We start from the raw sequence: 144,179 nt of genomic DNA, 5'->3' as shown, positions 1-144,179 counted from the left end.
TCTCCTGCATTGCAGGCATATTTTTTACTGTCTGAGCCACCAGGGAAGCCTCCAGTATGTCAGCAAGTTTAGAAAACTCAGCATTGGCCACAGGACTGGGAATGGTCAGTTTTCATTCCAATCCCAAATAAGGGCATTGCCAAAGAATGTTCAGACTACTGCACAATTGTGTGTGTTTCACATGCTAGCAAGGTCACTCTGCTCAAAATCCTTCAAGCTAGGCTTCAGCAGTACATGAACCAAGAACTTCCAGATGTACAACCAGGATTTAGAAAAGGAAGAGGAACCAGATATCAAACTGCCAACATTTGTTGGATCATAGAGAAAGGAAGGGAATTCCAGAAAAGCATCTACTTCTGGTTCATTGACTATGCTAAAGCCTTTGATAGTTTGGATCACAACAAACTGAAAAATTCTTAAAGAGATGGAAGTACCAGACTGCCTTACCTGTCTCTTGAGAAACTTGTATGTGGGTCAAGAAGCAACAGTTAGAACTGGACATGGAGCAACTGACTGGTTCTAAACTGGGAAAGGAGGAGGACAAGGCTGTGTATTGTCACTCTGCTTATTTAACTATATGCAGAGTACATGATGCAAAATGCTAGGCTAGATGAATCACAGGCTGGAATCAAGACTGCCAGGAGAAATAACCTCAGATATGCAGATGATACTCCTCTAATGGCAGAAAGTGAACAGGGACTAAAGAATCTCTTGATGAGGATGAAAGAAGAGAGTGAAAAAGCTGGCTTGAAATTCAGCATTTAAAAAATAAAGATCATGCCATCCAGTCCCATCACTTCATGGCAAATAGTAGGTGAAAAAGTAGAAGCAGGGACGATTTTTCTCTTCCTGGGCTCCCAAATCACTGTGGATGGTGACTACAGGCATGAAGTTAAAAGACGCTTGCTTCTTAGAAGAAAAGCTATGACAACATAGACAGCATATTAAAAAGCAAAGATATCACTTTGATGACAAAGGTCCATATAGTCAAAACTATGGTTTTTCCAGTAGTCATCTATGGATGTGAGAGTTGGACCATAAAGAAGGCAGAGTGCAGAATTGCTGGTTTTGAACTGTGGTGCTGGAGAAGATTCTTGAGAATCCCTTGGACTGCAAGAAGATCAAACCAGTCAACCCTAAGGGACATCAACCCTGAATATTCATTGGAAGGATTGATGCTGAGGCTGATGCTCTAATACTTTGACCACTGAAGGGCTGACTCACTGGAAAAGACCCTGATGCTGGGAACGTTTGAAGGCAAAAGGAGAAGGGGCTGGCAGAGGATGAGATGGCTAGAAAGCATCACCGACTCAACAGACATAAATCTGAGCAAACTCTGGGAGACAGTGAAGGACAGGGAAGCCTGGTGTGCTGCAATCCATGGGGTTGCAAAGAGTCGGACATAACTTAGCAACTGAACAACAAATACTTCCAAATGATGAAACATGTCCTTCACATATACATGTGTATGTGCATGGATGTGTATATGAACTTTACAAAGTAGAAAGTGGGCACAAGAAAACAGGTGTGTGCAAATATTTACATAGGTAAGTGCCAGAGATATGTTGAATAAGTTTATGATAGTGAATTATTATGACTGGGTCTGCAGTTAAATATGGGTCAGCAGGAACAATGGCATATGAACAATGGCAAAAAATTAAAATAAGAGAAGAGGAGGCTATAGGAAAACTGACCAAAAAGAAAAAAAAAAGGAAAGCAAAGATGGAGAGAGAGAAAAATGAATGGAATGAGGAGTGTAAATCAGAGAAAGGAAGACTATTTTAAAGCACTATATTCAAGGAAGGTGGGGGCAGACAGAGAAGGAAGAACAGGAGACATGTATTTTTCAAAAGGAGGGTGCAAGAGAGAAGCATCAGAGTATGAAGATTCTCCTGGGACAGTACTTCTCGAACTTGACTTTGCAGACAATCACCCGGGGATATTGTTACAATGCAGACTGTCATTCAGTGGGTCTGCCTTTCTAACAAGCTTGGAACAGCAAGGTCTGTGGTACCCACAGCTATGGGGCATGGAAGGTGCTGTGAAAATGTGAAAGGATTTTCTTTTCAATGAGTGCAGTTTCAAATTCACAGCCTCCCTCTTCAGGCTATAACAGTGAGCCTGATGGATCCTGAGGCTTCCCCTGTCTTGTACTGCCATTGTGGTTCTGAACCCAAGGACACAGCTGTGAAGCACCCATTTGCCTGCTCCCTTCTGACCACCAGGGTGACACATGATAACCACTAAGTGCAATTGAACAGTAACCTCATCACACCCCCCTAGGAACAATACAGGCTGGAATTAGTAGCTGTAACTGTTAACCTTTCAAAGACATAGGCAGGGTAGAATCTACATCCTCTAAGGGGCAAGTCCTGTAGTAAAGACCATGCAACCCTAAGGATAATGTCAAATTAAGACAATTAAATATGAAAATCAAGATATTCTTAAATGGCACCTTTTAAACATTAACCTAATACTTTTGGGCAAGTTCAAGTTTGCAGCTGATAGTGACATTTAGCTCTCGCTCTGACTACAGACTCCCTGGCTTTTGTCAGTTTATGTTACAACATCCCCGTTCTTTAAACAGAGCCTTTTTGGCCTCACCAACAACAAAAAATTAATTTCCTTGTTTTGTCTTAAAAAAAAAAATTGCTCATGAGGACAACCCAGTTACAAAACAGTCTGATTTTCTCCAGAGACCAGGACAACTTGAGCTATGACAATCCAGTCTCCTGAGCAAATACAGTGTGAATTTGGGAAGCTTTCAAAGTTTCTGTTCTTCACTCAATTCCAGGCCAGGATCTAAACTAAAATTCAGTCTCTGCGCATTTCCAAGAGGAGCACATAAGACAGCCGTATCTTCCCCATCACTCCTAAAAGGGGCCTCGAGAAAAACTGAAGCCTCCAGAGCAAGACTGCAGAGCCAGCATCACAGAGGCCAATCTGAGACTTGACCAGGAATGTATGATGACTTCACAGGACAGGTTCGAGTCATGGGGTCATGGGGCCAGCCCTACCTACAAACATCTATCCAAAAAATGCAGTTTTCTTTCTCTTCACCGTGTAGGACCTTCTTTATATTCATCTTTTCTTATCTGGCATTTTTCCATCTGACATTAAACAAAACCAAGTTTGAGAGTTCTAAGGGCTTATTCATTACCTCCTCTTTCATTCCTGGCAGAGTAGGCTCTCTTTCATTCAATGATGATTGTCATGGACCACATTGACCAGCAAAACTTCTGTTCTTTGCTTTTAAAATGCATTCCCACAAGCTGATGAGCAGAGCCAATTTTTGATTTCTGTCTCCTTCTAGCCTTGGGAGCTTAATACTTCTCTTCCTTTTTCTAGGAAAACTCCAAATACTCACTACTTTTTACCAGGTCCCTGGAGAACACCGTGGGGTTTATTTTCCCATTGAAGCCATTGGATTCACTTGGGCAGAAACCAAGAGTAAAGCAGTAAATTCAAAATTAGTCAACTGTGGTTTTCTGTTTTAATTTGGACCAACTTCCTGTTCCTATGGGAGTGTGCAAACCCCATAAGAAAAAGGGGTCTAGAGTGACAGATTCTTTTTAAGAAAAGTAAATTTTTTCTCAAAATAAGATTATGTGTGAAAAAATATTATGAAATGGATACATAGAAATTTAAAGCTTACTCTTAAATATCTTCAGCTTTTGAGTTCTTAAATCTTATAACTAGTTATTTGAAGAAAAGGAAAAAAAACACTTTATGAATCTCAGTCAACAGAGACCTCAACTTCTTAGAGCAATGCTCTGAGAACTCTGCATGTCCCACATGAGTAAGACGGGGGGTGGGGCGCCGGGGGGATGAAAACTATACTTAGTGGTAGTACCAGGGCTCTGTCAAGTCATCGTGGTCAATCATTCAACCTCCCCCCACACCAAATGATCTTGATCACGCTTTGAAGGAAATAGGACTGATGTGTTCTTGAAATTCCAACTGTATTGTCACTAAATGATTTGCAATCTGTAAATATCTAGACATGAGGGAAACCAAGAAAATGTAAATTTCTTGCAGATAAATTCTTCACCTTGACATCTAGCAGAGTGCCCCGTTATAAAAAATAGCAGCAAAGGCCAACCCAGATTTAGGTCTTATGCATTATCACCCATATTCAACTATGAGCTGAAAACATTTCTGGTAACTTGCATTCTGAAATGATCCACTCACATTATTAAATTAAAGCTGCAACTCATGGACCCAGAGTGCATTAGACACCTACAAAGATCTCCCTTATTTCTCCTTTGCAGATAATATTCTTCTTTCCAAAGGCTGCCCCTCAATGCATTTCTGCTTCACCAAATCATGTGATTGTATTTTCATGGTTTTTCTCTGCAACTGTTTCCCACCAGCAAGACCCACCCACCCCTACATTTTTTTCCCCTTTACCACTGTCCTCCCCTGACATAGATACTCTCAAAGTATGTCTTCTCTCCCTGACGCTTTCCTTCAGGTTACCCTGAGTGATCAAAAGCAAACAGCTGCCCAAAGATAACCCATATCAGCCACCATTGTCCTGTGCAGGTCATGGTGATTTATTCTAACCTTCACCAGGCCGTAACAATACAATCCTCTAATTCTTGGGACTGAGGAATAAACGTGCTATGTGTAACCTGTTTCTAATATCCTCAGTGTCTTTGGGAAAGTTTAGGCCAGCTCCTTTCAGCACTCGTCTCGCTGTATTTCTCATTTTAGCTAACCAACCTGCTTGTGATCAGTTAAATGGAGTGCCGAGTGGGATTAACAGTGAGGAGACAACGATCAGCAAGCCAGATGTCTGTGGCTGAATGTCTGATCAATGTTTTAGAAAGCTATTCAACAGGCGTGACAGCAAATTATTCACCAGCATTAAAAAAAAAAAAAAGAAAAAGATGGAAATGACAGCAAAGGCTCTAAGTGCAGGCCCAATTATAGAAGACCCTATTTCTTTTTCTTAGGATTAAATCTTTAAGGACAAACATTTTTAATTGGATCTTTAATTTTTAGAAAGATGGTCAAATTTTAGAAATTGAGCAGTGATGTTCTAAAGAATCTACTGGGTTGATTTTCTGTTTTCAGACAATTTGTGCCAAAATGGTTGGCAAACTAGTAGAGGATCAATCTCACCTGTGTGTACTGCAAGCACACTAACTGCATCTTTTCTATGTTGAGGACCACTCAGGCTAAGTCAGGCTGGGGCCCAACATCATAGAGGGCGTAGAGAAGCAACTCACGGGCTCTCCAGGCTCTTGGAAGATTTTTTTTGGTGAAGTTAACAATAGTATACGATTTTTTGTGGTCAACAGGAAAGAAGTTGGAAAGTAATGAATGTTAAATGTTTACTAAGTGGCACAATCGAGAGACAGCCAAATCAGAGATTCTGTGTTGTAGTAAAAGGTGTGTGTTGATCTCTGTGTGAGCAGGACTTGGGATTTAATTTCAAAACCATCTTACGGTACACCTTGAAGTCCTAAAACGTTACTGCCTCTCCAAATGCCACCACTCATAATAAGAGCTACCTATATTTTTAAACCCTATGTGAGGCAAAATACGCAATTTTGACAGAACTTTACAACTGATTTTTCACAACAAAACAGGAGGTAGATAATACCGTCTTCCTTTTACTGACCAGGGAATCTAGACTCATGGGGAAGTCGGGGTTTGAGTCCCATTCTTCTGAGCCCCCAAGCACATGTCCTTAAGAACTATTCTACAGACACACAGCACAGTATTTAATAAGGGGCACATGGACTTGTTTCTATTGCAATCAAATTTGACGAATATTGTAACTCAAATAATTCTCTGTTTTGCTCATATGCGAAGAAAAAAACCTTTCTGATCCCAGGAAATACTGTTGCACTTCACATTTCTAAGAGCGTATGTTAAAACTAAAGACAATTCCTTGCAGATGCAAGACATAGGCTGATAACACTGGCCTGGTCTGTCCGTTTCAGTTGGATGCTAAGTCACCTCCCCTACCTGTCCCATGCCTTTTACATAGAAGGTTTAGGTTTTCCATCTGTCCTTCACTTTGTTCTGCACTGCTTTGCTGCTAACAAGCATTTTTTGGGAGAGGGGTTTGTGGCATAAAATTTCTTGGCATTATATCATTTTTAATACTTCAACCTTAAGGGCTTCAGTATAAAGACAAGGCAGGCAGCTTCCATTCAGAGATGTGGGGATGTAATAGGTTTCTACTCTCCCCTGTGTAACCATTAGGTTAGCCAACTTGAATTTCCCATAGATTGTGCATGGGTTAGCAAAACATTTCACTCAAAATGAACTTTTAAGAAAATAGGAAACCTGTGAAATTACAAAGTTTACAAAACGCTTTAATTCCTACAATGACCTGGGGGTTAAACACACACACAAACACACACACACACTACAACACGACACCCAGCATCCAAGTTCTAGAGAGCCCTTAAATAATTAATTAATACTAACAATTTGGAGTGTGCAATTTATTCAGTGATGGTTACTGGATCACCTACTGTTGTAAGCTGGAGTGTACCAGAGGGAAGAAGAGAATCTGTGGTTTTCTGAAAATACTTCTTTCCCTCGTTGCTTTGAAAAGTCCACCCTTTCAAGTCCCCCTCTTTCGAAAAAAAAAAGAAAAGAAAAAGACGTGGGGGCTGAAAAGCCCTGGGGTGAAAGAAGACTCCTTGCCCTGGGATGGGGGTTATCTTAAACTCTTCTCCGCTATTTATTTATCTTGTGTGTACAGTCAGAGAAAGCCACTACTCTGGGGTCCCTGGGGCAGTTTAAATCCCTGGGGACCCACTTAACACCATAGATTATTTCAATCAACTCGTGTCCTGGCACCATCTCGAAGAGGAACGTAAACAGACGCGCTCATCGCTTGGGTCTGCTCTTTGCAGCCGGAGATCCAATTTCCTACCGATGGTCGCCTCTCTGCCCTTGTACCATTTAAGAAGAGACTTTTAACCCCTAATTTCGAGGTTGTATTTCTGTCTAAAAGAGTCGGGATTCAGAGATGGAAGGGGAGGAGAAGGCAGCAGCCACCAGATTCTAGCCGGGAGCCCCTTCGGGCCAGCTCTGGGCGCGCTGGCAGGGCTTCACCGGAGAGACTCCTGTCTGCCCCCCTGCCTCGCCCGGGGTACCTTATCAGCGCCCCGCTCTGGGAAAAGCCTGTCTGGGGCGCCCCCAAGGCGGTGCTGGGCTCCGAAGACAAAGCCAAGTCAGAACGGTGGCGCGTCTGTTTTTCCCAAGCCAGAAATCTACAAATTACTCCAACTGGCAAGGTGACGGCCCCAGATACCCTACCAGCCCCTGACCCTGCTCGTGAGCTGCATAGCCGTCAGCCAAGTGGCGGGTGAAGACGGAGGATGACCTGGGCTTCCAAGCCGGGGACCAGCCTCCCGCTGCCAGTCCCGCGTCGTCCGCGCAGCGATACGCTGCAGGGTCCACTCGGACACAAATCAGGGCGGACTCGCGGAATGAGGACCCGATGGATTGTCACTGCCCGGCGTCTGACGTCCGCGGCTCAGTCGAGTCGCGCATGGGGCAGGAAGAATCCTAGAAGAGGAAACGCAGCACTCAAGAGTGCGCAGCCCGCAAGTACTGGTGTGTGCTGTTTGCGGTGTGCGCACCATGGGCTCGCGGGTCTCGGCATCCCGGACGGCTCACCGGTCCGGTTACCTGCCCCTCGGGTTTCCGCCGCGGCTGAACTCCGCAGCTCCGCCGTTGCACAAGTCTCCATCTCACCTTGAGGATAGGCAAATGGATACATCGCTCATTCTCAGGATCTTCCACCCCACGGCAGGATCAGTCACAGCTCTCCGACGGGCGCGCCCTGAAGTCCCCAGACCCAGAGTTCCTCCTCAAACACAGGGGACCCTCTCGTTGCAACTTTTCCCGTCGTCTGCGGTCCAGCCGAAGGGTCCTGCTGCTCCCCACTACTTCCCGGCGCTCATTCTCCCTCTGCTCCTGCGCTCTGTACGCACGGTCTCCGCGCCCTCACCCGGCGGGCACGCCTGGCAAGCGTGGCTGCCACGCACACTAGCAGAGTATTAGCGGAGCGCCGGGAGGTGGCAGTGGGATGCGGGTTCTTGCTCTTAACCTCCTCTTTCCCAGGCATGCCCTGCACACTGCCCAAGGTGAGGTTAAAGCAGCCAAGACCTTGGGCACGAAGGGCCCCGCGATGGTTCTTGAGGGTTCACCCAGGGAACGCGGGGCCTCGGCCTGCGCGCACGAAGGGCTGTCGCGCACCCAGCGGGACGCGGGAGTCGTTTCCCGACCCCTACACACACATACACACACACCCACACACACATACACACGCCTGCGTCTCCGCGCTCACCTGTCAACGCGGCGGGCCTTCAGGGCCTGCGCTCTCGACGCGTGGCGCGGTGTGCGGCCGCGGCCAGAGCCGCCCGGGCTCCGCGTGGGGTCCGCGGGACAGAGAGCACCGCTCTTGCGGCACACTGGGTCGCCCGGTCCGCGGAGGGCGCACCGAGTGAGGGGCATCGCGCCGTCTCCCGTTTAAATGCCGGCGGCGGAGCGCGGCGCCCGGGGCCGCGCCTCTCCATTGGCCAGGCGCCGCCGCCGCCGCGGGACCCGCTATCCGCCCCCTTTCCCGGTACTGCCCCCGCCCCCCGCACCCCTCCTGCCTCCCCGCGGGGTCCCCTCTCTCTGCCGGCCTCGCCTCTTTGTCTGCTCCCCCCGCCCGGGCCGGCTGGGAGAGGTCACCCCAGGGAACTGCGCCTGGAATGCACGGCAAATCACATTTTCCGCTCCCGTTGGAGGGGGAAGCGCGGGAGGAAATCCCCCCGGCTCTCGGCCCCTCATTCCTCCTCCGCCCCAGGCCTGGGCTTTTCCTCTCGTCGGCCCCGCGACGCGCTCCTTCGCGGAGACTGCACAGGGAAGAGCAAGATCTCCGTGGGATCGCGACAGATTAGGCGATTCTTTTCCGGTGGAGGCAGCGAGACTGCCGGGAGCTCCGGTTGAGCGGTCGCCACGGCTCTGGTGCGGCTCCGCCCGAGGCCCCCAACTTCGAGGGCGCTGACCCCGGCGCCCCCGTTAACCTCGGCGGGCTCGCTGGCCGCCAGCAGGAGCCTGTCGCCAACATGACACCCTTCTCTCCTAGCCCGCCACGGGCGCTTTCAGCTCAGATGCCGGCGGCCTCGGCTGTGAGTGTACAGAGGGAGTAACGGGGGGCAGAATAACCGAAAAGGACCCTAAAAATCTAAAATGCAAACTCAAGGTTTCCATGCGGATTACTTTTAAAAGGGAGAGAACAGTCGCTAGGAGAGGTTTTCCGTAGCAAGTTGAAGATGAATAAATCAAGAAAATAAAAAGTCAGACAAGGAAATAACTCTCTAGAAATGGAAGACAAAAACCTACGTGTGTGAAAAACCGATGTCACATTCTGTATTCATTACTGAGAACCCGATGAAGAGTGGCGAACATATCAAGCGCAGAAATATTTTTTGAAAGATGAGCGAACACTTTCATTTGTTCTCTTAGCTTGGAAATCGGTTCCTCAAAGGAGCCGTAAACTTTTGTGTGTCGATGTTAGAAGCCCGTGCAAAAATCGACCCGGCTGCAAGGTCTGCAGACCGGCTCCATCAGCGAGGTCAGATGATGACGTTGAAAAACATTTGTTACAGAAGGAAATTTGAAGGTGTTTGTACTGACTACAGCGAAATAAACAAAACAATGAAACCCATCAAAAGGTACTTGTGAAACATTCGTGGTTTAAGTACTTAGCTTAAGAAAACAAAACAAACCCCCAAACAGCCTGGATGTTTTTTCTCCCTAGGCAGGCATTAGGGGAGAGGGCAAGAAGTATTGAACTCCTTCTAGATGATGTTAGGAACTTGAAATCGATTTTTCAAAATAAATGAAACAAAAAGGAAGTCTGCGTTAAATCACTATCTAGAGAATCTTCATCAATCTGCATGTTTTGTTTGTGCAGACGGCAGTTTCTACCCATGAACTCAGTGCTGCACTTTAAATGTTCTCAGTAATTTTTTGTTTAAAAAAAAAAAAGCCATAGTTTGACCCATAGTTTCTAGTTGCCTGCAAGATTCAAACATTCAACAGGGCTCAAAGACTTATCTTGGTCAAGTGGACTGCAGGAGAGATACACAGAAATATACAAAATATTTAGGCAATTAACAGCCCAGCCAAAGCCCACCAAGCTGTAGGAGCCAGCTGCTCTCCGTGTGTAAACTATTCCACCAAAGAAAAGGAAGCATATTTTACAGATTCATAAACTCCTTCTAATCTAAAATCAGCGCTTTAGTCATGGGTTGTTTTTTTTTTTTCAAGATTCATATAAATTGATCCAAATGAAACTTACAGGGACAGAGTTTACCTCCTACATTGGAAGTAATTGTTTTAGAGCCCCATCACTCTGGTTTTGTATATCTCAATCTATCTCCATCACTATCTCTAGCTAGTAAATGTTAATCTGTAGGATTCCTCCTCAGGAGGCTTCTCAGACCACACTCCCTACAGTAGAAACACCCCACCCCACCCTGCTACCCCACAGCTCTCTGCCTCATTTCACTGCATCATTTTTCTTTGCCATTTTCTCTCCCTGCCACTAGAATGTAAGCTTCATGAGAGTGGGCACTTTGTCTGTCTCAGTCACTTTGATTCCCACGAAGTATGTAGAATACAGAGGGTCTAACAGACTTGGGGTTCAATAAGTAGCTGTGGATTGGGAATATTCAGCATATGCCCACTAGGTATGATTATCAGCTGAACCAATGCTGAGGATATACCCATCATGCATTGGTAAAGATAGGCCCTCCCCTTGCAGAGTTTATAGTCTACTCTGTTGGTAAATATTTATGTAGAGAGTTAAGCTTTCTGCCTCACATTTGTGTTTCCACAGCTCTCAACCAGTCATTGCAAACCATTATCCAATCTAGATGAAGGCATAAGAGTAAAAATTCTTCAGACCTCTTTAACCATAATTACATAATTGAAACCTGCTCTTACTAAGAGAGGGAAGAAGAATGACTCCATGTAGGCAAACTTAAAATCTGAAATCTGAGATGCCTAAACAATAATCACTAAATGATAAATTTCACTTACAGAAATCACTCTCAAATTAATTTGAGGCTGTTATGAGAGAAGTGTCAATGCTGCTCAGCTACTGGTTTATAAAAGGAAAGTCCATTTCTCTTGTTTTGCTCACCTATCTGTAAAACGTGTTTCTCTCCATCTAACTCACAAGATGCTAAGAGGAGGCTACTCTCCCAATCTGGAGAAGAAATTTGAAGGCCTTTGCATGGAAGTTTTTGCTTGGGTCTGCTAAAGCTATTTATGTCTGTTTCCTTAATTTCAGGGACCGTGTGTGCCATCTTGTATTGGCTTAAAAAAGAATAAAGCCCTTTGTCTATTTGGAACTGACCTTATGTGGTGATTCTTTAGTCACTAAGTTGTGTCTGACTCTTATATCCCATGGACTGTAGCCCGCTAGGCTCCTCTGTCCATGGGGATTTTCGAGGCAAGAATACTGGAGTGGGTCGCCATTTCCTTCTCCAGGGATCTTTCTAACCCAGGGATTGGGTCTCCTGCACTGCAGGCAGATTCTTTACCAACTGAGCTAGAGTCATGTTGACCTTATGTGGTCCTCCTTAAAAAAATGTGATAGTAATCTTGACAATGATTACAGAGAAAAATATTTGCCATGGTCAAATAACAGTTAAATGATTTACATTCAGAATAGATTCTTTTTATAAAGTAACAAGAAAAAAATTCCACAAATATCTCAATAGGAGTCAGCAAAGCACATGACCAGGCATTTCACAAAAGAAGGAACAGCCAATAAACATGAAAAGATGCAGATTATACTAGTAAATTGTGAAATGCAAACAAATAAGAACGTACCCTTGCTTTTCAAGCAGGTTAGCAAAGATTTAAGTCTGTCAGTATCCAGCATTGAAGAGTATGGAGAAGCAGGTAATTAAATGTATTGCCAATGAGACTGTAAATTGGTACAGCCATCTCAGAGAATAATTTGTCAAAATGTGATAAAATTAAACATGCATCCAGTATTCTGTGCTGTGCTTAGTTGCTTAGGCATGTCCAACTCTTTGCAACCTTATGGACTGTAGCCCACCAGGGTCCTCTGTCCATGGGGATTATCCAGGCAAGAATACTGGAATGGGTAGCTGTTCCCTCCTCCAGGGGATCTTCCTAACCCAGGGATCAAACCCAGATCTCCCGCATGCAAGTGGATTCTTTACCATCTGAACTACCAGGAAGGCACAGACCTAGTGTACCACCCAGCCATTCCACTTCTAGGCAGACACCTTAGAAGAACTTGAGCGCATGTATGAGGAATAGAAACTTATATGAGTACTTCTATTGTAGTTTGTTTATAACAATCTTAGTGCCTATTAACAAGAGTAGGAGAAGGCATAATAAATTATTTTATCCATGTAACAAAATGCTTTACAGTTACGAAAAAGAATGTTCTAGATTTTTCTATTTCAACACAACAGCTCAAAAACCTAGAGATGTTTGAAAAAAAGCAAGTTGTAAAATGATACAAGCAGTATGACACCATTATGTATATTTTATAATAAACATATAAAACAATAGTATAAATTGTTTATGGAAACATATGTGTTCATGTAAATATATAAATAGTGACTTGGAAACCAGACCCTTGATGGTGCCCACCAGAATAGAGTGGGGGAGGGAGTTGAACTGGGGGTTCAAAGACAAAAGAGATTTCAAATTTATAATGCTGTTGAAAGTCTTCTTTTAAAAAAATATTAAAATTAATGTGACAAAAATGTTGACAGTTTTCATCTCTGGATGTGGGCACATGGATATCTGTTAGACTATTCTCTTCATATTTTGGTTATTTTTTCAAATTTCTCAAAATTAAAAAAAAAAAAGGATTTGATCTTTCTATCATGATTTCAAGAGTGATTATGATCCTTACGTGGGCCCTGAAGACTTTTCCTTTCTAAGTGTCCTCTGTAACCAGCTCTAATCAAGATAGGCAGGCTTTCAGAATACATCCAAGCCCTTACTGGTGTCTGTCTGCAGATCTGTCTGAGAGTCAACTTCTGCCTAGTTACCTTGTTCTTCACACATAAGCAGTAAATTGTTTACTGGTTTTCTGTATATTCAAAAATGCATGTACATGTGAAAATTCTGAACAATGCTGCCAAATGAAAGGCTTAATCATGCAAATTTTAATACAGTTTGGATTTAATTCTATACAAGTGTTTATTGTTCACCTTACATGTACAGTGCAGTATATAAAAGGCAAAAGCAAAAAGTATGGACCAAAACATGAAAGTCCTTCCCAGTAGATATGTGGACATGGTGGAAAACACTGAACTGGGAGTCAGAAATTCATTTTTCTGATGCAGCATAGGAACCGAGTGCCCCTGGGTTAGATATTTAAACCTTCTAAGCCTGAATTCAATCATCAAGATTATAGGAATGGTAATAATACCAACCTCTAGGCAGATGATGGAACTAAGTAACATAAGCTCCGTGAAAGTGCCAGGCTCATAACAGACACATAATAAACAATGGTATCTGCGTGCATACTAGAGTTCAATTGGTAGCTAAAACAAGACAACGAAACTATAATATCAGCATAAGTCATGTTTTTGATTCTTAATTTCGCAGTGCGTAATGCAATGGATGCCACATAGTAGGTGGTTGATAAAGCTCGATGAGTACTTGCAGGGGGAAAAGAAGAAAGAGAGGAAGGAAGAGAGGGAAGGGGAAAAGAGGGAGGAGGGAAAGGAGAAGAAAGGGAAAGGAGAAAAAGAGATGAAAATAAGCAGTCCTGTTTCAGTCAATGGCACAGCAACTTCTATTTTTGGTAAAACCAGTGAAGAGTATAAATACCCCCACAGAGGGGCAGAGCAAAAAAGCAAACCCTTCTGGCTCTCTTCTGTCTGCGTTGTAAGAATCACTTTAACCCAAACTTATAATCCTCAGGATGCTTTCACTGCAGTGACAAAACTTGAGAAAAAGAGACCAGAAGATACCTGAGCACATAACAAGACAGGCTGAGGCTCTGCCAGCTGAGGTCTACTGGCAGAGACATGAGGCTGAGACAAGGCAGGCAGAGACAGAAATGCATCACTCGGCAAAAATTCACATCCCCAGTGCCAGAAAAGAACAGAGCCTGATGGACAGGAAGATCCCATCCTTGTGTGCAGACTCAGGGACTCTTGCTCAGTCTGAAAAGTTTCCATTTGTTTTGACCTCTTTGATGTGACCTCACTCTTGGAAAAAATTGGAGGGGATTTTCATCAATCATTGATTTCCTGCTTTCCCTTAGTATTTGAACTGCTGTGGTTCTTCATTTTCTAAATATTTTTTTGGGGGGGACACTTCCCCCCAGAAAGCTCATCCTACTGCGAATTTTAAATGTCGGCACCTTGGAGAAGATCTGCTGAAGGTGCTTATTAAACTGAAGTTCTCTTGGCTTTACCCCCGTTGTCTTTCACTGCCCCGTTCCTTTTTCTTTTACTTTTGGCTCAATTTGACTCACTTACAGCCTTTGCTCCTTTGAGACATTTGCTGTTTACTAGGAGCTATATTTTTGGAGAAGGCAATGGCACCCCACTCTAGTACTCTTGCCTGGAAAATCCCATGGACGGAGGAGCCTGGTAGGCTGCAGTCCATGGGGTCGCTAAGAATTGGACACGACTGAGCAACTTCACTTTCACTTTTCACTTTCATGCATTGGAGAAGGAAATGGCAACCCACTCCAGTGTTCTTGCCTGGAGAATCCCAGGGACGGGGGAGCCTGGTGGGAGGCCGTCTATGGAGCCGCACAGAGTCGGACACGACTGAAGTGACTTAGCAGCAGCAGCAGCAGCAGGAGCTATATTCTACGGCTTTATCTTTTTTTAAGACATGGACATCTATTCTGATTTTGCTGTTGCTATAACTGTCCTAATAAGTAACTTGTTCTGCCTCATTACATTTTTTAAAAAGAGCTTGCTGCTGCTGCTGCTAAGACGCTTCAGTCGTGTCCAACTCTGTGCGACCCCATAGACAGCAGCCCACCAGGCTCCCCCGTCCCTGGCATTCTCCAGGCAAGAACACTGAAGTGGGTTGCCATTTCCTTCTCCAAAAAAAGAGCTTATAACATTACAAAAATATTAATTCATCCAAGAAAACTTGGGAAATAGAGAAAATACAATGAAAATTTCCATAATCTCATCCCACCAAACCACTGTTTACACATACCCAACACACACACACACACATACAATATTCATATATACATATATGGATTTACTTTCAGTGATATAAAGTGTGTATGTATATCTTAAAGTTGATTTTATTAACTAAACCCTAGGCTTTACATCTAATTTAAACTTTATAACAGTTCTGTGAAGTTGCTGCTATTATTTGCTCTCTTTGAAGCTGAGGAAATGGATATCCAGAGAGGTTGTGTAACTGTCTCAAGATCACTTAGCTATATGAGACAGAGGAAATATTCACAGTCGGTTGATATCTACACCCCTTCCACACCATACACTGTGTAGTTGAGTCTATACTGCACATTGTGTTAGAGCTGGTATTCAAACACCATGATTGCACCACAAAAAAGTACCTTAAATGCCGAGTAATTTAAATAATTCAGTAGCTGGTATTGTCAAGACATTGATTGTATAAGATGTGAACACATGTATGAGAAATACAAATTTATATTCTACATGACTTTACTTGTAAAAAATTCTGAATACGTGAACACTGAAAACTCAGTTATGCTCTTTTGTTGGGGCTTCATGTAAAAACTGCTTTATTGCGATTACAATTGTTGTTAGTGAGAGACAGTACCAGTCTGTTTTTAAAATTAGGTGCTCATTAATAACCTCAGTGTTGGGGATCTACTCAGGGTAGAGAAATGGAGAGCTGAAGGTGGGAAAGTAAATTCAAGACCTACTTTCCCATCTAAAGAACAACAGGCACTCATATGTCAATTTGCACTGGGCTCACAAGGGGTTCAAATTTAAATCTCTTTTAAGTCTTGGTTCCTTCTTCACTCGTTCCCTCCTTAGCTTAAAAGGTTGGATCATCTGGAATATGATTTCTCATTCCTTTTTAAAAGAAAGACAAAAAATGTAAACTGTGGGCTCCTCGCTGCTTATGTCAGAGCAATACATGTGTGCTTTATATAAACTAACCATTTGTCTATTAATGTTTGTAAAGAGCTTCGTAGACAGACGGCACTTGGGACACACTCTCTAGAGAAATGTGGTGCCTTTGGAAAGAGGATCAGACAAGGATGAAACCAATATAAAGAGAAATCCCTTTATGCTCACACCCAGAATGTGAAAGGAAATCTCTAAGATGAGCAGCAAATTGCATCTCCCGCTGTGTTGAAGGCCATGGCACGAAGTAGAACCTTCCAAGGAGATTAGGTAGCTTGGCCTTTAATGTTGGTTTTTAGATCCTATGTTAGTTGTCCGTGTGACAAGAGAGAGAAAAATACAGAGGACATACTTCAGACTGGACAGCGTAATAGTGTATTCCACATACTAGCTTTCAGATGATCTCCCAGGGGGGTTCCTGATGACTGGTTACCCCATCAGCCTGAGTGGTGAGGGGGTCTTGGGATCTCCCAGGGGCATGTGTCTACCTGCCTACATACCCACCATGGTGTAGGGAAATGCAGGTCTGGGCACAGGCTCTTAAAGATTGTAATGTGTGGGCAACAAACTGGTGAATATAACAAAAAAAGAAGCAGACTCCAGATATAGAGAATAAACCAGTGGTTACCAGCGGGGAGCCTGGTGGGCTACAGTCCATGGGGTTGCAAAGAGTCAGACATGACTGAGCAGCTAACAACTAACATCAGTGGGAAAAAGAAGGGGGGAGGGGCAATATAGGGGCAGGAGAGTAAGAGGTGCAAACTATTAAGTATAAAATAAGCTACAGCAATAATTGTACAATGCAAGGAATACAGTCAATATTTTATAATAACTATAAATTTACTTCAATAAAAATAAATAAATACTGTCAAGCATGGCTCTTAGTCACTGTTACATAGAGCCATAGAAGAAAAACTTTCTGAAATAAATCACAATGATTCCTGCAGCAGCTACTCTGCTAGCCAGAGAGATCCGTGAACATCCATGGGCAGATTAGGGTATACTTTCCTTGGACAAATCTCTGTGGCTACCTCTCAACACCATGCTTAGTCACTCAGTCTTGTTCAGCTTTTTGCAACCCTACGGACTGTAGCCCACCAGGATCCTCTGTCCATGGAGTTTTCCAGGCAAGAATACTGAAGTGGGTTGCCATTTCCTACTCCAGGGGATCTTCCCAACCCAAGGATTGAACCCACATCTTTTGTACCTCCTGCACTGGCAGGCAGATTCTTTAACAGCTGCACTACCTGGGCAGCCTCAAAAAGCCTGTCTAGCCAAAACCTCAGGACACTAGCCTGAGCCCCTTGATATGTTTCCAATATTCCTTGAAAGGATGGAAGGGTGGGAGGGAGAGGGAGAAGGAGGAAAGGGATCAAACAACAGTTTCCCTTAATTGGTACCTAAACTTTGGCTTTGTCTCTCCAAGTGTCTATTTTAATAGTCATGATTGCTATGTGAGCTCTGTGCTGTCAATCTAGGGAAAAGAATCTTGCCACTAGGAAGAGGAATTCGAGTTTGCTTTTGATAAAAACATTTGATATAAAGTTGCACAAATACAGCTGGAGGAAGATGGGAAAGGAGCTACAAGTGGTTGCTCCTACCCCTGGGGACACTCTCAGTCTCACTTTCTGCAAATCCAATGCTCCAGCCAACTGGACCATGGCTGGTCCCTAAGCATATTCCCAGAGCCCCATTTTCAGGCTTTTGCTCCTGCTGCTCCTTCCACTTGGAATTTCCCACCCTCACCCTTTTAAATTGAGGCTTCCTTTCAGACCCTTGAGCATTTTCTATGATTCTAGGAGTATATTTTACTTTGTTTTAGTTGCATGTCTACTTGATGTATTTTTGTCCATGGAATGTAGACGTTGAGATCTGGCATTATTTCATTCTTCATCTTTGAGTTCACTGTGCGTCTAGGGTTGTGTCCTGAGCAAAGAAGATGCTCACTCAGTAAATGTTTGTTGAACTGGATTTCAATGAAAATAAAGGAGGCTGAATTGAATGGTAACAAAACTGCCCCAAATCGTATTGCTTTAGTCTGCTGTTTTATCCTATCACCTGTGGAAACTGTATCAGAAGTACTAAGCACTAGGGTTGATCCTTCAGCTAGATGATGGTGTTGGCCATTCAGGTGCTGAGTTCGAATCCACCCCAGCTCTTTGCTGCCAGCACCCCAGTCCAGGTCATGGTCATTTCTCATCTGGATGGATGTGGGATCTCTCTACTGACTGTTCTCCTCCATTCTATTGACATGGACATGCAGCTGCTGGAGTCATCTTAAATCACATATAGATGATGTCCTTCCCTTACCTAAGACCCATTCTTCCTAGCTCTTACCAGTCATATTATTCAGTTTAATTTACCTCATTTTTGTCTGTCTCCTCCACAAGCTCTGGGGGGCAAGGATCCTCTCTGCCTGGTTCCCTGTCTCCCCAGGCTCTAGCAGAGTACCTAGAGTACGGTAGCTGCTCACAGACATTTGTTAAAGGAATAGATAAAAGTGCAGCGTTGTTATCATTCTCCTTTGCTTTAGAAGCCTTGCTCTACCTCCAGTTTTCCTGGCTTTTGCGCTTTGCTTAGAACTTGCTGGACCAATGAGCATGGAATGGCCCTGGATCTGAGCCTTCCAGTAGAACCTCAATTCTTAGTTATTTCTTAGTGGAATCAGAGAGCACATCTCTATGCTCTGTGTGCCCCACCCATTGAAGACCAGCCAGTAATGATGGCACAGACTCACTCTGGGAACTTCAACCACATCCTGTCCCCTTGTAAAACCAATCAGGAAACAACATTCCAAAGACCCCAGAGAAGTGAGGAAGTTTCACTGCCTGCCAGATAGGATAGCATCCACTCCATTAAAAATATCACAGTAAAGTCTCGTGAGAAATTAATAATGCACTGTTTCTCTTGTCTTTGGGGGAGACCTTAAAGATGTGCCAAAAGCAGATATTTTCATTTTCTTAGCCTGGTGAAATAGGGCACAGAAGAAGAAAGCGATATTAAATGAGAGAAGGAAAATATGTGTATGTGCCCAGGAATGATGTGCATATTGTCAACTGATTTTGCTTTTTACCTTTTTCCTTTGAAGCAGGGTCAAACTACACTTTCAGGGCATCCATATTTCCCGATGCCTTTTCCTTTACTATTTATTGATGGGTGCTTGCGTATCTCATCCTAATTCATCTTGAGGAGACAGGGTATAGTGACAGCATTTTATCATGGTTGTTGTGGCTTCTGAAAGCTCAGTTCCAAACCACAGGAGTATCTGATCGTCATTTGGCAGGAAGTAGGCTGGTTAGAAAGGTCTGGGGTCTTAGAAAACAATTCAGGTGATGCCAAGTCATGTTTTTCAGATCTGATAGAATTTTGCGAGACTGACTGTGGTCAGGTGTCGTTCTGTCCACCGTTCAGGGAAGCCTGGCATGCTGCAGTCCGTGGGGTCGCAAAGAGTTGGACACAACTGAGCGACTGAAGAAAAACAACAGAGAGCAGTGGAGTGCCTGCATCCCACCCACTCTCTCCTGATCGCTTATCTCCACTGGTGCTCACACTATCTCTGGTTGTAACTATAACCACAACACCCACAATTGTTTTTCCAAATGAACTAGGCATCAGAGTCACTGGAGGGACTTAAACTTTTTTTGATTCTCAGAGCTTGCTCTAGAATACTAAATCAAAATTTCCTGGGCTAGAGCCCAAGAATCTGTATTTTTACAGCACTCTTCAGATGATTCTCTTAAGTAACCAGGTTTGGAAATCACTGGTGTAGAGGAAGGAATTCTATTTGCACCTAAGCTCAACCAGCAATTGCCTAAACAACTTTAGACAAGTCACCTCTTGGACTATCAGGAAAACAGAAGAAATGATACCTATATAACAAGAATGTGGCACATTTAAAGGGCATTACATATGTGATCAATCCCTGTGAGTATTTAACAGGCCAAGTTAGTTAATATCCTGCTGGTGACCTAGAGGCTTCCCAGAATCTTTCTTCTGAAACAGTGTTTAGCTTCTTCTTCTATGTTTAATTCCTTATGAAAGTTCATTTCTCCCTTTCTCAGTCACTAAGAACAAGGCCATATGTATATGAATCATAAGACCATCATGCCATGTGTTCTAAGAGCCTTCCAAGTTCATTTCTGTAAGAAATGTTCAACGTTTAATGCATATTGTTTCTCACTATCTCTTTCCAAATTGCCAGTACAGTTTCCATTTCTGGGAAATTACATAGACATGTCTGGATCCAGCTCTTTCATCTTTACATTTCCAACTGCTCTGTTTTCCTTCTTTCTTCCCATCAAATTTTCATATTTTGACAGTTTTAAGACCAGCTCTTCCTTGATCTTTTCCTTCCTATAATATATTGAATTGAAATGAGCCCATTCTCCTTGGTGTGCCTTCTCTCCAAACACAAAATATTCTAAAGTTCAGATTCCCTGTCTGTGAGTGGGTCAACATCACAAAAAGTTTGTGGTTTCCTCCATCATAAACAAGAGTGTTTTAAATGAACTCTGTTTCTTTTCTTCCAAGCATCACAGAAAGGTTGGGACAAAAGGAAATGCATTTTTAGTAAGAAAAGTTACTTATTAAAACTAGTGATGAGAAAAGTATGTAAATTGGTTCAGGAGAAAGAATGTGTAAAATGCTTTAACTTAAAAGGAAATACTCGTGTAGACATCCACAATGAATCAGGAGGAAAACACTCTAGCATCTTGAGAAAAGCTGTTACTCTGTTTAGCACTGACAAATACTGTCCCCCAAAAGCCCTTTCCTCTTATGATGTGGAGGAAGAAGACAAACTGCATGTAAGAGCATCTGGTTATACATACTTCATTTGGGAATGTGTACCCACTTGATCTGAGTATATTAACAAGCATGGTATTAGCTGCTGACAGTGTTTTGTATTGAACACATCCATTTGTAAAAATAAAAGAAATACTCCATTCACTTTTTCAATTCTCTGCTTTATTTAAAAAACTACTGCAATGTGGTTTGAGTTGTGAATCTATTGAAGACAGCTTTGATGAATCAAGAGTCAGGGCATATGTAAAAAGTGATTTGGAAAATTTTCTCTGGGTTATGAGGGGGTGCGTAGGGGCATCTCTCCATACTCTTTCTTGCTTTTCCATTGGCCCCTTTCACTCTCTAAGTTCATCTACTGTCACAACAAAAATAACTCCCTCTCTCTGATGCCAGACTCTTTCAGTTTTCTGGGGGGATGGTTGCCTAATTCAAAAGTTGTTGCTGTGTCAGTTGCTTGATCATGCCCGACTCTTTGCAACCCCATGGACTGCAGCACGCCAGGCCTCCCTGTCCTTCACCGTCTCCCAGAGCTTGCTCAGACGTATGTCCACTGAGTCGGTGAAGCCATCCAACCATCTTGTCCTCTGTTGTCCCCTTCTCCTGCCTTCAGTCTTTCCCAGCATCAGGGTCTTTTTCCAATGAGTTGGCTCTTCGCATCGGGTGGCCAGAGTATTGGAGCTTCAGCTTCAGCATCAGTCCTTCCAATGAATATTCAGGGTTGAAAAGTAACCTGACCATTTTGGATAATGGGTGCCGCCTGGATATGATGATGATTCCCCACCAGACACTCCAAAATAGCATCATCCAATCTGAAAGCTTCCAAAAGCCACGGAGGATAAATTAGGTAACAGCCCAATCCAAACCTCAATCAAAAAAAGAGCAAACTATAGTGAAAAACGAAAAAGAAAAAACCTCCGTTTTCACCTTCTTCATTCATGCCACTGTCAAACGGGGCAGGGGGAGATGGTTCCTATGCCAATGCCAATGATAAAGCTTGAGTGTGGTTCCACCTTTGCTGCAATTACTCAACATGAATATTTTCATTTAAAAAGGAGTTTGAAATTTCAGTCTACAATTTGGCCATACTTTCTCCTGTGGAGCTACTATAAAATGGTGAATAATGGCTAAACTGAGATCAGGTCAACAGGCCCTACTTTGACCTTCGACAGAGCCTTCAACTGATCTGTGCTTCAACCACTCCTAGATGGAAAAGAGAGATTTCCTGATGATTTACTTGATAGAGTTGAGCAGGAAGATATGATACAGACTACGGTCATGTCTAAGAATAATAGCTTATGAATGTTGGCTTAAATTTGTAAATCTGTTAGTAATGATTAACATTTAGGATCTTCTATGTTGACACTGTACTAAGTAGCTGAAACATTGGATATGGTCAACTGGTACACAATACTTATTCCTATCACCTTCTATGTGCTTTCCTGCACAGAAGGACTGGAAAACTAAAAACTGCATTTGCTAACCTGAGGCCAGCAAGGATTCTGGAAGAAAATAAAATATCAGATAGACGCACTCCCATACGCTTTGAAAGAGGAGAGTATTTTTCTGCTGCTGTTTCTGCTATGAGAGACAGTAGCTGCACACTTGTGTCAAGACAATGGCTTTGGGGGTATCATCATCTGTCAGAGCAGGGTGGTGGTGGTAGTGACATCAGTCACCACTTCCTGATGTCTGGATTCCAGTTATGCTGGTGACCTTGAACTGGTTAAGCCCAGCTGTGGCTTCCTGCCTGCTCCTCCACATCTTCAAATAACTTTCTAAGCACCTAATTCTTTGCATTAAATCACTTTCATCTGGAAATATCCAGAGTAAAGAATTTGTTTTGTGCACTGTAATCTGACTAATTCTGAATTTGGCACCTACATCAAGGTTGAATACAGGTGTGGTAGTGCAGGGAATTTGTCCTTACATCAATTTAATGAACTAAGTATTACCTTTCCCACTTGACAGATGAAAGAATTAAAATACATAGAGACAGAATAACATTCAAGGTCACTCAATTTGTTAATAGCAGAATCCAAGGTCAAATGCAAATCTAATCACACAGGTTTTTTTGCCTAACTACTCTGATGGTATGGGATCAATACAGAATAATTATGTACAAAGAGCCAAAGATTTTTTGATTTGCTTTTCTGTACAGCACGTGAAGGAAGAGTCTACATTTTGCGTAGCTTTTACGAGGTTCTCAAATCCTAGAGCATTGCTCAGTATTTGATGCCTAGGTTAGGTCCTTGAAAAATGACTGCTGAAAGAATAAATGAGTAAATGGACAGCACTGTGATGAGTTCTGACCAAGGAAGTGAAGTGAAGTGAGCTTGCTCAGTCGTGTCCGACTCTTTGCGACCCCATGGACTGTAGCCCACCAGGCTCTTCCATCCATGGGATTCTCCAGGCAAGGAGTGGGTTGCCATTTCCTTCTCCAGGGGAACTTCCCGACCCAGGGATTGAACTCGGGTCTCCCGCATAGCATGCAGGCGCTTTACCCTCTGAGCCACCGGGGAAGCCCCCTGACCAAGGAAAGTGACGTCCGAAGACAACCATTTATATGATGGCCTGCTGGTGGTTTTATTAAAGTTGTCCAACTGGTTTTATTAGCATATTTCTCACTCCTCATGTGTTCAGTTGCTTCTGCTAAGGTTGAGGTGGTTCAGTCACTAATTCATGTCCAACCCTTGTGACCCCATGGACTGTAGCCTGCCAGGCTCCTCTATGCATGGGATTTCCCAAGCAAGAATACTGGAGTGGGTTGCCATTTCCTTCTCCAGGGGATCTTCCTGATCCAGGGATTGAACCCTGGTTTCCTGCACTGCAGCTGAATTCTTTATGGGCTGAGCCACCAGGGAAGCCCATGCCTCCACCAAGAGCAATTACAAGTATTTTTCTGTTTCATGTATATATATACACACACACACTTGGTTTCTGTTGGGAGGAATAGCTTATCAACAGGTTATACTGCCACATCAAAGTCATCAAATAACAGAACATGCAGTCTCTTAGGGTGGACTTTTAGATCTACATATTTCATCCCATCTTGTAGCATCTCTTTCCTAAAACTTTCTTTCTTTACAATTCACAAGTAAGGTTTCTGAACCTGAATTCAAGGACATGTTCCTAGTAGAATCTTTACAAACACCTTGCCTTTGCTTACAAACCTCAGAAGCCAAGGTAAGACAGCCACAAAGCTCTTGCTAGATTTTTTAGGGGTTTCCTCTGTACCAATAGCAACCCATTTCCCTCTCTGAATAGTTATGAGAATTTTCAGTGGCCTCTGCTTTCTCAAAAGGCCAGGAGCTACCAGATTTGCTATCCTTGCTTACTTGCTAAGCCACTTCCGCGGTGTCTGACATTTTGTGACCCTTTGGACTGGACTGCAGCTTGCCAGGCTTCTCTGTCCATGGGATTCTCCAAGCAAGAATACTAGAGTGGGTTGCCATGCCCTCCTCCAGGGGATCTTCCTGACCTACAGATGGAACCCGAGTCTCTTGTGTCTCCAGCATTGGCAGGCGGGTTCTTTACCACTAGCACCACCTGGGAAGCCCACCAGATCTGCTATATTCTACATATTTTCTTTCAATTGCCAAACCCATGAGTATTTTAGGAGGGAATTTGATTCGTCTGTTTCTGATTTATCTACAATGAAGTCACCAAACTGAGGAGAGCAGCCTGACAGCCACAGAGTCCTGATGGAGACTCTTTTATCCTTGAGAAACAGGAAGTCATGAATGTGAAGAACAAGCATTCTGAATCCTGCTGTACTCAGGCTGTTCACAAAACTGAGGCTTCAAGTGGCTTCAGGAAATGTTACTTTCTCAAAATATACACTTCTTTAAGTAGGTCTGGCTTTCAATAGTTCTCCTGATGAATGTCCTGGGAGTAGCTTTTGGGGGGTGATGGAACTCACCCACCCTTCTGACTTCTCCTTGGGACTCCTCTGTGCACTAAGCAAGTTCCCATGGATTAGCCAATGTTTCCCAAGGTCTCACCGTTCTAATTCCCAAAGCAGTTGCCATAGCACAATATAGTTAAAGACTCACATATGTCCTGTTTGCTTCCCACATGGCTACTGGATATTCCCCTGGTCAGAGGAACACTCAAAGATGAAAGGCCATAGTGTAACCCAATGCGGAGGCTGCCCAGAGATCTGCCTTCCTGGTAAGCAAGGACCACTCCCCTAGTCTAGTCTATTTCCTTGATGATTAAGTCACGCACAGCCATCGTTTGAAGACAGCAAATGGAGATATGTAGCTGGAATGTCTTAGCTGCCCATATCTAGATGATGATTCAGGAAAGTAAGGTGAGGTTCTATTTCTGATATTTAAAAGAACTTGACAATCATATACACAACTTATTGTCAGTCTGTCAACTCAACATAAAGAAGTAATAACGGTAATCTTCTTTTTTCCCGCCCTGGCTGCACCATGGAGCTTGCAGGATCTTAGTTTCCAGACCAAAGATTGAACCTGGGCCCCAACAATGGAAGCTCCAAGTCCTAAGCATTGGACTGCCAGGGAATTCTCTCATTCTTCCTTCTTTACACATACTATAAGATATTCAAACTCACATGACTTCTTTAAAACATTTCATAATGGTCATTCATTCAGCAGTTACTGTGTTTATCAGGCCCTATGTAAGTTCCAGGATAGAATGCAAAATGAGACACAGTCCATGACCTCAAAGAGTTTATAACTTAGTTGAGTGAGGCAGACACATCATAAACCAACAAGTATTGGCTAGCAGTGTGGTACAAAGATGGGTATTAATTGTAGCGATCAAGAGACCAGAATTCAAGTTCCAGCTCTGCCACAGTTACAGAGTCTTGGCTAAGTTATGTAATGTCTCTGCCTTAATTATTTCATCTAGAAAATGTAAGAAGGGAGAATTAAATGATCCACACATACATAACCTGCTCTGCATATGTAGTTCAGTTCAGTCGCTCAGCTGTGTCCGACTCCTTGTGACTCCTTGGACTGCAGCATGCCGGGCTTCCTTGTCCATCACCAATTCCCGGAGCTTGCCCATACTTATGTCCATCTAGTCAGTGATGCCATCCAGCCATCTAACCCTCTGTTGTCCCCTTCTCCTCCTGCCTTCAGTCTTTCCCAGTATCAGGATCTTTTTCCAATGAGTCGGTTCTTTGCATCAGGTGGTCAAAGTATTGGAGCTTCTGCTTCAGCATCAGTCCTTCCAATGAATATTCAGGACTGCTTTCCTTTAGGATTGACTGGTTTGATCTCCTTGCAGTCCAAGGGACTCTCAAGAGTCTTCTCCAGCACTACAGTTCAAATGCATCAATTCTTCGGTGCTCAGATTTCTTTATGGTCCAACTCTCACATCCATACACGACTACTGGAAAAACCATAGCTTTGACTAGATGGACCTTTGTCGGCTCTGCGTAGATAGTAACTCATTATTACTCTGCCCAGTTACAGGGACTGAATGGAAATACGTGGAGGTCTCCTAGAGACACACTCCTAAGAAGAGTGATAAAAGAGTCAACACTACTTGATGTTGGGGCAAAGAGTGACCTCCTACCTGGCTGTATTTCCAGGTGAAAGTTGCTAGGAAGATCTACCCCATATGTGGGAATTCATATTCTCTACGAGTGAGTCTTGACTATTCTGATATAATGAGGTGGAGATAATACACTCGCCCAGTCCTGAGTCCACCTAGCTTTACAAATCTCTCCCAGGGCTCAAAAGACCTGGAATTTCTATTTGCCTTGACATTTCAGTATTTTTAGCTCCCTTACCACCATCTCCTATTTTTTTTTCTTGTGTAGATTAGAAACTTGAACAGCCTTTGGCCTGGTCTATACACTACTGCCAGTGATCTTTCTAAAACAAAAAATTATAATGTTCCCACCTCTGATGAAATCCTCTTGAGATTTTTCACCCTTCAGGATAAAATCCATGCTTTCTAGTGTGACCCCTCTAGCTCTTTATGACAGTCTCTGCCTCCCTCACTGGTCTCCTCTCTCAGCTCTTCTCTCCATGTCACCCCTAACACTATCACCAGACGGGGCTCTCCCAAGCACTGTCTCCTCACTTTCCTCTGTAATTTTGAACATACACTCCTTTGCCTGAAACATTCTCCCTTCCATTCTCCTTCTTGATTTTGAAGAACTCTTTTTTTTTTAAATTTATTAAAAACATATTCCTTTAAAAAAAATTCTACTTATTTATTCATGGCTGTTCTGGGTCTTCATTTTTGGTGCCGCCTTCCTCTAGCTGCGGACGGTGGGGCTCCTCTCCAGTCACAGTGGACTTTTTTGTGGCAGCTTCTCTTGTTGCGGAGCATGGGCTCTAGGTGTGCAGGCTTCAGTAGCCGAGGCCTGCGAGCTTAGTTGCCCTGTGGCATGTGGAATCTTCCTACACCAGGGATCAAACCTGAGTCCCCTGCATTGGCAGGTGGATCCCTAACCACTGGCCACCAGGGAAGCCCTGAAAAACTCTTTTGAGACTCAGCTTGGGTGTAACCTTCTGATTTCCTTTCCTGACCCTTTCCCTCTGGGTCAGCTGCCCCTCTTCTGGGTCCTCATTATACCTACACAGACTCTGCCATGACTCTGGTCCTCCTACCAGCCCCTCCACATGGTGAGTTCCTTGGGCTCAGAAATCCTTTCTGTCTCTCCACCTGGCTCAGCCCCAGCTCATGAAATGTTTGGATGGAATCACAGAACCTTGGAGAGAATCTCAGCCATCCTCACACATGGAGGTACAGGAATGCCCTCCCCAGAGACTATAAACTAAGTGCCCAATGAAAGTGCAGGGGAGAGAGAGGCAACAGTGCATGGGGGAGCCCCGTCTGGTGATAGTTTTAGGGGTAACATGGAGAAGCGAGCTGAGAGAGGGGTCCAGTGGGGGAGGCGGAGACTGTCATAAAGAGCCAGAGGAGTCACACACACGCTTCAGATGCCAGCCTCTTGTGCGTTTAGGGGCAGAGTGTGAATACCATCTGCAGCAGAGACAAAAGTGAGAGGGAGAAGGGCCACTGGCTCTTCTTGGGTATCTATGTATCCTGGGAAAGGGTGTGGCTGGGCCTACTCTGTGTTAGTGTGGTCCTTTGGAGAGAGAGCAGGGGAGAGCGTGACGGAGTGGCACGTGTTGGAACAACTCCACATGCTCTCAGAGCTAGACTGTGCTCTAGAAAGCAGCCATGTCTGTGAATGGAAAGAATTTTAACTTCATATCCCAATCATGGAGCCCTGCATCAGCCACCCAGCTAGGCAAGTGTCTACACATCAGGCAAGACCAAGCTTTAGGCTGTGTGGCAGCAAGATGGCACAGGAGCCTACAAGGATGTAATAATCTCTTCCCACCTGACTTCAGCAGATGGAGTGTCCTGGGGTTCTTAAACTGTTGCTTGGAGGGGCCCTAAGAAAAGAGATTCTCTGGACCACCTGCCTGGTATGTGCTTGAATGATTATTGAACATAGAACACTGCAGTTGATGGAGAGTGGTGTTGATTGCAAAGTGGTGAGGAACCCAGTAGCCCACCAGGTGCCCCTTGCAGTTCTGATGCTCGGATGGAGCATCTTTCCCTCTTAAATTAGGTGCTTGATGACTCCCAAAGGGCTGAGTTTGGCTAAATAGGATACAGTTCTTAAGTGTCAGAGGAAGTACAGGATTATTTTGTATTGGCCTACTTTAATTTTATGGCAATTGTGAGATTACTAGGGCCTAGAGGCCCATAATATCTGTCTCTTGTTTGATCTGATTGACCAGTAGATTCAGGAGCTGCTGGCCTGATGGATCTACTAGCAATTAACTCTTTGGTCTTTCACCTGGTGGTTAGAGGGCATTGATGATTATTGGCCATGACATTTCCTTTTGAGATCCCCCTAAATTTTACTCCACCCTCTTGCCTTTTTCAAGGGCTCCTCAACAGACTTTTCTGCTCCTCAGTGACAACCAACGTGGCTCACAGTACTAATTTTAGCATTGATTTCTAAGGTTTTGGGGGTCACAGATCCCTTTGAGAATCTGGAACTCCTTCATAAGAGGAAAAGCACCCCTCCAGATATGCATAGGCACACAGAACCCCACTGAGTGTCAGAGGTTCTTCGACCTCAGATTCAGCCTGCAATCTACAAGCCTGTGTACAACTTTGACCTTGTACAGAACCTTGCTCCCTTGACCTTCCCTATAAGACTTTACCTCTTGCATTACTGATTCTGTCTTTGGTTCCCCTGACCTTCTACTTCAAGCCTATTCATCGTCAGCTCCACTCAACTCTACTTGCTGTAGACATCACAACAGAGACATCATTCACGGTTACTTGAAATTTTTCCTTTGCGGAGAATCCTAACTCAGCTTCTCCCAGGCTGCTAACTCTTTTCTGTTTCCCTCTCATTCCCCCTTGTACCTATTGAAGCTTATTTCGGGTCACATCATTTCCATAATTCTTTTGACATTTCTCCAATCAGTTGAGCCAACCTGACCCTTCACAGAGCCTCGTGTCTACAATGGGGCATCTCAGGATCGCTTTTCCTCGTGTCTTAGAATCTTGACTCCTTAATGTTGTACATGTATCAGTTGAGGAGGGCTCACTCTCATGTCTACCCTATCAGCTCTTCACCTGAAGGTGCTGAGAGTGACTGGATAAGGTTATAAACCATGTTGACAGGCTCCTTACAAGTGCAGAGTAAGTTACTAAACTGGGCTCTCAGAGCAGTTCACGCCTTTCACCTTTTTCTAATTCCCTACTTCTGGGCCACTCAAGATGTTGTTCGAGGGCCAGCAGCAACAGCACTGTCTATGAATTTAAACAAATGCAAAATAGAAGGCTCTTCTGGAATTACTGTATCAGAATGTGCGGTTTAAACAATATCCCTAAGTGAATCATGAACGATTAAGAAACACTCTCCTGTCTGTTCCCCACAGGAGTTGTTCTAAATTTTTGTCCATACTACTTCATTTTTGATTGCCCTGTGGATGAGTGTATCAGTCAGGGACCAGTTGGGAAAATAGAAAATATCCTAAGGAATTCACACAGAAATAATTCAATATAGAAAATGGTTTATACAGGTGATAGAAGGGCCAGGAAGCCAAACAGGAGTTGGTGAAATAAACCAGAGATTAACGAAGAAGCCGTGACCTCCTTAGCTGCAGGGACCAGGAGAAGAGGTGACATGACTGGTGCCCTGGGGGACCAGGCTTACCTGGCAGGAGATGGAGCCTCAGAGAAGACGCAACTACTGGGCCCCAAAATGAATTATCTTGTTTTCTTTCATTTTCTCAGTTTCTACTCTGCCCTCAGCCACCTCATGTTAGACCCAGCCAGATGTCAGCTGACAAGGGAGCCTAGGAAAGAGGGAAAGGCCAAAAAAAAAGGAGGGGGGGGGCGGGCCTTGAAAGGCAAATGAGTCAAACAGCCACCTCCTCCTCCTGCTTCGCTTATGCTTCCTTCCTCCTGACCTCGGAATATGTCTTTGGCCATCTTTCCTTCCTTCTGATCAATCTTGGAAAAAAGGTGTCTTTTCTTTTTTCTAAGAGAGCTGAAACTGCTATAAACTGTAATTAAAATGCTTATGAAACACAGAATCCCTAGGTTAGACCCTCCCAGCTCTAAACATCTCTAGAATGTGAGTGAATTATCTTTTAAAATCAGGTGTTAATGATGCTTTTGAAATGATGCTATGGATTGTGGAGAATTTGCCTGCTGAAACCCTCTAGGAAAAATGCTTCCTACTCTGAAACAGGGGCCAATACCTCTCCTAATTTGTATAAGTGATAATAACAGACTCAGGTGCTAACTAAATATGGACAAGCTATTTCTGTTACACAAGTCATTGACATTTAGATTTAATAATAACTTATTAGAGCTTAGGACTTCCCTGGTGGCTCAGATGGTAAAACATCTGCTTACAATGTGGGAGACCGGGTTTGATCCCTGAGTCAGGAAGACCCTCTGGAGAAGGAAATGGCAACCCACTCCAGTACTCTTGCCTGGAAAATCCCATGGATGGAAGAGCCTGGTAAGCCACATACAGTCCACAGGGTCACAAAGAGTCAGACACGACTGAGCAATCAAAATATTAGAGCTTCCCAGGTGGCGCTAATGGTAAAGAACCTGCCTGCCAATGCAGGAGACGTGAGTTTGACCCCTGGGTTGGGAAGGTCCCCTGGAGGAGGGCATGGCAACCTACTCCAGTATTCTTACCTGGAGAATTCCATGGACAGAAGAGCCTGGTAGGCTAAAGCCCACAGGGTCACAAAGGGTCACACACGACTGAAGCGACTTAGCACGTAGCACATTTTCACTTATTAAAATGAAAAATGATCATTCTAGGACGTCCCTGGCAGTCTAGTGGTTAAGACTCTGTGCTTCTGATGCAGGAGACCCAGGATCGATCCCTAATCAGGGAGCTAAGATCTCACACGCTGTGTTGTGCAGTCAAAAATTTTTTAAAAAGAAAAAAGAATGATTTTTGTCCCTGAGTGCTTTCTCACTGTTATCTCCCTTCTATAGAAAAGGAAATTGAGGCCAATGATATCAAAGCCTGAAACCATCATCTCCTTTACAGCTGTACAGTGAGGAGGTATAAAGAGCACAAAAACAATCTCACCAATGAACTAATTCCCACCAGCCTTTCTCTGAGTTGATTTTCTCACTTGGGAGGGCTCCAGCTGAAAGAAGAGGGCACGACTCTTCAGAAACATGCAGGAAAGCACGTCTGCATCTGCATTCCAAGATTTAAAAGTAGTGTGGAGCTGACTGACCTACCTGGAGCTCATGGATTGGATGCTTTGCTGCCTGAGGACTTTGCTGGTGTCAGTCTGAGTCCCCAGTGCACCACCCGCCCCCACCCCCCACCAGAGCCCAGCTCTGTGCCTGACACATGGTAGAAACCCAAAGTCTGCTGAGTAAATAAAACAACTCACAGTCAGTTGACCATAGTCCCTGTTTGTTGACTGTGCCACTTTCAGCTTTTCATGGAAGCTGAGTCTCAGTCCCACCATCTGTAAAATGGGACTGATAATACCGACTCCATATTTACTTCACAGTATTGTTAAAATAAGATCATATTTAAGATTTTGTCCTAGTAAGCAATCATTCATATAATGCTCTAAATTTAATTTTTAAAATTAATTTTTTTAATTTTAAGAATTTAGAGCCTCAAATTTTAAAAAAATCCACATACCTGTGCTTGCACACTTATTAAGATGTACCCAAGTGAAATGTGTCAGCTCCTCCTCTTGGGTACTGTTTCCTTTACTGGTGCATAACAGTGCATAAGGGCTGACTGAACTGGATAATAAAAATCAAATGCCAGCTTTTTATAGTCTTGGCCAAAACAGTGCCACCCAAAACACCATTTTAAATTGCAAGAAATCAGAGGACGTTTCATTCATTTGCTTTTTATTGTTGTTGACACATACAATTCAATTTTAATGCTCATTGCAGATCCACACTTAAAGGGGAAAAAAGGCTCTCACCCTAATTTAGCAGAAAGCAGAGCTATCGGCACGAAGGGCAACACAATACCAAAATACGTTTGCTTTTCAACCATACTTATCTGAATTAGAAACATGCTGCCCGTCACAGGGGCTCTAACAACACACGGGCAGAAGCAGTGCCAAGGAGGTATAGCAGGCCACATGGATTTCCACACTGCGTCTTCACTTTACTCTGGGTCCTTATCTTCATCTGAGAAATGGGGGACTGACTTCTTTGCAACAACATTATCCAGTCTCTGTCCTTGTAGATACGGATTGACACTCTGAAAAATATATATGGTTTAGAATCATACGTGAATAACAGATACAGACATCTCACAGAAAAGGTGAACGAGAACTCTTTCCCACCTATTGGGTTAACTAGGTAACACTGGAGCCTGCTGCTGCTGCTGCTAAGTCGCTTCAGTCATGTCCGACTCTTTGCGACCCCATAGACGGCAGCCCACCAGGCTCCCCCGTCCCTGGGATTCTCCAGGCAAGAATACTGGAGTAGGTTGCCATTTCCTTCTCCAACGCATGAAAGTGAAAAGTGAAAGTGAAGTCGCTCAGTCGTGTCCGACTCTTAGCGACCTGATGGACTGCAGCCCACCAGGCTCCTCCATTCATGGGATTTTCCAGGCAAGAGTACTGGAGTGGGGTGTCATTGCCTTCTCCAAAACACTGACTGACAGATGTGTCTAATTATGTCTTTAACACAACTGTTTCACACAACTCATTATCAGATGCAGTTTGGTCCCACTCCCTGTTTTGGAATAAAGATTTGAAGTGAACCTGCTAATAAACCCTCACTATTAACTTAAATACAAAGCCTCACATGAAACAGAATTATTATCCCATGGGTTTAGAGAAGAGAGAATACAAACTGAATTAAACCATTTTACAAGAAGAATGTTCTAAAGAAGAGGACAGAATGGAGCCAAATGGGAAGAGTGGTCACAGATTACCTGCTGCTGTGACTGACTCTTCCAAAGCAGCATTCCACTTAAAAAGGACTCATCAAGGGCTCTAGCTATCACTGTCACCTTCTCTCAGTCAAATTCAAAAGCCAAAGGAAAGGAAATTATACAGAAAGCATCTTTATTTATTATTATTTTTTAGGATGTATAAAGTTGTGATATTTTATTTTTAAAATTTTTTATTATAATATAGCTGATTAACAACTTAGCTTCAGGTGTACAGCAAATACATATATCCACTCTTTTTTTTATTTTTTAAGATTCTCTTCCCATATAGGCCATTACAGAGTACTGAGTGGAATTTCCTGTGCTACATAGCAGGTTCTTACTAGTTACTTATTTTATATATAGTAATGTGTATAGTGAAAATTGCTCAGTTGTGTCCAATTCTTTGTGACCCCGTGGAATATACAATCCATGCAGTTCTCCAGGCCAGAATACTGGAGTGGGTAGCCATTCCCTTCTCCAGGGGGTCTTCTCAACCCAGGTATTGAACCCAGGTCTCCCACACTGCAGGCGGATTCTTTACCAGCTGGGCCACCAGGGGCACACATTGTGTATATGTCAGTCCCAATTTATTCTGTCTCCCCTTTTTCCCTGGTAACCGTAAGTCTGTTTCCTACATCTGTGACTCCAAACTACAGAAGTATTACCTCATCAGTCAGAATGGTCCTCAAAAATCTACAAACACTAAATGCTGGAGAGGGTATGGAAAAAAGGGAACCCTCCTACACTGCTGATAGGAACGTAAATTGGTACATCCACTATGGAGAACAGTATGGAGGTTCTTTGAAAAAACTAAAAATAGAACTATCATATGATCCAGCAATCTACTGTTGGGCATATACCCAGAGAAAACCATATTTAGAAAAGAGACATGCACTCCAAAGTTCACTGCAGCACTATTTACAGTAGCAGGACATGGAAGCAACCTAAACACCCATCAACAGAGGAATGGATAAAGCAGGTGTGGTACATATATACAATGGAATATTATTCAGCTATAAAAAGAACAAAAGAATGCCATTTGCAGCAACATGGATGAACCTAGAGATTGTCATACTGAGTCAAGCAAGTCAGACACATAAAGACAAATGACACACGACATCACTTATATGTGGAATCAAAAAAAAAAGTGCAGATAAACTTATTTACATAACTCCTTTATTTTTGACTCAAGACTCCACTGTCTGAAATTCTTTTCATCTGTTGGTATTCTGAATGAGTCAATGTTTTTCCATTCCTTCTTTATTTTATATCTATTTTTTAAGGTTTGGATTTAAACTAGGAATTGGAGTTTTATAACAGTATGTAGCAAGCAGACAAAAATTCAGGTTTTGAAAGGTATATGTTTATTGAAGTTGTCTTCCAATAATTAAACATAAGAAAGAAACTGTCATTACAATATATCTGCAATCCCATGGCACCTCTAGGCCCCACGGATGAATGGAGGCATTTCACAGGGGGTCTCTCGTGCCCATGGGACGTTGTCTGCTATGAGTTTTGAGCAGATGTTCTCCTAAATAGAAGGCCTGGAAACTGAGTTTAGTATTTAAAAATGTACTTCCACATTCTGATAGGTAAAAGTATGAATGAGGAAAGGCCCAACTTATCCTGCAAAAATGCATCACAAACAAGCTGAGAATTACAAAGTATGCAATGTTCTCATTGATCTGAAAAGTGGTATGTCACCAAATAACAGTACTTTGCTGGGAAGCATATTTAAAATATTTAAATAATTACTTTTTTATATTAGGAATTGTCAACTAGAATGGCCTGGCTTAACCCAGAGAATCATTTCAGAATCTCTAGCTAGGTGGAGCACATTCAGTACTATAAATATTTTTTATTTTTTCTTAGTAAAAATATATTCTGAAATTTCTAATGATTTAAAAGGATATGAAATATTAATTTAAAAATATTTTTTCTAAGCTATGTTCTTTAATATGATTTTTGAGCATTTAAAAAATTTGATATCGACATATAGCTGATTAACAATACTGTGATAGTTTCAGGTGGTGAGCAAAGGGACTCAGTCATACATATACATGTATCCCTTCATGACAGTCATGTTTATCAAATATAGAAATAAAAGGTTGACAAACTCTTTAAATAAGATAAATAGCAGATCTCAAATATTAACAAGATACCTCCCAAGAATTAAAAATTTGTTGCCATTTAAAAGGTCATTTATTGACCTTTTCTTCTTGAAGCAACTAGGAATTCAACTAGATTTGAGCAAATTTAGAAAGATACATAAAACCACCCAAGGCTCTGTTGTAATTCTGGGGAGAAGCTGTCCTGATAAGGGACTGTCATGAGAGCAAGTCCTTCTGCCCAGACCTAGGCCACAACAGATGAAGCAGGGAATGAAGGAAGTGAATTAATGGGAAAGTAAAAGGAGCAATCACTTGAGCTTCTTTGGTAAATGTCTGAGTACTGAATCCTACATACAAGGTTAATAATGATGATGTGTGTGCATGCTCAGTTTCTCAGTTGTGTCTGACTTTTTGGTGACCCCATGGACTGTAGCCTGCTAGGCTCCTCTGTTCATGGAATTTCCCAGGCAAGAATACTGGAGTGGGTTGCCATTTCCTCCTTCAGGGGATCTTCCTGACCCAGGGATCGAATCCTCGTCTCCTGCATCAGCAGGCATATTCTTTACCACTAAGCCACCAGGGAAGTCCAATAGTGATGATACTTGGTTTTAAATACCTTCTGAAGAACTCAAGGCACTTAGATATTTACCTTTTCCCTTGGGTGAGAGACTGGCTAGGTTACAGAGTTGCTATTTCACAACTGATAGAACCACTGGGATTGGACCCTTGCCTCTGATGACCTCTGGAAACCCAAAGCAGATGCTGAGCGTCACTGGAGGAAGCCCTGATTTTTCACAATAGCAAGCCCATAATTTCTTCATATTGATTTGTATACTGGAGGGAGCGGTCAAAGTCATCAATCAAGATGGGAACATAACCTGAGGTCTGTTGACAGGGGAGGTAAGTTCTGGTTCTCCTCCAGACCTGAGAGGCCCCTGGTTTATGGCATGAGCACGGATCTTTGTAGATGTCTGAGAATAGGAAGAACTTGATACCTCTGGGTCAAAGCGACCCTATTTTCATAAATTCTCAGGCTTTCCTATGTGGAGTAAGATGAAGCCAAAATAAAATCCTTTATAACATGTGTGCTAGCCAAACTGAGTTTTGGTCATCACTGGTCTCATACAAAAATGACCTAAATCATGACCTGCAGTCATTAACCAAGGCAGCCCAGGAGGAATAGTGAGTCAGGCAGCAGAGACAATTAAAGCTTCATGCTAAGACACCCATTTCAGTATGGTCACTGTTCTTATTTGGAAATGTCCTTATTGCACCATGGGGAGACATTCAAGCCATCTTACTGGTAAATTATGTGTATTCTGAACTCCTGGAATAGAATTTCTTGATGTTCTCTCAAGATCACATTACACCCTTCAGACCTTCCCTGCCACCATCTACCACTGGAAGCTGTAATCATCCAAGAAAAATCTCTGAATAACCCCATTAACTCTCTGAACATCTGTTTCCAAAGCAAAACTTTGCTTCTTGAATAGAGAACTGGCCATGGGTCTTCTGTATTTTGTCAGGCAGCACAGGGGCTTGGAACTTTTCATTTTGGGGGCCTGAGGAATTAATGCTGAGTCCACAAAACCTACACCTCTTCAAGCATTCTGACTAGATCTGGCAAAACTATTCAGAAAGGCCTCAATGACCACTGTCCAAACTCCCCAATTTTGCCAGGATCCAGGTACTTCCTAGTCTAAATAAATAGTCAGTGGCCTTGCATGTACAATTTGGTTTGTATATTTTAACTAAGATGGTTACTATCTGGCAGCATTTTATTATGGAACAAGCAGACTTTAACTTTTAAAATCTGATTAAAAAAAAAAAAAAAGCAGGTGGGACTTCCCTGGTGATCCAGTGATTGAGACTCCATGCTGCCAATGTTGTAGGCAGAAGCGGGTTGTGGGAGGGGCACAGGTTCAATGCCTGGTGGGGGAACTAAGATCCCACATGCTGTTCAGTGCTGCCAAAATTTTGCTTTTAAATGGCAGGTGGCCTGGCACTTTTGTCTAAAAACGCACCAACCACCGGCCACTTGTTCAGTCTCAACACCATCAAATACACTGGAAGCCCAAAGTCAAGTGACATCAGCTTTACAAGAGGAATCACTGTAGTGGCTAAATGAACAGTACCTCGGGCAGCCCTGGGATGGTGAAGAACTAACCCTGCAAATTCCAGTCAGTAAACAAATAAAATGGACCTAGTGGATTTTTACATCAGTCTGGCTGGACCAAGAAAAAAAAGTATGCAGAAGGAATGAGATTTGTTCATGTCATCTTTTTCCCGGACATTTCTTCAAAATTATTGCCTGGAGCAGGCAGTTCAACACTTCCTGGTTCTTGGTTTGAGTTTTTATGTAATTGATGCGGATGGATTTGTGGGCCGTTTCCTCCAGTGGCCTATAGCTCCTTTGAGGAAGGACATATCACTCCTGTACTCCCCACATCCCTATCTACACCCACGGGTGGGATGCAATTGACTTTTTGTGAGTGCAATGATGGTGGTGGATTTGCCACAAAACTTACTGTGCCAGATGAATAACCAAAGGACTCACTGTATAGCACAGGGAACTCTGCTCAGTGTTATGTGGCAGCCTAGATGGGAGGGGAGTTTGGGGCAGAATGGATACATGTATATGTATGGCTGAGTCCCTCTGGTGTCTACCTGACACTATCACAACATGGTACAGTAATAGCTATACTCCGATACAGACTAACAAGATTAAAAAAGAACTTGGTGTGCCACTAGAAATTACCTGCTAGAGCCTGGAGAAGACATCACAGAAACCAAGGGCAGACTTTCTAGGCACAGTTGTCACTAGGGACCACTGTTCACCCTTGCCCCCATGCAGGACTGTACGTGAAAGGACTCTGCTACTTTCTGTTACCGCCCGAGGGGAACAGCCTGTCAACGGCCCCACTCAGAAAGCCCTAGACATCCCCCAGCCTCACAGCCAGTCAGACGTTACCCTCCGCTTGCGTCTCTGTCCTCCCTTCATCTTCTCATAAAGGAGCTTCTTGTTCTGGAGTCGAGAGAAAAGAAAACAAATGCAGAAGTGTGGGTCACGTTTGGTCAATGGCTATTATATCCTTGGTGTGGCCCCCTGGATATTTGCATACACATATTTTAGAAACAAAACCAGATGAAAGGAGCGTCGTGTCAGAAAGATAGACCACAAGAGAAAAGCCGGTGTTGTGCAGCTTTTAGTAAAGTTCTCTGTGATGCCCCAAGGCACACCCATGTCATCAACAATCATATAAATCAGAACATACGACATTCTAACACACAAGGGGCACTGGAGACCCATCTCCTCACTTTGAACAGCCTTTGCTTAAAACAAACAATTTTATCTTATTTTACTTTAGTGTCTAACTCCCATTTTATGAGCTGTACACATAAACTGTTCTCTAGAGGAGTGTCTGACTATTAGCAACAATCCTCTATGTAAATAAATGAGACATCCGACTTCTGCAACCCTTCCTCGTGTGGCTTGAGTCAGTGCCCCCAGTCAAGACAATCAGAAAACCATTTGGTCTATAACATTTTTAATAGAGTGAACCTTTTAAAAACTGCCAAAAATCTTCTTGGCAGAAGAAAAGCTATGTTGTTGAGAGGGGTGCAGGACAGGCTCTGTTACCACAGTTTGTATAAGTGTTTCCACATATTTCTGGATTCCAAACACATAGTGGATTTAAATGAGCTCTAGAATGTCATGTGCATGTTGAATATATTTCCCTTCTATTGGGATTATAAGAGACAGGACACTTAACCTGAAGAGAGAATGGGAAATGAGGAATTGGGAGCTTTCTCAAGTTGTTTACTTAAAAAAAATGTTTTTTTTTTCATCAGAAGGGAGATAATATATAAAAGAGGTGATTCATCTTACTCTAAAATACCCTGACATTGATTTTTTAAAAGAAGAAGATGATAGATTTCTGGTAAGGGACAAGTTTATACAACCCTTGTATCTTCTGGGGTGTTTGGATATCAAGTTCTTTTTTTTTTTTTCATGGTAGATTTGGAAATGAAAATGACAAATACCAAGAACGAGGTCATAGTTTTCATGTTCATTAAAATCTACTCCACCCACAATTTACAATGTGTATCTCTTGCCCAACCTCAACTATGCACGGAGGCCGTGCCAGAGCGTCAAGGAGCCTCCACAGCTCCAAAGATCGGTCCTGGCCGCAGCCTGAATCTCACGCTTACTTGGAAAACTGATGAGTTTCATCTCAGAAGGGAGAAAAGTACAGATCATTCACTCGAGGAATGAGGGTATTGCTGTGAGGTTCATTCCTGCTGTCTGTGCTTACCTTTCTGTAGATGGAACAATTCCTGGTGAAAGAGAAAGTCCTAGGAATTCGTGCCAAAGCTGGGGACAGGGGTTGGGAGATAGGGGGCCAGGAGAGAGGCTTCTGCGCATCACTGGGATCAGTTGCCTGAGCGGGAGGGAGGGCACAGGGACCCTCGAGCTAGTGTCATGGGGTGGGACAGCCAGTCAGCCATGGTCGAGGTCCACTGTGCAACCAGCAGGGTAAAAACAGTAGCATCTTAGTTACTCCCCTTTAGAAGGCCAGAGTTATACTCATAAGAGCCTTCATTCAAACAGAAAAGGAAAGGTACTGCAAGCCTTCCTCTCAAAGATGGTCCCTGTATTTCCCTAAGAGTGCAGGTGAGGATGAGCCAGATGCTTTCCCACCCCTGCCTGCCAGTGACCTTGGCATTCCTGATTAACCCTGCTATTGTATGGATTTGAAGGCAGGGATTGACAGGTCTCCTGTGGGTGAAAGAAGTACACAAAGCCAATGAGAAGAGACCAGCCCCCCTCCTGACACCCATTCCCTGTAGATAGGGTGGGGAGGGGGAGCAGTGAGCCTGTTTTCCATGTGAGCAGCAGGTCTGAGTTCACAAAGAGGGCTTTCCATTGTGCCATCAAGATTTTGGAAGACTGCCTAGATCTTGGTTTCAAATTCCATTCCTAAATGGAACCAGGGAGGCTTCTTGGAGAAATGTCTGATTCCAGAGCTAGGGTAGGGAAAGTACAAGGATGAATGAAGTTGGGATATCTAATTGGGCCAGAAAGTAAGGAAGTACTCAAAAAGTGATGAGACATGGGGAAAGGAAAGAAAAGCCAGCCTGCAGAGACTCCCACTGGCTAAATCTAGGACAGTTTGAACAGCAAAACAAATAATAATAGGGAACAATGAATCTATACTGACAAAAATTTTTTTTAAAAAATGGGGAACAGGGGAAACTCTTGCTTAGAATAGAATGCCAACCAAGAAATGCCGAAAGAATAGTAACATTTTTAAATAAAGCACCATTTTAAAACTACCATAGTTATCATTATTCTGGTGAGTGCCATCAGTGGATACTAAAATTGTTAGTTGAAAGTTTAATGGGGACAGAATATTTATACAGTCTTGAAGTAAATCTCCACAGATTAATTATTAATTTCAAAGGGAAAAATAGTAACTTTACACTGGAGAAATCTGGCAGACACCACTTTGCCCAAGTCACCACCAATTCTGGGATAAACTGGCTCCAGGCATTTCCCAAGGGGAATACTAAGAAGAACATATCAGAAAGGCATAGCTCATGACTAATGACATGGAAACATGAGAGAAACCCAAAGTGAAGAGCATCTGACTCTTCAGACACAACAAGGGCGTGAAAGACAAAGAAAGGCAGAGGGTCCTGTGTCTCATTTCTCCCACGGCTCAGGTTCAAGGCCCAGCACAGCTGCATCCGGTTAAGCAGGAGCCTCTAGTCACCCAAGCTGCTGGTGAAAAGATGTGAAAAGCACTAGGAACGGAGAAACATTTGCTTTTCAAGACAACGTCTTCCTAAGTGAGTAACACTCAGTAACGGATGTGTGAAGGAGGGCTTGGCTGACATCTATGGTAGCCAGCCTTTGTCTACGGCAGCTCCAGGTGACATATCGTCTGAAAGACAACCAGTTGTAGACAAGACTCGACAGAACCACTGTACAGGACGCACTGTGAGTGCTGAGCCATGGAAAGAAAAGAGATTTATCCAGTTTTTAGGGAACTCTTAGAGTCCAATGTTCTGGTTCAAATCCCAGTTCTGTCAATGATCAGCTCCGTGGGGTTGGGCAGACCTTTTAAACTCCCTCTTCATGCATCCTTGCTTAGTCGCTTCAGTCGTGCCCGACCCTTTGCAACCCCATAGACTGTAGCCTACCGGGCTCCTCTGTCCATGGGATTTTCCAGGCAAGAATACTGGAGTGGGTTGCCCATTTCCTTCTCCAGGAGATCTTCCCAACCCAGGGATTGCACCTGGGTCTCCCGCATTGTAGGCAGACACTTTACCATCTGAGCCACCAGGGAAGTCTCTAAGCCTGTATTTCCTCATCTGTAAAATGAGCATGATAGGGAAGGGCAGATTGAATGAAATAATTCACATAAAGTATTTGGCACTGTCTGGCACACAGTATGTGCTCAACAAATATGACTATTTACTGTCTTATAAAATACAATGGCTATTATCATCTTTGTGTCGGACATGACTGAGCGACTGAACTGAACACCTAATTCAGGGCCTGGAAGGTATATGATGTGCATTTAATAAATGTATCTTGATGCATTAACAAAGAGAGAGAAATGCAGGAAATTAGACAGATGCTGATATTTATGTGAATCACTACTCAAGACTCAGCTGAGCTCCAGCTCACCTCAAACACAGGGAAACATTACCAGCAAAAAAAAAAAAGGAATCAGGATCTTGTGTGTAAGCTCTCTTGTGAAAGATGATCCCTTTGCTAATTTAAAGGACAGTGGAACTTGAGACCATCATTCTTTATGAACGCTAAGGAAAGCTTGGGGACCCCAGCTTAGAAAAGCAAGACATACTCAATTCACACTTCCACATGAAGTGGAACTCATGCTTGACTGCTAGGTGGTAATGAGAAAATAAATGAAGGAAACAAGTTTAAACAGACACATAATTACAGATGAGGAAGGTGTGTAAACATCGTTCCTGGTCATTGATCTGTAATAGTCCTAAACTTCTAGTCTTTAGCTCTAATGTAGACAGTGAATGGCAGTGACTCAAAGGAAAGAAATCAGTATTGAAAAGAGGCAAAAACAATGAGAGGGTAGCTGACTTCATAGTGGAGTGCTGGGAGTGGCACACGATGAGAGAGATCTGCAAAGATTTTCAAGAAGAGGGGAGGAAAGTTGACAAGAGGGAAGTTTCCATCTCTCTCACATCCTCACTCAGACTGGTCTCCCTCTTCCCCTCGCACTTTCCCCTCGCACCTTCCCCTCATTTCCAGATTAGCACCTTTGGCATCCTCAGTGGTTACTGTACAATTGGCCATGTGAGTCCTCAGCCCTGGGTCTTCCTTGCCTATTCTCTTCCATCTCCCCCAGTAACTGCACCTGGTAGAGCTTGATCAGGAAGCTGAGCCATGCTGAGGTGGGTTCATTTTATTTTCATGCAATTTATCCCAAGCTGGTTAGCTCCTTGAGACCAATAGCATGTCAATGACTATTGTATAGCGAGCACCCAGCAAGCGCCTGGAACACAGCAGGCTCTGTCCAGGCCCTTGCTTCTGTTAGGTGGCACTTCCGCCCATCTCTTGTAGATTCCTTCCTAATGCTCCTCTATGCCCTGCTCTTTCCTACTCTTCCTCTGCTCCTTTCTTTCACTCCTACTTCCCTCTCTTCTTCCTTTATTTAAAAAAAAAACTTCCTCAGAGGAAACGTTCATACCACCCATTTCTTACAAACCTGACACAGCTCTTTTTACCTTCTCATGCTATGTTTATGCCATATACCAAATCTAGTCAGTCCCCTAGTTCCCTTTGAAATGTCTTGGATTCTTATTGCTTTACTGAGATTCACTTAAATTCTCTGTGTTCACAGCCTTCATAACTAGAATTATCTCCATATTTTTTTCCCCACCTTTAGTTTCTTCTCTCTATATCTCTTCCTTCCATATGCCACCAGAATAACTTTTATAGAACACTTTCATGATTTTAGCCTCCTATTCAAGAACCTATAGATGGTTACCTATGTAATCCAACATGTTTAAACCCTGCTAGTAGGCTTCCAGATGGCTCTGCAAATTCTCCCTAACATCACTGCTTATAAGAAAGAGGAGAAATAGAATAATGCATATTGGAGGGAGCAAAATTAACTTAGAGGGCATTGGTGCTTTGTCATTTTAAGACAGGAAGCATGTGCACGTTGACTGGAGAGGGAATCAAACTCATTGCTTGGATGATGGAAAAAATGGAAGTGGTCATTAATGAGGAGGGACCTCTCTCTCTCTAAAACAATGTAAAAAGGAAGAGAGAGAGTTTAGTTCTGAGACCACAGTATTCCCAGTAAAGTAGGTAGCAAGTTGGCTGCCAGTGATGGAGACCTATAGCTTTAGATAGGCCTGGGCAGTTAGGAGTATCTGCTCATTCCTCATTCACTCACTCCTCCTACAGGCGCACTGGCCGCCTACGTATACGTGAACTAACCCTCCTTAGTAGTTTTCCACTTTGCTCACGTGGCTTCTGCAATTGATTACATCATCCAACCCACAGGAAAATAGGTCTATCTCCATTCCACTGTGATCTTGTTCAATTCATTATTCCAGCCATTTGGGATCTTCTTGAATCCCAACTCTGTCATTCAATGCTCTCCCTTCCAACTCTGTGTCTTTCTTTGAGAATCTGATAAGCATATGCTCTATAGCTTTTATTACAAACATTTATAAAAATGTGGAGTGGGATATCGCTAAGACACATAGGATACATGTGAAACTGCTCTCCCTCTCGACATGGACTCTTTAATAAGCTCCCTTTCGGTGATGTTTTCCTGCCTAGGTTGTCTCTCTCCACCTCTTCCAACAGGATATCATGAAAGAGCTCATCAAATACTTTGCTAAAGTCCAAACGCACTATGCTCACTTCATTTCCCTCATCAAGCTGGCAAGTAAATGAATAATGCTGGCAAGTGGAAGGATACGATTAGATCGACAAAACTTGTTTTTAGCAAACCTGTGCCAAATGGTCATGCTTTCTCTTTCCAAGTGCGTATAAACAATTTCCTTAACTGGCAGTTATAGGTTCTTGCCATTGATGGCAAGTTCACTGCCACATATTTTGGAATTTTTCTTCTTTTTCCATAAAGCAGAATTGCGTGTCTGTTTCTCAGATTCTGGCATGGTTTTCCCTTAGTTCTGCAGAGATCACCTCCCTCAGTCTAGGGGAAAAACCTGCAAATTTTCTTAGTATCCTTTTTTTTCAAAACAGAAATTTCATATACTTCCTGTAAGAGGTGCATGAAACACTGATGAGATTTTCGGACGTGTTATGACACAGCCTATGGAGCAGACCACAGTAGAACCCTCTTGAGATTAGAGCTGATGAGATTGGTTCAGGTCACTGACTCTTCAAATGGGTTGGTATATTGTGCTCTAGGCAGTGAGTGTGGTTTGGAATTAAAAGTCCCTCTCAACTAGAGATTTTTGGGAAAAAAAAATCAGAGTCTAAACAATTTTCCTTCTCTCTCCCCACCCATATTGTTTCTCTCTGCCATCAGTACCTTCAGAGTACCAGAGTATACGGCTTACTAGCAATTAAGATTGGACTTACCCACTTGCCCAAGCCTGGATAGTCATGTTCTGGATCAAAAAGGTGCTGGTGTAACTGGAATTCTCGACTGAACTCTGCTGTGTCAGGGGTGTTTTCTAGACATCCATCATCTACTGCAAACAACAAAAGGTTTTTGAGGAACAGCCAAGTATCTATTGTTATTCTAAGAGTTAATTTATTAAAAACAACTAGACATCCAAAGGTCAGAATGTATTCACATCAGTCATTCTAAATCAATATCCTTCTGGGATTTGCTCATCCCAGATTCCCATTCCTCTCCTACCCATGTCAGAGAATGGTTGGCTGCTCACCAAACCCACTTCCCATTCCCCGTCGGCACATGGCTAATTTCCCAGCCTTGCTATGCAATCAGGTGGAGTCATATGCCTGGATTTGTGCTGATGGAATGTGGGCAGAAGTGATGTATTCCACCTCCAAGCCTGGCCCATAAAAACCCTCTGGAGGACCCCCTCTCTTGCTCTCCCAGGCCCACCCTCACCCCCAGCATCTGTTGGTCTGCTTGCTACATGTTGCCGACCAGGGCAACTGTGGCTGTCAAGTGCAAAGATGAAAGATGGCAGTCTGGGTTGCTGAACCATCCACCTCCACAACACCCTCACCCACCTCTGGCAAGACTTCACACAAATAAGAAATAAACTTCTATTGTGTTAAGCCAGTGTTATTTTTTGTCTGCCATAACAGCAATTATTTCCTTTACTGATATACTTCCATTTCACATGACTTACTCTGTTTTCTCTTGGGTGGCTCTTTTGAAATGATTTTGGCTTCTTGGAGAAAGTCCATTATATAAGAAAAATAATTATTAGACAGAACTTGATGGTGTGTGTTGTAGTGGTAACTGGGTAAGCCTGGAGTCAGAAAGATAGACCCGAGCTCAGGGTTGAAATCTTGGCTCATGAGTGATAGATGGGTTTAGTTCCTTGGGAGAGTTAACTTAGCCTAAGTCCATTTATTCACCTATGAGATGAGAATAATCAAATCCTTACCTTTCAGAGTAGCTATGGGGAACAGAGATGATCATATACAGCATCTGGCCCATAATAGGTTTCCTCTATGTCTTAGTTCCCTTCTCACCATCTCTCTTTAAATGACAGTTCATATTATCAATGCTCTTTGAAATAAAGCATGTCTTCCATTCAAACACAGGAAAAGGTTATCCCTCCTGGCTGCTGCTTTTACCTAAGCCCCGTCATTACAAGTCACAGTGCTCTGAGTCTTGTTTCCTGTCTCTAATGTGCTTTATAGACAATAGCGTTAAAAGTGGTGGGGGGCGGGGAGGTTGGGAAGGTGGTTTGGGCAGGACTAGGGAAAAGAAAATGGCACCCCACTCCAGTGTTCTTGCCTGGAGAATCCCATGGACAGAGGAGCCTAGCAGGCTACAGTCCACGGGGTTACAAGAGTCGGACACGATTTAGCAACTACACTACTACTAACTAGGGAAATGGAAGAGACTTCCTTTCAAAGGGAGAGTGAAGCGTCAAGGTCACTGCTAAAAGAGGTCCAACACAATCAGGCAGGTAGTCTGGTCTCTTGAGACCGCTCCGACGCCTACCAGTAGCTTTCAGCATCCAGTCTCTCAGCCCTTCTTAGCAGCAGGAAGCTTGTGAGGAAAGCACTAGCATTTGGAAAAAACCCTAATGTGACTCTAACATGGCTCCCCACTTCTCACTGAGCTGGTTATCTGCTTTCTTCATCTAGAGCAATTAACATGGAGGAAAGGGAGAGCAAAGCAAAAGAGGTCAGGCAGTCTGCTCATGGCAGCTTCACAACCTCTTCCTAATCGTTTCTCAGGTACCTCTGAGTGGGCCCGAACTGAGATGCAGAGATAGAGGCCTGTGGCTCTGGGAACCGAAGGTGTCTGGAGCCCGAAAATGCTCCCTGGAACTCACATCCCTGAGGCCCAGGACAGACTGTGAGTTCTGTCGGCTGCTCTACCGGGCTGAGTGAGCCATGATTCAGAGGTGAGTGTGGCTTAGAGAGGGAAGTGAAGGATATTCTTGGATGGCTGGACTATGTGGTGTCATGATTCTCAATGAGACATGTCTCAAGCAATTTCTAACAAATAATGGCTAAATTTAGCAAGTGAGTTTTTTTTTTCTAGAATGCAGATTATGATAGAACAAAGAGGGAGAAGTATGCTAGCTTAATGAAAAGGCAGGGAGGGAAAGGGAAGATAACGGCAGACAAGAAAGGGCCTGGGAGCTGGGTTTTTATCCAACTCTATCAGCCAGCCAGGATTGCTCCATCTCAGAGCTCCTAAGTGCTACTGATTAGGGCTTGATTACATAGATCTCCATATTACTTGTTTCAAGGATTACCGAGGACTACACTGAACGTTTTTAAGGCCCTGACTATGTCTTCATTTTACAGATGAAGAAACTGAGGCCCAAGGAAGTAAGCTGACACACTGTAATGAGGACTAGACAGCGGATCTGTTGGCTCAGACTCTGGCTCTCCCTCCATTCTCCTCTAACAGCAGTCTCCAGACTTCAGGATGCTCCAGAATCACAGGGAAGGCAGCTTAGAATACAGATTTCTGCATCCTACCCCCAGGGTTTCTGTTTCAGTGGACAGAGGAGCCTGGTGGGCTACATACAGTTCACGGGGTCACACAGAGTCGCACATGACTGAAGTGACTTAGTAGCAGCAAGCAACTAACATTTTACTTTTTTATTTTTTACCCCCATGGTTTCTAAATCAATAGCTCTGGAATAGGGGTGAACATCTGCATTTCCAATAAGTCTCTAGGTAATACTGATACTGCCAGGACTACATTTTAAGAACCATTGTCTGATATGATATTGAATCAGTTTAACCAAATCCCCACGGAGACTGTTACTCTTCAGACTTTAAACTGGTCTTTCTTCCTGCTCATCCAAAGCCTCACAAGCAAGTGAAATGTGGCTGAATCACTGGTTCTGTGCAGTCATTTAGATTTTCCTACAGTCCTGGGCCAACATCCCCACACTGGCTTGGCCACATCCAACTATTTTGGTTGTCCCATCCCAGGATGGAGGCTCTGTCCCCCATGGGAAACAGAGACCTCACCTTAAATGAAAAAAGGGCTATCTCTCAGAAGGAACCTCTTTCAAAGAGAGCCTGTATTGTGTTTAAGAAGAGCTGAGGTACCAACACTGTCAGAATTTTCAGAGCAAGGCAGCATGTCTTAGTGGGTAGGTCCACGGTCCTGAATCAGATAGACCCAAGCTTGAGTCTTGGCTCAGCTACTTGTTACATGAATAACCTTGAGCAAGCTATTTTGGAAGCTTCAGGCTCATTATATGTAAAGTAAGGATAATAAATACTAAGTGTAGTGTTAGTCATTCAGTCGTGTCCGACTGTTTGCGACCCCATGTAGCCCACCAGGTTCCTCTGTCCATGGAATTCTCCAGGCAAGAATACTGGAGTGGGCTGCTGTTTCCTTCTCTAGGGATCTTCCCGGCCTAGGGATCGAACCCGGGCCTCCTGCATTGCAGGTAGATTCTTTACCATCTGAGCCATCAGGGAAGCCCAATAAATACTAACATTATTATTATTGGGCTGGAGGGAAAAGACTACTCTGGTTGCTCACTAGTGGCAAAGCTATTTACAGTCTGGATGATATTTAATGAGTCCTTACTCTGCATGAGGTGATGTGCCAAGTGCTTAACATGGGTAATTTCATTTAATTCCCCAATAACCCCCATTTCGCAAATAAGGAAGCTGAGATGCAAGCAGTTTATTCACTTGTTCGAGGTCACATCTCCTGACCAGGGGTTTGAATTCAGGTAGTCCTCTGTCTAGAGAAACTACTCTGAACCAGCAAAGTAAGCTGCTCAAAGTCCAGCATAAGTGAAGCTCACTCACCGTTCATCCTCTTTCGCACTGGGGGGTAGAAAGTTGGGAGCAATACATGAATAGCAAGGAAGGTTTCAACCTACTTCCTTAACCAACTGACTTTCCTGGGTCCCCTCTCTCTCATGCCACCTCCCAACTCCCAAGGAAATATTTCAGGATAGATGCTCACTGGTTACAACATAGTTGAAATGTCAGTTGTCAAGAGAAGTGAGGAAAACAAAAGGACATGGGCCATCCACAAAGGAAACAAGTTCCAAAGTGGGCAGCAACTGCATCAAAGAAGAGGCAAAAAAAGAGAAAACCCTCTCTTTTATTAAAAAATGAAGCACATGCAGAAAAGAGCATCAACTCCCAAAGAGGGAGAGAGAAGATGAAGCCTTGGCAAGAGAGTCCTCTGCAGGTATATCTGAACACCAGAACTCACCAAGAGTTCTAGAATCAACCTCCCTTTCCAATCCACCTACAAATAAATACATAGGGGCTCATGGGACTAGAAATACTATTTCTCTGAACATATGTAGCCAATGTTAGCATTTTTAATTTCCTCCGAAAGCTCCTACCTTTCATGGGAACCCAGGAGCATGCCCACTAATGCCCATTACCTGTTTTTCCAATGGGACAGGGGTTTGGAGGGTCTGGGTAGCCCTGGTCCTCACTGAAGTCTTTAGGAATGTTGTCACCAGTCAACTCTGCTACGATGTTTGGGATGTTGCCAAAGGGACCCAAGTGTTGCAGACCTTCATGAGCTCCACCTGCCAGGAAATCAAAAGAAGATCATTTCAGGGCAATGCCATTCATTTCAACCACTATTTATTCAGGCACACCACACAAGCAAAGTACTGTGTTCTATGCTGTGGAGAGAGAAAAGGAAATACAATAGTTCCTGCCCTTAGGGGGTTAAAATTTTCATTGTGAAAACAGGCACAAACTGCACAAATATCATTTCCACTCAGGGCACACCGTGTATGTGCTATGCTGGACATGTTAAAATACAGTGCTTGGAACAGAGGAAAGGGAGGGTTTCATTAGGCTGATAGGATACGAGGGCTTTTGGACAAGTTGGAGCTTGAGTGGCACTGAAGGGCTGGGTTTTGCAAGGTTGGCACGGGGCTCAGGGAAGAGAAAAGTGTGCAACTGGCATCCAGATAGAAGAACAGGCTGAATGACAACCAATTACCAATAAAAGGGGATGAAGAAAAAAATATTTGACCTTCTCCCATTCTAGATCAACCACTTGAAATTGGGTGTATTTATTTCAATCTTTTCTTCCCTGTGTATCTCTTTCTATGCATTTGTTCCTTTTTCATTTACTATTAGAGCATGTGGCTGCACGGTCTCTATCCCCATGATTATAAATGACCATGTAGTCTTCAATCCAGTGATTCTACCACAACAGATTAATCATTCTCCCATTGTGGGATGTTTAGTGTTTCCCAATTTGCTTTTAGGCATTTAATTTTTTCCATATTTTGGATTAGTTTTCCTCAGGAAAGATTCCCAGAAGTCAAATTACTGGGTCAAATGCTATAAATATTTTTATGGCTCTTTATATTATATTGCCAAACTGTTTTCCAGAAAGGAGGTACCAATTTATAAAATATCAACAAAATCTGAGAATTCTATATTTATACATCTTAACCAGTATTGGATTTTACAAAAATAAAGTTTTATGTTTTCTTTGCTAATTTTAAAGGCTTTTAGAAAAAGTACTGTTTCATTTTGAGTGTCTTTGATTTCTAGCTCAGTTGATTTTTTTCCATGTTTATTTACCCGATTTAATTTCTTTTCTGTGAGTTGTCTGTTTATGCTCTTGGAATTTCAGTGTTTCTCTTATCAACTTTCAAGAACATTTTACATAATAAAGGTATCAAGTCTTGGGGCATTACATTTCCTGCAAACACTTTCCATGTTGTCTGACTGACTTCTGGATATTATATTTGTAATAGTTGGCTAACATAAGTTTTTAAAACTTAAGTAGGTTTGTTGTTGTTATCCTTCACGATCTCCTCTCATCTTCTAAAGTTACAAAACTATTGGCCCTTCACAAAAGTACTATCAATACTTAGATATTTCAGTTTTCTATTTTTAAAATTAACTCTTTGGTGCAGCCATTGTGAAAACACTGTTGAGGTTCCTGAAAAAATGAAAAACAGAACTGCCATGTGATCAAGCAATTCAACTCCTGGGTATTTATCCAAAGAAAATTAAAACACTAATTCAAAAAGATATATGCAGTCCAATATTCATTGCCACATTATTTACAATAGCCAGGATATGAAAGCAACTGAATGAATCAACAGATGAATGGATAAAGGGGATGTGTGTGTGTGTGTGTGTGTATGTGTGTGTGTGTATGTGTGTGTGTGTGTGTGTGTGTGTGTGTATATATATATAGAGAGAGAATGTCAGTTAGTGGAATATTACACAGCCATATGACAACATGGATGGACCTGGAGGGTATTAAACTAAGTGAAATACTATATGCTCTCACCTATATATGAAATCTCAAAAACAAAACAAATGAAAAAAAAAAAAGAAACAGATTCAGATACAGAGAGCAAACTAGTAGTTGCCAGAGGGGAATGGGGGTGGCAAGGGGTTGAATGAAAGTAGAGGAAGGGAATTACACAAACTGCAAGATATGTTGAACCCTGGGTTGGAAAGATCCCCTGGAGGAGGGCATGCAACCCACTCCAGCATTCTTGCCTGGAGAATCCCCATGGACAGGGTAGCCTGGCAGGTTGCAGTTTCTGGGGGTCACAAAGAGTCAGACACGACTAAAACAACTAACCACAGCACAGCATAAAGCAACCATACTTCCACCTTCAGAGGAAGAATGGTCTTGCCAATGGGTTATGTAACTTAAGTCGAGCTAGGTGAGTCTCCCTTTTCCCCTGGACAAGTTGTGCCAAGGCATAAACCTCTGACACTTGTTTTTCTCCCTCTTTGTTGGTTGAATCAGCTCCCATTTAGATCAACACCTATTTCTCCTTTGGAAATATTAATATATTTAGTAGGATCATGGCTAGCTCCCAATGTCCTGGGAATACCATTGTCTCTTTGAAGTCACATTGCATCTTTCTGTCTTAATTTATTGTGCTTGATTAACACTTATTCTTTTGGTTTGTTTTTTTGTTTTGACCACATAGCATGGCCTGTGGTATCTTAGTTCCCCAACCAGGGGTCAAACCCAGGCCCCCTGCAAGTGGAAGAGCAGAGTCTTAATTCTTAAAAGGATAATTGTACCTCTAATTCCAAATTCCTCTAGCTTCCAAATATGGATACCATAAAATAACTGGGTTTTTTTTGTTTACATTTATATTATAGCTCACTGAATGAGTAGTGCACAAAATTTCTGGATTTTTAAAGAAAGGTATTATTTTTATAAATTTTCCATGTGAGTATTTAAGATGTATTTTTATATAACCCATAAATATCTAAATATAGCCAATTATCCAACATTATTAATCACATTCTTTTATGTCCTTATTCATATTTTATCTATCACAATCTTATGGCTGTGTTGAAATCTATTACTACCAGTAAGTGTCTGTCAGTATCTTTTATTTCTCATTGTTTTTGCTTTAGCATTTTGATGCTATACTAATTGCTATGTCTAAGAGTATAAATTCTTCATTTTAATCGTCATTAACTGGCAAAATTAATAACAATTGACAAATCATATCTTGACACATATTTCTGCTATTAGCATTGCCACTTTCATTCTGTTGTTTTGTGTGGTGAACCTTTGATTGTTTTATTTTTAAACTTTCTATATCTCTCTGAAGATTTTTCCAATTTATACTGAGGTACCTGCCTTCAGAGACATTCTAGAAATTCACAGTTATTATCTCACGTTAACCCAAGACCCACAAAAGTTTAGAGAGACAGACTTGTATGCTTGGTATTGATATATCTGAGGCTTTATACCATCTTGGCATTAGAGCCACCTTGGTGATTGCTATAGGGCATGCCTTCTGGTGTGTCAATACATGTCTCAACTTTTGAAAGCACCCTAGGCTTAAGTGCCAGGAATTATCCAACTTGGCTTCAGGGAGATGCATGTCTTAATGCTCCACTAGCAATTAATGAAAGAAGCAAACACAGTTTCCTTTATGGAAGGCCTGCCAAGGCTCTGTTTACCTCTGTGCACCAGTGCCATTAGAATGAATGGCACACTTGTTAGGAAGCAACAGATGTTTAGCACCAGGCAGATATAACACAGGCTCTTTTAAAACTACATTTAATTACATCAAATCAAAAAATACTCGCTGAGGAACTATGGGAGTTAGATGGAAATTAAAAAAAAAAAAAAAATTTCTATCTTTTGCACCTGGATGGGTAGAGGGGAGTTTAGGGAAGAAGGGATACATATATATGTATGGCTGAGTCCCTCTGCTGTTCAACTGGAACTATCACAACATTGTTAACTGACTATACCACAGTACAAAATAAAAAAAATTTTAATGCTATCCTTTGTTCTCCAAGAGCTTGAATTTTATAGATAAGAAAGTGAAAGTGTTAGTTGTTCAGCCATGTCTGACTCTTTGTGACCCCACAGACTATAGCCTGCCAGGCTCCTCTGTCCATGGAATTCTCTAGGCAAGAATACTAGAGTTGGTTGCCATTCCCTTGTCCAAGAAATCTTCCCAACCCAGGGATCAAACCCCGGTCTCCCACATCTCACAGGCAGATTCTTTACCACCTGAGCCATCAGGGAAGCCAGCCAACAAAACTAACCACATATAGAAAATAACTAGAAAGTTATATACTTAAGTATACAATCAAATGCTAGTTAACTGGTTCAGTATAGTGTTTAGATTATGCTGCTCTATTTTGCACCTGAAACCAAGTCATTCAAACTGTTAGGATGCCAAGGATGCTGTCTGGTCCATTTGTCTCTAAAAACGAAACATATTTTAAAATTATTATTCGGTCAGCTTAAAAAATATTTATTGAGTATATATGACTATCAAGACATGGACTAGAGGGTCAGTGATGAACCAGGTAAATATGACTCCTGCTCTTACAGAGTTTACAGTTTTGTAAGGGATGCATAATGAAATACACATTTAATGATACAAGTGAACTTATTTACAAAACAGAAATAGACTCACACACATGGAAAACAAGCTAATAGTTACCAAAAGGGAGAGCAGGAGGAGGGGAGAGAAAAATTAGGAATTTCAGATTAACACATACACACTACAATATGTAAGATAGGTAAACCACAAGGACCTACTCTATAACACAAGAAACCATACTCAATATTTTGCAATAACCTATAATAGAAAGGAATCTGAAAAAGTGTGTGTGAATATATATATTCATATATATTATATATATATTCATATATATATATTTTATATGTATATATATATATAACTGAATCACTTTGCTGTACACTTGAAACTAACACAATATTGTAAATTAACTATACCTCAATAAAAAGAAAGGAAATACATTTAAGATGCAGAGTTATGATGTGACAGGGTTACAGTGAGATGTCACAGGTATGCAGAGAAGCAATATCTAACCTAGATCTACAATGTGAAGGATTGCCTGCAAGAAGCAACGTACCAATGATTATGCTCTGTGCCATAGAAAATACAAATGTGAAAGACAGGATTCCTGCTCCCTACTTAGTTCTTCATTCTAGTTGGTTGTTCAGCACCAAAACAACAAGCCAGTGGTACATGATAAGGTACACTCCTTGATATAATTCATTATGGTATTCTAAATGATGTGGAAATTCAGGAAATAGGGAACCTTCCAGGAAAGCTTCCATGGAAGAGGTGACATTTGAGTTGAAGCAGGAAAGGCAGGATCCATTCTTATTGGTGGTGAAGGAAAAGCCACACGTAGGGCACAGAGGTAGGTGAGAGCAAGGAATATTTGAGCATCAATGATGAGCACTGCTTGGAAGGGAAGAGCTAAATAGAAGGAGAGACAGCTAATACCAGGCAGAAAATTATGAACTGATAGAATAACAAACAGCAACCAAAGCTTTATAGGAAGAAGAGTGATATAATAATTGGATGTTGTGTAGAGCATTAATTTATCAATAGTTTAAAACCCTCTTTCCCACCAAGGGTGCACATCAGAATCACTTATGGAATTTAAAAAAATCTCAGCCCTCTACTCCAGATCCAGTGTACTCAAGCATCTTTCTGAAGGTCACTGTACAAACGTAGACCGGAGGGAAGTTAAGAAGGCTTAATAACACACTACTGCTGAGACTCAGGGGAGCGGTGACACAGATTGGGGTGGAGCAGTCACAACACGAGCAGAAATAAGAGAAATCTCAAACAGTGCAGAAGGGAGAGAGGAGTCAAGTGTCCATGCACTACTGAGAGGTGAGGGGGATCTGGCTGCTCACTGCCCCAAAGCCAATAAACATGCCACGGTGGTGGAAAAGGAAGTTTGCTTCACTTCAGATGCTGGCAGCCAGGGTTGGGGGTGGGGGCGGACATCTGTCCAAAGGCCGACTCCCCACCAACTGGCAACTAGTGGGGCCAGAGCTTTTACAGACAGAAGGAGGGGGCTACATGCAGAAACAGCACAGTCTTCTCTGATCTGACAGTGGTCTTCCAATTGGTCTTCGGTGCTTTGACCAGTGTCATCTCGATTGCTTCAAGGACAGTGAACCTTTAGTTCCAGGGTCCATTTGTTCCCGTCTCTTTGAGGACAGTTCCTAGAATTGTGGCAGCTCATGTCCTGGGTACAGTCTGGTCATCACGTAGCTAACTTCTCCACCTGATGTTGTAGTATCTATAAGACAGCTCACAGGATATGGCTCAGAATATTATCTACAGCCCTTGAGAAAGAAATAAAGGTCCTTGGCTATGCTGAATGACTACATTATTATTATTTGGTCTCCGTTGATGGTTTGCCTTTGTTTCTGCAAGTTCTCATTTCTCTGATTAAACTTATCCCTTGACTAAAGTTTTCCACAGACAAAAGGCAGGCAGAGGTCATGGTGGGGGTGGGGTAGTGGGAGGGACCATGGGGGTTCTGCTCCATTTCACATGAAGTTTCCAAAATCTAGAGGTCCCTTTATTTGGGAAAATAATGCCATTGGTTAAACATGGGATCTTTCACTACAGCTTTTAAATTATTTCAGGCAATTAACTCTATCCGGTGATGATGCTTTATTTATCTGTTTCCATCATGGCCGTATCACTCCACAAATGTCTCTAGAATAGACAGAAAATATTTCATTTTTGCCAAATAAATGTTAAGCCCTTTTGCTTCTATAAACAGCAACTTCGGAATATGTCCTTACCTCTTCTTGATACTTTGGGACTATTATTGGGAATACCTGTGACTCTACAATGCTGCAGCAGTGTGTTCTCAGAGCTTTAAAATGTATACAGCAATACAACTGTAATAAGTGGTCCCAGCTGCTAGAGCTTTTAAAGTTCTTTGTCTTCTCCTTCTTTGTAAGCTATTAATCCTAGTCATCCTCAATCCTTTTCATAATAAAGTGCAGTGCATAAATAAATAGTAGGTCTAGGGCCTGCAAGTCTTGTCTTCTAATTGGCTTTACCGCACACGTGTGCATAACTTGAGGATCCTGTCAAAATGTAGACTCTGATCAACAAATGAGGGATGGACCTGCCACTGCAGTTCCAACAAGCCCCCAGGTGATGCTGATGCTATTGCTCCATTACCCATGCATTCAGTATCAAGGGCTAGAAAGGGAGAGAGCCAGACTTACTCAAGTTAGATGCAAACTAAGAGTAAATTAGCACTGAGAACATTGGCATGACCATCTAGGTTCATGGAGTTTGTGACATTCAGTGTGGCCACTGAGAGGCTTTTTGAAAGTCACTTAAGGTTTCAGATAAAGGAACTATAGCTAGCTGAAGTCCCTTTACAGACAGTTTTATTCTAATTATAGAGGCACTCTCACACATTTCACAAGAAAAGGAGCCCACTGCACCTTTCTTCATTCAAACTAATCCTGTAGGGACTGAAAGCAAAGACCTCGCTCATGAAGCATGAAGGTACGTTCTCATGGAATAAGCACTGTCCTCTCAGGGAATAAGCGGAGCCCCATGGGTTGCCCCATGATGCAAGAGCTGGGGTCAGAGGGGGATGGTTTTGGTAGAAGTTAAGGTTGGTCAGAAATGAAGAAAATAGAAGAGACTGCACCACTCCCCTGCCTTTCTGTAACATTATGGTTTCAACTGTTTTAGACTATTTTAATATCTTTATTAAAAATTTTTAGTGAGGTCAGTAGGACAAGAGTTACCACTCATAACTGTGAGCAAGTGAGTCCTGGGAGACCTTTACTTGCCTAAAGCTGCTCAGCCAGTCTGTGCTATTTGCAGCCTGGGATCCCAGGGCTGTTTCCACGGCCCCATGGGGCCTCAGACAGCCCATCCGGACCCTTTCCAAAGATTAGCTCAAGAGCAATCGTTGGTAGAATGACCTGTCGGCATAAGAGGCCTCTCTCATATTTTCTATCTCACTCTGAGGCTCCAGAGTGTCAGCAACCAGTGGGGGTCGACATCCTCCTCAAGCCAGGCACCAGCAGAATGACTCTGAGATGGGGCGCCAGCCACGGGCCTCACCATCGTGGTTCCCGCGTGTCTGAGTGCTAGCCTCATGCCAGAAGTTTTAGAGCATCCAGACACAGCCCCTGCCCTGCAGACTCTGCCTTGCAATCTGGTAACACCCTGACAAGCTCGTGGCCAGCTGTCTCACCCGCAGCCCCATGCTGGGGCCCCTGGGGAGCCATGCGACTGGGCAATAAAGGAGAATTGTGGTGGGGCAGCCTGGTGCCAAGGAGCCAGTCACCCACCTCATAAAGAGGGAGTTCCGTGAGGAGAGTCTGGCAGGCAGCGGGCACACTCGCCTGAATACCAGCCATTCAGCTGAAGGGAAGGCATCCAGCAGTTTTCACTTATGTTACCACAAACAGCAGACGCTAAAAATACACTGCGGTCTGGGCCTTCATTCCTCCGCGTGTCCCCATACATCATTTATAAAGCCATGACCAGCTTTCCTTTGGTTCACAGTCTGGGAGACCGAAGCAGTCAGATAGGTGATTCCAATGAGTGTAGCCTTCCTTTGTTTCTCCCTTCAAAGGTGCAAAGGAGGGGGCAGCAGAGAAAGAGGAAAGAAAGTGGCGAGACAACAAAGGCCCTGGTGGGGCTGACGTTTCTGAGGTGTGCGCGCCCAGTCGTATCGGACTCTGTGCAACCCTACGGCTTGTGGCCCGCCAGGCTCCTCTGTCCATGGCACTTCCCAGGCAAGAATACTGAAGTGGGTTGCCACTTCCTCCTCCAGGGATTCTTCCCCACCCAGGGATGGAACCCACCTCTCCTGCACTGGCAGGTGGATTCTCTACCGCTGAGCCACCTGGGCATTCTCCCCCCGGGGCTGAGGAGGAAGGTGAAGCGGGGCAGGCAGGGCGCCTGAGAGTGGTTTCCGAGGCCGCAGGACAGGTGTGGACCCTGTGACGGGGCAGCACCGGCTGGACGTGAGGGGACACAGGGGGCCTTAATGAGGAAGGGCTGGCTGGCCCGGAGGTTTGTGGTGTTTACCTCACAACCTGGAAACACACACAGTTTTACAAAAAGAGCCATCACTCCTCAGCTTGGAGGACGCTAGGCAGGCCTTGGGGATGTGGCGGGCTTGGTTCCAGACCACTGCCATCAAGTAAATATCACAATGAAGCCAGTCACACAAATGTTTTGGTTTCCCAGTGCATATAAAAGTGATGCTCACGCCGTACTGTAGTCTATTAGGTGTGCAAAGCATTATGTCTAAAAAACTATGTACATACCTTCATTAAGAAGATACATACATTCTTACTATGTATCACGGAGCTTCTCTGCTGTGTACCTGAAACTATCACAACATTGTTAGCCAGCTATATACTCCAATACAAAATTAAAATTAAAAAAAAAAAAAAAACCGGTATCAGGGCACATTTGAAAAAAAAAAAGACACATTTTTATTAGAAAATGCCAACCATCATCAGAGCCTTCAGAAAGTCATAGTGGTCACAAGATCACTGTAACAAATATGATAATGAAAAAGCTTCTAGTAGTGTGAATCCAGTATTCTTGGGCTTTCCTTGTGGCTCAGCTGGTAGAGAATCCACCTGCAATGGAGGAGACCTGGGTTTGATCCCTGGGTTGGGAAGATCCCCTGGAGAAGGGAAAGGCTACCCACTCCAGTATTCTGGCCTGGAGAATCCCATGGACTATAGAGTCGGACACGACTGAGCGACTTTCACTTTCCCTTTCAGTGTGACAGTCACCAAAATGTGACAGAGACAAGAAAAGAACAAATGCTGTTGGTAAAACGGTACTGATCGGCTTGTTCAATGGAGGGTTGCTACAAACCTTCAATTTGTTTTGTTTTGTTTTGTTTTTAAAAAAAGGCAAAACAAAACCCTGCATCATTTGTGCAGCACAATAAAATGAGAATGCCTGTAATCTGTCACCTCCTATACAATCATGCCTGGGTTTCTCAGCACAGCATTCAGGCAGTTTCAATGCACATGATTGTCTGAACTGGAGCAAAGAGTAGAAGCAAGGAGAAAGGGCTGGAAAGAAACAACTTAGCCCTTATTAATGAGGGAGAAACACCTGAAAGAAGTGGCCAACTTGAGGGGTGGGATTTAAAAAATTTTTAATGTCTAACCTTTGTTTCTTCTTCCTTCAATCCCAGTAATTTCAGTGGGCTCAAAGGAAGAATGAAAACGATTAAGAGTAGTTTCTGCAGACTCACATAGAGGCATGGAGAACAGACTTGTGGTTGCCAAGGGGGAGAGCAGTAGGGGAGAGAAGAACTGGGAGTCTGGGGTTAGCAGATGCAAGCTATTATATATAGGAAGGATAAACAACAAGATCCTACTGTATACCACAGGGAACTGTACCCAATATCCTATGAGAAAACCAAAATGGAAAAGAATATGGAAAATAAAATATATTTATATGCATAACTGAATCACTTTGCTGTACAAAAAATAATACAATATTGATTTATAATATTTACTGTATTTATACTTCAATAAATTTTTTTAAAAAGTAGTTTCTGTACATATCCATTCTCAAAATTAACTCTGTGCATTAAAAAGCCTTTTTTGCCTTGATTCCTGGTGAGAAATGAGAGTCCTAAATTTCAAATGTAGTTGTGAAAAGCAACTGATTTTCATTTACTGAGGATCCACAGACAAGCCTGGGTAAAGAATACGCCTACAATGCAGGAGACAGAGGCGATGCACGTTCAGTCCCTGGGTTGGAAAGATCCCCTGGAGAAGGAAATGACCGCCCCTTCCAGTATTCTTGCCTGAAAGACCCCATAATCAGAGGGGACTGGTGGGTTACAGTCCATGGGGTCTCAAAGAGTTGGACACGACTGAGTGACTAGACCGGAGAAGGCTATGGCACCCCACTCCAGTACTCTTGCCTGGAAAATGCCATGGACGGAGGAGCCTTGGCAGACTGTAGTCCATGGGGTCGCTAAGAGTCGGACACGATTGAACGACTTCACTTTCGCTTTTCACTTTCATGCGTTGGAGAAGGAAATGGCAACCCACTCCAGTGTTCTTGCCTGGAGAATCCCAGGGACGGGGGAGCCTGGTGGGCTGCCGTCTATGGGGTCGCACAGAGTCGGACATGACTGAAGCGACTTAGCCGCAGCAGCAGCAGCAGCAGCAGAGCGACCAGGCATACATGCACAGAAAGAAAGCACCTTTTTTATTAAGAAACTTTATAGCTTCCCTTTGTTCAGGTTCAAATCCACATGTTGTCAGGCATCTGATGATATCCCAAACCCTTTTTAACTTGGGCATAAGATACAAAATGCATAACTAAGTACCTGGAATGTAATGAGCACTCAATAAATGTAAACTCCTTCCATTATCCAATCAATATTTCCTAATAGCACAATTAACAGAGCCCAGATTCACAATCTTACTTATTTTTCATTCTGATGCCCACAGTTCTGTACCTGGGGCAGTTAGGAACAAGGGCTCAAAAACAGCTGAACTCTTTATTAACAGTAGTACATCCTTGTTCACTTAAAACTAAAAATTAATGCTTGAACTCATTTCACTCATTGTTTTCAAGGCAAGCACACCACCCCCTCCCCAACCAGGCGGCATCATCTCTTTCTCAAGGATTTGCTATCCAGTTACAGGAAACAAAACATGTCCACATAAATACACACCTAATATAAGTGCCAGCTTCATGGAACAGACCATGAGCACTGTGGGAGAAAAGAAAGACGCACCCCAGAATGAGAAAATAGCCTCTAATCATGTACAATTAGCGATGGATGCTATGTCTTCAATTCTCCTCCTCCCTAGTAACGGAATTCAGTTTAAGCTGTTTAGAATGGTGAGGACTTATGTTGCAATATTCACATTCTCTAAACTCATGACAAGTGACCCCGAAGCACACAACATTTGGTAATTGAGAAAAACAAAGGAATGATTCTATCTATGCTGAATTGGCTTATTCACTGATTTGCCCCAGGGCAGGAGGCTAGTCCAGGCGGCTTGCTAAAGCTATCCTAATGTTCTGAGTGTGAGCCTGGTTCCTCAACAGGGACTTCCCCACATAGCCAGCATCCCTGGTAAATGCACCCCATTTCGCTGGCATCATCCTATATGTGCCGAAGAGATTTGAGTTGAGTCGCGCCTGCTGGCAAGGAAGCAAAAATAGAACTCACTGTTCAGATATTTTGTCTTGAAAGGCATTTGTTTTCATTCCTTTTCTTTCTTCTTTTGCTTGCTCCCTCATCCTAGGATCTAAGAATCTCAGGTTCCTTTGGGACCAAAGGCAACATTATCAGCATCTACTCGGAGGCACGCAAACAGTGAAGGCAGAAACTCGGAGTCGAAATATAGTGCGTTTGTAGCTTTCACATGTCCATATGGTCCCAATTTAGGATCACAAGCAGAGTTGTTTATTTTAGAAAAGCTTTTTAGTTCACTTTTAAGGTATTTTGCTTAGGCATTGCTTGCTTTTCAAAAGGAGAAAATGTGTATTTTTTTTCCAAAGTGGTGTTTGTTTTGGCTGTTTACTCATTTGCAAAAGTTCAAATTCTATTCTTTGAATTTAACTTATTTGCCTGCAGCCGCCACAAGCCCCACCCCTTCCTAACACGTACACCTCAAACCCCAAATTAAAGTAAAATGCATTAATTTGAAAATGAGGTATTTTCAGGATAGCTGTGAATTTTGTGGGTTTTGAAAAAATTGTTGTAACAGGTAATTTACATTGTAGCATTTCCAGTCCCTTCATGTAAATTTATTTGCTGCCTGAAATGAAGTCTTTATTTGGCAATTTGTATGGAGACCAGGTATGTTTTTGTACTGAGGTTAGAGCCAATTTGGGGTCATTTAAAACCTGTAGTCTGTGATTCTTGCTGAAATTATGTGACTTGACTGGGAGGTAGTGGAGCTTGAGTTAAGGTATCAACTAATGTTGAAAAAATAATGGGACATATAAACAAAACTGGTCCCATCACTTCATGGCAAATAGATGGAGCAAAATTGGAAATAGGGACAGATTTTATTTTCTCAGGATTCAAAAATCACAGCAGATGGTAAATTAAGATACTTGTTCCTTGGAAGATAAGCTATGACAAATCTAGACAGTGTATTACAAAGCAGAGACATCACTTTGCCGACAAAGGTCCATACAATCAAAGCTATGATTTTTCTAGGAATCATGTATGGATTTGAGAGTTGGACCATAAGGAAGGCTGAGCACTGAAGATCTGATGCTTTCAAATTGTTCTCTTGAAGACTCTTGAAGAATCCCTTGGACTGCAAAGAGATCAAATCAGTCAATCCTAAAGGAAATCAACCCTGAATATTCACTGGAAAGACTGATGCTATAATATGTTGGCCACCTGATGCAAAGAGCTGACTCAGTGGAAAAAACCCTGATGCTGGGAAAGATTGAGGCCAGGAGAAGAAGGGGGTGAAAAAGGATGAGATGATTGGATGACATCATCGACACAATGGACATGAGTTTGAGCAAACTCTGGGAAATAGTGAAGGACAGGGAAGCCTGGGGTGCTGCGGTCCATGGGGTTGCAGAGTTGGAGATGACTTAGCAACTGAACAATATCAACAACACAAAATTGGGGTAGGGATGGGTATTAGGTGAGGATATCGGTTTTTATAGAAAAGGCACACTGTGAACTTGGAGCCTCCAGCACCTGGTTCCACCTAGAGTCCTGTTGTCTCCGATTACTCAGAGCTCCCAAATACACCTTCCCTTCTGAAACTTCACTTACTGAAGACATCCTCTGTCCAAACTCCGGGCCCCACATCTCTGTTCTCAGTGATGTGACAAGTTCTGGGTGTCATTCCTGTGGGTGAGGGCCTCTAATGAGTATGAATTAACACATGGTACTCTGCTCGTGTATAATATCTTTGCACATTATAGAATTCCTGGGATAATAATTTTACCTTAAGTTCATGACTTCACTGACAGGAGTTTCCGGCCCCCTAGGGTACCAGCCAAAGAAACAAGCAGGCTACGTCAGGTTTTCAGGTCAGCAGAAAGGGCAATGGCAGTGATGATCCAGGTAGGCAGGCAAAAATCAATGTAAGGAAGACCTCAGAGGCCAAACCAGAACCAGGGAAATGGCTACAACCTTCACAGTTAGAGACTGAACATCCAAGGAAATAGCTTCCAACACAAAAGAAAATAAGGGATATCTGAAAGTGAAGTGAAAGTGTTATTCCTGCAGTCGTGTCCAACTCTGTGCGACCCCGTGAACTGTAGCCCACCAGGCTCCTCTGTTCATGGGATTCTCCAGGCAAGAATACTGGAGTGGGTTGCCATTTCCTTCTCCAGGGGATCTTCCCCACCCAGGGATCGAACCTGGGTCTCCTACCTTGCAGGCAAATTCTTTACCATCTGAGCCACCAGGGAAGGATGTCTGCAGAAGCATAAAATAGGGAAGCACTGAATGGGTGAGCCAATAGGTGAAATCAACAGCAAGCCCTCATGATCATGGAGGTGGTCCTCTACCCCAGACTTAAGCTCTTTGATAAAGCTTGAGTGTTACAGGGGAAGCAGGCCACTGGGAACACACTGAGAAGGAAGTGTGAATAAGGGGCAGCAGAGACCATGATGGGTCCATTCTGAACGAGATGGAGATGGGAGAGGTGATAGGGCTTGGCACTCCGCTTGCCTGGAGTCGTCTCCTTTCTGAGGTTCTGCACTGGTCAGAGGAGCAGAAACCTGGCTCAGGAATCCAAACATTTCATGTGTCAGCCCCCTTGTCAGTAGATTAAGACAAAGGAACTGAATCGGGGTCAGAGAAGGCTTTGGGGCCATGACAAAGAACACTCCCACTTGGTCTTACTAATCGGTACCTGCATGATATATCCCTAGTTCCCTTTCTCCATCCAAAGCTGCCATAAGTAACTAAGCATTTTTATAAAGAGCTAGCATAAGCATTTGTTTTGGACAAACTGTGATCTCTTCGCAGGACATTCTTTTCTGAGTTTCTGAGCAGCTGTTACCTTTTTTTATTTTTATTTTTACTTTATTTTACTTTACAATAGTGTATTGGTTTTGCCATACATTGACATGAATCCACCACGGGTATACATGCGTTGTTACCTTTTTTTCTCTTTTTATTGTTTCTGAATTCTAGCCTTGGGAGGAGAGGGCAGGTGGTATGTATGTTGGAGGAAGGAGGGGCACTTGGACTAAATCTCCTGCAAACATTTGGTATACAGTGTTTCTGGTCTGTAGTCTTCCTATCTCACACAAATATTCCCAACTTCTTCCTTTTGTATTCAAGTCATCTCTGCCTGGCAATAGTTAAGAATAAAACCACAACCTCACATACTGCCGATGGGAAGATATCAATACCAGGAGGAAGCTGCTCTGGGAAACAATCTGGCAGCTTCTCGAACAGTTCCACAGAGCTATCCTATGACCCAGGTGTTCCAGGTCTAGGTATTGATATATACCCAAAAGAAATGAAAACATATCCTCCCACAAAAGCTTGTACTCAAGGTTCCAGAGAGATGTTAATCCCTAATAGCTAGAAAATAGAAATTTAAGTGTCAAGTTAAAAAATAATACGACAACATCAAAACCAATAAAAAATGCTTAGCTACTTATTTGATCTTCATTACTTAGGATAAACTAAGTGCCAAGTGCCATATCCAGAGCTTGGGCCCGCTGGCATGCTGGAGGAGACACAAAGTCGGTTGTCACAAAGTGTGTGGAATTGGAAGCAGCTCCCACTACCGAGGACAGTAGAGAGGCAGCAGCCACGCAACACTGAAATCATAGATCACAAGTTCCTTCTGAACCTTAGAAACGGCAGTCTTTCTTACCCACACGTGGTACCGAGAGTGAAGAAAGCATAATTCAAATTCATCCATGAACCCAGGCTTACATTTTAAAATAGCCTTAAAAAACAATTTTAAAAAGTTTGAAATGGCTTCAACCTCCCCACCCACTCTACTAACCAAAATTTTAACTAGAACTACTGATGAAAAACAAATTTCATAGCCCCTTCTTTACTTGCAATAGTAGATAGCAGTGCTATCCTATAGAAATATGATGAAAGCTACATAGTTAATTTTAAATTGTCTAGTAGCCTTAGTTCAAACAAATAAAGAACAGATGAAGTTTAATTTTAAAAAATGTATCCCAATAAATGCAAATTGCTATCATGTCATAAATAAGAAGGGCTGATGAGATATTTTGCATTGTTTTATTTATTTATTTATGGTATTGCCTCCAAAATCTGGTGTGTGTCTTATATTTAGAGTACATTGCAATTCAAACCAGGCATCTGTCAAGTGTGTGGCAGCCACCCGTGGCTGGGGTCTACAGGGACAGCTCAAGTTAGAGGTATGCTGTGCAAAAGCAGGGGCTCTGCAGTCTGCCTACCTGAGTTTGAATCCTGGCTCCATCATACTGTATGACTTCATCTATAAAATGTGGATACACATTATATCAATTTTAAGAGGTTGGTATGAGGATAAAATAAAAAAGGATGGGGGAAGGGATAGTTATGGAGTTTGGGATGGATATGTACACACTGTTATATTTAGAATGGAGCTCTGCTCAATGTTATGTGGCAGCTGGATGGGAGGGGAGTTGAGGGGAGAATGGATACATGTGTATATGTGGCTGAGTCTCTTTGCTGTGCACCTGAAACTGTCATAACATTGTTAATACAAAATACACCCCAATACAAAATAAAAAGTTAAAAAAATAAGATAATAATGAAATGCATAAATAATATAAATGAATAAATGAAGATAATTAAAATTTTAAAAATTAAAAATATTTTTTAAAAATAGAAAAATAAAATAATAAAGTAAAAAAAAATAAAATAAAATAGACCTTGTAAAGTTTTTGCAGGATCCTGGCAAATGTTAAGCGGTTGTCATTTTACAATGCACGCACTCCATGCTTTAAACTTTATGTGATCCTGGACAAGATATCTTTACCTTTTAAAATATTCATTTTCCTTTTCCGTAAAACAGGGGTGATAGTAATGCTTCATTAAGATGAACTGGTACAAACACAGAACTTAGTAAATGTTCTTTTCTTTCACCTTGGCTTCAGGTGCCACCAAACAGAGAAATGGCCAAAAGATCAACAGAACAGCCACAGAAGTAACTGGCAGACTCAGTCGTCACAGGGGAACTGCAGGCAAACATCCAGATGGCTCCAACCTACTCCGGGCAGTCTGAGAGGGCCCACACGACGTGTTTCTTTTGTAGTGCCTGTACTTGAAGCCTTCTGACAGCAAGCAGGCTCGCTGTTTCATATGCTGATGGAGGATGGGGTTTCACCGTCTGTGATATGTCCCTATGTATGCCCAATTCAACAGACGGCCATTCAGTATTTTAAAGTTACAGCCTTGACTTGATTCTCTTGGTGTTAATAAGAAGAAAAACAAATAAACTATTCGTGTGTTATAAAATTCAAAAACCTCTGATGGTAGTGGCTGTGACTGCTTTCCTACTCTGGGGTTTGTTTTTTTCATATTTAATGGCTTATACAAGATTTTGAGAAGGAAAACTTAAAAATTTTAATTAGAACCATATCCTAAATATCCTTCTGCTCCTCTGCAAATTTGTTTATTTTTTCTTAGGATTGATTTGTTAAGAGTTTTGGAATTACCGGAGAAGAGCTTTTGAGGATGTTTGAAATCCATGATTCAAAACAGGGAGGGTCCCAAGAGTGATAGGATTGCTTATGACACCAGAAGGATCCAGCCATTTCTCAACCCAGGGGCTCAGAACCTTCCACCCTGGCTTCAAAATGCTGTAAACCCTCCCAAGGTTTTAATGTCCCTTCATGCTTTAACGTTCCAGAAGGCTCTTTTTTTAATAATAAAGCTGCCACGAGAATCACAGTGAGCTTTAGATGACACCAAGGGCTCAGCCATTCCTCCCACCAATGGAAAGGGAAATTTCAGTAAGACATGAACAGTACTTGATTTTACCTAAAGGGACTCACATCTCTGACTCCTCATTTCTCCAGGGAAGTCAATAAAACTAAGGGTAACAATTTTAAAATGAAATTTAAAAAAATGAAATAAAACATCACAAAACACCCTCTACTGACCTAGGCCCCCTCATGACCCAGACTTATCTCTATCACCATTTCTTTCTCTCAGAAAGTGGCAAAACCCACACCTTTAAAAAAATACAGGCGTTAATGCTGATATGATCAATTAAATAAACAGAATTGAGTACAGATGTCTTACCAAAGGGCTTCCCAGGTGGCACTAGGGGTAAAGAACCCATCTGCCAATGCAGGAGACATAAGAGATACTGGTTTGAACCCTGGGTTGGGAAGATTGTCTTGGAGGAGGGCATAACAAACCACTCCAGTATTCTTGCCTGAAGAATCCCACGAGCAGAGAAGCCTGGCAGGCTACCACCCATAGGGTCACACAGAGTCAGACGGGACTGAAGTGACTTAGCATGCACACACTTCTTACCTGAGAATCTTCACAGAGATTTTTCAGGATACTCATGTTATTCTAACTATCTCAATGGCATCAGGCACATTTTAGGGAAAAGGAACCCTGATGGATGAATGTACTTTTAATTCATTTGAAGGCAGTGATTTTAGATTTAAGGGACTTTGCAGTGGGTTGGGAAGGGGTGCCCAACCACAGAGATGTCATTTAAACCGTGAAAAGGCTTTCATTCAAAAACCCCGAGTTTCACTCATATTGATGTCCATTCCCCATCTGATGGAGGGAGAGTAATGACTGTGAAAGGAAGAAGGCTCTCTGAGACCAAAGCTGGAGACACAGATAGAGGCTGAGATCCCTTAGGCATCCATCCCTGGCCCAGCCCACGGTTGGGAAGAAAGAATGGTCTCGGGATTTATTATTATATACTTTGGAACTGCATATCCTGAGACTGTGGTCTCCTTACTGTGAAGTGAAGTGAAGTCACTCAGTCGTGTCCAACTCTTTGCGACCCCATGGACTGTAGCCTACTAGGCTCTTCCATCCATGGGATTTTCCAGGCAAGAATACTGGAGTGGGGTGCCATTTCCTTCTCCAGGGGATCTTCCTGACTCAGGGATTGAACCCAGGTCTCCCGCATTGCGGGTAGACGCTTTACCGTCTGAGCCACCAGGGAAGTTCCCATTACTTATTGTACTTACTCCTTACTCCTTGCTGTAGCCTCTGTCCCCTTCAGTATTTTTTTTTTTTTTTTTTCAATTTGGCCACAGAGCTTGTAGGATCTCAATTCCCTGACCAGGGATTGAACCCAGGCCACAGCAGTAAAAGCCCAGAATCCCAACTACTAGGCCACCAGGGAATTCGCCCCCTTCAGTATTCTTTATGTACAGCAGCTACTCAAGACGTATTTGTTGACAGAATGGCCTCCATTTGGTGAGACTGGTGTAACTAAGTGGTTCGAAGCAGGATATGTGTGACTTTTACAAATAAAAAAATTCTAGCAGGACACACATGGTCAGGGATCTTGCTATAACTATTCCTAGAGGTGAACTGACAGTGAAGGGAATGAAGCTGAAGATTCAAAGTCTCTCGTTTGCATAGATTGCTTCCAAGGCCCTGGACCTAATTTTGTAATTTGGTACTATTTGTCTTAAAGAGGGTTTCCAAATTACATAAGCTTCAGGCCTCACAAAGCTTGGATCTGTTCTGGGCTTGTTCTTAAAAGCCATCCGTGAATGCCATCGTGGAGTTTTCATCTGCCATTATTTTAACTCCTACTTATCCAAGGCAAATATAAATCATTTAGCTCTGGAACCCTGGACAAATTAGGCCTGGGTTTCCTCACTTCTGGAAATGACAGGTGACTCAGTAGCATTCCTCAGATCCCCAGAGAGAGAGATGTGAAGTGAGGCACAGTGGGAAAAGAAGGCGGCAGAGGACGCGAGCCCTCAGCTCCACGCCTGGCTGCACTGCTGGTCGCTGGTACGTCCGCCACCTCGGCAAGGAACTTCAGGACCACAGTGTCCCCTACCATGAAACAAGACAGGTGGACAAGATGCTCTCTGCAGCCCCGTCTTGTCATGCGCTTCCCTAATCTAAGCCAGGGGCCACACCTCTCACCCACTCTCACCAGATGCTCACAATAGCTCCAGGGAGTATTCAGTGGAGAATTCTGGCTAGTTTCCGGCTTCTAATTCAGTGTTCTTTCTGCTATATGCCATTAAAGCTATTTGCCAGCCGAGCAGTATTTAAATAAGGCTGATGTCATTGTTTTTGATGGCCTTCAAAAATGCTCTCTTGTCACGCCGAGTCAAAGACGACGCTCTGACATGAACCAGCCTTGTAGCATGTGGTCGTGGCGACCATAGCGTGCAGCTCCCTTCCCACGAGAGGCGCTGGATGTGAAGCTGCAGCTGAAAGAGATGGTCTGCAGGAAAAGGTCATTTTGGTCTCTGCCTCCATATTCCAGACCAGGTTCCTTTTTCTCCACTACTTGACTGCCCACTGCCGACGCCTAGACAATCATTGGAATCACCTGGGGCACCAAAAAAAAAAAAAAAAAAAAAATCCTCAGCAGCCTCAACTCCCTGGAACTACCAAATATGAATTCCTGGAGTTGTTGGTTAGTTGCTAAGTTGTGTCCAACTCTTGCGACCCCACGGACTGTAGTCCACCGGGCTCCTCTGTCCCTGGGATTCCCCAGGCAAGAGTACTGGAGTGGGGTGCCATTCCCTTCTCTACTGGATCTTCCCGATTCAGGGACCAAGCCACGTCTCCTGCACTGGCAGCCGGATTCTTTACCACTGCACCCCGTGGGAAGCCCTCTGGAGAGATCGGGAGCCAGGAGTCTTTAGTTCCATAGGCTTCCCAGGAGAATCTGTTCATCTGTCACATGAGAGTCTTGCTGTTGTCTGTCGTTTTCTCTACCCTAATAGGCCTGGAAATGCCACAGCGCTTGGAATGGCCTATCCAGCTACGCTGACGCCTCTTGCGGCAAAGTCAACCAGGGCAGTGCTGGCGGGGACAAGTAGTGACAACCAGAGAATAGCCCTTTCACGAGAGAACACCCGTTGTACAATCCTGTTACATGAAGTGTCCAGAGTACACAAATCCAGACAGACAGAAAGTAGGTTAGTGGTTGCCAGGGACTGGGAAAGGGGGAGGCGAAGCGAAGAGAGGGGGTGGGGGGCAGAGATGGAGGCGGAGTGACAGCTTAGGGGAAGGGTGATAAAAATATGTTCTAAAGTTGATTATGGTGATGAGAATATGCTGAAAACCATCAAAGTGTATGCTGTAGATGGGTGAATTTTATGGTATATGGATTATATCTCTATAAATAAATAAGCAAATAACCGGTCCTAACCTTCCCTTCCTCTTCTGTACACACATATAAAAACACATACACACACCAGGCCAACTTGTGATCACTGGCAGGTTAACTCCAAACACCCAACAAGCCTCTGTGTTCGACACTCAGCCTCCTTATCACCTCACTCACCTGTGACCACTTATACTCTCCTCTCCCTCCCGCACCAGACACCAAAACCGTCCCAGGCCGATAGCACCACCTGGTGGCCATCACAGGAACTCTCTGACCAGGTACTTGGGCACTCCCTTCTCATACAGTCTGAGGACCTCAGGCATAAGCCATTCTCTCCTCTTTTCTGCTTCCAACTTCAGGGTTTGATTCATTCTAATTTAGGTAATCAATTATTTATACACAGGCATTCCCTTTCTCTCTTCTCCCAATCCTTTCCCAGAGTCCAATCCCTCAATTAGTGCTAAAAAGCATAAGAAACTTCAGTTATGAGCCTGCACTGTGAAGAAGGCAAAATCTGAAAGTGGGTAGACACTACTAGATTTACTAGACAACAACACATCTTATTAACAAATATTTCAGAGAACAAGAAAAGCAAATAGCTATATAATAGAAAGATGGTCAGTTTTATTAGTAATCAAATAAATACAAACTGAAAGAGATGTCTTTTTTGCCTGTTAAATTCAAGGATTTGTAAGGTAATACTCATAGTTAACAAGTGAAATAAGAGTCCCACAAACAAGAGAGAGAGAGAGAGAGAGAACAACCTTATTAGTCGAACATTTACAGAAATCAATCTGATACTATGTAGGAAATGGAGCCTAAAAATATGCATGGAGTTTGACCTAATTTTTCTTTTCATAGAAATATATGCAATTATATATGATTTTCCAAATCATCCATAATGACCTTTATTACTTTTATATTAAAAATTAATATAAATAATTAGTCCATACCATCTAGAGAGTCTTTAAGTGAAAGTGAAGTCGCTCAGTCATGTCCGACTCTTTGCAACCCCGTGGACTGTAGCCCACCAGGCTCCTCCATCCATGGAATTCTCCAGGCAAGAATACTGCAGTGGGTTAGCATTTCCTTCTCCAGGCAAGAATACTGCAGTGGGTTAGCATTTCCTTCTCCAGGAGATCTTTGCAACCCAGGGATCAAACCCAGGTCTCCTGCATTGCAGGCATATGCTTTAACCTCTGAGCCACCAAGGTACGCCCAAATATCCTTTTGAAATGTGCTGCAGCAGGAATAATAAAGCCTGTAGAAAACTGGTTCTCCACAGGGGGCAGTAATGACCCACAGGTGACATTTCTGGTTGCCATAAGCAAGGGCGTTCTGCCAGCATCTAGAGGTGCTCCTCAACAAGAGGAGTCTCTGGCCAATATCACAGGTCCTGAGAATGAAAACCCTGCTCTAGAGTCAAACTCACATGATTCGAATCTAGACCCATATCCCCCTTAGCTAGTCAGTCCTGCCCAATTAATCACTCACCGACTCTACACCTCAACTTGTCCTTGCAAGAGGAAAGCATCGCATAGGATTTTTCTGAGGACAAAAATGTGTGTGTGTAGTGTATATATATATATATATATATATATACACTACACACACACACACACATATGTTTATCTACCTGCAATGCAGGAGACCCATCAGCGATGCAGGAGGCCTAAGTTTGATCCCTGGGTTGGGAAGATCCTCTGGAGAAGGAAATGGCAACCCACTCCAGTATTTTTGCCTAGGAAATCCCAGGGTCAGAGGAGCATGGTGGGCTACAGTCCATGGGGTTGCAAGAGTTGGACACAACTTAGCAATTAAATCACCACCACCACCACATATATATATATAGTGTCTGACACATAGTAGATACAAAATAAATCTTAGTTCTCTTCTCCTAACACATTTAAAGAAAGAACACTATTATGTATCCCACTAGTTGCTTCTCAGCCCGTCTGTTTAGATTGGAGCGAGGCTGATGGTCACCATGTGCTCTCCTTGGTGCTGTAACTGGGGGTGAGGGATGAGATTTGACTCGTCATTAACCACAAATGAATGCCCCGAAGCAGGGTCGGGAGGCCTGGGTGGGCGGGCAGGCTGCAAAGACAGCTGTGTGGGTACCAACTGCTCTCTCTGCTCAAGGCCTGGATCTGGAGAGCTGAGAGTGGGCTGACCGCCCCCTGCCTGCTGCAGGCACGTCCTGCCATCACAGCCCAGACCCCTAGGCACCACAACTCTTCCTGTAAAAAAAGCTAGAGGTGATGACCAGGCTCCAGAGTACTGTATACAGACTTGGTTCAATGAGAACCAACAGCCAAAATTCTCTTCACTGACCACACATGTGGGGAGGGAAAAAAAAAGTCCTTCTGATATTAGCATAATGCATCATTTACTGTCAGAAGAACTGCTCTTGTTCCCATCCTTTAGGAAACATTTTCAGGCAAGAGCACCTGTATTGTTGCCATATTTTTGCACACTCCAATGACCAAGGACTATTCAGAGTCTGGACAAACTCAACAGATGACCCCTCCCATCATCTGCTGAAGGATTAAGAAAAAAGAAGAAGAAAGCAAGACACCCACTGGTTGAGCTCGGGAGACGGGTGTCTCTGGTAGTTTACAGCAAAGGGACTCCTCCCAGCAAGCCGATCCACTCCTGCTGCCTGGGAGGAAAACGTTAGTCACCCACATCTCATCCAAACTGGGCTGGGCTTGTTGACAGCAGGCCTGCTGAGTCCTTGGACCGGGAGGATGGTACCAGGAAGGTCCCCTGGGCCTCTGCAGGGCTGGCCAGTCTCCTGGATTGACTGTCTCCTCGGCCACAATGTCTCAGGCAAAGATAAACTCTGACAGGCCTCCATGGGAGAGGGCCAGTGGTGTCCTGAGCCTGCCGGGGAGCCCCAGGGGAAGGGCCCATCACCACAGTCATTACGGGCCCTGGGGGAGCATCACTCTGCCTTGCTCAGGCCAAATGCCACGCCAAAGCTCTCTTCCCACTGCACAGGGTCACCTCCCACTGGGCATCAGTGTCATCTGAAGTGCTGGGAAGGGTCAGTGTCTGCTCCCCCAGGGGCTTACAATCCAGGGTGTCAAAGGGAAGAACTACCCAGGACAGTGAAGCCGCTAGAGGAATGAGCGGGTCTGCAGGTAGATCATCCAGCCGGTGCTGAGCGTGGTGGAAGGCAGGCTCCCTCTGTTCTCTGACGTCCACACGCGCTGAGTGACAAGCGACACCCACCTCCAGTCCCTGAGACTTCAACGGTGCTGTTCCTAGTGTGCATGTATTTGACCAAAACGCAAAGCAGTAACCACCCCACCTCCACCCAGTACCACCAGCCCCCTGCTGCCTCCAGGGCACCTCCAGACTTGGGTGACCTTTCTATCTGCCAGCAGACAGAGAGCTCATTGGACACTCTGCAGACAAGGGGACGGGCTGGGGAGGCAGGTGCTTCCCTGGGGGAGTTCAGGGCCCTGAGCCTCACAGACCACCTGCCCCTGTCCTCAGAGGCGCTTGCAACATTCTTTGTATACTTGGTTTTTTTTTAAGAGCTTTTATTTCTTTATTTGGCTGCTGCTTGGCATGTGGGATCTTAGTTCCCCAAATAAGGCTCAAACTCATGCCCTCTGCAGTGGAAACACAGTCTTAACCACTGGACCACCAGGTTAAGTCCCCCTAGATCCCCTTAAAGAGAGAAATTCAGTGGCAACCTTAAAAGTGTCCAGCCTTCCTGCCACCTCCTCCCCACCCCTAACCATCCTGCACTCAACACATTCTAGATGAAAAAGTCTATTTCCTCCTACCTCTTCCTTCCTGAACTTGAGTCCCTCTGATCCACATGCTCCCTCCTCAAGGAAGCCCAGCTCAAGTTCAACTGGCCTGCTATGTCTTTTCGACCGGTGGGGGGCAGGCTTACTCCCCACAGTTCCTGTCATGGTGACTATGAGAACTATATCCTGGACTCTCAGCTTCTATCCCAGCCTGTGGAAAGAGTGCATTTCCATTCTTACATCCCTTTTCCTCACCTAGACTTCAAGCTGCTTAAACAAGGGCTTCTGGTTACAATAAGAGAACACGGGCCCAGCCACTAACCAGCAGCTCCTTGGACATCAGTTTGTGTTTAGCCCGCCCATCCCACTGGAGTTAGCAGGTGTGTGAAAACACAGCTCATCATTCCTGGTCTTGCCTGTGTTTTCTGATTCTTATCCTTCAGGAGGGCTTCCTAGGTGGTGCCAGTGTTACAGAACCTGCCTGCCAATGCAGGAGACGTAAGAGACGTGGGTTCTATCCCCAGGTCAGAAAGATCCCCTGAAGTAGAAATGACAACCCACTTCAGCATTCTTGCCTGGAGAAGCCCACAGACAGAGGAGCCTGGCAGGCTACAGTCCACAGGGTTGCAAAGAGACATGCATGACAGCAGCGACTTAGCACAAATGCGTTCCTCTGGAGGCCCCGAGACTAAAGCGCCGACGGAAAACGCATCCAGGGCTGCGAAAGCGAGGGCAAAGCCTGTCCAGTGCTGCCGCAGCCCCGGCTCTCAGGAAAACGCCCCAGTCCCTCAGGTCAGAGTTTAACCTTTACTAACAGGTTAGAAGATAATGGCTGACTCTTAACTAGTTCACAAAGATCCTTTGTAAATACATTAGATGTATGTTGGTTGGTTTGCAAATGTCCAGGCCACCGTTCATGGCACATAGTAACATGCTTGCTCAGTCACTTCAATTGTGTCCAACTCTGCAACCCCATGGACTGCAGCACGCCAGGTTCCTCTGTTCATGGCAAGAATACTGGAGTGGGTTGCCGTGCCCTTCTCCAGGGCATCTTCCCGAGCCAGGGGTCGAACACTCATCTCCTCTGTCCCCTGTATTGGCACGCAGGTTCTTTACCACTAACACTACCTGGGAAGCCCAAATGTGTAGGCACTCGATAATTACTCAGAAAGTTCATAAAAGTGGAAAGATGTTAAATGGTATTTTGATAGGATGCATGGTTCAGGGGAAGTGTACTGATCACTGCCTGCCAGTCACGTCCATGGAAATACAGACATGTAGACAGCCTCCTCTCAAGCCACTGAGAACACGCTTTCCAACCCATCTGCACACCATTCTCACACCAGCATCTCTGACACGCACATGAGCATGCTCTGGGCTTGGCAGGTGACTAAACAGCCAGTCTTCCTGACCTTTAAGATGGTTCTATAACCCACGTCCCAGCCAAACACAAGACTTTTATAGCCACCCAGGAAAGAAGTAGGACAGAGCACTGTTGAGTATGGAAAAGTCACTCTTTACTGGTTTTCAGGAACCATCCATCCTCACTGCAGACACAGTCGCTGACTCCTAAGGTAACACTGATAGGCGGCATAGCAGTTCATAAGGCCAGAGGTCAACTGGTTCCTCCAAGTCTAACAGGCAGCCATTGCAGGCAGTTTTCCCCAGGCCAAGTCAAGGACACAGGGAACAGGAGACACGGGATGCCACCACAGACATACCACCTTCCAGCCCTGGAGCCATTCACACCTGGAAATCCATACGGTAACACCCACGACAGCAGTCCTTCCCACTAAGAGTGAAACTTCATATTGCCCCAAATGCTTTCATATGCCTGATTTAACATGACTGTTATATCAACCCCGAGAGAAGGTCTGGGCAGCTCACCTCCGTCTTCAGACTGGGAAACTAGACTTCATAGAGTTTAAGGGACTTACTTAGTGCCACGCAGCTGGTCCGAGGCAGGACCCAAACCCCTGGGGTTCAAGCCTCACCATTCTTCCTGCTCGGCTCCACGGTGACCACGTCCCCCACCGTCCACACCACGTGCCCCTTCTGCTACTCCAATCCCACGGCCTGCCTCGAGTGAAAGTCACGCTTACTTTTAATTGTAGTGCCAAGCTGGGATCTGCTAAACCCTCCCAGCCGGGTTCCATAGCTTTCTTTACGACCACGGCGCCCAAGGTATTTGCACCAATTTGTTCCAAGAGGGCAGTTTTGTCAGACGATTTGCTTTCTGAAGCTTCCTATCCGGGGAACACCATCTGCCCCAATTCGCCCGTGGTTTACCACCACTCCCAGCATCATTACAGCTTCTCAGCCAAATATCACAGGATTAGCCAAGTCGATGGGGATGGAAGACAGCTGGCTGGAGAAATGCAGTCAAACCTAACACAGCTGGCTTGCCAGCTAAATTGAAAAGCTCAAGCGGTGTAAGCAACATCCACTTTTTTTTTTTAACGGTTAGAAAGGTTATATCAAATGAGACAGGGCTCAGGAAAGGATTTTTTGCAAACCATAGAGTATTATGTAAGATCTTGTTACCATTTTCCCATTTCCCGTATGCGTGTGATCCGCTTTTCCCATTATCTGTGGACATCACGCCCTGCGGTGACTCAGCAGCTGCTGTTGCCACACCCTCTCTCCAGATGGCGAGTCTCAGGTGATGTGGGACAAGGTCGAGGTCCCAGTTTGAACCTGCTCTGGACTTCAGACCGGACAGCATATCTGGGAGGACACCCACCAGAAGCCTGTGTGCACCAGGAATGAGATGCCTCCTGAGGAAAAGCTCAAACTAAAGGAAGAAGGAGTCTGGCTGGCCAACCAGAGGCAGGGACAGTGGGGCAGTGGGGCTGTGGAGGGAAATGCGGCTATCCCTTCTCCAGGGGATCTTCTCGATCCAGGAATTAAACTGGGGTCTCCTGCATTGCAGGCGGATTCTCTACCAACTGAGCTATCAGGGAAGCCCCTTTCACTTTCACCCCTTTGGTGCCTGATGCCCAGTTATGTGTGTCTCCCTTACAACCTCTCCTGTGAATCTATGGAGAGCACGGGGTTGGGGTGGGGTAGCAGGTTGTTGGGAACAGTGAGAAACAAAATGGAAAGCTCTGTTTCCCTAAACCTCTCTAGGGTTTAGGGACACGAGGTACTCAGAGCAGTCTCCTCCTATCCATGCCACCCAACACTTTATGAAAGACTCCCTGAGGCTGCAACTGCTCAGTGGTTGGGGTCTGGAGGATGAGGTGGTGCCCAGCTGAAGGGGAGAAGGAGAGGAAAGAGGGGAATATGGCTAAGTGCCCCCAGGGTAGGGACCAGTCCTCTGTGTTCTGGATCATGCATGGATTTAAGACACTTGAGCTGAGATCCTAAATAAGCAGGTGGGAGGAAAGCCAGTGAGTATTGGGTTGTCAGGGTTCAGTGCTCAAAATATACTCACAGCCTAGATGATCTGAACTAAGATAACACCAGTTTCGCCTGCTGGCTTCTCAGAGGTCAATGCTTCTAGCACGCATACTGTGAGAGGGTCTTTCAAAAAACATTTCATGAGCATCTATTACATGCCTGGCCCCGTCTAGGCCCTGCATACAGAAAAAGCAGGTCAGACCCTGCGTCTGCTCCTGCAGATCTCATAGTTTGGCAGGGAAGGGAAGCAGCCCTTTATCATAAATGCCACTTCACAGGCCGTCTATATGGAGCAGCAAATTCAAAAGGTCAACAATGAGCCCAGGAACAAGGATCATCCCTAAAGATAAATCTGTTTCCCACTTTGGCCCAAGATCAAGCCTGTGCTCTACCAAACCATTAATCAACTAGCCTAAGAAGTAGCATGCTGTGTACAGCAGGCCAGAACAGAAGAAGGGTACACCAGGGTCTAGTGCGTTTGAACCACGTTCAAATACTAACTGCAACCCTGGAGAAGTCACTTCTCTGAACTTTGCCTTCCACCTCTGCACAGTGTGGCAAAGAATACCTGGCCTCCTCGACGGAATTATGGAAGTGATTGTGGGGGGTGAGCATGAACAGCCGACTCACTGGCAAAGACCTTGATGCTGGCAAAGATTGAAAGGAGAAGGGGAAGAGGGAGACAGAGGATGAGATGGTTGGATGGCGTCACTGATTCAACGGACATGAACTTGGGCAAACTCCGGGATGTGGTGAGGGTCAGGGAAGCCTGGTGTGCTGCGGTCCATGGGGTTGCAGAGTCAGACTCAACTTGGCAACTGAACAACAATAACAACAACAAAGCATGAGCTTCACTGCATCCCGACACACTTCTGCCTCTTCCCTTTTTGCCCAGTTGAGGAAAGACCTAAACCCTGGCCTCCACCTGAGCTCTTGGTTTCATCTCCTCCCATATCCTCAGGAACATTTACCCATCAGTCATCTGCCCTTCATCCCATGACTTTAACTCTCTCTCCATCGTGCGTGCATACATGCTCAGTTGCTCAGCCATGTATGACTCTTTTGCAGCCTCATGGACTGTAACCCACCAGGCTCCTCCGCCCAAGGGATTCTCCAGGCAAGAATACTGGAGTGGGTTGCCAGTTCCTTCTCCAGGGGATCTTCCCAACACAGGGATCAAACCTGTGTCTTGTGCATTGTAGGCAGATTCTTCACCGTCTGAGCCACCAGGGAAGCCCCTCTCTTCATCAGCTCTTGCTAATTAGCACTTCGACAAGTTCAAATCTCTAAAACAACCTACATAAAAACCTGCCTCATCTCTCTGTCACCAACCCCCTCATCCTTCCACAGCCGTTTCACAGTCTTCCCCCCACAGCCCGACATTCTGGAACAGCTTTTATACCGTGCCTTCTGTTTCCCGCACTGTGGTTTCCGGCCCCCACTATTCTGCAGAACCTGTTCTACCCAAAGCCCCAGGAACTTCAGAGGGGTTACACTCAGGGTACACTCTGCACCAATGGTCCTGATTTCATACAAACTCTGCTAATTTTGACAAAGTGACCACGGCCCCTTCCTGAAACTCTCATTCTTTGTTTACACTGCACCTGTCTGGTTCTTCTTAATGCCCAATCTTGCTGGGTTTCCTTTGCAGATTCTTCTACCTGACCCTATAAATGGAGTCTTCCTGGCTTTTTCTCAGGTGTCTGCTCTTCTTAATTAATACTCGGCCAGGAAACTTCATCCATTTCTGTGACATCAGCTACCACTAATATGACAATGGCTCTCAAACCCCTTCCTTCACCCAAAGAGCTCTCCTGTGTCATATACATCTAAGTACCTTCTGGACACCTACTCCTGGATGTCCCAGGACACCTTAAAAGCAACAGTAAAATAAGTCAGCATTTTTATCTCCTTATTCCCCTACCACCAGAAAAAAAAAAAACCAATTTCCCCCTACTCCTTTTCAATTTCTTATCACTATTGGTGTCATTGCCTAAGACAAAGAACTGGAAATCATCCAGGGAAATATTAATGATTTGAATTCATGGGGAGCTCAACAGAACCCCAAAGGACATGAGCCAAACTGGAGGCCCTGCTGCACTCAAAGACAACCCTTCAAGCCCATTGCTCTCATTGGCTCTCCCAAATGAGGATAACCTAGAAACAGATTTTAGTCAAGATATCTGCCTCAGCTCCCACCCTTTCTTCCAACTGCAGACAGAGGCTAACCTGAAATTGAGAGGCTCAGGTCAGCTGATCAATGTTTAAGACTCTTCTCTCCAACCTGCATCTTTAGTGGCTCGTCCGTAAAAAATCCGCCCACAATGCAGGAGACCACAGCAATGCAGGAGATTAGGGTTTGATCCCTGGGTCAGGAAGATCCCCTGGAGAAGGAAATGGCAACCCACTCCAGTATTCTTGCCTGGGAAATCCCATGGACAGAGGAACCTGGAAGGCTACAGTCTTTGAGGTCTCAAGAGTCAGACATGCTTTTTCAGCAACTAAACCACCACGAACCTTCAAATAGGAGGCAACTGGTGCCCCCTTGTGGTCAAATGGAGGCACTGCGGTTCCTTTACGAGGCCAGAGGTTGACGAAATAGAGGCTCCTTAGGATCCACCCCTTTAAATAGACCTTATCTTACAAATTTTCTCCACCTGACATTTATTAAGTAAATAATTTTTGTTCTCTTTAAAGTAAAAAAAAATTTTTTAATCCCCAAATTTAGCGTTATGAAAAGGAATTTTGGCATTTTTATGTTTGGCAATATTGATTTAAATTTATTTGGGATCCATCAATTGCCAATATATATAAATCCCTCAGTGGTTTGATATCTGGTGTTATCAGGTGGTCTAGGTGGGTAGGGGGGAATGAACCCGTGGCACTGAGCAGACCCCTTTCTACCTGAGGCTGCTATCCTAAAAACAGAAGCACATTTTCTGATTGGATTCATCAAAAGCTAACATTAGTGTCTGCTGGCAGAGCCACTTCTGACTCCCAAGCATCTCTACCTCATAGCTAATGGCTCTCTGAACTAACCTCTTGGACAGCTGGTGCCTTTCCTTGTTTCTGGGGAAAATATAACAACAGTAGCCACTTATCTATGTCATTTTTGACCAATGAGCCGATTTGAGCTTGGGGACACTGCGAGATGCAAGGTGCATGGCACTGCTGAGCTGTACTGCTAACTGGGTGAATCATCCACAATAATATCAGGGAAGGCCATTAAAGGCTGCAGCTGTGCTCCTGATACTCCACAAAGTGAGAAAAGGCTGGCCTGATTCAGTTGTAACAGCACCTGCTTTTCGCATGTGAGTAGGCTACAGCCCCACCTTATGTATAAGAAAACCAAGTATCAGGAAAGTCACTGAGATCACATACAGCTTGTAAAAAGTATGCTTAAGACTCAGTCTGGAAAAATAAACTACCATCCAAAAGAAAAAAAAGACAACTCAGGTTTTTCTTTCCATTAAAGCACGTTTTCTTCTCTATAAAACAATAAGCTGGTGCCTGTTTGTCTTTACTCTGTATTTTTGTTTTGCTTTGGGTTACTAATCTACACATTTGAAAGATATTCCTTACCAAGTCATGATTAAGGTACCTATGGAGAAGTGAAAAATAACCTCCAACCTCTTGATGTTTTGGGCAAATGATTCCTCTCCAGTGACCATCTAGAGCAGGTCAACAAGGAGACTGGCTTAACAACTGGGCGGCTGGGTACCAGGTTTCAGGAATCCTCTTACATCTATATGCTTCAGGTCTAGTAGGCCCTCTGCTGGGTTCGTTCCATAACTGCAAAAAGCCCCCATTTCTCAATACGCCCCTGTACAGAAGGTAGGAAAGTTGCACCCTGGTGATCAGTCATAGTCAAAGTAAACAGACCTTTTGACGAGCACATTATCACTGAGTTCCTGATTTTTAAAAGAGAGAACAGAAATGGAATATTTTCCTTGAGCTGAAGGGGAAGAAGTCTCAAGAGACCCAAGCGTCAAATAGAATATAAATTCTATACTCATATACTTACTGCTGCCAGATACGTTGTTGTTCAAAGTTGTATCCAATTCTTTTCCAACCTCATGGACTGTAGCCCTCCAGGCTCCTCTGTCCACGGAATTCTCCAGGCAAGAATACTGGAGGGGGTTGCCATTTCCTTCTCCAGGGGATGTTTTGAACACAGGGATTGAACCATGCCTCTTTCGTTGTAGGTGGATTCTTTACCCTCTGAGCCACCTGGGCAGCCCACTGCCAGATATATTGAGTTTTTAAATATTTATTCAAATACACATTCATTCTTCAAATATTTACCAAGTGCCTATGATGTGTCTGGGTATAAAGCAGTAAACAAAAGATGCGGCCTCGTGGAACTGACATTCCAGTGGGAAGACAGACAATAAACAAACAAGGAAACAAATATTCATTATAAGTTTTTTTAAACGCTAGAGTTTAAAAAATACAAAAGGGCACCATGGCAGAGAATGGGGAGAGCTACTCTGGGCAGTTGGGCAGGCCTCTCTGAGCGGATGACTTTGAAACTGCAGCCACACCAGCCTCCCTGCTCTCATCTTGAGGTTTTTTGTATTTATATTCTGGGTATTCTTCCTATAAAAATCAGAAAACCTAACTTGGTCCTTCATAACAAAATACTAAAATAAATGTTGAAGGTATATGGAAGATAACCCATGCATCTTTCAGACCCCTGGGAATTAGCAGGAATGACTGTCTGAGCAGAGAGAATGCAAATAAACAAGTGAATTGAAACAATCACAAACTCACATAAGAAAATATTAGACCATGCGATAACTTAAATGGCAAAGTCCACAACAGGAAACAAGTCACTTTGTTTCCTCTTCCCTCTAAAGTCTTAGGACTATTTTCTCTGTTAGTTTGTATTCAAGCTGTAATAGGCAGAATTCTATGATGACCCCCCCCTCCCCCAAGATTCCCACCTGCTGGTGCACATGCCCCGCATGAACCCTCTGCCTTCGAGCGTGGGTGAGACCTGGGAACACAGTGGACTATCACTCTGTTGACAAATAACAAAGATAAAGGGACCATCACTCCTATAATTATACTGAATGGCGATTAGCAGACTAAAGGGACAGTCTCCCTCTGGCTTTGAGAAAGTAAGCTGCCAAGTTGTGAGAAGCTGACAACCAACCTGAGGGACCCCGCTGACAGCCAACCAGAGAAAGGGGCCTTGGTCCCACAAGAGCAGAAAATTGAATTCTGCCGAAAACCTAGATGAGTTTGGAAAAGAACCCCAAGCTCCAGCCAGCAGTGCATCTCCTGTCAACACCGAGATTTCAGCCTGATGAGACTCCAAGCCGAGGGCCCTGCTAACCCATGCCCGACTCCTGACTAAAGGAAACTCTGGCGTAACAAGTAAGGGTTGTATTAAGCTGCTAAATGTCTGATAAATTTTTCACAGTAACAGAAATCTCGAACACAAGCTGGTATTCATACCTTCCACAGACACTGTTAGAAGAGAGCCAACATGGCTATGACCTCACACTGCACGCACGCTAAGGCGCTTCATTTGTGTTTGACGCTGTGTGACCCTGTGGACTACAGCCCACCAGGCTTCTCTGTCCTTGGGATTCTCCAGGCAAGAATACTGAGCGGGTTTGCCATGCCCTCCTCCAGAGGATCTTCCCAACCTAGAGATGGAACCCACACGTCTTACATCCCTTGCACCAGGTGGGTTCTTTACCACTGGCGCCACCTGGGAAGCTCATGACCTCACATTACCCCAAGGATAATTAAAAACAGTTTTTGATTCTGAATTGTTCTAAGCCACGCTTTCATTATCTCCGTGCCTTTTCACTTGCCATTCCCTGATGAATTCCTATTCAAACTTCAAAACCCAGTTCAAACATTGCTTCTTCAAAGAAGCATTTCTCTAAAGCCACCACCTCCATCTACACCCAAGCAGAATAAGTTATGCTTTGTTCTTCACTCCCATGGTAGCACCTTGCCTGTATATCTGTCAAAACACTGGCCCTGACACACTGTAATCACCTCTCCTTGCCCCTAATCCCAGACAAGAATCCTCTAGAACAGAGCTGTCTCAGAGCCTCCTGCACGGTGGCAGGCACAGAGCAGGTGCCAAACAGCTGACTGCTGAGTGAAGGTAAGGAGGCTCTGGATAAACACAGGCTGCTGATGTCCAGGGATTTGCTGTTTCTCTTCTGCACAGATGATCAGGCTTCCAGTATTAACGGAAACCTGGGAAACTGTCTCCATGACAACAGCTGGGTGACTAAACAGCACTTATGGTTAAAGGGGCAGATATTCACTGTCTTGAAAGAGCTGGTCTGAAATGGGTAGGTGTGTTTGAAGCCAGAGGTAGCAGCAGGTGCTGGGCAGGATTTAGATTCACCCCAGAAGGGGTGGTGTGAAGCTCTGTCTGATTTGTTCCACCTCAAGCCCTGTGCTAGGCTGGCACACTGTTGATTCAAGTCATCTGCGTTAATCCACTCCTGAAATCAAATGTCAGTCACCCAGACAACAATCCCACGGAATTAGTTTTACTCAGTGGTTTAGAACTATGGGTAACACGACAGAAATGAGAATCATATGTCAACAATATCCACGGCATTCCCTGGACCCTCAAGGCAGATAGCTGTTGTAAGAAATTATGGACTTAGGCAAAATTATACAAAATTGATGCACAAGAAATAGCATTTGCTGGATGTGTGTTTTGACAAAACTCAGAGACAGAATTCACATGTTTTCTTCAGACCCACTCCTGTGCACTTGGGTTCTCTTGTGTTCAAATGAAATCAACCATGCTCTGGCTCTAGGGCTCCAGCCCAGTGGAGAATGAGAACATTCAGAATCAGAGAGAAAGCCAGGCATGGAAATAAGGCACCTGCTCTTAAAAGCTGCTCAGGACCTAGACTCCGATTCTCTATAAATAAAGCGCTAAGCAAAAAAGTACCACTTTCTAATAAAAGTATTAAAAATATATTGCCAGAAACTCAGGAAAACTCAAGGGGGCAATGGTCTTACCACCATGAAACAATTAAATTAACATTTGTTATACTTTAAGATATATTTTTAAAGTTTTTGACCTAAAGTCTTAATGCCAGTACGTCATTGGCTCCTTCTGGGTTTATCTGATGTCCTCCTTAAGAATCAAGTCAGATCCTTTAGGTCCTATATTTTGAAGATCCTTTACAAATACCGGCTGGCAGTGGCTCAGAGGTAGGCAGTTGGGGATACAATTTCCCAAAGATCAGTTTGGGGAGAAGATGTGGGATCTAGGTTCTAATCTTTTTTTAGTGACAACACTAGATGTTTCTTCATTCACTTGATAAATACTGATGTATCAGGCTTTGTGCTAGATGCTAGGGCTACAGCTGTGAATGAGCTAAGGTCGCTGTCCTCACAGGACATATTCTTATGTGTCTGCATGTATATGTTATATAGTATAAGAAAGGGAAAACAGGGAGAAAGTAGAGTTTCTTCAATATGTATTAATTATTTTAGTGCTAATAGAAACTGCTAATACTGGAGGACAGGGAAGCCTGGTGTGCTACAGTCCATGCATGGAGTTGCAAACAGTCAGACACAACTTAGCAACGGAACAACAGCAATGAAAGAAACTAACTGGCAGAACACAGCAAATACCTTCGATGCTCTGTGGGCCCACAAGGTTCATGGCCTGGTGCGCTGGGTACTCTACCCGCGGCCTGGCAATGCCCAGCTGCTCCATCACGCCATGGAGCAGCCTCTGGATATCTGTTTCTGAGACCCGGTCTGGGGTCCTTGGGCTATAAGCAGCTGTTGGAGTCCATCCAAATGTCAGCCATAACACCAGGCCAGACAGCATGGTAGAAACCATCCTGGAGACCATTTTTAACCTGCAGAAAAAAGACCACACACAGATCCATTGGCCACAATCGTCAGCTGTGATGATGCAATCATGTGATTCCCTCCAGGAAGTGATTCAAGGACTGCCCAGAGAGAGACTGCAATGAAAATTGTTAAGGGTTTGCTTAGGCCTTACATGTCCACGCTACCCAGGACATCAATTGTGAGAAGGTATTAAAGAAACAAAACTGTCCGAGATGGCCAGTTCCCTGTGTCCTCACATCCTGGGAAGGACTAGACTATGATGGCAGTTCTGTCATTTTTTATTGTCATTATAGCTCTCTGGAAGTTCTGCACCATTCCTACACCACCACTCTCTCCTGCTTTTAAACAGAAACAAACAACAAAACTTTGCTTCAACCTTGAGAAAGGGACAGGGAGAGTGACATCTTGGCTTTCCTAGTCCTGGGGAAGAAAAGGCTCATGGGAAGGAGTTGGAAGACATACATGGTAAAGAAGCACAGAAAGCTCGGGGCTGGTAGAAGAGACCATCTTAGCTTAGCAAACATGGGATACACTTGAGATCCTGGGTGGGGATGAAGATATACACAGCTCAGGCCTGCCCTGCAATCTGGGAAGGAAGATGAGGGCTGCTTGCTGCACCAAACGGGAGCAGGGGATCGTGAGCACATGCCTCAGCTTCCTTCTCTGCAAAAAGGGACGAGAAAAGCCTTTGTCTTTTAGGGTCACTGTGAGGATAAGTGTGGGAGCACATGCAAGAGCACTGAGGACAGTGTCAGGCACAGAGACCCCCAGACTGCTGTTATTATGTTGGCAATATTATCTCACTGTTTTGGAGGTTGGAATTGGGGCAATCGAAAGGTGATGAGAGAAAACAGAACAAGTGAAAGAGAAGGTGAAAATATGGGGAGTCAACCTGTCCTGAACGTTGGCTTCGATGCAACCAGAAGCCTGCAGAACAAGAGAACAAACATTCACACAGATTCCTTCTGCAGCTGCTGGACCTTAGGGCGGACACCTCAGGCAGGGGCCCTGCAAACCCTCTTCTACCCATCCTTCTCTGGGAGCTGGCAGAGATGGTGGCGGTGTGCATTTCTCCCCTGAAACGGAAATACTCATAACCCCCAAATTCTATTTCTGTAAAGGAAAGGGTTTTAAGAAGCCACTCTCAGATGTAAAACCTTGTTCTACAAAGAGCTGTGACAAGCAGAGCCCGCAATCTGACTAAAAGGCCAGAGGCAGGCATCCGCCTCTCCGGCCATCTCCGTCTTTCCCTCCCCGGCTCTGCATGCAGGATGTCTTTGTTTCATTTACACCTCCAGCCAACATCGTTCAGATTTGATGAGCTACCCAACCTTCTTCCTCCCGACTCTTTCCCTCTCATTTGGAGCCGACCCTCCGATTTTCGCATCCATCTTTTGTTTGCCCCCAGCCTCCAGCTCAAGGATTTCAGCAGGGCGCCCTCCCCGCTCCGGATCGCGAAGAACCCATCTGTCTCGGGTGGGCGTCAGGCTGAGGTCTGAGCTGGCATCAGCGAAGGACTCACCGAGCTGCAGCCGGAGGAGCCTGCCGCGGTCTGGGCCTCGGTGGGGGTCGGGCGAGAAGCGGGGCGATCTGGGTCGCTCGTGCGTCACCTCCCTCCTCACTTTAGCCCCGCCCCGTCCCTCCTCCAGCAGGTGGAGGCTGCCTGGCCAGGACTCCCCAGAACGCAACCCAGAAGCCGGGGGCCTTCCGCCCACGCATTCCACGTACACATCTCCCCGACGCCCTCTTCCTCTGTCGACCCCTATGGAAGTAACGAACCTTTTCTCAAGCAATTATCTAAACAATGCGCTAGCTGCCTCCCTACTTCTGTCCATTCGCAATAGCGCACCTTTAATTTAGCCACCTTTCAGCTTTTTAAACGTCTTTCAGCTTTAAGACGAAACAGGCACTGGGGCACCGATAGGAAAGACAAACAAAATTTGAGGCCTTAAGAACCTCTAATGATGGCAGTGATCAGGTATATTGAGTGCCTACAGAAGACTTCTCATTGAGCAGGAAAACTATGGAGATATTTAATACAAGATGCTCTAATTTCTGTTAAAGTGATAATCCAAAACCACAGGAAAACCTCTAGGACTATTAGTTCTGATTGTTATCTCTAAACTTCCACACCAGCTATCACCTAAGATTTCTTTTGCCTGAAGAGAAATCATTCTCTCTGCACATCAGAAAATGTATCCATTTTTATTCTTTTCAAACACAAGAATTGAAATGTAAAACCATAGGATGAATATAAGTATTTCAATTTCTTTCATCAAGACTGGGGATGAGTAAAGTACTTGGAGATCTCAGAGTGAACATCTTGATGAGGTTAGAATCCAGAATTCTGTATCCTTGTTCTGTCCCCAAACCCATTATCATCTACAGCAACTTTACACAATGAAGAGGGGCCTGCAAAATTCATCCGTGACCTTTTGGTTTGAAGCCAACCTCCTTCCCAGTACCTTTTCTTCCAGGGATGCTCTATGCTTCCAGCTTTTTATTTCAGTGCATGCTAACAGCGCAAAATAACAAATATATTGTCCATTGGTTCTAGGCTTAAAGACCATGCTGGAGTTTAATATTTATTATTCACACATAATGAGAGCTTTTTCCAATTCTAAATTTTACTTTAATGTTTCGCTATTATCTTCATTTTGTGCCTAGAAAAACAGAAATGCCATTATAATTGGCTGCCTTTGTGTTGAATGGAAATCTGACCAAATACACTGTTCATGCTTCATGTGAAATTTTATATTCTAAAAACAAAACATCCTGGGCTTGATGATTTTCAAAATCTTGTATCAAAAATTTTTAGTGATTTTAGAATGTTGCCAAGCTATCTATTAAGTTCTATGTATAACTGTATTTTTTGTTGCCCATAATAACCAAATTAGTATTAGATTTTTATTTACTTGTAAGAATAAAATGAAAATAGGTTTTGGAGTTACTGCACATGTCCAGACTTTTAAGTATGTTTGTATATCATATGATTAAATATCCCCATGAGATTAAAAACATTATCTCTATATTGTCTAAGAAAAAATGAAAACACAAATACTAAATCAAGTCTAAAACTCAACTTTCCCAACTCTCCAGTTACATCTCCAAGCTTTGCACCTGCATAATCCTTTACTCTGTACTGCAGCTTTCAGCTAACAAAAAATGGAGTGACATGTGGGTAGTTTTTTTCCTTAATAAATATCTTTTATTATTAATCTCTCAGAAAATCCACTGATTCCGGTGATTTGTACAGTTAATTTCTTGTCTTCTTACTGAATTAGGCTTCCAATTCAACATTTCACCTACTCCCATGGAAATCAAAGGACATTAATACATTTTTAAAAATAAAGTTAAAAAAAACTGCTTGCAACAACAAACATCTCAGAATTTAAGAATATTTTCTATATCCACTTACTATTAGAAATACCATCAACAGAAATGCATACCTGTATTAAAAACCGGTTTTGATGTCAGGTAAACATGATGTTTCTATCTATAGATTTTAGTCTTTATATAATAAATAATACTTCCTAATTCTGAGAAAGGGTCAATTCCTAGGTAGTGATTATAGAAATAGGAACTAGCTTTTAAATAAGATGTACTGCTATCAAGGAGGACTTGGTAAAGCAAACCTCTGATGACTTTCAATTCCTCCCACATGTTCATGCTGCCTGGTGGTTCTGAGTGGTGTGCAGTGTGATTCTGTTCTGCCCTCGTCTTTGACTGTGGCATTCTAACACCTGACCTGCAAAACTGTCTTTAGTGATTGATTCTGCATGCATATTCCTTCTTCTAAAACTTAGATACACTCTACTATTGATAGTATTCTGTCCTTAAAACTTTGTTATTTCTAATAATTTAAATATCAATTTAGATAGATTAGCTTGACAATTCGGATCAAATTCTAAAAGGTACTTTGAATTTCATTAGAGTCTCAGGCAAGTCATTTTCCAGAGAGTTATCTTTAATGCCTATGCTAAATAAATAACATTTACACACATGACAAAACCATCACAGGTTCTTGTAAGAATCCAAGGTAAATGTACAGAGGCGTATCAACCACTTCAAAGTCTAAAACCAAGCATCTGCATACAAGCAATCACTTTGATTAAAATCTTCCAACCTTAATTACTCCTTCTTAAAAAATTTTAAATTCTATATTGGACAAAACAGATACAAATGTATTGTGCAAATGAACTTTAAAAATATAGTATGGCTTAAAAGTCATCTGTTATTTCTGCAGCCTCATACTATATGAGCACACTTGAGTCATTGTCATTCTGCACTGGCCATTATTCTTAGCTCAAGGGAACACACTGTCACATCTACAGGCAATATAAACCTAATTACATCCAAAAGGAACAAAGGATTAAAATGCTATTGAAGCAAACTTCTAGGGATTTTTAAAGACACTGAACATTAATGGAATTTCAGAAATAAGATCTGCAGAGCTTATCTCTCCCTCTATGTGTTGAGATTTCTTGGAGAAACCTCATTTGACCTAGGAGTAACAAGAAATCAGCACAACTCACTCCACTCTATCACGTGTTAAAAAATAAAATTCATCCAATTCTCAAAAATTAACTTCTTATAAACCCAGTCAACAATTTCTTTAAAAAAGTAAAGTGTAACCTCTGCTTTAAGAGATCACAATAAAATTAAAGACAGCTTAAATATTGCCATAATTAAGAAAAACAAGAATTCAAGTTCCTTGTACAATGAAATTAAATTCATCACATAACAATCATCCTGAGCTACAAACACATCAATTACCTTGCAAGTCATATCACCAATTGATAATTTTATATACATTAATGACAAGTACAACATTTACCAACTATAAGTCTACAGGTCTACTTGTTGGTAGCAGTTGAACTTTTCCAATAGGATTTTTTGGAGAACCTTTATACCAGATCCTCTCTTTTTCTGATGGTTTTCTAAGGACCCTGCTGCTTACGCCAGGAGGAAAGACCTTATCATTACTTACAATAGATTTTACTATATCATGGTTTGTTAGATCATCCAAGGGAACCTTAATTTGCCTATTAGATATCACTTCTTGTTTACAAACTCTGGTGGACCCAAGAGAAGCATTCACAGAGTGTGAGTGCCTCTTCATTTGTAAGAAAGATGTAGAAGTTACCTCCATGCTTGACTTTGAAATCATATCAATATTTGACTGCTTGCAAGATGACTTCTGTTCTTTAGGACCTGATCTGGTACATGGATGGGAGGAATCTTTTGTCATACTTTCTACACAAGAGGGAAGAGCACTCTCACAGCTCACTGATTTAACCAGAGGAGAAGCAGTATCACCAAGACTCACTAATTTACGCCTTGGAGGTTGTCCACCATACTCCAACAAAGAATTGATTCTTCTCACTGACTGACGGACAGGCGTACGCTGAAACTTAAGAGGTGACTTAACTTTTGTCCTATTTGGTTCATTTAAAGAGAGCCTGTTAAACCACTGTATGTGGTCTGAAACCCTTCCATGCTCTGTCATTTGTAAACATTCAGAAACCGTTTCATCACGTGTTTCCACCAGTGACTGCTGTTTAATGATTCCCCCCGGACCAGGTTTTGACAGGTTTGTGCTACTGCACGTGCTCTGTTCCAAGGAAGAGGTGCTAGCCACAACCTCCCTAGAAGCTGTGTGTTTCAATAAGTTCTCTTCAATCAAATTTTCATGCTCCTTTAATTTAGTATTGAGGGTATCCCTTGGGGACTCTTGTTTCCCTACATGTTCATCACTGCGCAACTCCTGCTTGCTTAAATAATCTGTTGGTATATTCAAATGAATGTTGTTTTCTAGTTGTATCTTCATTTGAGTTGAGTAACATTTTATAGTGGCTTCTCTATCCGATATTTGAGGCTGATGTCGTGAGAAGTCTCTTTCTGAAAAGCTCTCTTCATCGTTACTGGTATGGTGTCCATTTGATTCTATCACAGTCAAATTAGTTTCCAAGAGATTTTTCTCTGGGCTACCTTTGGTAGAAGATGTTTCATTGAATTTTACTTTCTCCACATTAGTTAATGATGACTGCTTGTGATTTATCAATGTATGAAGATTACTTCCAGATTCAGAAAATGCTTTCTGAATTTTCACCACAGTTTCTGTGGTCAAGTTATTTTCATCACCACTAAGAGAGCTGCCAGTTATGTTGTTACTGTGCTTACTGTGTACATTAGGAGGGGTGAGCTCGTATGAACTAACAGGGGACTTTTCAACCATCATATCAGGCTCCAAAGAAGAGTTCTCCACCTCCAGAGTTCCATCTTTTGGAGAAGCTTCATTTCCATCTACTTCTTGAAAATCTGAATTACTAGGTCCTATCCAAGATATCCGGTAATTTGTTCCACTTAGTCGCTCTGGAGTTAATAAGTTTTCCTCCGACTTACTGATCTTTTTCGAACCTAAAATAAAGCACTTCAGTGTTTTTAAACTTATATTTGACTTACTTTTGAAATGTTATTCAAATACATGATAAATGAAATACTAAGCATTTAATTCCAATAAATTAGATTTGTATTAAAAATAAATTTTTATGATATATATGTATGGCTGAGTCCCTTTGCAGCTCACCTGAAACTACCACAACATTGTTAACTGGCTATACTCCAATACAAAATAAAAAGTTTAAAGTGTGGATAAAAAATAACAAGTCAATACAAAAAAGTAATTTTTTAGTGTATAAATATTAAACCTTTTTGTATTTACATTGTAAAGATCCAACTGTTCATACAAACATACACTCCAATTCAAATATTTTCACTATTCAAACATGATTTTTCAATTTCTAGAACAGTAAAGTACTTAATACATTTTATCATTAAAAAAGCAACTAAAGGTTATATGTCAATTATCTCAATAAAATGGAAAGAAAACTAAAAAAAAAAAAATTAAAGTAGGCTTTTGGGGTAAAACTCTACCAATATCATGTAAACATACCTTTCTTTGTTAATCTTTCATCAGTATCTGGGCTAAAAAGCAGACCTGTTTTTACAGAGTCAATCCTATTTTTTAAACTTTGTTGATTTGCAAGTCGTCGACCAACATTTTCAGATCTATTGACACCAGAACACTCATTCTGTACAGAAAAAATTGAAAAAGTTTTGGTTAAGAAATAAACCTAGTTAATTCAAAATATTAAGACAAACTATTGTTTTGTAGTTATCAAAATCCTCTATAGCTAATTTTAAAAGGTAGATATATATAAATTAGGAATAATTTTATAGCAAACAATATATTTGCATACATACTGATGGAAATTATAAGCATTTGACTGGCTATTAGTAGATATATTATGATCTAAAATAAAAACAGCCAGATACATTAACTTAAAAAATCTTTTTGTGGTGATTATGTGCCCAGGACTGTTCACAAGAGTGAAAGAAAACAAAAACAGACCAAAACCTTACCCTTATGGAATTTACATTCTTGATGGGGAGATTTAGACCAGAATAAGATAGACAATAAATTATAATGTACAATATACAATACATAAGATGAAAAGTGCTAGAAGGAAAAGTAAAACAGGGTAAGAAGGATATGGAGTGGTGAAGGGTCAGGGTATAATTTTTTGTGGCTGGGGGGAGGTACAATTTTAAATACATTGATCTGAAGATGATTTGTGAGTAGAGAAAACAGAGTAAGAACGTATAAGGGGAATGAACACTCCAAGGAGAGGAAAATGCCACTGCAGCCCCTAAGGTTTGGCACATTCAAGAAATCACAAAGAGGCAAAAGTGAATGAAGTCAGATGAGTAGGGAGGAGAGCTCCAAGAGGGAGGCCAGGAACAGACCATGTGGGGCACTGCAAGTCAGTGTAAGAACTTTGACTTTTTTTTTTTTTCCTGAAAGTGAAGCAGGGAGCCACTGGAGGGTTCTGAAAAGAGGGGTGACATAATTTAACTCTGCTTTTTAGGGGATAATTTTGGCTCTAGTATTGCAGCAAAGTAGAAGCAGGTAGTAGGCACTTATTGTAGTAATTTAAGTTTTACATGACATAACTCAAAAAGTTAGAAATAAAGTGCTATGAAAAGTGGTCAGTCTGGATAGACTCTGGAAGCAGAAGTTAGACAGGATTCCCTAATGGTTTAGATGGTACGTGTGAGACAAAGTCAGGGGTCCAGAATGTCTGCATGGTTTTTGGCCTTAGTGCTTGGAAGAATAAGTTCCCATAACTGAGATGGTGAAGACTGCAGGTAGACGCATGGGTTGGAGACAGGGAGGAGTAGAGAAATAACAGCAGTGAAGAAATGCATCTTGGGAGCTCTATTAAGATGTCAGTACCTCCATTTGGGAGGTCAAATAGGTAAATGTTAAGCAGTCAAGTTGTTCAAGAGAGCAATTTGGGCTAGAGATACAAATTTGAAGTCCTAAATAAATACACAATATTTAGTTAGAGCTGATGATCACCTTGAGTGAGTGGAGTGAGAAAAAATCCAAGGGCAAAGCTTTTTGGGTACTCCAATATAAAGGAATTAGAAAAGTAACTGGCAAAGAAGGAAGAAAATCAAAATGTCCTTGAAGCAAGGAAAGAAAATATGCCAAAGAAGAGCAAGTCATTAGCTGGGTCACGTGCTGCTGATGGATTGAGTCCGCCTGTTTGGGCAGTGCTGAATTCATGAGTAATCTTGCGAGGTCTATTTCAGGGAGAGTTTGGGATGAAAGCGTCACTGGAATTGATCTCAGGAAGATAGAAAAGGTGGAACTGGAGATAACAGCTGAAGTGTAAATGCTTGGTATAAAGAAGAGTTGAGAACAGGGCAGGAGATGGAGGAGAGACAGGGTTAAGAGGATCTTTTAGCATCAAGTCTTCACCTTTACACTAATATAAATAACAGTGAAATGGTGAAAGACACTTACTCCATCTTTGCTATTTTTCCCTAGATTAAATTTCAAACGAAGAGATCTTCGAACCTTTTCTTTACGGCTGATTTTAGGAGAGAAGCAGCCTGCTTTTCCTGATTCCACCCTAGAAAGAGTGAAATTAAAAACATCAGTTTACAGCATAAGAACTAGAGAAATGCCTACAAAATAAAGTTTGAAAGCCCAGAGCAAATCACACTGTTAGTAACTGAACAGAGTAATAATTTTTTAGGTTTAAGATACCATACATGAACACATTGTATCTGCATAAAAAATAATCTTTTCTGTTGATCACAAGAGTTTAGTCACTTATAAACCAGAATCATTAGACTAGCTCTTTATATTAACAGGAAACTTAAAAATTACCCACATCAACATAAAACAGGATTTTAAACAGGCAAAATGGACTCAAATTAGGAATCTTTCTCTGGAGGATAGGCCCTAGATTAATGAGACTATAAAGGCAAAGGGAATTTTAAAAAGTTATTATTCAAATATGATTCTCAATAGAAAGACAAAATATTTTTTAAGTATATATATCAAATTTTACCCAACCTGGATAACTTACCTGCAAACCTTTTTGCTTGCAAGCCTTTTACTTCGCCTTAGCACATTTGTACTGACCAAATGGTTTCCACTGATGGCGACAGGAGAGAATGAACTCTGGGATGACCCTTCCGGGCTTGTATCACAGTGAACTATAAAAACAACCACATGTGACAGACCATACATACTCATACATACTTATTTTCTTTTCAAAGTATAAAATATTAACAGCAATTAGATTTAAAGTCTTAATTTCCACTTCTAAACAATAACAAAATCATATAATTTTTGGTTAGAATCTTCAAGGGTCAAATAACTCAAGTTAACTAAAAAAGAAAAAAAAAGTATCAATTTCTTTTTAGTTGCCAATTAAAGGTCAGAATCACCATTATTTTTATATTAGAGTTTTACGTCAAACTCAGTACTTACAAGGGAGAGGTGGGCACTGTTGCAGATTAGAGAAATAAGCTTTTGAGACAGACTTTGAGTTTGTCCACCACTAACTAAATGGCTTTAGGCTCTAAATTTGGATTTTTATGGTGAATATAAGTATTGCTATAATGTATATAAGATGTCTAGCACAGAGCCTGGTGCATAAGATTAATTAATGCCATTATCTAAAATGAACTACTGGAAAACAATTTAGTGTCTGAGTATGCAGTATGCACCTGCTAGTCAACCTGCTGTCTATCTGACTCTAGAGTGCAATTTGTCCAATATTTTTGACAAAAACTGATGACCCATAACACACATCTAACCACATGGTTACTGCCATGTTCCATGCTAACAACTGGAGGTTACAACAGCTCATTTTGATAAAGTTATTTAAGACTGTATCATGAAACCAACTATAGTGAAAAAAATTAGGGGAAAAGTATTATGAGTTATGAACAAAGGCTCCATATACATTTGACTTGTGTTTGAATATTGCCCAGGATACACTCAGTGAACATGAACCCTCTCAACCTTCTGCTGGTACTGATGAAGAATTTACATAGGTCCCCAGAGTTTTCCATTACAGTGACGTTTTGGGTGCATTTGCCTTAAAAAAAAAAAAAGCTTGGAGGCTATGGGATATATCAAATGTGACTCAGGAAGCTTTATTCTGGGGTCAGGAGCTTGGAGAGAAGGAGGTTTGTTTCCTGGGGAAGATACTGTGTTGCTAATAAACAAAGGCAAGAACTCTGATGCACATCTGCCATTTGGAAATAGTCCTCCAAAATGGAAAACTCTCTGAACATTAAAAATATACTAAGTTAAAGCTTGTATCTCCAACCTGTAAACACTGGAAGAACTACAGACATAGCTTCAGAGTTCTTATCATTACACTTTAATGAACCATAGAGAACCTGAAGGACTACAGAGAACAAGTTGCTAATTTGTTCATCTTTTAAAATAAAACAGACAAGTAAAATGTAAAGCTTTTGGAAACAAAACAGAGGCTTTTGGGAAGAAGACCTCATAATCCAGCTAACAAATTCAAAGTAGAACTCTTAACATTGTCTGAAAACAAAGAAAATCTAAAAGAATCTGAGACCACTCACATTTTGACTAAATGTGAGACAAATATGAGATGGAAGACTCTGGGCTTAGAGCTTCATTTCATTTGGGGTTGATCATAGTTTAATATGAGCCAACTTGTATTCTACACATACATGTTAAAGGGCCAAGCCAATCCAAGATCACACTAACAATCCAAGATCACACTAAACCTGGTATTCAAATTAGTGTGATTTTATTTTTCTCTGGAGGCTCTGGTTGGCCACATTAGGAACTTGCAGTTCATTCAGAATAAAATGACTGGGCTGGTAAAGGGACATGGAATCCATGCCATAAGGAAGGGTGTTAAAGCTAAAGGCTTTTTATAAAAGCTGCTGCTGCTAAGTCACTTCAGTCGTGTCCGACTCTGTGCGACCCCATAGACGGCAGCCCACCAGGCTCCCCTGTCCCTGGGATTCTCCAGGCAAGAACACTGGAGTGGGTTGCCATTTCCTTCTCCAATGCATGAAAGTGAAAAGTGAAAGTGAAGTCGCTCAGTCGTGTCCGACTGCAGCCTATCATGCTCTTCCGCCCATGGGATTTTTCAGGCAAGAGTACTGGAGTGGGGTGCCATTGCCTTCTCCTTTATAAAAGCTACTTGAGTATTAAACTAAAAATACTACCCATCCCCCCAGCTAACCCACAATGATTACATTAATGGTAACACCCCCACTCTGAATTCAGAGACGCTCAAATGCTGGTGACCTCAATTCAACAGAAGGCAGCAATCTAGTCACAGCCATAGATCCAGGAAGTAACTAAAGTAGAATTCAGGATATTCAATCAGGTAAAACCTGAGCTCCAGTACTATTCCTATTCACAGCGACCCATAGCTTTCAACAGGCAAGGCAGTAAAACACACACACATACATGTTAATTATACTGAACAACATTGTCTATTTTAAAAGTTAGGGGACTTTACAAAATCCAGAGATTTGACAAAACAGAGAATAAAATCTGCCTCCTAAAGGAATTATTATGAAATAGCACTTTGTCCAGAATAAGCACTCATGTTAATGTTTATAATCCAGTTACACAAATTCTATTTGTTACCTGATATTGGTGTAGAACTGCTACTGAAGAGATTACTTGGCAACAACTCAAAGTTAAAATTGTGCTTGATGGACTTCCTTTTCTTACTTGAGAAACCATGAGAATCTACCGGCAGTTTACGCTTAGCATTTGGTGTAAGAATTGCTGGTGAAATGGATACCTGGGCTGAAAAAAAAATTTGTTTTTTCTCCCAGAGTTGATAAAAATACAAACACTTCATATAATTTCTTCTTCTAAAGCTATTACTTAAAATTAACCAATAATGGGGGGATGTTTACATTAGCATTATCAAAAATATATTAATAACTAAATTAATGCTATGTAACTACTTAAAATAAAAAGTCAAGTTATAAAGAGGCAAGATTCTTAGTAACAGCTGAAACAAAAACTAATCTAAATATTTTTGCTTTTCATAATAACTATTAACCAATTAATCTCTTCAATCTGGAAAATGAAAACAATCAAATTTTCTATTACCAGGTTAAATAATTTTAGCCACAAGCAAATCAAAATAAAAAACTGGAACAAACACTAATAATTTTCTGGTTCTAAATAAAAATGAGATTGAGTTTTTCAGTCTCACATGTTCAGTAGCATCCCACTTGCAAATGGAAGAACATGACTTAGAAGATCACAGATATAACAAGAGACTAAAATTCTGCATATGTATGGATGGCTGAGTCCCCTCGCTGTTCACCTGAAACTATCACAACATTGTTAACTGGCTATACCCCAATACAAAGTTAAAAGTTCAAAAGAAAAACAAGAAAATTAAAACAAACAAACACAGACTAAAATAAATGCTTACCTATAATATTAGGTTCAACATATCCAATGTAATTATATATGTAATCACATTTATATCCAATGTCATAATACAGTGTTATAGTACAATATCTCCACTAAAAATTACACTTGGAATTGATTAAACATAATAAATCAGGTAATTATTATCACAATTAATTTCTGTATAATATACATGAAAGTGTGAAATTTAGTTGTTCAGTCATGTTTGACTCTTTGTGACCCCATGGACTGTGGCCCACCAGGCTCCTTTGTCCGTGGGATTCTCCAGGCGAGAATACTGGAGTCGGGTGCCATTCCCTTCTCCAGGGGGTCTACTAGACCCAGGGATAGAACCTGGGTCTCCTGCAATGCACGCAGATTCTTTACGCTCTGAGCCAACAGGGAAGCCCATATTGTACGTATATAAATGTCCAATTAAATAAAAATATATAATACCTACCAATTCTTTCCTGTTGTGGTGTAACAGAAGGTGTCCTGTTAGATTTAAATTTATTTAATGCTCCACTAACAAAATCTGAAATGCAAGGCATATATAATATAATCAATTATAACATCTGCTTATCTTTCATCAATAACTCATACATAAATAGGAAAACATTAAATACAGAATGAACTATAAAACAAGTAACTACAATGTATAAAATGAGTACAATGTATAAAAGAGTATAGAAGAGGGTATCATTACCTTTTGAGGAAGGGAAGAAATGGCACCAAGAGAGAAAGAATGGAAAGGGAAATAAAACCTTGTAGGTGTTGATTAGGTAGAAGGTAGAATTCAGGCTAGGTGACTAGCATATGAAAAAGCATGTAAGAAAAAACAGAATGTATGTATACTAGAAGCCAGGAGTTTGATACAGCTAGAGCAACTAGTGAACAGTGGATATGGTTAAGAGATAAGCCTTGTGTGTTAGGAAAACAAGGCTGTATATAATTTTGAAGAATCTGAACTTCTCCAAAGGGAAAAAGGAACAAAACCATCATTTCTGGGCTTTGACAGCAGTATGATAGATTAGTTGGGGGTAGGGTGTGTGTGTGGGGGGGGGTGTGTGTGTGTGTGTGTGTGTGTGTGTGTGTGTGTGTGTGTATGTGTGTGTAAGCCTCCTTGGAGATAGGCAAACTAGCTAAAGGTTCTAAGTATGTTATTCAGTCATTCAACAAATATATATTTTGTACCTATTATGTATCAGACACAATGAAGATACAACAGTAGCCAAAACAGTGACCTTTATGAAACTTTCTATTGGAGGAAGCAAATATTAAATATAACAAACAAATAAATACCTATCGAAAAATGGGTAAACAGCGTGAAGTGCAAATATTAACAACAGGTTTAAATCGTGGAGTTAGAGAAGGTATCCTTGAGGAAGTGGTATTTAAGGTGAGACCTGAAGGAAGAATGGGAATTAGCCAGGCAAGAGATGAGGCTCTGAACTGAGGTAGGTCCTGTGGAAACAGAGGCAGTAGTAAAGGTATTTACAAGATCAGAGTGATAAGACTTGGTAGACAGTAGGATACGGGAATGAGAAAGGGGCAGATAAGAACACATAGAACTCTAATTTTGATGACTAAGGACAAGCCAGGACAACAAGCCAGGACAGATTGGAATGACATGACATACTCAAAATATTTAAAGATAAAAACTGTCAGCTATATTATTCAGATTAGAAGGAGAAATAGAAGCTGAGGGAGTTCATCAGTGCTAGACCTGCCTTACAAAAACGTTCAAAGGAACTCTTCTACCAGAAACAAAAGGCAAAAGAAAACAAAGCTTTGAATAAGAGGATAAACAGTATCAGAAAATTGCAACTCCATATCAGAATAAGTTGTCAAACAATTCTATATTAAAGGTTAAAGGGAAAAAAGGCAGTAAAACCGCAGCTACTTCAATTTGGCAGTGAACATAAAGGTATAATCTGAGACAACACAAACACAAAAGGGGAAGAGGGAATGGATGAAACTCACACAAGCAAGTGAGGCAATAAGAAGCTACTGGCAGAAAGGGACTATTTCATCCACAAGACAATTTTTAGCAACTTCACAGTAACCACCAAACATGAATCTAGGGCAGAGACACAAAACATGAGAGAGAAAACAGAAAAACACCATGGAACAAAATGGAAGACAGAAACACAAAGAAAAAGAAACAATGGACAAATAGAACAGCCAGAAAAGTTTTAGTTTAGGCAGTACTAAGTTTTCATCTGCTAATAATCATCCTAAATGTGAAAGTGAAAGTGTTAGTCACTCAGTCAAGTCTGACTTTGCTACCCCGTGGACTATAGCCTGCCAGGCTCCTCTGTCCATGGAATTCTCCAGGCCAGAATACTGGAGTGGGTTGTCATTCGCTTCTCTAGGGGATCTTCCTGACCCAGGGATCAAACCCAGGTCTCCTGCACTGCAGGCAGATTCTTTACCATCTGAGTCACCAGGGAAGTCCAAGACTACTGGAGTGGGTAGCTATTCCCTTCTCCAGGGGATTTTCCCAACCCAGGGATCAAACCCAGGTCTTCTGCCTTGCAGGCAGATTCTTTACTGTCTGAGCCACAATGTACATGGACTGAATTCACTGATCGAAAGATACAGAGTGGCTGGATGGATTAAAAAACAAAACCCAACTATACACTGCCTCCAGGAGACCTACCTCAGCTTTAAAGATAGATACCAGCTCAGAGTGAAGGGATGAAAGGTGCTACTCCAAGCACATGGCAGCCAAAAGAAAGCGGGTAAATGTAGGCATATGTGCATGCTCAGTTGCTAAACCACTGTCTTACATTACAGACAAAAATCATCAAAATGGATTAAAGGCCTGAATGTAAGACCTGAAACCATGAAACTCCTAGAAGAAAACACAGGCAGTAGCTTATGTGACATCAGTTTTATGAAAGGACAACCTACTAAACGGGAGGAGATATCTGCAAAGCACATATCGGATAAGTGCTTAACATCCAAGATATATAAAGAACTGATATAATTCAACAACAACACCCAAATAAAACAGACAACCCAGTTAAAAAATAGGCAGAGGAACTGAACAGACATTTTTCTAAAGACACACACATGGCCAACAGGCATATGAAAAGGTGTCCAAAATTATTGACTATTAGGGAAATGCAAATCAAAACCACGAGACACTACCTTACAACTGTTAAAATGGTTATTATCAAAGAGGCAAGAAATAACAAGTGTTGGGAGAGGATGTGGAGAAAAGGGAGCCCCATATATTGTTGGTGGGAATGTAAATTGGTGCAGCCACTGTGGACAACATTATGGAGACTCCTCAAAAAGTTAAGAAGAGTGGTACCATTACATATGCACACACTACATCTTTATTATTCATCCATTGGTGGATACTTGGGTCATTTCCTTATCTTGGCTATTGAAAATAACTCTGCTATGAACATAAGGGTGCATATGTCTTCTCAAATTAGCGTTTTCATATTCTTTGGATAAATACCTTGATATGGGATGGATCATAGGTATTTTGTTACAGAACAAAGAAGGCACAAGGAAAGGCTACAAAGAAGGCCAGAAGAAACAGAAGGTGGGAATACCATACAAGCCAAAAGATTCAAAAAAGCAACGGGACAGTTAATAACTTATGTTTTTTATGTGGAAACACATTTCAGGCCAAAGCAAACTGCCATACCTCCACAGATGGGACTGCCATGACCACTTACCTCCCACACTTTGTCTTCGTTTTCTCTTACAGTCACCAGGAGTTTCGTAATCGCCTTCTTCAAAGCCTTCCAGCGATGGAGTAGCACAGAGACCATCAATCCCCAACATAGCTGGTATCTTTTCTAGGATAAAATCTGGAACATGCCCTAGATGAAAACATTCACAATCAAGATTTTTCCTCTAGCACCCCTCAAAATGTTTAAATAGTACATAACCACTTCCTAACAGTTGTCTTGGGAGCTCACTCAGAAAAAGCTGGGATCTCCCTCATTTAAACAAATTCCATTACTTAAGAATGCAGCTACATCTTACCGATATCTGATGCATAATCAATAAAAGTTTGTACTACTGCAGCCTGTAATCGTAGCTTTTTTTCTGTGTTAGCAGACATCTTTTCATGTCCTTCACTTGTCTGAAGAAGATTTGGTGCAAATATTACAGCAAGATTGCTGCTATCCATCTTATTCTCACTGGACCTTGAAGGAAAAAAAGTTTTATAAGATGGAGTCAAAAATAAAAATAGTTAAAATAACACTGAGCACACTCTCACTTTATCAGTTAAACACAAACCAAGATACAGTTACCCCTCACCTACCCATCTACATGACTGACTTGAAATAAGACAGAATCAGAAATACACAGCCTCTGTGTGCTTAAATATATGTCATGAAAACACTGCTACCCCTAGGGTCCACACTTTTTTCCCCCACACAAATTGAACACATTTCTTTGATTTTCACACACAGAAAATTCAAAGTACTGAAGGCAATAAGTATGTCTAGAACAAACAGGCTCAATGACAGCCAGAAGGGACAAATTGAAAAGCAAACCACAAATATTTTAAAAACATAGTTATCATTAGAAGCCATTTAATGGCCTCAGAATCCTATAACACTAATAAGCCATTAAGGCATTCACAATGGTAACCCCAAGACAACAAGGAAATATTACATATTTTTCATTATACAGGATATACTTCTTATAGTAAGGAAAAATATATTTTTAAGAAAAATTTCTATTCCAAATGAAATTTATTATCATAAGGGTATATCTAACTAGTTGAGAAATTAAACTGTCATCTCCCCAAAACTTTTATTTACTACTTACCTAAGAGAAACTTTCCTGAGAAAGTTAAAGAAGTATCTTAATATATCAATTGTGTGGTCAGCCATAAGACAGGAGAGCAATAATGTAGCTTTATTCTTCTCCTCTGTTTTTAATTGTTGAGCTTTGAAAAGTGCTTCATGCAAATCAGCTGGGAGAATGGGCTCTGGCAATTCCCTAAAAAACTGCTTAAGAAGTCCCGCGGTATCACAAGGAGGTGCAGAAGACAGGCCTCTTTCACCATGATCAAGTTTATTCTAAAATAAATATAATCATTTTGAGCACTCTGGGGTTTGAGGGTTTAACACAAATAAAGCATCCTTCCTTATACTCTAAAGAGCTTTCTTGAACAAATTTCTCTTAACTCTTGTTTTAGTATATATCAGTACTTTTTAGAAGGCTAAAAACAAAATTTTAAACGAACTTTCATTTCCTATCATACACAGGGACAAAGACCATGGGTTTGAAAGTACTCTGTAAAATTTTAAAGCATTATATAAAGAGCTTGATTGTGAAAATCATTTCACAGCATATATGTATATCAAAACATCAGGCTGTATGCCTTAAATATATTTGTGAATTATACCTCAATTTTTTAAAAAAAGCATTATATAAACGATACACACTCACTTTGGAAAAAGGTTCTTCTGTCATGAAAAAAAGCTATTTGCAAACTCAATTTCTGTCAATAATTCATGTAATAATTCTAAATATTTCAATCCTAAAAACCAAATCAAAGAGTGCTACAAATATAGTTCAAGTATATGCTTACCTTTAGTGCTTTTAGACGAATAACAGATCCTGATTTCCTAAAAAGCCCTTCTGTATGAACATGCTCTTCTAAAGACGTGCAAGCATCAACAAGAAAACTAAAAGACAGAACTCTTTTCAGGTGGCAAAATGCACAAATCCTCTGCAATCAAACTCATCCCCATTACTCCATCAAAGTCACTAATGGCCTCTGCCCTGCCAAATCCAGAGTCAAGTCACTGTCTTTATCTTGCTTGATACATGACCACTCTTGACAATCTTGAAAATACTCTTTTTCGCTACACTTATTTCCTGCTGTCTGCCTGACTGCTCCTTCTCAAACTTTTCTGGTTTTTCTTTTTCTGCCAGACTTCTCCATCCTAAGATCACCCAGAGCTCCAAGGCCTTCTCCTTTTCTTTACCTATTCTCTTTCCACAGGTGATCTTGCATGACACACATAGCTTAAAAAACCTAGCATCTGCACATTTGCCCCAAAATAAGTTAAGGTTTTTTCCCTCATCAATATTACCTCTTAGAAAGTCGGATAAATTGATCCCAGTCCTTACAACACTTCTCATGTTTTTAGAGGTGTGTGCTCAATTTCTTTATACTGAATAATTTTTAACAATCAATATTGGCTTTATAAGCTTAGTTAACAGCTGGTAACACGAATTTGAATGGAAGTCAGCTACAAGAAAATGAAGGCATTCTACTGATGTAGAGTGGCTGAAGGTTGCAGAGTTATTGACAGAAAAGTTTTCTTTTTAAAGCAGGCAAACAAATTACAACAAAGATTTAGTCATTATTACTAGGGACATGGGGCTTCGCAGGTGGCACTAGTGGTAAGAATCCCGCCTGCCAGTGCAGGAAACATAAGAGAGGTGGGTTTGATCCTTGGGTTGGGAAGATGCCCTAGAGGAGGGCATGGCCACCCACTCCAGTATTCCTGCTGGTATAATCCCATGGGCAGAGGAGCCTGGCGGGCTACAGTCCCTGGGATCACAAAGAGTCGGACACGTCTGAAGCGACTTAGCATGCACACACACACTAGGTTTATGACTGCAATTCTAAATGTTGAATATCATCATAAAAAGGCCTTTCATAGGCCATCTAAAAGGCAAAATACTAAGTGGTTACCTCATGAAGACTGTGAACCCACAGTGTGAGTGAGGGAAAATTGTCCTAAGGCAAAAAGGTGTTCAAAAGCTTTTAGAGAATGCATCAACTAAAAACTTAGGTTATTGGACAATAATAGCCAGAATGAACCTTATTTTGGATAGAGGAGAAATGAATTAGTAAGAGTTAAGGTAGTTTGTTTATATTACACACTTTTAAACTATTTTCTTAAGAGGTAAACTTCCCTAGTAATTTCTGATGCAGTTAGTCCAAAAGGTTATTTACAAATAGTGATATAAAAAAGTTCATGGGTTACATAATTATATTCACAAATACCCCAAAAGCTTAAATATTCTTTTAGCCAACATTTCTAAAACAAAAAATAATAAAAATTATAACTGAATTGGTAGTTTAGTATATCACTGGGTATAATCAGAACAGCAGTGAAAAGACTGATAGAGAACCAAAAATTCTTGTTTCTAACATTTATTCATTACTGAACCTTAAAATTCAATCCTGAAAATGAATACAAATTAAAAAGTTAAAATATGCAAAATTTTAAAAAGACAACTTTTAATCTGAGTAAATGTTGAGAAATAAAATCATTTGCTAGTTCCAACTAATTGTGTGCATCAATTAACTATTTATTTTCATACATTCAAATAGTAGTTTGAAATATTTACTCTTCATTTCAAACTTTGCTCACCTTGGAATATGTCCATATTCTGGTACAACAGCCTGGGGCAATGCATTTAATGGTACTCCAAATATTTTACCCTAGAATGACAAATTCAGTTACTCTAATACAAATATTAGGCTCAATATAAACTTTCTTAAATACTAGGTAAATTAAAAATTAAGAATTTTAATTTAAATAAAATACTAGGTAAATTAAAAATTAAAAAATAAAACAAGATAGCAGAAATAAACTATTAGTCAAGACAAAGAAAACAATTATATCAAGTGCATTTGTTAAAAAGTAACTTCTGTATACTAAGATACTAGGTGCTGGGAGTGCAAAAACAGTCACTTTGCCCTTAAGCAAGGAAGCAAATTCCCTCAGTTTCCAATCCCATAATGGAAAATTAATTCATTTAGCATTCAGTCAGGAAATTTTTACACAGAATTTGGCCCAAAATACTAACATTTCTGGAAAATACTACAAGCTCCTTCAGTAACTACATATAAATACTGACCTTAAACTTTCTATTGGTCACCTTATAAATATTTACTAACTTGAACAGAAGACCAAATCGACTGACCTGACCCAGGGATTGAACCCACACCCCTCTGGCGTCTCCGGCATTGGCAGGCATAGTCTTTACACTGCGCCCCAGTCTTTACACTGGGAACCCTTTCCACATTACTGGAGAGTACTAAGCAAACTGCTCTAAATATCGAAGGAAAGAATTTTGTAAACAATTTAAATTTTATTTCACACTTTGAAAACCATTTTTAAGAAGTCACAATAGAATGTATTATGTTCAAATGTTAATACATTTGAAGATCCCAAGAGTATATCCATATGTTGATTGAGTGTGCTTACCTCTGAATAAAGAATCTATCACTACCTTTGGGCATATATTAAAACTTCAAAAATGAGTCACTGTTTAAGAAGGCTGTAGCAATATTTTGGACTTGAATTTATTTTTAATTCAAGCCTGTACATGTGTGCTTATATAAAATTAGATTAAGTGGGCATACCTAATCACATTATGTTAATTTATTTTAGATACATCTGCTCCCCCTGAATGCTCTTGAAGCACTTAACATTTTAAAAGCATATTATTAACATTTAACTTTTATTTACAATAATAAATCATTCAGGGAATTTCCTGGCCGTCCAGTGGTTAGGACTCACTGCTTTGAGTCAGGGTTCCATCCCCAGTGGAGGGAACTAAGATCTTGCAAGCTGCATGACATGGCAAAATCATTCACATTCTTAATGATCTGACAAAATCTTACTAGTCCTTTCTCAAGCATCTGGTTCAATTTAATAGATGAATATAGAAAAGAGCAACAGAGTTCCAGAAAAACACCTACTTCTGCTTCACTGACTATGCTAAAGCCTTTGACTGTGTGGATCACAACAAAATGGAAAATTCTTAAAGAGCTGGCAGTACCTGACCACCTTACCCATCTCCTGAGAAACCTGTATCGGGTCAAGAAGCAAAAGTTAGAACCGCACAGGGAAAAACTAACTGGTTCAAAACTGGGAAACAAGTATGACAAGGCAGTATGTCATCATCTGCCTATTTAACTTCTTTGCAAAGTACATCATGCGAAATTCCGGGCTGGATGAATCACAAGCTGGAATCAAGATTGCTGGGAGAAATATCAACAACCTCAGATATGCAAATGATACTACTCTAACACCGAAGCTGAAGCTCCAATACTTTAGACACCTGATATGAAGAGCTGACTCACTGGAAAAGACCCTGATGCTGGGAAAGACTGAGGGCAGGAGAAGAGGGTGATAGAATGAGATGGTGGAACAGCATTATGGATTCAATGGACACGAGTTTGAGCAAATTCCAGGAGACAGTCAAGGACAGGAAGGACTGGACTGCTGCAGTCCATGGAGTCAAAAAGAGTTGGACATGACTTAGCGACAGAACAACAACAAAAGGGACAGAGCAGAAAAGAGGAACAGAGATCTGAACCCTGGGGAAGATCCACGCTTAAGGGATAGAAGAAAAAGGGAGCCGATGAAGGAGATGGAAGAGGGGTGGGCAACTGAACAGTAACAACAGCCACTCTGACGGCACAAAGTGAAGAGGAACCAAAGAGCCTCTTGATGGGTGTGAAAAAGAGAAGAGTGAAGAAGCTGGCTTGAAACTCAACTTTTAAAAACCAAAGATCATGGCACCCGGTCCCATCACTTCATCACAAATAGGAAGGGGAAAAGGGCAAGCAGTGACATTTTATTTTCTTGGGCTCCAAAATCACTGCAGATGGTGACTGCAGCCATGAAATTAAGACGCTTACTCCTTCGAAGAAAAGTTATGACAAACCAAGAGAACGTATTAAAAAGCAGCAACATCACTATGCCAGCAAAGGTCTGTCTAGTCAAGCTATGGTTTTTCCAGTATTCATGTACGGATGTGAGAGTTGATCCATAAAGAAGGCTGAGTGCTGAAGAATTGATGCCTTCAAACTATGGTGCTACAGAAGACTCCTGAGAGTCCGTTGGACTGCAAGGAGATCAAACCAGTCAATCATAAAGGAAAGCAACCCTGAATATTCATTGGAAAGACTGATGCTGAAGCTGAAGCTCCAATACTTTGGCCACCTGATTTGGAAGAGCTGACTCATTGGGAAAGGCCCTGGTCAAGGACTAATTTCCCACATGCTACAGGTGCAGCCAAAAAAAAAATTTTAAGGAAAAAAAAAATTATGTTAGTATAGGCAACCCCTTATTTAGGTAAATCAGAATTCTCTTGATACTACATAAACAAAATGCAAAAATAAATCATATGCCAAAGCTGAAGTTTACAAATGTCATACATACCTAGAATTGAGTTGGTGTTTTTTTTTGTTCATTAGACTCAATAATTGACCTCACAAATAAGTGCTATAATTTAATCTCATAAAATAAAACTAATAACATGCTTTTAAAATTTTATTAGAACACCACTTACAATATCATCTTTAAAAAGATGCCTAGCACTATTCGTAGAGTTCAAAACTCTCATTAGATAATAAACACCGAAGAGCTTAACAAATCTAGTACTTAAATAATTACCTAACATGTTACATCTCATAGCACAATGATATTCTGTATTTCTCTACTTTATTAGGGTTTCTAGCATGAATACTAATTAGAATGTAGACCTCTGATTATCATAACAACTGGCTGAATAAATAAGTGGCATGTGACAGGCACTGTGTGCTAGTCTTATCTACAAATCTTAATTTTTGACTCCCCCAATAACTCAAGGAGAGATACCATTCCAATTGTATAGAGTAGGAAACTGAGGCTTAGGACAAGCAGCCCAAGATCACACCCCAAATAGGAGGAGAGCAGGCATCAAAAACAAATCAAAGTCTATCTGACTCTAAAAGCAAAGTGTCAGTTTTCCTTAGAGGTAAGAAAAAGAAATATGCACACAAATTCTTTCACACACTTACAAACCTACTATATTTGAGATCTTAAAAGAAAGTACCATATAATTAGATGTGTGTATATATATATATATGGTATATATTTATATTTAGATATAAATCTAAAAACAAACTCCTTATATACAACTTATTTTTCACAATGAAATTCTTCAGGATTCTGTACAAATATTAAAATCTCGTTCAAAATCCCCTTACCTCAAGCACCCAAAAATCAACTGCTTCTGAACCATTCCACTGTGGTTTCTCAATTTACTCATTTAAAGCCTATACCTAATGCTGTCACATCTCCTCATTTACTGGTTCATTTAGAAAATGTACTGGTATCCCTCGTCCCTCTCCAAATATTACTCAACAGTGGTGAAAGGCTGAAAATACAGCAAGCTGGCAATCTCTGGAGACATTTTTAATTGTCACAATTGGGACACGCTATTGGCCTCTCGTGTGTAGAAGCCCATGCTGCTAAAGATCCTATGATGTACACGACAGCTAACCCCTAGGCCCCTCAAAGAATTATCTAGTTCAAACTGTCAATGTTACTGCGGTGGACACACTTAAACATATTCTCTTTTGGATCCATACAGAATGAACATTTTAGCATGACCTGGTAATAAGCGATGGTACAGAATGCGCTCCCCGCCCTGGCCCCTTTTAAAATCTAAACCTCTTTCCCCAGAACTTACCACTGTTTCCATGGTTGCTGTTTCCTGTCTCCTTCGATCACACTGCGCACGGCCACCCTTGACCTTAATTCCATAGGCAGCCCGAAGCTGCTGTACAACCGCCAAACGCACCAGCCTCTGATCCCACATCCCGGACATGTCGCTCACTTTCCGAGGTGCGATCTGAGTCCTGACCCTCTTTCGCCACCAAGTCTTCCAGTTTCCAAACACTCTCAGTTTTGCGCTCAGCTCCGCTGCCTTCCGGCCCCGTCTGACACTCTTCCGGCCCCGGACCCCAGCCACTTCCACGGCTTTTTCCTCGATCCTCTATACACTTTCACCGACCCTTCTCTTAGCTCTGTGCCACTCCTCACCTTTCCTTCACTTTCACTGGCCTCCTTTCTTGTCACTTAATTCTTTCAGCTACTTACACAGATTTCTCTTCTTTCTCTCAGATCCTTTCAGTTCCTTGCAGCACGCCTGTTACCAGCTTCTCACTACTTCCAGCCACTCTCTTCCAAACCTCCCTTTGTCCTCGTCTCTCTCCGAACAGTAAAGACTACCCTTCTTCTCGCCCTCCTGACCCCAGCAGGCTCAGCTGAGCGCCTATCCCTGCGACCCCACGCCCCCCACCCTAGCCCAGCCACCGGACCAGCCGGCTGCTCAGGGGCCTCTCCCAGTCCCGGTCCCCGCCCGGGCTGGTGGCCGCCGTCACCCCGTTTCACAGGCTGCTCCTTCCCTCCCCCATCAGCCTGCCGGCTGCCCCGGCCAGCACATCCCGGTGCGCTTAGTGAAGTCAAGCGACCCTCTGCATTCCTCCGCCCCCACCGCCTCTGCAGACACCGGAGGCGCCGCGGCCGGCCCACCCTCGGTTTCAGCCCAAGCTCAAATGGCAGCGCCAAATAGCGCTCCGCACTCTGATTGGTCCGCTCCTCTTTTCAAAATCAGGACCCCGGAAGGTGGCCAGGAGCTGCCTGTCCAGGGCGTTACTGGGTTACCGGCCGGGGGAGGGCGACGGGGTTGGGCACGAAGGGTGTGGAGGGCAAAACTAAGAAACACAGAAAGAAAAATGAGTTCCACTTGCTCTTTCTTAGCCATAATTTATAGGGAAATACTGTCTATTGTGTATTTTAAAATATCTGGCCTGAACCCGAGATAATATATTTGGGGCAATGTAATAGACACCTCATTCTCTCTCTCTCTTTCTCTCTGTTTTTAGATCTCGGCGGAGGCTGAAGTCCCTTTTACGAAGAAACCGGTTCTACGGAATCGTAAGGGAGACCATTTGGTCGGGATTCATCAACGCTGATTTTAGTAACCCTAAGCCGGAATGTTTGGTGGAAACTTCGGCTTTGGGAACTGGTCCATACTTAGGGGACTGATGATGACCCCCAGATCTTTGCGTTTAGGTAGTTAAAATACAACAAAGAAGACCTGTCAAGAGAAGGTGGAGTGCGGAAGGAAAGTCTAGGGGAGGCGGCCGCTGCAAAAGCTTCATTCGGTGGGGTCTGGACTTAGACCACGAAGGAGACTGGTTCCCGGCCCTCAAGGTGCAGATAGCGTGGTTTATCTTGTTGACAGACAAGACTGCACATACCCAGCCCTCGTCCCCGGGCTGCTTTTCCATTCTCAAACGTCAGCAGTCCCATCAGGGATTAAATATTGTTAGGGCTGGAGATGTGGATTCAGATACTACGGACAATACAGCATACGTTTACTACCACCCATTCTCCAGTCCCATGTAAACTTGGCAAGAGTAGCAAAAACTAAAACAAAAAACAAAACCTCATCTGCCTTATCCAGTTGTGTGCTTATCGCCTAATAGTGCCAGAGGCCAAATGCGTCATTTGCCGGACTTGAAAGGGTTTAAATGGGAAAGTTTTCTTAGAAGCATTCTGTTCCTTTGGGAGTTCAGGTACTTAGATATTCTACCTTTTTCAATCTAAAGAGGATGCCCTAAACTGGAAACAAACATGGCAACCCTCTGCAGTATTCTTGCCTGGAGAATCCCATGGAAGGAAGAGCCTGGCGGGCTGCAGTCCATGGGGTTACAAAGAGTCAGACAGGAGTGAAGCGACTGAGCACACACGTGCAGTTTGGTACAGGATAAGTGAAACCAGGCACGATTTTGGCCCTCCAAGGAGGGGATTAGGGGAGAATATCAACCAAGTAATTATACATAATTATTAACTAAGAGACATACCCTAAGGAAAGGAATAGTTCATGATAGGGTACAGTGAAAGATCCTTGATGGGGGAGGCATGTAACAATGAACTAATCTGAAGAATTAGCAGAAATTAACAATAAAAAGTGAAGGTGGGATGGTAGACTGGGCCTAGCATTCAGGAGACAAAAGCACTAGGGAAAAAACCATCAATTTTAACAGAACCAGTGCATCAGAAGCTATACTAAACGTATTTCTCCTCTTTTCTTCTTGCTTCAGACATAACTATAAAAAATTACATGGTTTTTAGCCTCCTCCTTTACCCGAACTTCCCTTTGTTTTGGGTTTTAGGACCCACTGTATCTCTTGAATATTAAATTTTCTAACTGTATCTTAGTGCTTTTTCTTTAAAGCTGAGCTCTTTGATTTTATGTTTTGTCCTTTCTCTTAAGATGAAATTACTAGTTCTTAATGTATTGACACAATTATTTACTTGCTTTATTCATGTTTATAAATACACACATATGTATAAATAATACATATATATTAACAGAATAAGAATAGCAGTATTGCTAACATAAGACTGCTGAATGAAGTTTAAATTTGCATGTATGTTTTTTCCCTCTATATTAGTGTCCCACTGGAAATGTACAGAAAAAATACTGTGTTTTAAATGAGCTAGATATACATCTTCTCTTTGGTTATTGTGAATGTACTTTAGTTTATTCAACCAGACCTCTATTGAGGTGGCTTTTCTTGTTACAGAGAGTGGTTCTAGGGCATGCCCGTAGCTGTGGTGCAGGGGCTTAGTTCCTCTGCAATATGTGGGATCTTCCCCAACCAGGGAAGGTCATCAGCAGGTGAATCGTTAACCACTAGACCACCAAGGAAGTCCTATGTTGCACTTCTAAAAACTAACCTTTATTGGACTATTTGCTTTGCTTGTCTGTTGTCTGTTTAAACTGTAGTTAAAATAATCAGCCTCTTCCCTTAATGAGACTCTGAATGATAGGTAGGAATGTTTTTCCCACTCCCAAGTTATAAAAGAATTCATTTATTCTTTTTGAAAAAATACCGGTATGGTTTCATTTTTAAAAAATTTAGATCTCTGACCCATTTGGAATTTATCCATTGTAGAATAAAGGATGGATCAAGGTTTATTTTTTTCCAAATGGCTACTCATCCCTAGACATTTTGTCTCACTTCAGCGAACTCCCACACCTACCTCTAGAAGTAGCAAGACACTACTACTGAATGCCCCACAGAGTAACTTGACTGATCATTAGACTTTGCCTTTATTTTTATCTATTTATTTTTAATTTTGTCTGTGCCCTGCAGTTTGTGGGGATCTTAATCCCCCAATCAGGGATTGAACCCCATGTCCCTAGAGTCCTAACCACTAGATGGCAAGGGAATTCCCTAGACTTTGCTCCTAGTTAGCACCACTAGGCAGCACACATTTTTTCTTTAGCTATCTCACTCTCTTTTCTGTGAAATTAATCAAGTATCTCTCAAAGTTCTTCCCTACATTTTCTTCTTGCACCCCAGCTTGGGAGAAGATGACTTGAGTAGCTTTCTAAATCAGATCCGGAGATATTCTCTGTAAAGCCAAAGTGATTGGCCTTGAAATCATTGCCTTCAAGGCCTGGCACGTTGCACAGACACTATTTCATTGATTAATAAAACCAAAACATTTGGGAAGATGTCTAAAAGTCAGCTTGACTAACAGAAAATAATTTAGTGATTTTCTCAGGTCACTGGAGTTCTCACCAGAATAATGGCACAGCAATGCTTCACCTACATCGCCCTCCAAGGCTGAAATGCTTGCTCTTCTTTGCTTACAAAAGTTATGGCTACAGAAGGCTCATAACCAAGTTCCTTTGAGGACAGAGAATTGCTCTCACAGAAGGTAGCTGCCTCACCCCAGATGACACCTCCTCCTGGGGGCAGTCTGTGTGCCATGTCTGGTCCATGTCAGGGGACATAGACCTGTCCCTTACCTCAGTTCAGGACAACTGAAGGGCCTTCCAACCTTAGAAAGTCTTATAGGATGAGCTGAGGCCTATGTGGCAACTGTATCACAACTTAGTCTTTCCATCTGTCCAGTCCTGCTTTCCAAACTCATTTGCTCTTGCTATTCCAAGAGTTTGCCCCAGTAAGCCTCCTGCTCACAAATCTTCTCAGTGCTTGTTATTCAGGCAGCCCAACTTAAGGCATAGGTTTGATGCCTTCCCTAATCAGTGCTCTCAGCTAGAGCCTTGCTATCAAAATGCGATCCATGAATCAGCACCACTGCTGTCAACATGGAAAAGTTAGAAAAGAGTAACTCAGGCTTGACTCCAGATCTACTGAATCAGAATCTGCCTTTTTGTAAGGTTTCCAGGTGAGTTGTCTGTACACTAAAGTTTAAGAAACTCTGGGCTAGGCTCAAAGTACAGTGGCCTGAACTGATAAATATTTCTTGAAGTGAAGTGAAGTGAAGTCGCTCAGTCATGTCCAACTCTTCACGACCCCATGGACTGTAGCCTATCAGGCTCCTCAGTCCATGGGATTTTCCAGACGAGTGTACTGGAGTGGGTTGCCATTTCCTTCTCCAGGGATCTTCCCACCCAGGGATCAAACCTAGGTCTCCCACATTGTAAGCAGACACTTAACCATCTGAGCCACCAGGGAAGCCATGGGTTATTAGGTGGGAAAACCCAACAAAATGTTTTGTTATATTTTATATTATGCAAATAGAATAGAGAGTAAATGTTATCATCTGACTACTCAGGTTTAGGTCTTTTAGTCTCAGGCCACACGGTTTTCTCTTGCCTTTTGAGGTTGCCTTGTGTGGTGTTCTGATATCCAAAAGAGTAGCCCAGGACTTGTGACAACTCTGAAATGACAGACAGAAGGTGTCAAACATAGAATAATAGCGTTCTGAGACTTGTGAGCGGAAGAGACATATGCAAATTTCTGTTCTGTTCTAGAGCAAGAAATTCAAGCTGGTTTTTTTGCAGTGGTGTGAGGGAAGTAGGAAAAATGGAACGGGAAAAAGACAATGATAGATAAGCCAAAATGATTAAATAAAAACTGTAAGTACAGAAGAGCTTAAGAATTTTTCCATCTTTCACAAAACTACAAAGTGGACAGTTTAATAGTGCCTTCAACCACAATACAGGCTTGATAAGTTATTGAGCGCCATTACATAGATGATATAAATTAATTGATTTGGAGGATGTTCAAAATATAATTTGAGGAAAAGCAAGTCACAAAATTATATGTATAGTATGATTGTTGTGCTTCATATGTGTATATGCAAAGAAAAACAGAATGATGTTAACAGTAGTTACATCCAAGTTATAACATTGCCAAGTGACTTTTGCGTTCATCTTTGTGCTTTTCTGCTATTATCACTTTTTTACAGAAGTGATAATATTTAAATATTTATAATGGATATAATGGGCACACTTGAATATTTATAATGGGTATATCGTTGAGGGTTGAATTGTGTCCCTCCAAAAGATACGTTGATGTCTTAAACCCCAGCATCTCGAAATGTGACATTATCAGTTAAAATAAGGTCATACCAAAGTAGGGTGGCCCCTTAATCCAACATAACAATTATAATAAGAGGAGGTACAGTCTTGTGAAGTAAGAATGCTACGTGGTGATGGAGAAAGAAATTGAAGTGCTGAATCTGCATGTCCAGAAACACCAAAGATTGGGGGCCCCCACCGGAAGCTGGGCAGAGGCAAGGAAGGGTTCTCCCCTAGTTTTCAGAGGGAGCACTGCCCCACCAACCTTGACTTCTAGCTTCCAGAATTGTGGGAAATAAACTTCTGCTGTTTGAAGGCACCCAGTTTGTGCTACTTCTTTAAGATAGCCCTAGGAAATTAATACAGATGTTACCTGACAATCATGAAAAAGTATAGTCGTTGCCATTTTGAAAATTAAATGGAGCTGTAATTGATCTGAAGGAAGATGACACTCATCAGCCTGCACAAAGGTGATTTCTCCCACAAAACCTTCCCTGAGGCTTCAGGGAGGCAACACTAGAGTCCTTGGTGGGAGCAGCTAGTTGCACGCATCACTTTCCTCCTCCAGGTCTAAATTCCCTTGAGAGGGCAGGGGCCAGGTTCATGTTCACTTGCCATAAAAGGTAGCCCTGAACTTGGACTAAAGATCTCGATGAATGCTTTTTGAATTATTGAATAAGGGATTCTTATTAGCAAAAGCTTTCCCTGCCACTCTTACGGAATAGGATAATCAGACAAACAAAAGCAACAAAACACCTGGAGGATGAAAACTGAAAGACTCCGGATGTGGGAGGAGCGGAAGGCAGGGCTCCCATAGGCCAACACATCTGTGGGCACAGACTCCAGATCTCCAGCTGTTTAGAGTGTTAAAAAAGGTCTCCTGTCAAACAAATGCACCAATTTCTTCACCATAGGGACTCTAGGGGCTTTTAATACACCATTGTGCACTGGGACTTTCCAATAAGAGGAGGGAGTGAGGCTGCTCTTCCTGTATTTGACTGGTAAATTATTTTTTCTGTCATTATTTCCAAGCGCTTGGTGGTGGGTGTTTGAGGAATGTTCACCGTGTTCATGTGAACCCATTGAGAATACCCTTAGGAGAAAGTAAAGTCAGGTGACCAGAGGTTGAATTCCAGCTCTACCATGTAATTATGGAAAAGTTACCTAACTTGTCTGAGCCCCAAATTCCTCACCTATAGTGGGAAATTATTAGAGTATCCACCTTTTATAAGACTTACATGACTCATGAAATTATTAGTGTCTTGCCCAGTGCACAGAAGACCTCAATAAATGTTAACTGTTAATAAGTATTACAGGTTATTTTTCAGTTCGGTTCAGTTCAGTCGCTCAGTCGTGTCTGACTCTTTGCGACCCCATGAATTGCAGCATGCCAGGCCTCCCTGTCCATCACCAACTCCCGGAGTTCACTCAGACTCGCATCCATCGAGCCAGTGATGCCATCCAGCCATCTCATCTTCTGTCGTTCCCTTCTCCTCCTGCCCCCAATCCCTCCCAGCATCAGAGTCTTTTCCAATGAGTCAACTCTTCGCATGAGGTGGTCAAAGTACTGGAGTTTCAGCTTTAGCATCATTCCTTCCAAAGAACACCCAGGACTGATCGCCTTCAGAATGGACTGGTTGGATCTCCTTGCAGGTATTTGTAGCTGGTACAAACTCAGAAGTCTCAGCTGTTGGGGAATTCTGACAGCTGGAGGAAATGCCAAACCATAGGAGAAGTTTACCCCTGTGTGCCATACGGTGTGTAGAATTCTTCTCCGGGATCTTTTGAATGTGATCCTTTCTCCCTACTCCTTAGAGCAAAGGTGTTCACTCCCAAATGCTGAACAAAAGGGGAAAGGACAGCATCCCCATTTCACTGTTAGACAGAGCTGGTGTGAGACTTCCCCTTTGCAAGTGTCCTTCAAAGAGTTTACTGTGTTTATCTGTGTCTTCTGTGTGCCTCGTGCAGAGAGGTCAATAATACTGTAAACAGAGAAGAGCTCCAGACTGAGTCAAGCAAATTCCAGAAAACTGAAAAGGTCATGGCAGTAAAGTACATTACTATAATCCACAGAATATATGAGGCTTTAAAATCCAAATGCCTTGACTTTTGATCAAAATTTATTGGAGATGAGAAGAATGAACTACCCCAGTACATTTTTATGGCCAGAATTAAAACGAGTGTATTCTCTTAAGCCCTGCCAGCAGTCTTAAATTCACTGAACCACCTCCGGTGTCCACAGGATTCTGTCTCTGTGGAACTCAATGTGACAGGGAGCTCTTATGGCTTTGGAAATTTCCCTGAAGTTGAAAAGTGAGATAAGAGTGGGTGATAGATCATAGGACCAGCGGGTGAGACATCTTCACACATTTGAGACCAGAGTGATGGTTAAGGTAGTGCTGGTGGTTTCTCAAGGATACCGGGCACCTGACCCCCTGGTCTATGATGCTGACCAGCCTAAATTCATAACCTGTTCTTCCACTATCCATGCAGCAGGGTCAGCCCTACATGGATCTGTCCCTCTGCACCACTCCAAACAGAAGTGGTATGCAGGGAGTGTGGGTTCAACCCCTAGTTGGGGAGCTAAAATCCCATGTGCCTCATGGCCAAAAAACCAAAAACTTTTTAAGTTTTTGTAACAAGTAGAAGCAGTTGTTCACTGTAGATAGTAGCCTTGCAGCCCAGAAAGAGTATACAGAAGCAAACACGAAGCTCCGTGGATCTCTCACATTCAGAAGAGGATCCTTGATACCTACAGAGACTCTGGGTGAGGCAGCTATGGGGCCTGGTTGGTAAATATTTCTAGGAAATAGTTCTTAAGAAAAATTCTTCAGAAAGAGCATATTCACCTTCACAACCTCATAACTGAAATGATCAATGGTGTTCCTGTCTAACCTTTGGCATCTAACTCTGCCATCTGAGAAGTTTCACCAAGAGAAGCGGCAGAAGGAACTAATATTTATTGTATGCAACATGTCAGGCGTTAATCCTCATGGCAGCCCTCAGAAATAGGTACTATTCCTGTTTTACAAATGAGGAAAATAAGGGTTAGCAAAGTTAAGAAAATTGTATAAGGTCCTAAACTGTTAGATGGCAGAGCTAAGATTCCAGCCTGGCTCCAGAATACACACTCAGTCTGATACACACTCAACTGGACTGCAGCACCTTTTCTGCAGGGAATGCCGGTGAACTTGAGAACAGCCTTTTTTTGTTTTTGTTTTTGTTTTCATACTTTTCAAAAATTTTATTTTCTAACTGGAGAATAATTGCTTTACAGTGTTGTGTTGGTTTCTGCCATACAACAATGCAAATCATCTGTAATTATATATATATATATATATTCCCTCCTTCTTGAGCCTCCCTGCCCTCTCCCATCCCATCCCTCTAGGTCATCACAGAGCACATGGCTGGACTTCCTGTGTTATACAGCAGCTTCCCCCTAGCTATCTGTTTTACACATGATAGTATATATATGTAGATGCTACTTTCTCAATTCGCCTCACTCTCTCCTTCCCCTGCTGAGTCCATAGGTCTGTTCTCTACATCTGTATCTCCATCCCTTCCATGCACACAAGTTCACCTGTACTACTTTTCTAAATTCCATTCCCTGGTGGCTCAGATGGTAAAGAATTCGCCTGCAATGTGGGAAACCTGGGTTCAATCCCTGAATTAGGAAGATCCCCTGGAGGAGGGCAAGGCAACCCACTCCAGTGATATTGCCTGGAGAATCCCCAAGGACAGAGGAGCCTGGCAGGCTGCATTCCATGGGGTCACAAAGAGTCGGACAATACTGAGCAGCTAAAGACACATACACTTGCGTTAGTATACAATATTTGTTCTTCTCTTTCTGACTCACTTCACTCTGTACAACAAGCTCTAGGTTCATCCACCTCACTATACCTAACCCTGAATATTCATTGGAAGGACCAATGCTGAAGCTCCAATACTTTGGCCACCTGATGCAAAGAGATGATTCATTGGAAAAGACCCGATGCTGGGAGAGATTGAAGGCAAAAAGAGAAGAGGGTGGCAGCAGATGACATGGTTAGATAGCATCCCTGAATCAATGGACATGAATTTGAGCAAACTCAGGGAGATAGTAAAGGACACGGAAACCTGGCATGCTGCAGTTCATGAGGTTGCAGAGTCAGACACTACCTAGTGACTGAACAATAGCAATATTCCATTGTATATATGTACCACAACGTCTTTATCCATTCTTCTGTCAATGGACAATTAGGTTGCTTCCATGTCCTGGCTGTTGTAAATAGTGTTGCAATGAACATTGGGCTGCATGTGTCTTTTTGAATTGTGGTGTTCTCAGGATACATGCCCAGAAGTGGAATTGCTGGGTCATATCGCTTCCCTCGTGGCTCAGATGGTAAAGTGTCTGCCTGCAATGCAGGAGACTGGAGTTCAATCCCTGGGTCAGGAAGATCCCCTGGAGAAGGAAATTGCAACCCACTCCAGGATTCTTGCCTGGGAAATTCCCACGGACAGAGGAGCATGGGAGGTTACAGTCCATGGGGTCGCAAAGAGTCGGACATGACTGAGCAACTAACACATGGCTTATTCCTAGTGTCTTAAGGAATCTCCCTATGTTCTCCATAGGGTCTGTATCAATTTACATTCCCACCAACAGTGCAGGAGAGTTCCCATTTCTTCACATCCTCTCCAGTCTTTATTGTTCATAGGTTTTGTTTTGTTTTTAAAATTTATTCATTTTTTATTGAAGGATAATTGATTTACAGAATTCTGTTATTTTCTGTCAAACCTCAACATAAATCAGCCATAGGTGTACACATGTCCCCTCCCTCCTGAACCTCCCTCCCATCTCCTGCCCCATCCCACCCCTCCTGGCTGACACAGAGCCCTTGTTTGAGTTTCCTAGGCCATATAGCAAATTCTCATTGGCTATCTATTTTATATATGGTCATGTAAGCTTCCATGTTACTCTTTCCATACATATCACCCTCTCTTCCCCTCTCCCCATGGCCATAAGTCCATTCTCTATGTCTGTTTCTCCACTGGTGCCCTATAAATAAATTCTTCAGTACCATTTTTCTAGATTCCGTAGATATGCATTAGAACATGATATTTATCTTTCTCTTTCTGACTCACTTCACTCTGTATAATAAGTTCTAGGTTCATCCACTTAATCAGAACTGACTAAAATGTGTTCCCTTTTATGGCTGAGTAATATTCCATTGTATATATGTACCATAACTTCTTTATCCATTCATCTGTCGATGGACATCTAGGTTGCTTCCATGTTCTAGCTATTGTAAATAGTGCTGCAAAGAACAATGTGTCTCTTTCAATTTTGGTTTCCTCAGGGCAAACGCCTAGGAGTGGGATTTCTGGGTCATATGGTGGTTTTATTCCTAGTTTTTAAAGGAATCTCCATACTGTCTTCCACAGTGGCTGTATCAATTTACATTCCCATCAACAGTGCAAGAGCGTTCCCTTTTCTCCACACCCTCTCCCGCATTTATAGTTTGTAGTCTTTTTGATGATGGTCATTCTGATATCTTATGGCAGTTCTGACTTTCATTTCTCTAGTAATGAGCAAAGTTGAGTATCTTCTCATGTATTTACTAGCCATTTGTATGTCTTCTTTGGAGAAATGTCTGTTTAGGCCTTCTGCCCTTTTTTTGATTTGGTTGTTTTTCTGATATGGAGCTGCATGAGCTGCTTATATATTTTGGTTTTGATTCAAAAGCCATCACACATCTTGATTTGAGTAGCAACTGAAAACGTTCCTATCCTCTGTAATTTCCTGTTAGTGACTGATCACTTCAGCTTTCATTCTGACTTTCTTTTAAAACTGAAATTACACTGAGAGACATGACCTTGATAATATTAGATCATGCATCACCAGAGGAAGAGAAAAAGGACTTTATAGGGAAAATGGCAAAAAAAAAAAAAAAAGGAACAGTTGGAGGTGCCAAGTACTTGAGTCTATTTCAGAATTTTACCTGTAGCCAACCCAGTGATCATATTTGCTTTTTAGGAAGAATAAGTTCTATATTTTAGAATGTGCATATCTATCAGATGCTACTGTTTTAAGAAATAAATGAGACTGATGCAAGGAAGTTTTGTTAACTAAATGGCTTATACAAACAAGGTATGGTACTATTTCAGTTTGTAAGCTAAATGCCCTTTTCCTACTATTCCATGTGGCTCTATTCTCTTGGGTGCATGCATGCACAGTTGCTCAGTCATGTCTGGCTCTGTGACCCCATGGACTGTAGCCCTCCTGGTTCCTCTGTCCATGGGATTTTCCAGGCAAGAATACTGGAGTGGTTGCCAATTCCTACTCCAGGGGATCTTCCTAACCCAGGGATTGAACTCATTTCTCCTGTGGTTTCTGCACTAGCTGGCAGATTCTTTACCACTGAACCACCTGGGAAGTCCTCCATTCTCTTGACCACGTATTAAAATACAAGTATGGAGGAAAACCATATGTGGACTCTAAAAACAAATTATATAGGCAGTGAGCACTGAAGCATTGACACTTTTGAAGTGTGGTGTTGGAGAAGACTCTTGAGAGTCCCTTGGACTGCAAGGAAATCCAACCAGTCCATCCTAAAGGAGATCAGCCCTGAATATTCATTGGAAGGCCTGATGCTGAAGCTGAAACTTCAATACTTTGGCCACCTGATGAGGAGAACTGAATAATTGAAAAAGACCCTGATGCTGGGAAAGATTGAAGGCAGGAGGAGAAGGGGACGACAGAGGATAAGATGGTTGGCTGGCATCACTGACGCGATGGACATGAGTTTGAGCAACCTCCGGGAGCTGGTGATGGACAGGGAAGCCTGGGGTGCTGCAGTCCATGGGGTCACAAAGAGTCAAACACAATTGAGTGACTGAACTGAGACCAATGATTTATTCTAGAAAATAATGTTTAATAAATCAAACTGAAAGAACTGCAAATTTTTTCCATGGTTTTCAACATTATTTTCTCTTATGGTTTTAAGAACACAGTGAACATTTTCTATCAACTTTTCAATAGTTAAGCACTATATTAGAACTTACCAGCAGAGGGGAGTAAAGGAACACAAAATATCTTTCAGTTTAGGATAATTTTTATGCATAAACAGGGCAGAAAAGTCCTCAAATCCATGCTTTTTTAAAAAAATTAGCCAATATGGATCCACATGAACACATTAAATTTTATGGACAGCTTGAGTCTCTGACAGAGGTAAACAAACAAATCTGTAGGTAAAAAAGGCATTTTTAAATTTCTTTTTAATTGGAGGATAATTGCTTTACAATATTATGTTAGTTTCTGTCATACATCAACATGAATCATCCATATATATACATATGCCCCCTTCCTCTTGAACCTCCCTCGCATGTCCCACTCTGTCTCACCCCTCTAGGTCATCACAGAACCCAGGATTTGAGCTTCCTGTGTCATACAGCGAATTCCCACTGTTTGTTTTACATATGGTAATGTGTATGTTTCAATGCTGCTTTCTCAATTCAGTCCACCCTTTCCTTCCCTCGCTGTGTCCACAAGTCTCTGTCTCCACTACTGTCCTGCATGTAGGTCCACCAGTACCATCTTTCTAGAGTCCATATATATGCATTAATGTATGATATTTGTTTCCCTCTTTCTGGCCTAATTCACTGTGTATAACAGGCCCTAGGTTCATCCACCTCATTAGAATTGACTCAAATGTGTTCCTTTTCATGACTGAGTAATATTCCATTGTATATACATACCACATCCTTATCCGTTCACCTGTCGGTGGACATCTCGGTTACTTCTGTGTCCTAGCTATTGTAAATACTGCTGCCATGAACACTGGGGTACATGAGTATTCTTCAATCATGGCCTTCTCAAAGTATATGCCCAATAATGGGATTGTTGGGTCATATGGTAGTTTCACTCTTAGTTTTTAAAGGAATCTTTCTACTGTTCTCTATAGTGTCTGTATCAACTTATATTCCCACCAACAATGCAAGAGGGTTCCCTCTTCTCCATACCCTTTCCAGCATTTGTTGTTTGTGGATTGTTTTTTGATGGTGGACATTTTGATTGATATGAGGTGATACCTCATTATAGTTTTGATTTGCATTTTTTCTAATAAGCAACGTTGAGCATCTTTCCATGTGTTTATTAGCCATCTGTATGTCTTCTTTGGAGAAATGTCTGTTTAGGTCTTCTATCCATTTTTGATTCGTTCATTTGTTTTTCTGGTAAGGCATTCACTTTTGATCAAAAGTTATGGTTGATGAGAAGAATGAAATACCTTAGTGCATTTTTATGGCCAAGTTTGCCAAGTGTGAAGTTCTATTTTCCAAGTTTCTTGGAACTATGGTGAAATCAATTATACTGTATTAAAATCAGTTTCTTAATTTGCATGTCTAGTTCTGAATGGAGAAGGCAATGGTACCGTACTCCAGTACTCTTGCTTGGAAAATCCCACGGACGGAGGAGCCTGGTAGGCTGCAGTCCATGAGGTTGCTAAGAGTCGGACACGGCTGAGTGACTTCACTTTCACTTTTCAGTTTCATGCATTGGAGAAGGAAAAGGCAACCAACTCCAGTGTTCTTGCCTGGAGAATCCAAGGGACTGGGAAGCACGGTGGGAGGCTGTCTATGGGGTCACACAGAGTTGGGACATGACTGAAACAACTTAGCAGCAGCAATTCTGAATATTCATTTAGAATAAAATTTCAGTGAAATGCATTTTGCAAGGTAGCTCTGTCTTTATGGGTAGAAATTTGACTCTCACAGATTGTATCTCAGACCTACAGTCTTTATTCATATGAAGAGCAGATGTAGTAACACAATCTGATGCCTGTTCAAAATGTACCAGAGTTGGGTGCTACACACACACACACACACACACACTTTTGAAAAGCCAGTTATTTTCTTCTAGGTAGATGGTAGTTAATATTCCAAAATCTCTTTCTCCATATCTTGAAGGAAGGCAACTAGATTAGAATGTTTGAAGCACTTTCTAGAGGGAATAGATAACAGGGATCATTGCCAGAGGCCTGACATAAATATTGAGTAATTCCCATGACAGGCATTAGAGACACAGCAGTGTTGTAGAGGCCATTACCTTGGGAGTGAACATCCCACTGAGGAGGCAGACCAGAGTATATTTTGCAGTGAGATAGCCCTTAGAGGAAAGAGAAGACTATTTACATGAATAGATGCGAATTGCAAAATCGAAACCAGGTATTATTCACCAAGTTTTCCCCTCGTTCATTCAGTCCATAGTTTTTTAGAGTGGTATTAGCAGATAAACTGAGGCATATCTGAGCAAAAATATATTTGAAATAGTGGCAAACCTGAAATGGTGAGGAGTGCTCCATTAACAGGAGCTCAAGTGAAGTCGCTCAGTCATGTCCGACTCTTCACGACTCCATGAACAGTAGCCTGCCACACTCCTCTGTCCGTGGGATTTTCCAGGCAAGAATACTGGAGTGGGTTGCATTTCTTTCTCCAAACAGGAGCTCAGGGAAAGACTTTTAGAGAAAGGGTGGAACAGAGCAAGGAAATTGTTGATCAGGTATAGTTTAAGAAAGTTGGCTGTTCGTGATTGGTTGTCCTCAGGCTTCAATTTTGTAACCTGGAGTCATTTATAGGCTGAGATTGTGCTTTGCTTACATGGGCCACAATAGAAATAAAGCCACCCCACTCCCAGGGCCTCCTTGTTCAATTAATTGGACTGTGGTAACCAGAGTTCTGTGCTCTTACCAGAGAATTCTAATCTGGTAGGTGAGAGAAGTGTTAACTCTAGATTTCATTTCAAGAAATATCTACTCATCAATTTCATTAGTTTTCTATGCAGGATCTAGGAGTAATACCATCCCCTGTCCTTTAATGAATACACTGTACACATTGTTACTTACTTGGTTTAGAAGCTTTGAAGGGCCATTGTGGTAGATATTAGATAGTGCCATGGTTGCATAGTAACCTCACCATTAATGAACTTGGATCCTTCTTTTGCTGGTAAATCCTAAAGAGTAATGCCTAGGAGAAAACTTTTGTTTGTTTTTGGATCATGCAAACCAAAGGTGACTTTTACAAAAGATTTATTTGGAGTTCTAATGACTAAGAGGAGTAGAAATTTAGATATAAAGATTTGTATTTCTGTTATTGTTTTAAAAATGGAGAAAAATGTTGACTCACTTTTTATCTTTGCTGAGAATTAAGAGATTTGCTATAAAGAATAGGAATGATATCACTTACATATACAGATGTATACTCTAGAACATCTTTTTTTTTTTTTTACCTTCTTGAAGCAGAAGGGACTCTGTTTTGGTCAAATGTACTGTCTTTACTCATTATTTTGAATTCATCCAATTTTTCAGTTCATCCATTTCCCCCCTTCTTTTCCATTGCCAACTTTTTCTTCTTTACTGCTTCCTAGTATGCACCTCAGAAAAACTAACAACCGAAAAAAGTGAAAATAAAAACTTTCTTCTGGTTCTCCAGCTATTTCTCCTACCCTCTCCTCTTCCTTTTTACAAAAATCCTGAAAGAGTATTCTGCATTTAGGGTTTTCAGTCTCACTGCAATCTGAGTTCTGAAGCCTTTACTTCACTGCACATGCTTTTGCCAAGGTAACAATAACCTGGTTACCAAATTCACTGGGCAATTTTCAGTCATAATCTCACTTCTCTGGCTGACCAGAGAACCCTTTTCTTCTGGCTCTTCTTAAGTCCTCACCCTGAGAATACTGGGCTCCCTGGAGCTTTGTACTCAACCTTCTCCTGATCAGCACGGTCTGCTTAAATAATGTCATCCCCTCCCGTGGCTTTACTAACTTACCAATGGTGACTTCCAAATCTATGTCATTCTGGCTCAGACCTCATTCTGGAACTCCAGCCTAATTTTTCCAATTATGTCTTTAAGCATCTTCGTTTCTGTATCTCACAGGTGCTTCTTACCGCTCTATCTCCTTATCATCTTCCTGGAGCGTCACCCTGACAAACACCAACGGCCTGCTTGTCCTTTTTCCTATTTTCTCTTCTCAGGTAATGCCATCACCCTTCAGAAATATGAGACATATCAGAAATCTGAGCCATCCTAGATTCCTCACCTTCCATTAAGCATCACTTCAGAAAGACTCATCAGAGTCCATGTATTCAACCATTAAGCATCTTTTGAATCTGGCTCAACATCAACATCTCTATTTAACTTGTAGAGGACAACTGAAATTTCTGAAGTGTGCTCCTTATCTTCATTCTTGTCCTCCCCAACCCTACCCCAGCCCCATTACACTTTGCAACCATGTCACTTCCCCAATCATGGAAGTGACAGCCTCTTCCAGAGCGTGACACATAAGACTCTTCATATATGACTCTTGTGTACATTTTAGCATCAACTCTGCCATTTCCTTTGTCACATTCCTTCGTGTCTTTTCACACTTCTGTCCATATGCTATGTATGCTCTGACCATATCCAGAAGAAACAGCTGGTGGTTTCCTAAACTTGAATGTTCTTCTGTTCTTTTGTACCTCTGCACATGCAAAATCCCCAAGCCTTCCTTCTTTGTCTTATGTTTCAAGAATCAGCTCAACTACTATTTCCTTGGGGTTCTCTCCCCAAGCAGTTAAGTACTCCCTCCTTAATTCTGCCATGGAACTCTGTATCTGAGTGTATTTTGACACTTGGCACATTGCTCATGTGATGTACATGTAACATGTTTATCACATGTAAATACATGATTATATATTTACAGGTCTGTCCTTGATGAGACTGTCAGCTCTCTGATGGCATGTAAGGTGTCTTTTTAAAAAGTCTTCGTATCCCCTTCTCCCTATCACAAAGTCGGGGCTAAATGAAGGCTGAGTGAAAAAAACAGAAACCAACAAATTTCAATAGTGAGGATTATAGGCGACTGAAATGGACCCTAAAAAAAAAGTTGTGGAACCTGTTAATCAAAAGTCAGTAAGACTCATACCCAGTGGGATGGCTAATGTCAGAAAAACAGAAAATAACAAGTGTTGATGAGGGTGAGGAGAAACTAGAACCCTTGTGCACTGTTAGTAGGACTGTAAAAAGATTCAACCACTATGGAAAACAGACAGTGGTTTCTCAAAAATTTCAAAATACATCTATAGTATGATCTGGCATTCCCACTCCTGGGTATGCATGCAAAAGAATTGATGTCAGGACCTCAAGAAGATATCTGCGTACCTATGGTCATAGCAGCACTATTTATAACAGCCAACAGGTAGAAGCAACTCAAATGTCCATCGATGAATGAATGGATAAACAAAATGTGACATACACATGCAATGGAATATTATTCAGCCTTTAAAAATGAAGGCCATCCTGTCAGATGCTACAACATGGATGAACTTTGAGAACATTATGCTAAATGAAATAAGCTGATCACAAAAAGGACAAATATTGTATTATTCCACTTACATGAGATACCTATTATTCCACTTACGTGAGAGTGGTCGAATTCTTAGAAATGGAAAGTAGAATGGTTGTTACTTGGGGCTGAGAAAAAGAGGACAGGTGGGGTTGTTGTTTTATGGGTATAGACTTTCAGTTCTATAAGATGAAAAAGTTCTGTAGATCTTTTGCACAACAATGGGATTATACTTAACCCTACTAAACTGTACACTTAAGAATGGTTAGCATGGTAAATTTTATGTTATATGCTTTTGCCACAATAAAACAGGTCAATAAAAACACCATAGACAGTGCATTTGACATGAAACAGATGCTGCCTAAAGGCCAAGAGTTTGATAGGAAGACCAAATATTTATGACTTCTGTTTTTATAGGTCACATCAGGCTGATTGTCTTTCTCTCATTTATCTCATTTGGGAGTAGGGAGGGAAAAAAAAGGACATACAAAACCCTTACTATTTTAATTTAATAACAAAATATGACAATGTGCATTGATAATATGAATTATAATATGATAGCGATATCCAAAAACTTCCAATTCCCTTTTCAGGAAAATCCTCTATCTTACACCATCTCAATTATGCTTATGTTTTAAGCATCATCAGTTCAGTTCAGTTCACTCACTCAGACCTGTCCGACTCTTTGCAACCCCACGAATCGCAGCACGCCAGGCCTCCCTGTCCATCACCAACTCCCGGAGTATACTCATACTCATGTCTATTGAGTCGGTGCTGCCATACAGCCATCTCATCTTCTGTCATCCCCTTCTCCTGCGCCCAATCCCTCCCAGCATCAGAGTCTTTTCCAATGAGTCAACTCTTCGCATGAGGTGGCCAGAGCACTGGAGTTTCAGCTTCAGCATCAGTCCTTCCAATGAACACCCAGGACTGATCTCCTTTAGAATGGACTGGTTGGATCTCCTTTCAGTCCAAGGGACTTTCAAGAGTCTTCTCCAACACCACAGTTCAAAAGCATCATTTCTTCGGTGCTCAGCTTTCTTCACAGTCCAACTCTCACATCCATACATGACTACTAGAAAAACCATAGCCTTGACTAGACAGACCTTTGTTGGCAAAGTAATGTCTCTGCTTTTTAATATGCTATCTGCTGCTGCTGCTAAGTCGCTTCAGTCGTGTCCAACTCTGTGTGACCCCATAGACGGCAGCCCACCAGGCTCCCCTGTCCCTGGGATTCTCCAGGCAAGAACATTGGAGTGGGTTGCCATTTCCTTCTCCAATGCATGAAAGTGAAAAGTGAAAGTGAAGTCGCTCAGTCGTGTCTGACCCTCAGCGACCCCATGGACTGCAACCTTCCAGGCTCCTCGGTCCACGGGATTTTCCAGGCAAGAGTACTGGAGTGGGGTGCCATTGCCTTCTCCGAATACGCTATCTAGGTTGGTCATAATACAATAATAGAATTCAATACTCAGTGATATGGGAGTAGTCCTATTGGAGCTTATGATTCAAAAAATATGACCCCAATGCAGAAAATTGTCCAGAAAACTTAAGAAAGTTGCCCAAAGAGTACACATAAAAACACACACACGCATGTGAGCATGCGTGCGCACTCACACACAGAGACACAACTTGCTGAAACTCATGAAGCATCCATGAGTCAGGTTTTTGAATAATTAAATAATGTTGAGAAAATAATTCCATAAAAGGCATATATTGAGAAAATGTTTCTAAAGACAGCGGAACTGGAACTTCAAAATGTCTCAACCAATCTTCATTGACTTAAACAGATTGACATAAAGTCTCTAAGTAGCAATCACCAGTCAACCAAAGAGTGGACCTCAGTTTGAGCTGATTCTTTAGTCTTTAACAATCTATTTGCAGCAGGAAGCATCTCAAACTTTCCCATTAGAGTTTCAGAAATTTCCTTTTTCTGAACATACACAATTTTATCTCTCCCTTGGAAAACATAAACACCAGGGGTGAAATGGAATTCAGGATTCTTAAATGATCCTCTGCTCTAACACGGCTCATTTTCCATCATTGAACCTCTGGGGTTACTTTAATAAAAAAGCCTGTTAGCCATTGAAATTGGGTAGCTGAGTAAAACGGGTTAAACTGACAAGGAAAAGACCTGTGAAAATTGCCATGTGTTTAGGGTGCAGTAGGAAATCCCTGACATAATACTGCTTTCCTCTGTGTCTGCAGACTGGAGACTCAGCACACCCCCTAGGCCTGACTTCTCATCTCTTTCAAATCTGCATGAAGTGCATCTCTGTGAGTCTGAGCCCTGCCATTGCTGAGCTGCCTGGGAGCTATAGGAAAACATCATTAACTCAATCTGTGTTAACCTGAAAAGCTGAAAATAAAAATAGCATCTCGGAGGCCACTTCCCGAGCTTTCTGTTATTTCATATAAAGATTTTATTTTTCCTTAAGCTACTGTTACTTGCTAGCCATCTTCCTCATCATAGCTGCTCTTTCATTTTTCCAGCTTTAGTGAGATATAATTGACATATAATATTGTGTAAATTTAAGATGCACAAGGGGATGATTTGATACGTGTATATATTATGAAATGATTACCACACTAAAGTTAATTAACACATTCATCACTTCACATAATTACAATTGTGTGTGCGTATGCACTGAGAACACTTAGGATCTTCTTTCTTTACAGCTACTCTTTAAAAATTTTATTTGCATTCATTCTGCCTGTAAGCAAATTTACTTGTGGGAAGGGAAAATATCCTTTCACTCTGTGCAGAGACAGGAAGTCATGGGTAGCTGATCCATTATACTGTGGGATCTCCTCCATAGGCCCATATATATTTATGCAGATGGAGCAAGTAAAATTGAATGCCTTTATTTTTTAAAATAAATATGTCAGTTTTAAAAAAGAATATTTTTATTTATTTGTCTGTGCCAGGTCTTAGTTGTGGCATGTGGAACCTAGTTCCCTGACTAGAGATCAAACCTGAGCCCCTGTGAGTGCAGAGTCTTAGACTGGACCACCAATGGAAGTTACTGGATTTCTTTAAAAAGCAGGCTTAATGGGAGAAATCATCAAAGCTAAAGTCCTCTAGAAACCCTTTGAAAGAACATGGAGGAAGAGAGGTCAGGTGAAATGCAACCCCATGAATGCACTTGGACTCGGGTGGTGGAGGGTTTCTAGGCTGATGGCATGGTGGGGGGCGGTTACTGAGGCCTATAACAAGGTACCATCAACAAACTTGCTTTTTATTTGTTAGCTTGCTCATTTGTTTTGTGGTATGATCTTGCCACATTGCCAATGACACTTGGCACCTTTTCTCCTTCAGCAAATTATCCAGGGAAACTGTTGCTCGATTTTCTGATCCCAGCTCAAAAGAGATTCCTTGTAGAAAAGTCTGTTACCCAAACTTACCTATAAAGATGACTATATCACTGCTCATATAAGTTAGGACACATTTCAAAGTCAAAGTGGGCTCTGAAAATAAGCGGTAGACAGTAACTGATTTACAATATATGAAAACATACGATCCACAGTCCACCACTAGGTGCCTGAATAGGGATTTCCAGGTGGTGCAGTGGTAAAGAATCTGCCTGCCGATGCAGGATACTCAAGAGATGCAAGTTCGATCTCTGGGTCAGGAAGATCCCTTGCAAGAGGACATGGCAACCCACTCCAATATTCTTGCCTGAAAAATTCCATGGACGGAGGAGCCTGGTGGGCTATAGTCCATAGGGTCGCAAAGAGTCAAACATGACTGAGCATGGGCATGCACGCACAGGCACCTGAGCAGTGGCAGTAATCCAGACCCAGAATCAGCCCAATTCAGTTTTCAGTGGGTTATGGTGCTACTGCTTTCCTCCAAACTCCCTGGAAACAAGGATAAGACTGCAAAATCACTAGGTCATTCTATTTCCGCTTTACATCATAACTGCAAAAAGAAGTTTCTTATTTTGTTTAAATGCTTATTAACAATTGTCTATTAGGATATGTATTAATTTGCTAGGGCTGTGTTCACTGCATCTCGCAGGCCTTCCAGTTGCACAGTCATGAGACAAAAGAAAGAATCCAGAGACAGCAGTACAGACATCAGTGGTTTGTTGAATAGGGAATCTTACATATCTGAAGCAAAAGGTCCTGGAGCAACACCCCACTGTGAAGGACAGACAGCAGGCAGGCCTGGGCAGCAGTCTACGCTACTCAGGAGAGAAGGGGGCTCCCATTTACAGGGGGAATTAATGTCAGGTAGACTCATCAGTTGCCAGGGAAACCAGTGGCTGGGACAGGGGGCAAATACATAGGCAGTTACTGATGACGCCCTCTAATTAAGAGGATTAGAAGGTCAAGTGAGAATTGAATAGTCATTGAGTGAAAGGGCTAGTTGAACAACGGGATGCACCAAGGGCAAGAGAACAGCCATCTTGAATGGTCTGACCACACAGGCTGCCATAGGGAAATATCACAGACTGGGTGGTTTAAAAGGCAGAAGTTAATTTCCTCACATTTCTGGAGACTAGACGTCCAAGATCAAGATGTTGGCAGGATTAGTTTCTTCCGAGGCCTGTCTGTTTGCAGATGGCCACCTTCTCTCCATGCCCTAACACGGTCATTCCGTGTGCATCCACAGTGTCTCTCTGTGTGTCCTAACCTCCTCTTCTTATAAGGACATTGATCAGACTGTTCTAGGGCTGACTTTAAGTCCTCAACTTAATCGCTGTTTAAAGGCCCTATCTCCAAACACATTCTGAGGTACTGGGGTTAGGGCTTCAACATGAATTTTGAGGGGGACACGGTTCAGTCCCTACTACTGTCTCTTCTCAGTCTAGCTCTCCATCACGCAAGAACACAGCAGTAAGACATTTATTTACAAACCAGGAACAGGACTGACCAGACCCGAGATCTGCTGGCACCTTGGTCTTGGACTTCTCAGCTTCCAGACTGCGAGAAATAAATATTTGTTGTTTAGGTGCCCCCCGTCTATGGTATTAATACTTCTGTTATAGTAGCCCAAATGACAAAGACAAGATCTGATCATTTTGCAAACTGCAAATAAGTGGAATTATTAAGAAACCTAGATGAGGTGCCAAGGTGTGCCAGACCTCCAGAGATAGTGGTGACACCATTAAACTGAGCCAGGTGCTGAGATATGATCAAATGTGAGCGAAAATCATCTCACAGTACTACAGCCAAGTTTCTTGGATGCCAAGTGCCTACTGAAATCAGGAAGTCTGTCTGTTTTCATTATATGTTTAAACATTATTAATTAAGCATTATTATGTTTCGCTTCCAGAATGAGGGAGCCCATGCAAAAATTCCAGGCTGATGATGCCTTGATACTAGTGAGTATATCAGCATTCATTATCCTGGCATCAGGAGTGGCAGCCAGGGAGCTCCTGGGGACATTTCATTTTTTCTGTGAGACAGAGTGTCAACATGCTTTCCTCTGACACAGAAAAGTGATATACAGGGATGCGAAACTGAAAAAGAAATTATGCAAAAAGTATTATTTAGCTTCCATTGTTTGCGTTTATGAGCTGCAAATAAACCTAGGGATAAAACCATGAAGTAATGAGAACTGGAAGCACTTTGGTAGATTCCAAATTTGTTTTTTTATCTTCTAGAAGGCCTGTGCCAAACCATGACTGATGAAGGATGGGGGAAACACTGGTGATGAGACCTCTTGGCCTAAATGGCCAAATGTGGTTGATTAGTGGGTTTGGTGTATGTTTTCTAACATCACCAAGCCATTCTCCAATTCTTAGTGGCCATACTGGGTGTACTACAAATTTAACTCAACTCTGACGCTATCAACGAGGAGAGTGTCAGACCCCACAGGTTGAGGGTTCATTCCTACAAGACTGTCCCACTTCCCATGGCATTTACAAGTGCAAGTTGTTACCTGTGTTTCTGACCCACTGGCTCTAAACTGGTGGTTCCCGTGATTCCTCCTTGGATTAAAACATTTTGCTAGGGCAGCTAACAGAAATCAAACATTATCTTACTTTTATCAGTTTATTATAAAGGATATTTAAAAAGCTACAGATGAAGAGATACAGAGGGTAAGGTTCAGAAGCACCCTGAGCACAGAAGTTTCTGTTCTCACAAAATTGAGGTGTCCCACCCTTACCAGCAAGGAGGCCCTTCAGCTCTTGCGGTTCAAGAGTTTTTATAGGACTTAATCTGCAGCCACTCCTTACAGTGGTCAGTAGGTGGGACTACAAATTCCAGCTTTCTAATCTCTTAGGATTTCTGGTGACCAGCCGCATCCTGAGGCTACCTATGGGCCACTTGTTCAGTCGCTCAGTTGTGTCCGGCTCTCTGTGACCCCATGGACTGAAGCATGCTAGGCTTCCCTGTCCTTCACTGTCTCTGGGAGTTTGCTCAAACTCATGTCCATTGAATCAAAACTAAGTCATTGACATAAACTCAGGTAGGCTCAAAAGGCACTCCTTATGAATGACAAAAGACATTCCTATTACTCAGGAAATCCCAAGCTGCTGAGGACAAAGATCAAATATATTTCCTGTTGTGCCACAGTGGGGGGAAGGATGGCATATAGTTTTTCAGTCAATGGTGTTCAGTCAACAAAACAAAATAAATCTTTTATTCAAATAGGTAAGGAGAGATATTTAAACTTTGTGTCGTGAACTGAAAAGAATGTTCAAAAGAAACACTTGGGGACTTCTAGTGGTTAATAATCCACTTGCCAGTGTAGGGAACGTGGGTTCAATCCCTGGTCTGGGAAGATCCCACTTGCCACGGAGCAACTAAGCCCACGCGCTGCAGCTACTTGAGCCCAGAAGTTCTGGAGCCCATGCTCCTGAACGAGAGAAAGGACCAGGATGAGAAGCCCACACACCACAGGGAAGAGTAGCGCCCCCTCCCGTCAACTAGAGAAAGCCTGCACGCAGCAGTGAAAGAGTCGGTGCAGCCGTAAATAAATAAAAATAAGGAAACACTTGGTTGAGGAGGTGGATATGAAAGGCACAGAAAGGAGGTATGTACAAAAGCAATGATCTGGAACCTCCATTTTAAGGAAGGATGTGGATGTGCCCTGCAGCTGAAAAGAAACAGATTCAGAGTTGGCGACTGGAGTCAAAGCCTAAAGCGTCTGCCGCATGGGCGGTAACAGGCTGACTCAGGGAGTGGACCAAAGTTTGAATCCAGTGAGTCTAAACAGATTGGCTTAGGTTAGCTTCTGAGGACAAAGGAACCTGAGGAGATGGCCGAGGAGCAGAGAGGCCAGGCCTCAGCACAGACGGGTGAGCTCCATGCTGCCAGCTTAATAGTTATCCAATCAATGATCAAACTAGCTGCCCTCTCCTCAGGTGTCATATTTGGTCTGAGCATTAGCTCAGGCTAAATATGACAGCTGGTAAAGAATCTGCCTGTAACTCAGAAGACCCTGGTTTAATTCCTGGGTGGGGAAAATTCCCTGGAGAAGGGTTAGGCTACCCACTCCAGTATTCTTGGGCTTCCCTGGTGGCTCAGATGGTATCCCCTGGAGGAGGGCATGGCAGCTTACTCCAGTATTCTTGCCTGAAGAATCCCCATGAACAGAGGAGCCTGATGGGCTACAATCCATGGGATTGCAAAGAGTTGGACACGACTGAGCAACTAAGCACAACACAGCACATGGGCAGACAAGGCATTTGTAAGCGGGTGTGTAGCCGTTCATCCAGTCTCATCTTCCAGCCTACACTCTCCACTTTAGCAGAAGCTAGCTTCTGTTTCCTCATTGTCTCTCTACTGCTGAAGTGCTGTCTATTCTGATTTAAAGGTCCTCACCCTTCTATCCACCTGGGACACTCATTCCTCAAGACTCAGCTCAGGAGTTACCTTCCGAGTGAAGCCTTCACACACACACACCCCACCATACCACAAACGTGGATGCTTACACATACTGCACACTCATGCACCAACCACATACATGGACATACATCCATGCACACACACCTCATAGAGCCCCCCTTCCACCACCAGAAAGTCAGAGACTCTTTCTCAGTGCTAGCAGTGCAAGTTGATACACCCCTATTGGTACACATATCTTACAATTTTAAGCGATAATTTCCTTATGCTCAGTCACTCAGTTGTGTCTGACTCTTTGCAACTCTTATGGACTGTAGCCCACCAGGCTCCTCTGTCCCTGGGATTCTCCAGGCAAGAATATTGGAATGAGTCGCCATTTCCTCCTCCAGGGGATCTTCTTGACCCAGGGATTGATCCCACGTCTATTGTGTCTCCTGTGGATTCTTTACCACTGTGCCGCCTGGGAAGCCCTTACATTTTCTAATAATTATATCTAAAAACTGTACAGAATTACAACATTTCAAGTGCTGTGAATTCCCAAGTGGTTTGCAATCCAACCCCATCCCTACTCACTCCCTTCACTGATCCTAGAACTGTCATAGTTTCAAGACCCCAAGCGAATATCAGCTCAAAATCTGCTGTAGTGGGTAGAAGGAAGTCACAACTACTGACAACTCATGACCCAATCAAGAAATTTGCTTTCAGATTCCCTTGGTTCAAGTACAAAGAGAAAGATCTCAAGGACATAAAATATATACAGTTTCTATTAGAGAAGGAAAATGCCATGATTTCACTGTCCTATTAAAGAAGAGATGGTTGGCTTCTGTCTTCCTTCTCTTCACCTTAGCTCTTTACCCGCTGAAGCCTTGTTATTTTCCACATGACACCAAGTATCTCCTTAGCAACTATCTCAAAGAGGATCACATTTACCTCTGGTCTGATGAAGATCACGCTTTCTTTAAAAAAGGAGAAAGTACTCCTTTTGTAGTTTAAAACCCAAGCCTAACAGAATATGCTTTTTAAAAAGCAAACAAAAGTAAAATGTAGTTTTATAACAGAAGCCCCTGCAAGAAGATCTAATTATACCGTACAAGATATAATTAGCCTAGGGATGAAGCCAGCTATGAAATAGCCATGAAATGACCAAAAAAAGCAGACTATGAGGAGGAGGAGTAGGCAATGAAAGAAAAGCAAGAAACCTTGGTAATCGGTCTTTGAGTCATCTAAAAAACTGAGCTGTGTCATTAACGTAGAATTTTAGTGTTTCTGCTGGAAGGAAAATGAAGATATTACATCCTGTTATTTCATTTAGGGTTGTCCCGAACACAAGTTCTTTCTAAGGGCTGGTGTTACACACCTTAAAGGGCAGAGCTGTTTTACCGTTGTGGGGGTGGAGAAGGGCTGGGTGTTCCATCTTCCAATTCATTACCACACATTATCTATGGCTTTTGGGTAATTGAGCAAATAATGCCCTTGACAACCATTCTCCCCCTTTAACTCCAAAGCAAGGTAATTAATTAAGGCCAGAAGGGGATTGTTAACGGCTGTTAATGAACCGCAGTTGAGGGAATTACTTAGGAAAGCACACTTAGAGACTATAATCGTACATGAACAAGAGGAGCTTGGGTGTCTAATGTTCCCTGTCCTTCCCATCAGCGTTCAATCACAGAAGGACATATTAAATGTGAAACAACTGGGGAATTTCCACAACATAGCCTTGTCTTACTATGCATGTACAACTTTGAGGGGCTATTTATTTTCAAATCCCATGATAATCTCTGAATAAACTTTCCTAGGACACAGATGTCATGAGTAGCACACACCAAAATATAATGATCGAGACAATTAACTGATTAACCCGTATTGACTCAATGCTGTGTGCTGTCATTTGAGCATCACACACACATACTAAAAAGGATGTAAGGTACTTGCTGCCCTAAAGAACTCATATCAATGGGGCCATGCCACAGACACAGGAAACAAGGGGAGTGACCTGAGGGTATATAGCTAAGCGCTACAGTGTGTGATACAGATCTCCAGTGCTAAAGGAGATTAGAGAGGTGAGAGACAACTGTGTGAGCAGAGCAGGTGTAGGAGAGTGGAATCTAAACTGGCTTGAGGGAATCCAGTACCGTCACTTCATGGCAAATAGATGGGAATAAATGGAACAATGACAGACTATTTTCTTGGGCTTCAAAATCACTGCAGATGGTGACTGCAGCAATGAAATTAAAAGACACTTGCTCCTTGAAGAAAAGCTATGACAAACTTAATGTACTAAAAAGCAGAGACATTACATTGCTGACAAAGGTCCATCTAGTCAAAGCTATGGATTTTCCAGTAGTCATGTATGTATGTGAGAGTTGGACTATAAAGAAGGCTGACCGCAGAAGAAATGATGTTTTTGAACTGTGGTGTTGGAGAAGACTCTTGAGAGTTCTTTGGGCTGCAAGGAGATCCAACCAGTCTATCCTCAAGGAAATTGGTCCTGAATATTCATTGGAAAAACTGATGCTGAAGCTGAAACTCCAATACTTTGGCCATGTGATGGGAAGAACCGACTCATTGGAAAAGTCTCTGATGTTGGGAAAGATTGAAGGCAGGAGGAGAAGGGGATGACAGAGGATGAGATGGTTGGATGGCATCAGTGACTGGATGGACATGAGTTTGAGCAAGCGCTGGGAGTTGGTGATGGACAGGGAAGCCTGGTGTGCTACAGTCCATGGGGTTGCAAAGAACTGGGCATAACTGAGTGATTGAAATGAACTGATATCTTGTTGCATACCTCCTAACACACACACAAACACACACACCATCACAGACACACACACATACACACACATACACCAGGAGATAGGCCAAGTGGATCACAGCGGTCTTTGGTGAAAAAATCAGAAACTAGACCTAGACAAAAATCAGACTGCATCGTTTTGAGCCTGGTGTGCAATGCTTTCCTCACTAGGGTGTAAGGCTAGCTTGACAGTGTGGGGGCAGATGATAAAAGTTCTCAATATCAAGACAGAGGAGTTCAGGCAGATGATGCTATAGACGAGGAGCCTCCATAGGGAAGTACATACGGAAGAAGTGTTGGGAATAACTATAATGCCTAAGATTTGTCAACAGGTTACTGTGTGTCATATTCACTATGGCTCTCACACAAATGTTCTCATCTAAGGCTCGCAACAACTCTGAAGTGCTAATAAAGTTTGTTTCTGGTTTTAGATGAAGAGATGGGTTTAGAGAAATCAACTCTCTCACCCAAGGCAAGTAAGAGTAGGACCAGAAGTTCTAAAACATAAATTCCTAAGGATTATGCTTTATTGCTTCTCACGTAAGTCAAGTCTAGATTATGGTCTTTATACCTTTTTGCTTAAACACCACGAAAACAATGGCTCTCAAGTGAGATGTTTGGCCACCCTCATCCCAGACATTTGTCAATGTCTAGAAACATTTCCGAAGAAGGCAATGGCAACCCACTCCAGTACTCTTGCCTGGAAAATCCCATGGACTGAGGAACCTGGTGGGCTGCCGTCTATGGGGTCGCTAAGAGTCAGACACGACTGAGCAACTTCACTTTCACTTTTCACTTTCATGCATTGGAGAAGGAAATGGCAACCCACTCCAGTGTTCTTGTCTGGAGAATCCCAGGGACAGGAGCCTGGTGGGCTGCCGTCTATGGGGTCGCACAGAGTCGGACACGACTGAAGCGACTTAGCAGCAGCAGCAGCAGCAGCTGCAGAGACATTTCTGGTTGTCACAATGGTCAGGGGAAATACTACTGGCTATAGTGGAAAGAGGCCAGGACTGCTGCTAATAAGCAGAGATTTTCTAGGCAAGAGCACTGGAGTGGGTTGCCACTTCCTTCTCCAGAGAACTTCCTGACCCAGGGATCGAACCCAGCCCTGCCCTAAAGGAATTTTGAAAAAATATAGCCCCTTCACACATAGGTTGACATGTAAATATTTAATCATAAACTTAAACAGTGGCAAAGCATGTAACAGCTGATATGTCATTAATTCTGATATTGAAAAATAAATATTTTAAAATAAAGGTCATATCATTCCTTTAAATGTATCCAATGATATTTAAATACCATATAAAATTGATACGTAATAGCATCTTTTTAAAAAGACACATGAAAAAAGGTATTTACATTCTACTTCCTCCATGGAATATTATTCCAACAAAATGTAATTTATGCTTGTAAGTCTTATTAATTGTACAACCATTTTTGCTGCAACAAAAGAGATGCACAAATTGAAATTAAAGGAATTATTTCCTGTGAATCTAAGGCTCTAAGACAGCTACTCCCAAACTACTTACAAGGTGTGCCAGCAGCTTTTCAGGGAAATCACGGGGAAACTGTGGGATATTTTAAATTTGCTAGGGAAACACTGTGTCAACTGCCAGTTTAGAAGTAGTTTACTGTGTCTACATTCCTTTGATGAGGTTATATTTTTGAAAAACTGTTTTTTCGGCAGTTGCTTTGATTTGAAAGCAAGTCAGCGCAAAGTCAGTGTGGGACAGGCGATGAGCGTGCGGTGCCAATCTGACCCCCAGGTTTAAGAAGCTGTGCAGAGTACAACAGGTGCACACGTCTTATTAAGTAATTGTGGTTATTTAAGAATGAAATAGAAATATTATTTTCCTCTCACTTTCTGTGTTTAATTTTTGCCAATGTCTACTATGTTATTAGGATATAAATATCATTAAGTGGAAATACTTCTGGTTCAATAAGGGTGCTATGACACAAGAAAACCTTTGAGAACCTTTTGTCTAAGTGTTAAAAACAGTTTTCTGCATTGAGGTATCATCAAAATGACTATTGGTGTGTAATATATCAAGACAATATAATTATATTACAAATTTTGATGATTATTAAAGGTAAAAGTAGATTACCCAAATAAGCCATATCACATGATGTCTTTCTTCGGCTGGCTTACTTAAAAAAATTTTTTTTTAAATACAGATAAACTTATTTCCAAGACAGAAAGAGACTCACAGACATAGAAAACAAACTTACGGTTACCAAAGGGGAAAGGAGGGTAAAATAAATTTGAAAGTTGCGATTAAAATAAATACACTACTATAAGTAAAGTACAGAAACAACAAGGACCTCCTGTATAGCACGGGAAACTATTCTCAATATTTTGTAATAACCTATAGGGGAAAAGAATCTGAAAAAGAATATGTGTGTGTGTATAACTTTATCACTGTGCTGTATATCTGAAATTAACATGATATTGTTAATCAACCATACTTCAATTAAAAGAAGGATAAAAGTAAAAATTTGGGAAATACATCTTTAGTGGGTGTCACCTCCAACCTCCAATTAGTCATTTATCTGTGGCTGAATAGTGCTATATACCCATGGGTGGATATTTCAAATGAAGGTAAAATTATATTCCTAGTTCCATTTTAACAGATATGAGTACTAAATAATCTTGTTCACATATTTGCATTTCTGAAGAGGTATTTTTATAAGCATCCATTCATGCTAAGTTGTTCTAGTCCAATCTTTGTGACCCTATGGACTGTAGCCCACCAGGCTCCTCTATCCATGGGATCCTCCAGGCAAGAATACCAGAGGGTTGCCAAGCCCTCCTCCAGGGGATCTTTCTGACTCAAGGATGAACTCACGTCTCATGTCTCCTGCATTGGCAGGCGGGTTCTTCACAATTACTGCTGCCTGGGAAGCCCTTCTCTATAGGAGTGTCAACCAAGTCTCAGACTCCTGAATTATATGCCAGAAGTCCTGTGGTGCTCTAGCATCAACAATTATTTTTAGTGATCCATGATCTCTATTCAGTTCAGTTCAGTCGCTCAGTCATGTCCAACTCTTTACACCCCCACAAACTGCAGCACACCAGGCCTCCCTGTCCATCACCAACTCCCAAAGTACACCCAAACTCATGTCCATTGAGTCGGTGATGCCATCCAACCATCTCGTCCTCTGTCATCCCCTTCTTATCTCTAGTAGGTAGTATTTTAGTCTTGTTGAAAGCCAAGTATTGGAAACATTTATTTCTAAAGACTGTGTTGTCCAATCATTAAAGTTATTTGCTTTTTCAGCTCCAGAATTTCCAATTGTCCCTTTGTCTGAGGCCCTACAACCTGGGATAATCAATAGTTGGGAAGGACAAGAGGTGTGCTTTTTTGGTGTTAATGGAAGGGAGATGGGAAGGAGAGCCTGCCTGCCAATGCTGGTAAGTTCTGAAGAAGATCCATCTTAGAAAAGGACACATGGAAGGTGAGGACATGGAAGTCAGTCCTCTTAAAACTGCACCCTCAATACACTTGGAAAGCCTCTGCATATGCCTGGGGGGCACTTGTTTTCAGGTGTGAAGCCACTGCTGACCTTGCTCCAGAACATAGACACCATGGTGTTCCCAGTCATACCCATGTGGACTGTGGGGCTAATAGGCACAGAATTTTTGAATCACTTCCTTCTTTCCTTTTCCTTTCTTGAGGGGCTGCTGAGTATGGCCTCTGAAGCCAGATTCCTGGGCTTATGTCTGGCTTTTTAATATGCTAAGTTTGACATACCTTTTCTTGCAAGGAACAAGCGTCTTCTAATTTCATGGCTGCAGTCACCATCTATGGTGACTCTGAAGCCCAAGAAAATAAAGTCTGTCACTGTTTCCCAACTATTTGCCATCAAGTGATGGATTGAATGCCATGATCTTTGTTTTTTGAACGTTGAGTCTTAAGCCAGCTTTTTCATTCCCCTCTTCCACCTTCATCAACGGGCTCTTTAGTTCCTCTTCCCTTTCTCCCATAAGGTTGGTGTCATCTGCATATCTGGGGTTATTGATATTTCTCCCTGCAATCTTGATTACAGCTTGTGCTTCATCCAGCCCAGCATTTCACATGATGTACTCTGTATTAAAGTTAAATAAGCAGGGTGACAACATACAGATCAAGACTGCTGAGGACTTCAGGTCCACACTTCTAAAATGAGCTGGCTGTGGAGCAGGTATGGAGTTCTCAGCAGGGTATCAGGACATCACCACACCTTCAGTTCTTCTAGGCCAGTAAGGCCCAGCAGTTGAGAGTGTTAAAGGAGCCTCAGAATACAGGTCCTGCCTTGATGAGGCAAACACAAAGGATCTCCTCTCTGCCCTGAACCACAAGTACCTGGCTGCTCCTGGGGTAGGCATGGATAAGTGGGGAAGATAGGCTTCTTTGTCTGCAGCTGCTTCCTGGCTCTCTACTACTCTCCACACTGGAGTCGCTGAGCAGGGGAGTGAAGCTGGTAAAATGTGTGCAACCTCAAGTTGATCAAATCCCACCAATTGTCATTCAATTCCAGCCCCACCACTGCCTTAGCCCAAGTTCTCTGTGTCTCTCATTTGTAATCCAGCAACAAGCCCTGACTGACCCTCCTCTCCATCTCTTTCCATTTCTGTTCACTGTCAACAGTGCCACCAACATTATCTTTCTGGAAAGACAAAAATTGCACACAGTCATTTGGCTGTTTCTATCTCTGCTGACCCTCTCTGCCTATGGGAGAAAGTTCAAATTAATGAGGTGGTCATGCAAGTCTTCAAAAATTTGGTGTCTTCACTCTCCACCCTCGTCTAGCATCCGTTTCCTCCACTACCCTAGAATCTAACAATCAGAATTTCTGAATAGTTTCAAATTAGGCCACACTCTTTGCTGAGAACATCTGTCAATTTTATTTATTAATTTTTTGGCTGCTCAGTTTACAAGCCCTTTATCATATTTGGGGAGAATCCCAAGTGGTGAGCTTGGGTGGGAGTCCAAGGGCATTCTCACTGGGGAGTGGTAAAAGTATGGGTGTACCCTCTGGTTTGGGGACTTGAGTGTTCTGGCCCAGGACTTTGAAAGATGCAAAGGCCATCGATAATCCATTCTGCTGGTGGCAGTGGCAGCAACATTCTGTGTTAAAGGACAGTGGTGGGATCCTGACAAGCTGCTACTAGGGCAAGATCCAGCCCTTTAGCTCCAATCCCTTGATTCCTACCAGTTTCCCAACCTTAGTTTCCAGGCTTTCTATTAACTCTGAGCTATCACCTAGCATCTCATGAATTCATTTTCTAATTAAGTTGGCCAGACTTCCCTGATGATCCAGTGGCTAAGAATAAGCCTACCAATTAAGGGGATACCTGATCCCTGGTCCAGGAAGATTCCACATACCACAGGGCAACTAAGCCTGTGTGCCCTAGAACCTGTACTCTGCAATAAAAGAAGCCCCTGCAATGAAAAGCAGGTGCACCGCAGCTAGAGAGTAACCTCCGCTTACCATACCTAGAGAAAGCCCGCAGGCAGCAATGAAGACCCAGCACAGCCAAAAATAAATAAATAAGTAAATAAATATTAAAT

General features: G+C 42.3%; 2 protein-coding genes across 6 annotated transcripts; both read right to left on the bottom strand.

The window, feature by feature from the left end:
• Positions 1 to 32,574: 32,574 nt before the first annotated feature.
• SCG5 (secretogranin V) lies at positions 32,575 to 85,738 on the bottom strand. 4 transcript variants are annotated; one of them, XM_068964669.1, is made up of 5 exons: positions 85,513 to 85,738; positions 49,539 to 49,688; positions 45,079 to 45,191; positions 38,434 to 38,487; positions 32,575 to 32,670 (listed from the first exon to the last, which is right to left on the bottom strand). In XM_068964669.1, exons 1-5 carry the CDS (start codon positions 85,736 to 85,738, stop codon positions 32,575 to 32,577), a joined length of 639 nt encoding a protein of 212 aa, XP_068820770.1. The 4 variants fall into 4 exon arrangements, with proteins under 4 accessions (XP_068820770.1, XP_068820771.1, XP_068820772.1 ...); XM_068964670.1 differs by having other exon boundaries at positions 45,079 to 45,188; XM_068964671.1 differs by lacking the exon at positions 38,434 to 38,487.
• A 4,769-nt stretch (positions 85,739 to 90,507) lies between these two features.
• Positions 90,508 to 110,216, bottom strand: ARHGAP11A (Rho GTPase activating protein 11A). 2 transcript variants are annotated; one of them, XM_068964667.1, is made up of 12 exons: positions 110,018 to 110,216; positions 105,919 to 105,989; positions 104,118 to 104,214; positions 103,349 to 103,602; positions 102,554 to 102,717; positions 102,241 to 102,387; positions 99,003 to 99,077; positions 97,757 to 97,921; positions 95,187 to 95,316; positions 94,616 to 94,724; positions 92,696 to 92,834; positions 90,508 to 92,160 (listed from the first exon to the last, which is right to left on the bottom strand). In XM_068964667.1, the coding sequence occupies exons 1-12, from the start codon at positions 110,153 to 110,155 to the stop codon at positions 90,581 to 90,583; spliced, it is 3,069 nt and encodes a 1,022-aa protein (XP_068820768.1). In that variant the 5' UTR covers positions 110,156 to 110,216; the 3' UTR covers positions 90,508 to 90,580. The 2 variants fall into 2 exon arrangements, with proteins under 2 accessions (XP_068820768.1, XP_068820769.1); XM_068964668.1 differs by lacking the exons at positions 90,508 to 92,160; positions 92,696 to 92,834; positions 94,616 to 94,724; ... (1 more) ...; positions 97,757 to 97,921; positions 99,003 to 99,077 and having other exon boundaries at positions 102,364 to 102,387; positions 102,591 to 102,717.
• Between the last annotated feature and the right edge of the window lie 33,963 nt (positions 110,217 to 144,179).

The sequence above is a fragment of the Capricornis sumatraensis genome, chromosome 2 (assembly GCF_032405125.1).
Source record: "Capricornis sumatraensis isolate serow.1 chromosome 2, serow.2, whole genome shotgun sequence".
NCBI lineage: Eukaryota > Metazoa > Chordata > Mammalia > Artiodactyla > Bovidae > Capricornis > Capricornis sumatraensis.
The sequence above is the reverse complement of the archived record's forward strand: the minus strand, read 5'-3'. Positions and strand labels throughout refer to the sequence as shown.

Coding starts and splice junctions, on each gene's coding strand:
- SCG5 (XM_068964669.1), bottom strand. CDS start 85,738: ATGGTCTCCAGGATGGTTTCTACCATGCTGTCTGGCCTGGTGTTATGG. Junction 45,192..49,538: donor CTGTCCCATTGGAAAAACAG/GTAATGGGCATT, acceptor TGTTGTTTGCAG/TAGATGATGGATGTCTAGAA. Junction 38,488..45,078: donor ATCCAGGCTTGGGCAAGTGG/GTAAGTCCAATC, acceptor TCTCGACTCCAG/AACAAGAAGCTCCTTTATGA.
- ARHGAP11A (XM_068964667.1), bottom strand. CDS start 110,155: ATGTCCGGGATGTGGGATCAGAGGCTGGTGCGTTTGGCGGTTGTACAG. Junction 105,990..110,017: donor CAGCAACCATGGAAACAGTG/GTAAGTTCTGGG, acceptor TTGTCATTCTAG/GGTAAAATATTTGGAGTACC. Junction 95,317..97,756: donor CAGTTCTACACCAATATCAG/GTAACAAATAGA, acceptor TTGTTTTTATAG/TTCACTGTGATACAAGCCCG.